We start from the raw sequence: 144,179 nt of genomic DNA, 5'->3' as shown, positions 1-144,179 counted from the left end.
CTCTTGCCCAGAGTCTGGCTCATGACAAGTATGTCTCAAGTCTCAACGATACACCCACAAGGTACTGGCTACCCTGGGCCTGGACCTTAAAGGAAGAAGGAAGCAAACGAAGATAAATTAATTTCCAGTGGACAGAACATCTTGGGAAGTTCATAGAGTGTTGAAAGTTCATAGTATGACTGGGTGGTGGGTGAGGGTGTAGTGGGCAATCCTATGAATTCTATTAATCTGTGGCATTGAGGAGACCTTGACTTCCATCCTAAGTACAGTCTCCCCTTTTTTTTAATAGGCTGCAGGGAAGCTTTGATGCTTTGAGCATTGGCGAGCCTATGGTCTGACTTGTGCTTTCATAGATGTGCCCAGTAACAGTGAGAGGACAAGATTGCAGGGGCCAGGTGATAAACGCTGAAAGTCTGACGGGCTCAGTAGGGAAAGGGAAGGGTGGGGAAGAGAGGTGAGGGATGAGACACTTCAGTGGTGGATTCTATAGGGCTTGGAGACTGATTTCATCACCACCTTGGAGAAACACGCGTGTGCGCGCGCGCGCGCACACACACACACACACACACACACACACACACACACACAGACAGAGAAACACTGCTTCACTCCACCTTGCTTCTTTCTGTCCCCAGAGATGAGTCTACTTATAGCTCCTTAGTTTTCCCATCTGTTAAGTGGGAAAATAAAGCCAGAATCTCATGGCTCCCGATGGGATAGAGTCTTATGTTACTTTAGCACCAGAATCCTGTGGAAATGCAGACTGGTTTCATTGCTGCTGCTAATAAAGAACTGTCTTCCAACCAGAATACAATACCAATAAACTTGCATTTTCTGAGTATCAGAAAGTGATGGCTTGGGTTTGAGCGATTCACTCACGTATGATCTGAGATTATTCTGAAAAGAATTCCCAGCTTAGTCTAATTGGGTAATTGGGATGTTTCCAGATGAAATTTGACTTGTGTTTTTTAAAAAACGCTTTGAAGAACTGTTGCCATGGCAGTTCTGCTGACAAGGTCCTTCACTGGCTCCCGCTAAGCAGCACTAATGGGCTTCTATTTATTCTAAGATTCAGGTTACCCACCTGGACATCCTCTGCAAGGAAGCAAGGTATGAACCCCAAGGAATTAGTGAAGCCCTTCCCTTGCTCTCCCGGATGGGGGTGGTCTCAGCAGGGAGGAGATTTCTCATGTGTTGGTGGTGGGAGGGTCTAGTCCTAGGAGAGGCCCAGCTGGTGTAAAGGACCTTCCCAGACCACGTCACTCTGGGCAGCTGGGTGTTAAGGAAGAAAGCACCGTACATCTGCCACAGTATAAACTAGATGGCTGTTTCAGGATATGAGTCCTAATTCTCTCATATTTGAGGACAAATAGGTGTTTGGCAGAGAGAATTATCTTTATTTTAAGGAGGTTCTAAAAATTAATCTTTGTGTTTTTCTAGTGTTGCTCTTCTAAATTTGAGAAAGCCTTTGTTCTAACTCAAGTTTTCAACCTCCTGGACAATAATGTCTACCCAGCGTCCTTAAACTTCTTGTACCCAAGTGTCTATTATAAGAATGTGAAGCATCTTCCCCAGATGCAGTATTTTTGGCTTCATTAAAAGTTTTTCTAGTTCTTCTTCAGTCATGTCAATATTTACCTTGGACAATGCTTTGTATCCTTTTGTTTATAATTCCAGAATTCTCCAAGACAAACTGATTATTCATGGCTCTCTGGCCTGGGTTACAATTTAAACATACCTTATGTTGACATTTTTAAGAGTAGGAATCCCCCTAACTATTTCCTCCACTTCTTCTCATAGATGCATGATTTGTAACCTTCCACACTCATTTCCTGGTCTGTATTTTTTCTCCTTTCAGGTGTCTTCCAAGCACATCTTTTTTTTTTTTTTCGTTGAACACAGTCTTAGTACATCAGCAAGTGACTTTCTCTTGTTTTCTTTTTAAAGTTCCAGGATCTGTCTGTCTGCCAAGGATGCATTGGCAACACTGTGTTGTACCCACGTTTTTGAACACTTCCATTGTTTTCCTAGAGAGCACACTCTTCATGTTGCCCACTTCTTCTTGGTGAATTTTTGGCTGTGGAAGCAGAGAACATGGGACCCTTGTCTTCCTTGTCTAAAGACTTTAATGTAAAACCCCTAAATGAGTAAAAGGAGACCTTAGTGGCCAAATAGACATCATAAATTTATGGCATGATTTTTTTGAATAGTTCACTTATATCAAGCCAGTCATCTTTCCTTAATTGCTCAGGATGTTTGAAATCAATTCTCTATATGTACCATTCAGTTGTAGAGGATTTAAAATTTACTAAGGGTTTCACATGCATTATTACATTTGATTTTTTCTTACAACTTTGAGAGGGAGACCCAGAAGAGTCAAGTGAACTGTTGATCAGGAAGAGAGAATAAGACACAGTTTTTACCCTCTAGGACATTTCTATTAATAAGTGATTTGGTTTTATATGTGTTTCTGTTCCTTTAAAACACTGTACTTTTTCTTGAATTAGGGACATTGTATGTACTGTTTCCTCTCCTTCAATTACCCAACTTCTCCCTTTGATTAGCTCAACTTCTACCCATTTTTCAAACGTCAGGTTTGATTTCACTTCCTCTAGAAACATTCCTGGCCCCCAAGTCTGGACTAGGGTTTCTTCCTTTGTGCTCCCACAGCACCCTAAAAATAACACTGGGATAACACTCAATAAATACTTGTGAAATAAATGATGCACAATGTATCTTATGGTTTGTGTAGCCTTGGATTCTTGAGTTCAAGAACAGATGCCAGAGAGGACTGGGAAAGGGTACAAAGATTGTAGGTATTTCCAAGTTCATTCTTTGTAATTCCGTCTGAATATGGATAGCTAATATAGCTATCTGTTGTTTGTCCAAAAGAAAATAAGTCCTTTCCCTCTTACTTTGCCTGTACCTCCCAACTTTTCCTTTGGGAAACTGCCTTCTTACCCACTTTTGGTTAGTGGTGTTTAGCTGGGGTTGGCCACATTTGGGATCAGAAGTAGGCCTAATAAGCGTATTTCGTGCCTGGGGTACAATGACAAGCATAGGGATAGTCACTCAACCCAAGCTGGTAATCTATGGGACTTCTGGTATAACTCTTAAGAGAGGATCTCTTTTTTTTTCTGTTGGTGGTTGCAAACAAGAGATACAAGCATTCATGGAACTGCTGGTTCTTTGGGAACTTATGGAGAGATCCATGAAGCCATCACAGAACAATGAGAGGCAAGAGATGGTGATAGAATCAAGGCTTGATGAAGACATCCTTGAAAACCTGGATTTAGGCTGTGTCTGATCCTTTGAATTTCCAAATTTATGAGATGATAGATTCCATATTTGGTTGCAGCTAGTTTGAGCTGCATTTTGATCAGTCATCAATGACTGATAGAGTTCTGCTTAATTCAGTGGGGAGAAAATGCCATGTTATTTATTTATTTTTTTTACTGACATTAGTGATTTTTTTCCCCTTTGTGGCTTTGTCTCATGCTTCCACTTCCTCATATGTGTTTTGCATCCATGTAATTTGAATTAGGTGGCTAATCAGAAACCAAGTACTAAGCAAGCATGTTTTAGCCTTATTTTCCCCAAGCCCAATGTCATGCAATAGGCTTGCTGGATGTGCCCTAGCTCGTATCTGAGCTGAGCACATGCTGAAATTTTTCCAGGAATGGTGATGATTTTACACAGATTTGTCCACATGCCCACACCCTATCTGTTGGTCTCATTGGCTAAATTGTGGAAGGGTGAATACATGGGGGTCTGAAAGGGTGCCTCATGATCTCAAAGTAATGAGAAGTTCTTAAGCTTGTAGAATCAGGTCTCAGAAGGAAATGTGAGTGAGTTTCATGCCTAGATCCAGGCAGACAAGACATTTATATTCTCTTTAGAGACCACTTTCTATTCTCCTAGGGAGCTGGAGAATCAAAAAGAGTTACAACCCATTCTTGGGTAGACAGTGGCCTCTAAATGCTGTGGGAATTCCTCCTTGGGCCTTTTTGGCTGGTGGGTGGAAGGGTAAAAACATTTCTCTTTTCTAGAAGTCCTTGATAAAGTGCCAACAAAATCCCTATGGATTTTCTATGATCAGTAAATTCATCCATTGCTTTCTCTCCCTATGGAGTTGACCATAATCAGTAAACCCATCAATTGCTTTCTCTTTCTGATTCATGGACAGCATATTAGTAATTAAAGCTGGGAGGCAGAGATTCAGTCCTAGCTTTTTGTCTAAACGTATTCCTGGATCATTGAGTGCATCACTGTATAATGAACAATACTTTCCACTCAAGCAGTGTTATATTTGGGAGTTGTGTTCCTGAGCAAGGCTACAGCTTCAGAAATATCACAGATGACCTTTCATTGTTGCCAAATTCAGGATACAAACAGCAAAATCTTAAGATCATGGGACTCGGATCTAATCCTATCAAATTAGAAAAAAAAGTAAAATCATAGGTTTTAAGTGAAATATATGTTCTTTACCCATTATTTATATAAGTGCTCCACATAAAAATCTATTTGTGAAGTATTCATACATTACATAAAAATCTGTTTGACTATTGCAATGTAAACAAAAGAGAGACGTGCTAATTATAAAAAAGCATTCATTCTTTACAGTTAAATTAATTCTGCTTGTCTTCTTAGAATCTTGAAGGGTTTTTAGGAGGATGTTTTAGAAGATTTAGGTCTCTAAACCACTTTCCAGTCACCTTTGAGCTGGCCTTTTCTCTTACATTTCCCAGTAGTAAGCATGGATGTGCTGGTCTATTGTGTAACAATCTGTACTAAAAAATTATTGTTTATGATGATGGTGATCATAGTGATGGTGGTGATGTATACTCCCTGAACCTGGTAAAGACATGGAGAAGTGACAGGCAAGTTGTCACCTGTAAACAGCAAAAATTTCCATAACAAAATTATTTCATTAAGTGAAACCCATGTTTGCTGTGAAACATATTTACAATTGAGGGAGAGGCAAAACCTTCCTCTCTTCTGAGGTTGAAATAGGCAAAGTCTAGGGCACACTTCCACATGGGACATAACCAGGTCCTTTTGTCCTTTCTTCTCTTCGTGCATGTTCTTTCCTCTTCCTTTGGTCCTGTGATGTCCTAATGGTAAGATTTAAGTTTAGGCTGACGGGCAGGGAGGACACCAGAAGGCCTGACCTGTGCCATGCACTCCAGTGGATGCTCTCAGAAAGCTCTGCCTAAGAACTTATTGTTTACCTATTTTCATCAGAGTTCTTAGGCATATGACTTCCCCCCAAATTGTCTATCAATCTAGGTTTCTGGATCTCTAGGACAAAATTGTCTTCATTCCATCAGTTTCTTCTATTGATTCCTAATAGAATCAAAAGAGAGAAAAAGTTTTCTGCCTAGCCCCCCGTTAACCTGAAAATTCAATTAAATGGCCTCCTCCAATCACTTCAGTTTACTAAAGTTTATGCACATTCTTGGAAAGGCCAAACTAGATGACACTGACATTTTGAGAGCTCTATTTTGCAATGAATGAAATAGAAATTGAAATAGAAATGTATTGGTACTTGCTTCTTTTGATAGCATTTTACTGATAGGAAGCTCAGGGAGAAGGGTTTGAGAGGGCAAATGTCTAGCATTTGGTTTATTATCAGGGAACATTTTCCCAATCTGTACGCTGTTGCTTGCTTTACAAATGGCGCTTAGCAAATTTATATTTTTACTTTGGAATTGCATTGCTCTTTTCTCTCTCGCTTACCTGGAAGATCTTTGGATATTGAGGGGCTGCAGCCACCGAGGTTAGTGTTGACTTCTCCTTTGGAGGCTTTATCTTTAATTTTTATCCTAGAATTAATGAGCACAACAAACAGCTGTGCCAATAAACCCATTCTGCTTGGTGACACACTCGTGAGAGAGCAATTGGCAGATGGTCTGCCTTGCAGAGGATTGCAGTGGAATGGGGGAAATGCTGATAGGAGAGTGGGCCCTACTTATTTGAAGTCTAATTCCTCCATTTTTCTCCTGGTATTTAAGTATCTTGCATTATAGTTTTTTTTTCCTCCACTCTAATTAGATGGCAGCCTCTATTTGCCATTTATATATGTCCACTTGGTTCTACTTTTCCAATTCCAACATTCTTATTCCTGGCACTAAAAACGTTGCACACATTGCTCTTGGGTGAGTGTCTAAGGGTGTTATTCCGTTAGAAGTCTACAGCTTGATTCAATCTCCTGGTAGAATTACAACTGGAGAACAGCAAAGTGAATAAAAGGAGACAAGAGGAGCTAACTGCCTGACAAAGGTAATCTTGTCACAGGGGTGCTACCAAACCCATGTTAGCCTAGACGTGGAGCACATGCCTGTTCTAAGATGTGTGTGCTGCTGTTATTTGTATTACTATGCCATAAATAACACCACCTTTTGCATATCTTATGTTCCTCTTGGAACAGGATGACTTATGTTCTAGGCCTTGGAATGTAAGAAACTTATTTGCAAGTGTCTAGAAACCTAGGTATTTTTGTTTGTTTTAAAATGTCCTTTAAGGAAAGGAAATGAAGCCCCTGTTTCCTTCTAAAAAATATTAGTCCCTTTCCCCAAACACCTATTAGAGAGTTAACAGCCCAAAAGATATGTGGGCCTATCTTTGTATACTCAGTTACTTCCGCTCAGAATTTTGTCCCTGAGTTGCTTGGTATCCTCTATTTCAAGTTCTTTTATGAATATTAATTATTAACTGCTCTTTTTAAACTGTGGATAGTTTACTCACTTCTAACAGAGACTTTCTTTTATTTTTCCAGGGTTGTTGAAATATAATTGACAAATAAAATTGTATATATTTAAGGTGTCCAGGGGATGGTTTGATATGTGTATACATTATGAACTGATTGCCACATTCAAGTTACTTAACCATCCATCATCTCACATAGTTACCTTATGTGTGTGTGGGGGGGGGGTGTGTAAAAACACTTAAGACCTACTCTCTTAGCAAATTTCAAATACCTATTGTAGCATTATTAACTATAGCCACCATGCTGTGCATTAGATCCCCAGAAGCCCAGAAACTTACTCATAACTGAATGTCTATAAACTTCAGCCAACGTCTCCCTATTCCTCAATGTCCTTCCTCCCCCAGCCCCTGACAACCTGACGACCACCATTCTACCCTCTGGTTCTATCAGTTCAACTTCTTCAGAGTCCTCATATAAGTGAGATATTTGTGTTTTTGTGTCTTGCTTATTTCACTTAGCATAATGTTTTCCAGGTTCATCCATGTTGTCACAACTGGAAGAACTTTTTTAATGGTTGAATGATACTTCATTATCTATCATCTATCTATCTATCTATCTATCTATCTATCTATCTATCTATCATCATTATCATCATCATCTATCTCACATTTTCTTTATTCATTCATTTGTTAATGGGTACTTAGATTGTTTCCATATCTTTGCTACTGTGAACAATGCTTCAATAAACAGGTAAGTACAGATATCTCTTTGAAATACAGATTTATTTCCTTTGGCTATGCACCCAGCATGCTATGTGGTGGATAGAGACATTTTCCTGTAGAATTGATTTTGATGGTCTCAAGATGAAAAATGACTCAAAAGGATCTGAGATGTTGAAGCTACTTTTGTAATTGGCTTCTGAAGAATGTTTTTGAAACCCTGCTGTCATAAGGAAAGTGTGTGCTTGTTGGTAGGGCAATAAGCGCTAAGGGGGACTGTCTGGGTTTCCTTACACCCATGGACAACTGAACTCATGACTTTGAGAGTCCCTACCAGTTCTGATATTATCCAGGAATGTGGAAGTTCCTTCTTCTATAATTTCCCTTCCGGGGGGGGGGGGGGGGAGCGTATCCCACTATTGCTTGAGTGTCTTCCTTGATAGGAAACTCATTACTTCAGCAAGGCATTGTTTGGGGTTTCTGCAGTTGTGAATATTATCTCCCCAACCCCTGTAACTCCCACAGAACCTCTCTTCTAGAGCAAAAGGGGCCCATCAAATCCCTCTTCACACGACAGATCTTCAGTGCTGTCATATTATCTCCAAGTCATTCTTTTTTGGGCAAAATTTCTCTAGGGTGTTGACTGCTATCCTGACATTTTATCGTTTTGACTACCATGAAGAACTGACAGTGCTTAGGTGAAAAGAAATACAATAGCCACATTGATGATGGCATAGTTTCCTAGATGTGGTCTAACCAGTGCAGAACATGCCAGGGCTCAGGTATCCCTTTTTGGAACATTCTCATGTTCCTGTTTATAGGAGAAACATCTGCCACTAAATACCAAAGTAATCTAGGCTCTTAGACAGTGACTAAGAGTTGATATTTATACTCAGATACCCAAGGAAACATGTAAAATCAAATTTATTCAAAATCCAAACTATGATCTCTAAGCAAGCTGACACCACATTTGGTTCCTCCTCTTAAATTTGCTGTTCCCGAGAATGGGGCCCACATTCTTCTGCGTGACTCTGACTCTTCCTTCTTCTCCACCTCCTTGGTCCAAATGGTTCCTGCCTGTTCTTCCTGGCCCCAGTTCCCTTCCCAATTCCAATCCACTTTTTAACTGATAGTGGGAGTGTGCAAAACCTAGACATTCTTCTAATACTTTATACCATCAGACCTTCTGAGGTCACTGAGGAGAGGGCTGTTACAAAATAACTGTTTTGTTTTTTTACTGTTAATCTGCATTTTCCTAAAACATGTATGTGAGGAAAAAAGTTCACATGAGAAGAAGATGGAGAACGAAGGTAAACAATTCTTTGTATATTTTGGAGCAGATGGAGAATGAAGTTCTCCGTCTTCTTAAAGAGCCTAATGTTGAAAGGGCCGTGAAAAGAACACATTCTCAAACTGAGTAATCATCTACAAATAGTTAAAACTGAGGTTCCTCCAGCTGAGCTGCACTGAGGAGTAGAGCAGAGGTTCTGATTGAGAACGTTTATTTCCCACAGATTGTTTATGTCTTAAATGAAATTTGGAAAGGTTCCCTCACATCAAAGGCTGCTCCTTTCCGTTAATCGATTGAGTATGTTGTGCCTGTCCTCCCCCGAGCCCCCCGTGACTGGGAACATAAGTCAGATTCTCCCTTTGCCAGTAATTTGGAGGTTCATGATAAGAAAACATCCTTTTTCTAAGTAAAAGAAAGGGTAGTCCTGGGGAATGTTAAGGCAGCACAGAACAGCCATGATTTACTCCTGCCTGAAAAAATACACAAAGCCTGATCAATCCATATCTGAATATCATCTGCATAATTTGAAAGCAACACATGAAGGGAATAGGCCCAACCTCTCTATCCTGTTCACATTTACATCTGGAGCAGCTGCCAGGGCCTCTCGCAGCTGATTTTGTTCAGTTCTGCAGGGCCGACTTGAAACCCAGGCAGAAAATGAAAGTGAGCAAATTTACCTCTGGCATTCAAAGAAATGCTTTTGGTCAAAGTGAGTATTTCTGACCATGACTCATTTTCAAAAGAAGCATTGAATTCGCTTTGTCATCTTTGCCTGGAATGGGCTCAATCGGCCCTTTTATGATTTTTAAAATATCCTATACAGCCAGGATGGCATTTATTAGGCTTCAGCTATTCAATATTGCATTTCAATATATAAAAGTCACTGTTCAATTGAATATTGAGTTTTCTAAGGAGGTAAACCTACTGAAAAGAAATTTGCAAGAATCTAAAATAAATGAACTTGAGGAAGATCAAACTGTCCTTTTTGGCTGTTTCAAAGATCAAAACATCTCTCTTTTATAGAAATCAGGAGCTGTTTGAATAGGCTCTTTACCGCAAAGCCCCGTGTTTTTTTTTTTTTCCACTGGGGATAGTTTGGGACTGTACCATAATGGTATGAAAGGCCCCAGGGAGGAGGGACGGTTTCATTCCCAAAAAGCACCCAGGACTTTTGCGTCAGAAATAGCAGGTTTCTTCATTTAATTTAGTCTCGGGCCTAGTAGAGTGAGAAAATGAAAATCTGTCCTCAGCTCCTTCAGGGGGAAGGGTGGCTTTAATGGGCATGACAGGGTCTCTTGATAATTATTTTTAAAGTCTGCTGTGTGTCTTTGTCTCTACCTCTCAAAGAGGCTGGATTGTCTGTGAGGAAGCTATCATTGGGTTCACACTACCTTGTGTTCTGTGTAACCTTAGGAAGTTATCTAAACTCTCTAAGGCTTTACTGCTTCATGTGTGAAGTGGGGATAATACATTGTACCTCATTGGCTGAAGCTCCTTCCAACCTCAGAGCCTTTACTCATGCTGTTCCTTCAACCTGGCTAACTTGTGCTCAGTCCCTAAGATTTAGCTGGAATAGCTTTTCTTCTGGAACACATCCCATGAACTCCCAGACTACATTATCCCCTTCCCCCATCAGACAATGTGCTATGGTCTTCCTTTGTAGCACTTGCCTCAATTATAACTGAGAACATTCTGCACTGAATTTTCTTTGTAGAATTCATGCTGGCTCCCTCTATAAGGGATCAAAAAACCTAGCTCATACACCCATGTCTACAACTAAAACACAACCACAAACTGTTTGTTGAGTGAATGAAATTAGTGGAGATATTTCACAGAAGTGATCAAGAAATGGAAATGACTTTTATTCCCCTGTGAATTGGGCTCCTGGAGGCCAGGGTGAGCCTCGCCTCTCCCCAAGTGTCAGGATGGAGCTGGTCCAGGAACATTGTGGATGTGCAGATGGACATCATCAATCACCTCTCCATCCTACTGCTTTCTTCACCTGCCTGTTTCTTTGTCTTCTCTTATTGGCTCTCAGGGAGATTCTGGAACCCTTGTTCAACTCTTTATGATGCAGGTTTTCTCTTTCCTGGAAGGTCCTCCTGATTTCAGAGAGCTCTGTGGGACAGGTCTAAAGTGAGAAGTGAGAAACTGAGTGATGACCAGGTGTTTTTAGCCCTGGTTAGAGGGTGTACTGGGGCAGGAGAAGGGAGTTGGAGATGTCAGCTCAGTGAGCCTTACATGTTGGAATAGCTCTCTCAGGCTTTATTTTATTTTTTAAAATATTTATTTAAATTGAATTCAGTGAAGGGAGAGGGAGATAGAAACATCAATGATGAGAATCATTGAATGTCTGCCTCCTGCACAACCCCCACCAGGGACTGAGCCCACAACCCAGGCATGTGCCCTAGATTGGAATCAAACCTGGGACCCTTCAGTCCACAGGCCAACACTCTATCCACTAAGCCAAACCAGCCAAGGCCCTCTCAGGCTTTTAAACTTCACCACCACCATTATCATCTCATTAGCAACTAACAACAAATTCTTTATAATTTAAAAAACCTTTGCCTCCCATCTAGGGAAAAGAAAATTCCCACCAACATTGTAAACCAGTCACGGTTAGAAATTCGCCATTAGAATATTTTTGCTTGGGTTAAGGCAAGTACCCATAAGAGGTTACTTTATTAGTTATTAACTATGTCCTTATTATAAATTCGTTTATCAACTCATTTCATCTGAGAAGATGGGGGAGAAACAAGCATTAAGGAACTTGGTTGCTTATACAGGAAGAAGTGTTTCTGTCAGAGTTGAGTTGTAGATAACAGAATTCAGTCTACCTATTTTTAGGGGAAATGGATTTCATACAAGGAATAAGGAGCTTAAGGAAATCCTTAGAAGGCCTGGAGGATGAGCCTTTCAGCAGAACTTCCAGGAATTACACCTTAAAATGACACTTCAGAAATGGCCAACTGAGGCAGCCATCATCAAGTTGACTAAGGAGGAGGTCACCTCTACAACTGCTGGCTCTTGTTCCACACCACATCTATCCCAACCATCACCAACAACACAGATATCCTCCACTTGCCTCTGGAAACCACAGTGCTAGTGTCTGGACCCTGGGGCCTCTGATAGAGTCCCCACATGTCTTCACAATGTGTTGGTTAGCAGAAGTAGTGGACTGCAGCATCCACCTTGATGTCTATCTCCATCATCTGAATCTCCTGGGGAGTATCCACTTGGCTGATACTTGGTCTCATGTGGAACCTAAGCTCTAGGGAACTCTGGGGAATGAGACATTTAGCTTGTCAGCCTCGGCAAGGCCATACATTTACTATGGGGAGCTTGAGATGGACTAGACTCAACTAGTCTGCAGGTTCTACAACAGGGGTGCAGTAGAGCATTTTTGAGAGAGAAATGGAGAAGGGGCTGAAAAGAATCTTGAATAACCTTGCAACTTTGCCTGATCCTATTAAGATGAGGAATTTTAGAAATGACACATCAGAAAGGTACTATTGAATTTTTGGGTGGTGATTTTGAGGTCTGGATGTACACTTTCATGAGTTAATAAGACTCCTTCTCCTATGCTCCTGACATTAATGGGGGTGGGTTTTTATTGGTTTGTAAACTGGCCCCTACATATGGAGGGCAAAGAGAGACAGAAGAAAGAGGCAGACCACTGTAGACTGGTAGGTGGCAGTTTTAGCACACAAAGGGAACTTAACCTAGGAGAGTTGTCTTGGGTGACCACAAGTTGAACAGATCTCCGTATACGCCCGCCAGAATCTTAAAAGTTTATATAGAAGCCATAACTGGGTCAGTCACATATACTGTCCAGATGGACTTCACAACACATTGCTTGCTCTCTCTGGGCTGTGTCCTTGAAAATAGTTTCCACTGTGGGAATGATGGGCAGAATGTGTATTCCCAGGTCAGGGGAGGAGATAAGGAGATACCGATGGCCTGTGTCCGGTTCAAAGGTCAAATAGTAGTCATGTGCTCTAGATGACTTCCTCCAACATGTCTTAGTTCATTCGATCCCAGAGGCAGACAGGTATTCAGATTCACCTGCTGCGGAATGACCTTGTCTTCAGGCCAAAGTCTATTTGGCTTAGAAAATGCGCTCATGACAGTAGCTGAAAAGAAGGCTTAGATGCTACCCAGGACTGTGGGCATATTGACCTGTCAGCCGTGGGCAAACTACCACCCGCGGGCCAGATCCCGCCCATTTGAAATGAATAAAACTATTGAAAAAAAAGACCGTACCCTTTTATGTAATGATGTTTACTTTGAATTTATATTAGTTCACACAAACACTCCATCCATGCTTTTGTTCCGGCCCTCCGGTCCAGTTTAAGAACCCATTGTGGCCCTCGAGTCAAAAAGTTTGCCCACCCCTGTACTAGGTAAATTGCTTTTTCCCTGATGAGGAGACCCCCAATTGAGGACTCACTTGGGATGGATCACTCTGGGTTTTGGAAGTAAGCGTCAGTGGTGCTATCCTGCTATCTTCTTTTTAGCATTCAATCCAGCAAACACCTTAAGCTTTAATAAACATCTTCTCCTTTAATAGTGTTGACTTCAAGCTAATAAGGCAACTAGTGAATCAAGTGAAGGTAAATTTCTCATTAACAATTTATTTAACTTTGTTGAAGAGAGCAATTCCAACTTCTGTTAATTGAGTTTGTAACAAAAAGATGGATCTATTTTACTACCACCCTCAGGACCTTAATCAAACTCCGGGAAAGGTAAAGTAACTCTCATTAGCAGACTAAAAGGTAAAATCCAGGATGGAATGGAAGGTACTAAAACACTGTTAAAGTCCAAAAACTTCAACAGGATTATAAAACAGAGGCACAGACTGGCATTTCACAGTGTTTTGAATTTTATTTGCCAGAGGAAGAGCCCTTTAGACTTGAAGCTAAAGCTGTGTGTAAGACTTTGAAGATGCTGGGTTTAGGATGCGGGGGATGTGTTCTATTTCTCCCCCTTTATTTAAGGTGCTTCTGTGGAATGTGGAAAAGCATGCTGGGTAGACCTGTAAGAGGACTTACCCTTTTCAGCTGATCCAAAGCTTTTCCCTCTGGCTCCAGGAGGCAGCTGTAATTTAGGAGTTTCACAATGAAGGGCTGAGTGAGATTGTCTAAAGTGACAGCCCTGTGGGCAGTGGGACATGTGGCGTGTCTGTGATCGGCAAGTGATTGAATTTGAAGGGATTTAATAATTCTTCTTAAAATTCTCGGCTTTTCCCTCAGACTTTCCTCTGGAAGCCTGATTAAATGCGTATTATTTCTTCTTAAGTGATTTTACAGGTCGTTTATTTTGGATTTATGAGCATCAACACATTTTAAAAGGTATTAGTGAGCTGTACTGCTGGATACTTGTTCTCTAAATCATTAACTTTACTCTCTATCAGCATCAGATAATAAGGAATATTTCAAATATTACTTTGTTTTTTCTTCTTATGTATTTATTCAGGCAACAAATCAATTTTAAACACTTTCTGTGTGCTAGGTTTTAGAAACACTACAATCAACAAGGCAGGCATAGTCTTGCTATCCCTACATTGTAGAAAATTTGTAAAAATGTTTAGTAAAGTCTATATTATTATGAAATTATGGGAATTGGATTTGAATTTGATTTAGTCTTAATTTCCCATTCAACACTTCACTTATGGGTTAAGGTCTAAATGAGGAGGCACAAACAGGATATATTTTTGTTGTTGTTGTTGTTAATCCTCACCCAAGGATATTTTCCCATTGATTTTTAGGTAGAGTGGAAGAGAGGGGAAAAGGTAGAGAGAAACATTGATGTGAGAGAAACACATCTGTTGGTTGCCTCCTGTACGCACCCTGATCAAAACCCAGGCCGAGAGGAGCCTGCAACCAAGGTATGTGCCCTTGACCAGAATCGAACCCAGGATCCTTTGGTCCTCAGGCCAATGCTCTATCCACCGAGCCAAACCAGCTAGTGCAGGACATATGTTTACCTGGTGTGTGGTAACATTTAAAGTAGGAAGGTGAGGTGAGAGAGGAAAAACTACCCCTTTTTCTCTTGCCACCTTCTCCTATAGAATTAGGAAATGTCTAATTGTTTTAAGCCTATAGTTCTCAAAGAGAAAAAGTCCCAGGGCTTGCAGAAACCCTTAAACATCTTGTTTTGGGAGGCACATACATCTTAGCTCCTACACCCATATGTAACTTTTCTTTTTATCAATGTCCTATTCATAGGGCTGTGGTGAAAGGTGCTAAGACAAGGTGGAGTGGATAAAGGGAGTGTAATTAAGTGAATCATTTGAATCATGATGGAAAAGAGAATCAAACGACTCAAACCAGAAAGTAAAACTATGAAGTAGGGGAGGTGAGGCAAACAATAGCAAAAAGCTTAATCACAAGGTCGGCAACAAGATGAGTGGAGGCCATGAGAAATGTTGTACTGGGGGTATTGCTTCTCTGTACTTATTGGAAGGCATGATTTTAAATGTCATGGGTAGGGCCTTATCTGCTTAAAAGCTCTTGGGGATGCATACAGAAGCCCTTGGGAAGTGGTCAGCTGTGTGGTAGCTGGAAGTCCCCCTTAGAACATCTTGTTCACCCCATCCTTGGCTTTGGGGAAAACGTGGATGAAGGAAGATGTGGGAAAGAGTCAATGATGCCACCATTTTCTCAGGAGAAAACAATAGTTAACCCAACTGAGAGAGGAATCTAGCAGGGTCCATGAAGCTGGAGACCTTATAAAGTACTTTTCTACCCACCCATTTGTCCCTCCACCCTACTCAGTGGCCCCAGATGCAGATGGTAACTCGAGGGAAATGGTTCTTCTTACTTGACAGATGATGAAACTGAAACCAGTGAGAGCAAGTGAGTTTAAGATCACATAACTGTGTAGGGTCAGACTTAGGACTTGAGCCCAGATTTCATTTTAGCTGCAATTCTCTTGCCAATATAATTTACATTGTGTTTAAGTGATACGTAAAAATAAGCAAATGATGAAACAGAACATTACAAATGTGTTGACCCATTGAGATATAAGTGTGCGATTGTAGGCAAGTCTCTGTGATTCTTTGGAGCCTTCGACAATTTGCCTGGCCATCTCCATTTTGATCATTTTGGCCTTGGTTGGTCCTGGTAGAAATTTGTCTCTGGGCATTTGCCGCACCTTCTCCCTCCCCCCCCCCCCCCCAATACGCAGATTGGCATTCTATCTGTGGCCACAGTCTTCAGGATGATTCAATTATGGAGTACTAGGAAGCATTTTATTCAGTAAGATCCTCCTCATACTTATTTGGTTATGAAATTATCTTCCAGGATATCAATCAGAAGGTTTTACCTTTCTATTTGCTGCTTTCGTTGGGGAATCTGAGAGGAACAAGTCTCATTCACCCTTCACATTTTCAATGAAAACTTCTGACATTTCAAGCTTTTCGACAGAAAAAAAGGACAGGAAACATTGTGTGGAAGGCAGCTTTGAGAAGACAGAATCCATGTGTGACTGCTTGAGTAAGAAGGGTTAAAAAAGGCAACAACAACAACAAAACCTGCTCTTTTGCTTGCTTAAAAAAAAAAAACAGCAACTCAAACCATCTCCAAATGTAGCTTCATCCATTTTCAGACTCTATACATTATGCATCAAGATTTAGTACAAAAGGAATTTGAGAAGAGCGTTTGCATGAAACCACTTCACTGGATTAAATTTGCAGCTCAGCATATTAGACTCAAAAAAGTATAGAAGACATTTGAGACCCCTGCCTCCTTCCTTTATGTGCCAAGATTTTACTTCAGATAAATAACTTATTAAGAATAGGTAGCTCCAGCAATCGTCTTTTAAAAAGAAAACAAGAAAGAATTTGGTCTTCCTTCCACTTAGCTTAGCAATGACTATGAAAGTTTGAAGAACAGGACGCAGAGCTGAGAAAGTTGATCTAAGCAGTTCGGCCGATGGTGAGGCTTTCGGGCAAAACCATCAAATCCAAGGTGGAAATGCTAATGTAAAATGTAAAAAATACATTCCCAATAAAAGGAGCTCACATGGATAGCTCCATAGCAACTGCAAACTCTACCCAGCTTCAGTTCAAAGTTGAATTGCCACTATGGTTAAATGTCTGGATGGAAAGCTCAGAATCAATCATCCAGATGTCTTCACCTAGTAGATGCCCAACATCACTGAGACCACATCTGGATGCTTGGAGGGCCAAGCTTGGCATTTTTATTTCCTGTTGGTTAAGTAATGGATTATTGGGGTTTTGGAATAACAGTATCTTTTTCCTCTCACCCTAGACACTTTGCATCATGGGAGCAACACACTTTATGGCAGTCAGGCAAGGGTCGGGAGCACCCCAAAGGCAACCCATTTGGGGGCTGTTAAAGACAGGAAGCCCTAAATTGACAGGTGAAGTCTGACCCTGGGCATCATTACTGTAATAAACCATAGGCTTTCCAAACAATCTGAAAGAGCATCTGAAAGTTTCTGTGTAACTTTGATGTTTTTAAGTGTTGAAAAGTTCCCAGTGGCATAGGCTGGTTGCCTAGACTACAGTATTGTGTTGACAGCTCTGGTCCTTTTCCTGGCAACTGAAAATTTGGACAGTGACCAATGAGAGGGCAGCATTCTCTCCTGAACTTTCCATTAGGCTGGTGATTCATTTTGAGACCCACATTTTATGAATGCTGTGAAGTCAATGCAATGTAGCTGTTGAGGTGTCTACATTCAAATTGGATTCCATTAACTTTACGGTGTGATTAACTGTCTGCATCATAAGGACTCCGGGTTGAATTTATGTGCCTTCTGAAAGCACTTTCAAGACTAGCAGCTTTGATGAATGCAATTTGATGCATGGGATTGAAAGAACAACCCTAAAAAGATATTAAGGATATCTCAAATATAACAAGGATTGGAGAGTCGACATTTGGGAGTTGAGGTGGGTGGTCACTCTCAAATGTACAGAGTAAAGCTGTTCTTCAGCATGCATATTTTTTTTCCTTCAGAATACTCAATTTTTAGCATTATAAGGGACTTGGTGGTCTGCCATTACATGATTTTCAAACTAAGTACCAAGGCATTAATTGTGCTTGTTAATGCCAATTTCTAGGTTCTGCCTTCTGATTCTGAAGGGCTGGAGGAATGATGGACCTTTCTGGGAGAAACACTGCATTAATCATTTTACATTTGGAGAGGTGGTGTGCCTCATCCCTGGCCCTGTTAGAGCTAGTGGTTAGAGAGGAAGACTCAGAACTATGTTTCTCTCTGTTTTCCTCAAGGATCTTTTATCATTTACTTAGTTCATGTGCATCTAGATCGGTGGTTCTCAACCTTCTGGCCCTTTAAATACAGTTCCTCACGTTGTGACCCAACCATAAAGTTATTTTCGTTGCTACTTCATAACTGTAATGTTGCTACTGTTATGAATCATAATGTAAATATCTTGATATGTAGGATGGTCTTAGGCGACCCCTGTGAAAGGGTTGTTCTACCACCAAAGGGGTCGCGACCCACAGGTTGAGAACCGCTAATCTAGATCGATATTTTTTACATGGAAATTGTCAGATGGGAAAGCTACATGTGCCATGTTAGAAAAGTAGAGAAGAACATGGGGTGGCAAAGAGGGTGATTGAGTAGCATTTTGCAATTTACCAAAAATGAATTCTAATATCTCATTTAAAAATGTAAAGTACTCCTCATCACATAGGGGTTAAGTGAGACCTGCACAATGCTAGTCATATTTTAGCCATTTGGGGGCAATTCATGCCATAAAGATGATCAAAACACTTTAATTTCTGTGTTTTTCTTTACGAACTTCTTTGGCTTTAAATATACCATACACATAGAATTTGGATTTTCCAAAATTGATTAAATAATTTTCCATTATTGCTGAAAATTTATATTTATTCTTTAACTTGTGAATTATTTGTTTAGATCCAATGTGATTTTTCTACTGAGTTGAAGCATTATTTATTAATCTTAAAGAGCAATTTTTTATATTAGTTATCCATATCTGTCACACATCTTGCTAAAAGTATTTTTATCAGATTTTTGTTTACTTTTATTTTTATATACAGTGAATTTTCTATTACAAGGAGCAGCTCAAATATTTTCCTGCAGTTAAAATTATTCTTTCTGCCTGTTCTCTGGGTTGCTGTTTCATTACTTTTGTTGAAGTCCTCCCCATCACAACACTAGGAAAAAAAAAATATCTCCTACTAGCTATTTTATAGTGTTAACATTTAATGCTTTCAAAACTGTTGACATATTCTGCAAAATGTAATGTATAAAACCTAAATATATAAAGTTTTCTTCAAAAAAATTTATTGTCCCAGCATCATTTCTTATAGATTTCTTTACTTTCCCTTGGTTTGATTACTACCATGTATTGTATACTCTGGTACTGTGCTAAATATTTTTAATGAATTTTTAATGTTAATGAATTTGGTCCTTACAACAACATTCTAGTATAGTTATGTTTATCCCCATTTTACAGGTGAGTGAACTGAGGCTTAGGTAGTTTAAATTGCTTACCTACATGGGGCAGATCTGAGAGGAAATCTCAGGATTGAGTGACTCCAAAGTTCACGGACTCAGTCACCCAAGTAGATTTCACTATAAAACAAATTCTTAGTATTAAGGTCTTTTTTGGGTTATCTATTGTTTCACTAATTTGGCTGCTATTTTTGTAACTAATACTATACTTGTAACTATTTTAGCTTTTTGAGGTTCTGATGGCAGAAAACCTTTGCCTTTAATTACCCTTTTAGTATTTATGTTGACCTCAAAATTAGCAAATACAAATCCTGTGATTTTCAATGGAATTACACTTACAATAGAGACATCTTCACTCTATTTAATTTTTGCCTTAATGCCCATTAGCAAAATGCCTTTTAGAAAGTTTTATATTTTTCTTCAGACAGGTCCTTTACATTTCCTATTTTCATCTTAAATATTTTGTACTAGAGGCCCCGTGCACAACATTTGTGCACCGGGGGGAGGTGGATCCCTCAGCCCGGCCTGCGTCCTCTTGCAGTCTGGGACCCACGGAGGCAGGAGAGGCTCCCACCCAGCCATGGCTTCTGGCTGAGTGGCACTCCCCCTGTGGGAGCACACTGACCACCAGGGGGCAGCTCCTGTATTGAGCGTCTGCCCCCTGGTGGTCAGTGCACGTCATAGCGACCTGTTGTTCTGACATTGGGTCAATTTGCATATTAGGGTTTTATTATATAGGATGTTTGCTTTTACCCATTATATTTTTAAGCATTATTAATTTACATACAAATATTTTTATATTTATTTTTTATACAGCTTCTTCTTGATTTTTAAGAATAGTTTTCTTTTGGGTTTTCGGTGTACTTAACTTTATAATCTACAAATAATAATGATTTTAGCTCTTTGTTAATTATACTTTGAATTTCTACATATTATCTTATGGCAATGCTAAGAAAAGTTAAATACCAGTGGTGAAAACAGCCAACCAGCCAGCGTGTCTGCTTGTCTTCTGTTCTTCTGCAAAAATATTTATGAAGTGTCTACTCTGTATAGGGACTGTGCTATACACATGGACAAGACAGGCACAGTCGCTGCCCTCCTAGAGCTAAAGTCCGGACTGGGAGATGGGCATTACGTATTTATGCAGTTATTTTATCAATTAGAACCCATTCTTGACTTTAATGGGAATGCATCTGGTGTTTTAACTTAGCCAATTTGAGATATTCTTCTACATGTTGTATTCCTTTAAGGCTAGTTTCTAGGTGTTTTTTTTTTTCAAATCAGAAATGCCCTTTGAATTTCAGGGAAAGGCTTCTCAACTTTGCCTCCTGTTACCTATTGTCAGCCCATTCATTTTATACACACTAAACCTGAGGCGCAGTGGGGAATGAGACATACCCCACATTATACATCTGCGGGGGCAGAAGCCTCGGTGGAATCTAGCTCTAGAAGTGGTCTTGGAACGATAAAGGCAACGTGTCTATGTATCCGATGCTATGGCCATGTCTGTGTATCCAGTTTAGGTGGGAAGCTTCTCAGAACAGGAGCTGTTTCTAGGAGGCTCTTGGTGCTTCCAGCGTCCAAACCGTACCTGCCGCATTCCAATGGCTGCTGCTGTGAAGGCACCCTACCTGCCCCATTTCCAATGGGCTGGTCCAGAAGCTGGTGAAGGGGCAATGCCACTGAAAGTGAGGGGGTAGCATAAACTTATTATAAGCAATGTTCATTTCTTATTAAGAATGTATGAAAATTCAGGGAAAAATTAAATCAGCTGTAACCTCATCATTAAGAGAGAACCCCCAATTTCTTTGACTGCCTTTTCTTTCCTATCAATTTCCCTCCACAAAACACACATTTTAATTGATAGATTTTTCCCTCCTCTTTTTTTCCATTTAATATTATATCGTGAACAATTTCCCAACACTGTAATTGCCTCATCGTTTTGTTTTGTTTCCTCAGTTTAACCCTGATCCATGTTTTGCTTTGTAGTGTTCTGCTGACTCATCTGACTGTTAATTTTGAAACAGTTGTAACGAATAAAGGAGCCCATGAGGACACCTTGAATAAAGACACTTAACTGAATCTGAAATGGTCACACTTGGTTGAATGAATGATGACCATATCATCAAAATTTCAGCAGAAAGGAAACTGTAATAATAATTCAGTATGAGTGTAGCACCTTAAGAGCAGAATAAGCTTTGGTTTCAAAAATTTCTAGCTATTTTTCATAGACATGTTGGAATGCAGTAGCTTCTTCTATGGCAAACCCAGCTGTATTAATACAAAGAGAAACAACACAAAAACCCCCACTCCCACACAAAGAGATAATAATCAGTACCAGTAGCAGAATCTGAAAAAGGAGATCTAGTTAAATTTGAAGAATGCTGAGAAGGCTAGGCCATTCCACAGTATGAAATGTGATGCAGGCAAAATCACTTGTTGGACTAGAAATGGCAGTTGCCTACCCAATAGCCATTCTACCCTTTACCCCTCTATCTTACAGAATCCCAATTTTGCTCAGCTACTGACTGACGATGTATTTCAGAGCCATTCCCCAGTTCCAGGAGGTGAGTCCCGACTCACCTAAGTCAATCCTGATAATTCTACTTCCCTTCCCAGTGTCTGGTTGAGGATTGGCCAGGTGATACAGGAGGGATTCCCTGGCAGGCTCTGGGAAAAGTTTTCCTTGTTCTTACAGAGAAATGTAAGAAAAGAAAAAACTCCTTTCTTGGAACTTCTGGTTCTTTTGGGAGTACGAGGGGACAACTCTGAGGACCAAAGCTGAGCTGCTGAAGAGGACACCACAGACAGGAGTATCCGGGTTCTCCATGATGTCGCTGGGGATTTCTTCTTCCCAGTTTTCTTTTTTCTTAGATAATAGAGTACATTTTTGGTATTGTTTGAGCCATTTGGTGTTTAGAATTTTACCTGTTTATACCCCAAAGAATTCTGATTCAGATGGTCACGAATAACAAGCGAATTAGTGACTGAGCATGGTTTAGGGAGGGACACACTAAGTTCTGTTTCCATTTCCAACTCTGACTGTGCCTTTTAGTTTAACCTTTGGAACTATCTTCTATCCAAACTAGAATCATACCATATTAATACTACTACTAAAACTACTACTAATATATTAGTCTTTAAAATGGGATATAGTTAATATCAATAGTAGCTAACACATCAATATTTACTCTAGTAAAGGCCTTAGCCAGGTGCCTGGATTGGAATTTAGTAAATAATTTTTAGTGAATTAAGGAGTATTTCAACTGAGGAAATAGCCTTGGCCTAAGGGAAAAACTATTAGCAAATTAATAATTTAGAACCTTGTTTATACTTTTCTTATTCTATTAGAGAAATCCCAAGCCAACCATAGACATTTAAAAAATTACTAGCCTCACTTAAAGTATTTAAGGTGTGCCCTCTCATGGGAAATTCCTGAGTGTACAATTCATCACACTTATATGGCTCAGTCAATTATTTCATAGAATGTCAGTTTAGGAGGGACTGTAGGCTTATATAAACTGAGAAGTAATTACTTATGCAATAAAACTATAAGTAGGTCCCCAGTAAATGAATTTGCTAGTTGTTTTCCAAGTTTATAGACATTGACCCATATGAGACATATTACAAATGCATAAACACAGACAGACATATTCATTGCATTAATTAGGGCAAGTTAAATAGCTGTAACAGATAGACCCAAGAATGAAATCACTCTGAAAAAATGGAAGCTTACTTCTCCCTCATAAGACAGTCTGGAAGAGTCATCCAGGTTGTTAATTGCCTCCTACCATGTGGTTCTACAGTAACCCAGGCAAACAGTTGTTCTGTTATCTTCAAATTGCCACTCTCCTCAATGCCATCCAGCCAGCAGAAAGGAGGAAGACAGAACATGAAAGAGGTGCTGTATGGTCTTGAGCAACACCCTTCAAGTAGCACTTTTCATTTCTGCTCACATTTCACTGCCTGAAACTTGGTCATTTGGTCACACCTAATTGCAAAGGTCTCTGGGAAATGGAATCCAGGCATGTGCTTAGGAATAATGGAGGCCTGGATTTTGAGGGACAGCTTCTGACACATATGTGGTGTAACAGAAAGAGTACCAGGCTGGAAAAATCTCCTGACTGGGGTCACCCCATCCTCTCTAGTCTCTTCTCTGTTCTCCCCACGACAAGTAGAGTTCTCTCTGCATAGTGCAAATGTGTCTGCCCTTCACCAATCACCTCCATGACTCTGCTTAAAGCCGTGCAAGAACATTTCATTGCATTTAGGACAAAGACAAAACTCTTTATCCTGATATACAAGACTGCATAACCTAACATCCACTACCTATTCATTTCCAATTTTGGAAAGTGCTTCTCACTTTTGAGGCTCCAGACCCCTAGGCCTCCTTTTCACATTCTCTACTTTCCATCTTCTCTTTCCACAGGGATTCTGCACTTGCTGACCTTGTGCCTAAAAACTTCATTCTCCCCTCTTTGCCTAGTTGGTGCCTATTCATTCTTTAAGTAGGACTCTCCCACTGACACCTTCTTTGATTTGTTCAGATTCTTCTAAATAAGCTCTCATCACAGAACATTCCTCCCTGCCCCCCCCCAGCACCAATTACACTTATTCTTTTATAATTGTGTGATTAAAATCTACCTCTCCCACTAGACTCGGTGATTATGAACTTTTAGCATAGATGCTCAGTCAACATTTGTTGAATATAAGCATGTTTGAATAAACGAATAAAGAAAGGAAGGAGGGAGGAGAGAATGTAGGGGGAAGGAAAGGAGGGAGGGAGGGTGGGGGAGGGAGGAATATTTGGATTCTATTTCCTGCCATAAATTAGCCCTGTGATCACCAAGACTTCATTGTTATGGGCCTCAGTTTCTTCATTGTGAAAGGATTCAATTAAATGATATTTCAGGCTTTCAGCACCATGGTTCCATGGTCCTGTTATTTTAAAATTGAATCCTCTGGGTCATTACGTTTATCCAATCACTCAATTATGTTTCCTAAGCAGATGTAACAAATTGTGGATCAGGCAACATAGAGTGAGAACATTTTTTATTATTTAATTTCAAATTTTTTACTATTACAGATTTAGCACAAATTTTTACTTTATCCTAATCCATAGGTCCAATAACAATCAAAAAGGAGATTGGATGGGGTTCGTGGAAAAATAACGGCATCAATTATTATACAGAAAAATATAAGGAAATAAAATCCACAATTGATCCTGTAGGAGGCTGGAAGATGAGTACTTTGTTCCTTTTATTCTGGTTGAATTGGGGCCTTTGTATTATGAATACGATGTATTGACAATGCATAATATAAAATTTCACTAGTTTAAGAACAGAGGCTATTTTTTCTTCATTTGATTTTGAATTTGTATCCAGTTTAAAAGCTTGGGACCATTCTATAAGTGATTGGTCTTTTTTACTCAGCTGATAGATTATCCTATCATGTTATACTAGTATTTTAGAGAGTTTGTTATTTAAAAGGAACCAATCTGCTCTTTGCTTTTATGAGCTACACAGTTATAGGAAGTTTCAAGTTCTACCAAGGAACTGAGGAAATAAGGAGTGGCCCAGGACTGATGAAGTTAGCAATTTCCTCTTTAAAATGGGATTATCACTTTCTCCTTCTTTATAAGCATGTATTTTCTCCTCTAGTGTTCAAAATGGCTATACTGACTTTTCGTGTGTCCTTTATAAGGGGGTGTCATCCTGTCAATAGTGAAATCTGACAGTGGGCATCTTTCCTTCTAAAAAATTTTGGTTTGGTTTTCATCAAGGTTCTTTGAAATTCATAACTATTTTTTTTGACAGTACTTCTATTTTTTAACTGAATTAATAAATCTTTATTGCTCAGATTATTAGTTGTTCCTCTTTTCCCCCCCATAGCTCCCCTCCACCCGGTTCCCACCCCACCCCCTGCCCTTGCCATCCCATCCTCATCCATAGGTGTACGATTTTTTTCCAGTCTCTTTCCGCACCCCCTATGCCCCTTTCCCCCCTGAGAACTGTCAGTCCACTCCCTTTCTATGCCCCTGATTCTATTCTATTCACCAGTTTATTCTGTTCAGCAGAGTATTTATTCACTTGATTTTTAGATTCACTTGTTGATAGATATGTATTTGTTGTTACTTCGTTGTTCATAATTTTTATCTTTACCTTTTTCTTCTTCTTCCTCTTCTTAAATAATACCTTTCAGCATTTCATATAATACTGTTTTGGCAGTGATGAACTCCTTTAGCTTTTCCTTATCTGTGAAGCTCTTTATCTGACCTTCAATTCTAAATGATAGCTTTTCTGGGTAGAGTAATCTTGGTTGTAGGTTCTTGCTATTCATCACTTTGAATATTTCTTGCCACTCCCTTCTGGTCTGCATAGTTTCTGTTGAGAAATCATCTGACAGTCGTGTGGGTGCTCCCTTATAGGTAACTAACTGTTTTTCTCTTGCTGCTTTTAAGATTCTTTGTCTTTTGCCCTTGGCATTTTAATTATGACGTGTCTTGGTGTGGTCCTCTTTGGATTCCTTTTGTTTGGGGTTCTCTGCACTTCCTGGACTTATAAGTCTATTTCTTTCACCAGGTAGGGGAAGTTTTCTGTCATTATTTCTTCAAATAGGTTTTCAATATCTTGCTCTCTCTCTTCTTCTGGCACCCCTATAATTCTGATGTTGTCCCAGAGGCTCCTTGCACTATCTTCATATTTTTGTATTCTTTTCTCCTTTTGCTTTTCTGGTTGGGTGTTTTTTGCTTCTTCTTATTTCAAATCTTTGACTTGATTCTTGGGATCCTCTAGTCTGCAGTTGGGAGTCTGTATAATATTCTTTATTTCAGTCAGTGTATGCTTAATTTCTAATTGGTCCTTTTTCATATCCTTGAGGGTCTCACTATATTTCTCGGAGGTTTCTAGAAGATTCTTGAGTAGCCTTATAACAGTGGTTTTGAACTCTATATCCAGTAGTTTGCTTTCCTCCATTTCTTTCATTTGTGACCTGTTTCTTTGTCTCTGCATTTTGGCTGCTTCCCTGTGTTGATAGAGTGGCTTTCTGCTAGATGTCCTATAGGGCCCAGTGGCTCAGCCTCCAGAATTACCTGAGGTGGACACTCTTGGTGCACCCCTTTGTGGGCTGTGTGCACAGTCTTATTGTAGTTAAACCTTGATTGCTGTTGGTATCACTGGGAGGAATTGACCTCCAGGCCAATTGGCTGTGAGGACCAGTTGTGTCTACAATGGGAAAACTTCTGTGCTGGAGGCACCCTTATGGGGCAGGACTTGCTTCAGTGGGGCTTGGGCGCTGACTGAGTCTGCCCCCTGAGTGCATCTCTTATGGATCTGAGGAGTTGTAATCTGGATGGTCACACTCTAACCACTGGGTACACTGGCTCTTGGATCTCCAAGGAGGTGCAAAGTCTGAGGCCACCTAGCAGGAGCTACAGAGAGATCTTCAGATTCCTCTTCTTTGTTTGGGGTTTGAAGGTGCCCAGATGAGGCGCAGCTGTGAAGCAATGCAGGATGCTGACGAGTCTTAGGCCTTCTTTTGGAAGCTCTGGGGTTCTCTGACACAGCTACAGTTTGACAGGTTTTTAGGTGGAGAAAGGCCAGGCCATTCATATGCAAAATCCTCTGTGCACAGCTTGGGTGGGGTTGTAAATTGGGTGGGGTGGGGCCTCAGGGAATCACCAGGGCGGAGCAAACCTCAATGGCTGCCAGTGTGCTCTGCCTCAGAGAGGTCCTGGGGTCTGTGTCCCGTGGCCCCATGCAGGAACAATGAATGCTGCAAGCACCTCTGCAAGAAAGCTGCCCTCACGTTCCGGCTCAATGCCAGACAGTCCAGTTTCTCTTCATGTGAGTCTGGGTCCCCAAATTCTTGCCCGGAACTGGAGTTCAGAGGAGTTGGGAGCTTGTATCTCCCTCCCAATTGAAAAAGACAACAGCATACACAGCTGCCAGCCCCTTCCTCACACGCCTCCGTACTTCCGCAGCTCTGCACCTCCAACCGGACTCAATGCACTTTTCTCTTTCCTTCTAGTTGTAGAATTTCCACTCAGCCAGCCTTCCCGTGTTTCTGGATGATATTCGTTTTGTCTTTTAGTTGTAGTTTTAATGTGGTTGTGTGCGGCAGCAAGTTCAGGTGTTTACCTATGCTGCCATCTTGGTTGTCTCCATAACTATTTTTTACAACAGTTTTAGATTTACAGAAAGATTGATAGTACAGAATTCCCATATACTGTCCCCTTCCCTCACTACAGTTTCCCCTATTATTACTAATTACTATTTTTACTAATCTTATATTAATATATTTGGTATAATTAATAGATTTCCTTTTTCTGTTCCAGAATCACATCCAGAATTCCCTATTACATTAGTTGTCATGTCTCCTTAAGCTTCTTTTGGCTGCAACATTTTCTCATACTTTACTTGTTTTTGATGACCTTGACAGTTTTGAAGAGTACTGATCTGCTATATCATAGGATGCTCCTCTATTGGAATTTGCCAGATGTTTTTCTTATGAGTAGACTGGGATTATGGTTTTTGGTAGGAAGAGCACAGAGGTAAAGTACTATTTTCTTTATCTGATATCAAAAGTACTTGCCATCAACGTGATTTATGACTATGGCTGTTGACCTTGATCATCTGTCAGAAGTAGCATTGGTCAAATTTCTTAACTGTACAAGTACTACCCCCCTCCCCTTATTGTATTCTTTTATTCTGGTTGAATTCTGCCATGCACAGCCCACACATGATGAGTGGGAATTATGCTCCTCCTTTTCTGGAGTGCAGTAGCTACTTAATTTATTTGGAATTCTTCTGCAAAGGAGATTTGGAACAAGATTCTTTTTAAGTGGGTGGGCTTATTTGGGTTGGGAGTTATACTGATGAGCATTTTATTTCTAAAATTCTACCTTTTCATTTCTGAAAAAAAAAAAAAAAAAAATAAGGCAATCTGACCGTGTCAATATGATGGAATGGCAAAGCACTAGATTCGTAGTGGGAGGATCTGAGGTTAAAAACCAGTCTGGTTATTTCCCAGGGTCAGGCCTTGGAGATGCCCTTTTCCCCTGAAAGCTGCTTTGAGTGATCAAGTTTTACTTAGCAATGCCACTTTACTCGATGTTTTCACTACCTGGAACCAAGTTTCCATGGTGTGGCCCATGGCTGGTTCCTTCTATTCTGGTCAGCTCAAAAGTCATCCCTTACAAGAAGGGTTCTTGGAGCACCCCAGGTAAAGTAGCTCTCCCAGAACCCTTTATCCCATTGGCTTTGCATTAATCATTGGCATTACTTATTGTTATCGAAGATTACCTATTTATCCACTTGCTTATCCGGTGACCTCCCGGTTCATAGGTTGATGCTCAATCACTGAGCCATGCCAGCTGGGCTATCATCTGATTCTAGATTATAAACTTTAGCAATTCCATGAACTTCATGAAGGCAAGGACTTTATGTGTCTTAGTTCATCCAGTGCCTAGAAAGTACCCAGAATAAACTACACACTAGATTAAAAAGAAGAAACAAACACCAAAATGATCATTGAACATTGTCTGGCGCCAACAAGAAAAGAAAATAACAGAATTCTTTGGCAGCGCTGAGAAAAAATGTTAAGCCAATCACCACTGCTGGTATTTCCATGAAAATGGGTGGAATTCTAAAAGCAAAAGAGGTTTTTGGTATTCTCTCTCTGTTTTGGGATTTGATTTCCAACAAGATGGTATTCTTTAGATCTAGATTATTTTTGCTTAAGAAACTTAAATTAATAGGTACTTTGACTGCCACAAAGGGGTTCTGACTTCTCTTAACAAATCAATCAGGAACCTTCCCCCCCTCCCCCTCTCCCCACAAACTTTGATGTCCAGAAGAGGGCCATCTTCTTGAGACTCTGAAATTTGAGATGTCAGAAGTACTTCTCTGCTATAATTGTTGGGAAAAGGAGCACATTGATTCTCTAGGGGAAATGAAGCATAATGAAATGCAATTTAAGAACATGCAAACTTATTATCTACCAGGATGGTTGAATAGTTCCAATCAAATGGAGGACAGAAATAGGGGCTTTATATTCAGATTTTGGAAAAAAAATGACTCCCCAGCTATATTTAGGCACAATAGTGCCTGCAAGTACCTGCGATAGTGGCAGACTGTGGCTTATTCATAATATAATATATTGTCTTTGAAATTTATCATGGGGGTGAGAAAGAACACCCCAAATTATTCCTGCAAATGGAAGAAAGACACCTTCCTGCGGATAAGGGAAAGCCAGCTGCTTGTCTAAGTGACAGGTTAGTTTTGTTTTAATTGGCTCTTCAGAGGGCTGCCTTTGTGTCAGAGACTGCTTGGAGTAGGTGGACTTTGTGACTTTAAAAAAAGTCAGAATTTTTCTTTATTTCTCCCACTCTTAGAAATTGCTGAGAAGTAGAGCTATAGCACCATTAACAGTAGGAATCCTTTCATGAGAATATTTTTCCACATTTCTATGGGTAGAAATCCTGGCACCAGGGAGATAGCCTTTTTAAAAATACTAATCTGATGTCACTTGCTACTTAAAACCTTATCAACAAGTTCCCACTGCTTTTAGGTTAAACATAAAAATCTGTGTAGTCCATGGAAGCCTGCAAGCTCTGGCTGTGGGCAACTGTTCGGCCTCATTTTGTGGTCCAGGGACCTTGCATATGCGTTTCTCTCAGCTGGACCCCATCTTCCTCCACCGTCTTCCGTCTAGTTAACTTCTGTCCCTCAGACCCCAGCTCAAATCTCAAAACTCGTGGGTTGCTTCCCTGACCTCCTAGATTAAATCAAGCTCCTTTGTCCAATACTTGTAATTCCCTGAAGCTTGTCTTTTTCACAGTTAGTATTAACTATCACTCCCACTAGATTAAGTAGAGACCACATCTATTTGCTCACTACTAAATGCAATGGCACACAGTAGGTACTCAATGAATTTATAGTAAAAAAATGAATGCACGAATGAATGAAGGGACCTGGGTGATACACTGCATCCTTGCACAAGTTTTATAAATACTTAATATGGTAACAACATAAACAAGTTTGTTCCCTTATTATTATAATTAATAATGAAAAGGTCAGTTTTCACTTTGTTTCATATTGGCTATGACGTAACTAGATAAAGATAAAAGTTAAGTATGTGGGTTTTTTACTCATACATATCTAAGTTCAAAACCTGGTTCTACCATTTACTGGCTGTGTGGTCATGGGAAAATTACTTAAAATTTCTGTGTTCCAGTTTCCTCATCTGTAAAATAGGTCAAACCTGGGTTTGAAGCCCTAATCCATCAATTATTGTGCAACTTGGGTCAAGTTAATAATCTTTAAAGCTTCAGGCTTCAGAACTTGTAAATAAAACAAAGCTAATAATATCTGTCTATCTTAGGGTTATTAGGAAAATTAACACATATACATGTATAATTTAAGTATATATATATATATATATATATATATGTAATTTGCTCATAAACATATGAAAGGTGTTCAGTCCATTTTGAGTAAAACAATAAAAGCAAATTAAAACAATATTGTAACATTACTTTTTATCTATCAGAATATCAAAGATAAAAAATTGAGCAATGTATGCTATTGGTAGCAATGTAGAGAAAGAGTTTTTTTCATACATTGTTGGTGAAATATCTTTGGAAGCCACTTTGATCATATCTATCAAAATTGGAAATGCAAATAAAATTTGACCTAAAAATTTATTCCTCTAGGAATTCACTGTACAGGTATAATCAGGATACAATCACCCAATTGTTTAAATGGGCAAAAAATACTTTTCTAAGAACTTACTGGAAGCTATAGTTGCCTTGTAGGGAGAAAAATGAGGTGAAATGAGAGAAGCTAGGGTGAAAGGCATTTTTCATTGTCTACACTTTTTAAAAATAATTGTGTGTAAGTACATATATTTCTTTATCAATTTGAAATTAATTTAAAAGAGCAGAGACTGTGAATTCAAATTTGTAGCTACTGTTACTATGATTGCTCTTTCTCTTTTTATTATTAGGTATGAAAGTTAGGCTCCCACACATGGAAGATGTAGGCCTGCAGGGTGGCAACGTGGTTACTATGGGAGGACACACAGGTGTTAGTGGAGAGGCAGAGAAGGCTAGCAATTCTGGGCAGTGGGTATTAGAAATGAACAGTGGCTTTGTGGTATCCTCAAAGGTAAATGGAAACCAAATCTTAGAACAAACATCCTTTTAATATGTATTTATTGAATCCTCATAACTACCTCAAAATAAGTATTATGCCCATTTAACAGATGAGCAAATAGAGGTTGAGCAGCCTTTCCAAAGTCACACACTAGCCATTGGTGAAGCCAGTATCAGACTCTGGAAGTCTTACTCCAGAGGCATGCTTTAGGCATGCTCATGTGCTTTAGGCACAATCCTATATAATAAAAGGCTAATATGCAAATTGTCCCCTCAACTAAAAGTTCGACCAGGGGTGGGGCTGGCCTGGGGGAGGGGCTGTGGCAGGTTTGGTAGGCTGGCCCCATCCCCGATCACTCCCCCAACCACCCACAGCCCCTTCCCCTGGCTGCCTTCGCCCCCAATTGGCCCCCAGACCCTGATCAGAGGCAAGGTCAGCCAGTCAACCTCCCACGTCCCCTCCCCTGGCTGGCCTGGCCTGATTGGTCCCAATTGGGGCGAACCGGCTGGCCGGACCCCACCCGTGCACCGGGCCTCTAGTTATAGTATATTGTCTCTGTGTAGTGTTTAGGGATCCTACTGCAGTTTTTAAACAGTTTTGGACTCTTATAATTTTTTAAAATTATATTTTTATTGATTTCTGATAGGAAGGGAGAGGTAGAGAAAGATAGAAACATCAATGATATGAGAGAATCATTGATTGGCTACCTCCTGCATGCCCCCAATTGGGGATTGAGCCTGCAACCTGGGCATGTGCCCTGACCCCAGGAATTAAAGCGTGATCTCCTGGTTCACAGGTCAATGCTCAACCACTGAGCCACACAGCCAGGGTGGACTCTTGGTACCTTTGCTCAAAATAAGTACTCTTGGAAATGCAGGTCCACTCTGTGCCAACAACTGCATTTGAAGCTCTTTGGTGATTTCTAGAAGCTCCTTTATTCCCGGTTTGTGGTTTCTCTAGCTTCACTTCTGTTTTCCCTGGAGAAAAAGACTGCTTGATGGAATTAAGATATGTGAGCCCCCCTAGTGCTCTGCTGTGGCCATGAACATTTCAATTAGTGAAGACAGCTCTAGGAAAAAACACATCTCAGCACATCTCCAGGCCTTCCAGTCTTGGAACTACATGAGCAATAGACATGGTTTCATCTTAAGGACGTCGCTTACACTGCTGATCAGTGTTCTTAGAAAATTACCAAATGCTGCCAGATCTGCCTCTCCTCCAAATAAACACATTTTGGGAAATCTCTCTGGAACTGATGGAGAAGGTAAGGTTATAACCTGAGGTTAGAGCACAGACAGAACATATCCAACCAAGTACCACCCAGATGCAAGTACAGCTGGTTCCAGTATAAACTGGAAACTATTTGAAGGAACTGTCCCCTCCCAGCAACCTCTCCATTCTGAAATACTCCGAAGTCTAAGACATTTGGAAAGGGCCTAAGTAATAATTAGTTTAATTTGTCCAACTAGGGATAACCAGTTGGTAAATAGATATTTTTCTTTTGAAATTACATTTTAATAAAGGTATTTAAAGGCTTGAGATGTTTTCAATCATTCTACTGCAATATAATGGTTAATTTTAAGAGCTCTGTGTTTGATTTGTAGTTAAGATTTTTACGGTCTACATATAGGTTGGTCTTTAATAACCATTTATACATTGCTTCTTTTTATATAGGTCATGTATTCTCCTGGGAGAGTAACAAGATTAGAAATAACAAATACAGTACAGAATAAATTAAACTGCTTCAAACTGCATTATGTAATTTCAGAAAATTGGTTTCACACTGAAATGTTCAAATAAGGAAACCAAATGATTTAAGAAAAAAATCCCCTAGTAGATGCATTTGAATAGCTTTTGTTTAGTAAGTTTTATACTTTGTAGTGTGGTAGTAGTATCTGTCCACAGTGCTTCATTTATGGGGTAGTCAATATGGATAAAATTATTATTTGTCTGTATTTAAAAATGTTGGCTTCATTCTCCTTGAAGATGAATAATATTCATTAGTCAAAATGTCAAAGGAGTATTGTAATTGTATTTATATATATAATTCTCCAAACTCTTGTATACAGAATGTTCTTATTACACTCAATGCAATAAATTCAGAGGCTGCTATGGGACAGGAGATAGCAAAATTGGGGCCAATGCTTTTCTAATTACTTACGATAATAAAAAGTGGGGCTTGGTTTTCCTCTCCCAACTAAATAAAAGAGATACGATGCTCTAGAGAGTCTATTATTCTGACTGGTTTTGTTTGTTTCTGTGAAGTTCAGCATCACTCTCTTTGTACCGAGTCCTCAGGCCTTTTTCAATTTTTCTATTCGTGCATTAAAGGCCTCTTCCTGTATTTGCAGCTTTTCGTTTATCTCGGCCTGTGAAGACAATCATAAAAAAGTGGTTATGATGGAGCTATCTTTCGCTGCACATTGTCTTTGTGGTTTTGACATACTATAGTGCCTAAAGACAGACATTATCCCTCACACACCTTCCTGTTTTGCAGACATAGCCGTGTTTCAGCCTGTAGTGATGTGATAACACTTTATCATATTTCTCTGCACATTCCCAATGTATAGCATGTCTGCTATGAACAGGAAGTGGTATTTGGACAGCCATTTTTCACATAGCCTTGTGTTGGAAGATAGGATAATTTATCTGTATTTTCAGACAGACTTTACCAAGAAGCATCGAATCAGAATAACTGCTCAGGGCTCAGTTATTGCAATGTTGTTGGTCTCCCCACTCCTTTGCAATAAATGTTTTTGTCTCCTGTGTAGTACATTCTAAATGGGATCCCAGAAAGCTTCTGTTGTGAAATAGCAACACAAATAATCTCATGATTAGAATAATTTTCTTAATTAAATATATTCATCAAACATTATAACTCTTGGAATTATGCCACTTGGTGGTATAGTTTTGGTAGAAAAAAGTCAGTGATTGCTGACAGGTTCTAGTGTTTGCTGCAGCTGTGATAGCATTTAGCCTCTGGCAGTGATATTCCGTGGACTAGCATTGCTACCTGCACATTTCCAGAAATACTTCCACATTAACTGAACATTAGTAGCCCCGGAAATGTCTGCTCTTCTTCGTGATGGATAATAAAATCATGTGTAGAGAAACCAGCAGTGGGTGATCCGGTAAAATTGGTGTTTTTGTTCAGATTATTTAAAAAAATCTACAAGTGTATGAAGAGTAGTTTATACATATGTGTTAATTACTAATTCAAAGTTTAGAATGTTCATATCTATAACATAATTTCAAGTTTTCAGGGTAATTATACTTTAAGGAACTCCTATTAATTTTATGTAGACATTTTAAAAATCAAATACTGTTTTGGTCCAGCTATACCTTTCCATTCTTATTTCTTTCTTTATGAGGATAACTATAATAGATAGTTTTGAAATACTACATCTTGGTTGCCTTATCTGATGAGATTTTGTTTTACCTTCACAGTAAGGACTAAACATTTCTGAAAAGATCACGCTGGTGTCAATTCTAGATTCTTGTGTAATGCCAGAGTATCAAGTGATTTTTTTGTTGTTGTTATTGTTCAAGTATTATCAAGCCTTGGACCAAGTTCTGTCCTCTGGTTTTCCATTCTGTCCTTTTCTGGTGGTAGAGTGAAACAGCCAAAGAGAGATGAAAATGGTACTCCAGGTTACAAAGGAACTCTGTCAATTTTTTAGGAATCTCTAATCCCTCAGGCATGATTAGGGGAGAGCTAAAAGGAGCACACAGGTCTAGGAGTGTGGAGACCTAGGGATTAGTTTAGCTATTGTAGCCTTGGGCAAGACACTTGACCACTTAGAGTCTTAGTTCTTACCTGAAATATTGAGCAGTTAAAAATTAAGTATTAAGTTAATATTACATGCTAACTTTTAAATTCATAATTCTAATTCCTAATTTTGTGATATATTCACCATTATATTTCAGTGACATGATGTTATGAAATATTTTAAAAATATGTTACTCTTATTTCTTTATGCCATGCACATTAGTCCATATAGGGATAAAATGGTTGGAAGAATAATGTGGTCACAATTCCAAAGGATTGGGAAGTTTGAACTAAACTGACTCTTCCCACTTTCAATTATAGTCCACTGCTGCATAAGGACATTTTGGTCCAAGACAGACTATATATATGACAGTGGCCCCATCCTATATAATAAAGAGCTAATATGCTAATTAGACCAAACAGCAGAATGACCGCCCGGACGACCTTCCGGATGACCTTCTGGACGAGGCTGTGAGGGGCTGCGAGGGCCGGCTGGGGCTGTGAGGGCTGAGACCCTTGCATGAATTTCGTGCATCAGGCCTCTAGTGAGATTATAATGGAGCTGAAAAAAATCCTATCGCCTAGTGATGTTGTAGCCAGTGTAATGTTGTAGCATAGCACATTACTCACATGTTTGTGGTGATGCTGGTATAAACAAACATACTGTGCTACCAATCATATAAAAGTACTAGAGGCCCGATGCACAAAATTTGTGCACTCGGGCGGGGGGGGGGGGGCCTCAGCCCTGCCTGTGCCCTCTCACAGTCTGGGAGCCCTTGGGGGATAGCTGGCAGTTGGACATCCTTAGCGCTCTGTGGAGGCGGGAGAGGCTCCTGTCACCACCACTGCGCTCGCCATGAGCCCAGCTTCTGGCTGAGCGGTGCTCCCCCTGTGGGAGTGCACTGACCACCAGGGGGCAGCTCCTGCATTGAGCGTCTGCCCCCTGGTGGTCAGTGCACATCATAGTGGCCAGTTGTTTCACTTTTCAGTTGATTTGCATATTAGCCTTTTATTATATAGGATATAGCACATACAATAGTGTACAGTGCATACTACTTGATAATGATAATTAACAACTATGTTACTAGTTTATATATTTAATATACAACCTTTTCATTATTATTTTAGAGTGTTCTCTTTCTACTTATAAAAAACGTTTTGTTTCACAGGCAGTGGACTCACACATCTCATGATTACTGTGTTTCTTGATTGCATCATTCTCCCCTGTACTTAATTTAATCTTGTGTTGTTTTGCACAGTAACATGTTGCATAGGCTTGTAGCCTAACAGCAATAAGCTACATCACATAGCCTTGGTGATGTAGGCTCCATGATGTTTGATGTTAAGTATACTCCCTGATGTTTGCACAATAATATTACCTAATGATGCATTTCTCAGAATGTATCTCTGCCATTAAGCAGTGGATGATATAATGTGTTCTATGCCCATCAATAATCTCATTTCTTTTCAACTAAGAATAGATGTACTATCATCTACCAGCTTCTGTTTCACTGTCTTACCAGGGTTTTTTCACATTAACCTGGAGACCTTTCTGGTATTTCACTGAAACAGAATTCATCTACATAAGTGTGGGCTTTGGGGAAAAGATTCCTGGAGGTAAGGTGCACACCTCACAGAGTGGTGTACTGACAGAGGGGAGTTACGTTTAAGATCACCACTGTGGTGATCAGGCTTCAGTTCAGGCACAACCAACAGAGCCAGACGAAAGACTCCTTATCTGGTCAAAACCAGGTTGTCGTTGGTCTACCATCTCTCCCGGTTATTCCTTAGAACCCTGCTGAGCAGACAAGCTACCCCACACCCACTAGGCTTGGGTATGCTCTGTTTCCTTTCCGGAAGAATGGGAAACATATGCCCTGGTTCAGTAGCCTCTCAGTGATCACTTCCGTGAGGTGATCTCACTCGGGTTTTCTAACCTGGAAATTCAAGTTGACCTAAAAATCTCTACAGTCCCAAGATGGCAAACTTCTCTCAAGGTTTTCACTTATTTTACCCTGTTGCTTAGACTGAGCCAACAGCCAACATTTAACAGCAAGAACTTAGTGTTAACATTCATATTTCTCTAAAATGTAATTCTTTAAATATATTAAAGTTTGCTCCATTGGGTATAATCTTTTATTATACAATATGGGGCCAAAATAATTTCATTTTCAATGTGTCTTTAAAATTAAAATAACTAAACTATATAACCTTAAATGTTTGCTCTATTCAGTATAATTTTAATTAACATCTCCAGGCCAAGATAACTTCATTCTTTTTTTTTTCTTCATTCTTAATAAATCTCTAAAACTATAAAGTGAGTCAATGGGAAAGTAAGTGAATTAATATACAAAATTTAAGGATTCACCCTACATTTTCAGAAATTTCTGAATTACAGGAAGTAAAATATGCCTATAACCACACTAGAGAAGGAGCTCTGAAAAAAATTGTACTTAAAACATGATTTCTCTACTGCCTTTTCCTCCAAAAAATATAATAATTATATGATTTTTAAAGTAAATGAGAAGAAAAACTATTGGAAAATTTTAAGCAGTTTACAATTAATAATTCAGTAAATGTTTCTACAGCAGGCCAGTGTATTCAGGCCTACACACACTGGCCACTGGCATGTGGCTACCTTTGAACAGGGATGCGGCAGTTTTAAGAGCCGGGACACTGGGAGGTAGGTTTTTGAATTGGAAAATAACTTACCATCTAAAACAGGGGGAGGAATTTAGGTAAGGAGAGTAATTACCCAACTTGGAATCAGACCAAGACACAAGGGCAAACACTGAAAAAGTGCCACACCACGGGAGTATTAAAATCCAAAGTAGTCTGGTCGTGATATTAGAGGTTATGTGGTTTTTGTGGATAGCTCTGGAATTCAAACTAGAACCCAGTTTACAACTCCCATTCAGAGTCTTTCATCAGCTTCTGACCTTGGAAACTCTGGACAAATGACTCAGTTTTCCTGCGTCTCTCCTTTTTTCATTTATTTGTCAGAGAAGTGCCTGCCTAATTTGCCTACAGTTTACTACAATAATTGGTAGAAAATACATAAAAGGATTTACTATCTTGAAGCATTGCATAAATCCACATCATCATGTCATTTTATTGAAAAGTTGGCAGTAATTTGGCCCAGGCTAATCCCTGAATCCACTTAATATGGAAATGATCGTAGCACCTTCTCCTCTGGTCCAGATTCTCTCTATGTCTAATTATACTACTTAGATGACCCAACTAATGAACTTCCAAGCCCAGTTAAGGATCGCTGCAGGCCAATGGACAATCATGTACGTATACAGCAATCATATTATTTTGTTTACAGAGTAGTGTTATAAATACCGCAGACTCTAATATTAAAAAAAATCAATAAATAGTTAAAAGCACACTCACTATATGGAATATGGCCTTGGTAAAGATGTTTTCAATTTTTCGGGCCTGCAAACAATTCTATTACTGTCTAGTAGTTCCTCAGCAATAATTTCAGAGCCACAGGATCGCAAAGGAGCCCAGGGCCATGATTATACATAAACTATATTTAGATGAAATGTTATCACTTCTAAAAAGGAGATATGTTCTGAACTCAGCTTGATTCAACTGCACTCTGCCCTTCCACACAGTAACCAGTTATTACATTCATGGGGTTGTTAACAATACAGCTTTGTGTAAAACGTGTTCTTCCACTATTTCTGGTAAACACTAAATACTCTTTATTAAGCCAAGAACTTTGGCTGATTCTGTTGGCATCAAATCATTAAACGTTCATGTAAATAGTGCATTAACATTTGATGATTAAACAGTAACAAGGTATGCTTATGCCAAGCTAATCTTTTGCCCTTTCTAAATTAGTTGTTAATACAGTGTGCTTTTTATATACAGTCTCATGCTCAGATATCAACTTAATCTTTCCCTACGATGCATTAATATTTTAAACATGCAGTAGACTGTCTTATTGATTCACAGTCATTTCCACAAGAAATTATAAATCCTCTCAAAATATGCAATTCATTTATTTAATCATTTTGCCTGAGCAATGATGTAAGTCTTTGTGTAGAGGTAGAAATGTGCTTTTCTGGATCAGAAAAAAAAAATTAAGCATAAAGCTAAGCCGACTGATCCATCATTGGCAATTGCTGCTGAGCTGGCTGTTGCCAGCACCGTTTTCATGCATCCATTGGTATAAACTGTGTAGCTATTAGTGCGATGTGAAAAGGAGCAAACTATTTGAGGAGTCCAAAGACTTGAAAACTTCTTTTAGAAACTTGGTGAGAAAACTTAGCTGAGAATTATGCTGTGATCTTCAGTGTTTACTGCTTTTAGCAATGTACTCTAATTACTCTCGCATGAGCGATTTTGTTATGACAAGGCACCAAGTCTTTACCATGTTATTTTTTGGGTTTCGATGCTGAATGATTTTTCAAACTGATAACACTCACTACACTATGTGCTGTTGGCGAAGTTATTTTGTGATGTTATTGAGTCTCAGATGACTCAACTGAGAGTTATGTGGAGATGTTAAATTGAACTCTTCCATCATAAGCGATGCTCTTGCTAGCTGAGTGTAGGTAGTGCTTACAGACATTAAGGATGAGGTTGGCTAATTAACCAGTAATGAAGTAAGCAAGCACATTATCAAGGCTGAGCACCTGAATGCCGATTAGGATGTCATCTGTGACTTGGGCAAGCACGGATTTTATATCTTCAATGGTAAGACCAGCTAAAGCATCTGTCTCTGAAGTGCTGGCTGCTGGCTGGGACTCCACTGAGCCTTGTTCTTGATCCAATATCTAGAATATGGAAAGTAAACAATGTTCAGGTGATATCTAGAGCATTCGGGGATTTATATGGAGCCTCAAACTTCTGGGTCATTTCCTACCAGGAGTGATGTCAATCTGCCAGGAGATTGCAATTTGACAACATCCTGCATTTTCATTATTTATGAGCATCATGACAGATCAAGTCATGGTGCTAACCGTGCTTACTTTGAGAAAGTGAAGGTGGAAACTGGGGAAGATGATGGAGTGGAAAAGATTAAAATTCCTGAACCAATCTCAGCTGACCCACCTGTGAATCAATGGTAAAACAAATATTTATATTTAGCTGAGGAAAGTCACAAGGGAGAGAAAAATGGAAGAATATTTGCTTCCTTTCCTCTCACCCTTAGAAAGTCTCATGCTGAGATAGGTTGAATTAGGAAACAAAAAGAAACATACCTTCATTTCTGTATCCAATGTTGGGGGTGGCTCTATGAATGTTGAGTAAATATCAAATGAGATTCCTTCTTCTAGAGGGTTGGGGAAAAGGTCGCCTGAAGACTTGACGACCTCTATCATTTGCTGGAGGGGAAGAAAAGAGCTGTATTACGATAAAGCCTTTTGTGTGTAACCACAATTTACAATTTCAGTTCTGCATCTGATAATTAGCATTTTATTCTACCCACTGTCTAATTCTCTTTCCATCCTATTTGGTTTAGGACTTCATTTTGTACTTCTCTGAGCTTTCATTGTTCATGGGTCAGTATCCCCTTCCTCCTGCTTACAAGCTCTCTGTACGCAGAGACCAGGGTTTAGATCCCCTGTATTTCTTCTCAAAGTTTGGTAGAGGGTTAGATGTTTAAAACACTCAATAACATCCTGATTGTGATAGACGTTACTCAGCGAGGTATAGTTGTTCTTGCAGGCCATAGTGAAATGGCCATCAAGAACTTGCTAAAGGCTCTAGGTTACTGTATAAAGCCAGCACACAGTAAATCAGAGATGCTTGCAAAATCAACCAAGAGCACAGAGGGCAGGGCAAAATTTCACTGTAAGCATTTAATAATTCTATAGCAAGAGTGTATCAAACAGAGGAAGGGGGATCATGGTCGGTCAACAGTAGAAATGAAGAAACAGGAATTAAAATGTCAATTTAAGTCCTGGCTGGTTAGCTCAGCTGGTTAGAGCATCATCTGATATGCCAAGGTTGTGGGTTCAATCCCCAGTCAGGGCACATACAAAAATCAACCAATGAATGCATACGTAAGTGGACCAACAAATTAATGCTTCTGTTTCTTTCTCTCTCTTAAAAAAAAAAATCAATAAATTTTAAAAAAAGGAGTCGGGAGAAAGAAAGAGGAGACGAGGGCACTGATTTCATTAAACATCTGAATCATTTTATTAGTTCCTCTTGTTCTGATTCTATGTTGAACAACCAATATTTTGATCATAATTTGACTTTCCATCTCTCAAATGATCTATAAAGATATGTCCACTTTTGTGCTCTGATTCTCTTGCTTATCACATTCCTTACTGTAAATCAATAAATTGATGTTCTAGTTTATATAGTAAGCTCCATGATCCTGTTTTTGTGGCCCTGAGATGACGCTCTCCTATTTGCTGACAAAGTCAGACCGTGAGCCTTACAAGTTTGAAGACAATACTCTGGAAATGCATAAATTCACCAAATAATTACCATCCCCTGAGGCCTGGAAAAGCCCTAAAATCATTATATATTCATTTCTAATTTCACAATAGTTTAGATAAGCTTATATATTATTTCATCACTTAAATATAACTATTTATTTTTACTTATATGGGTTTTGAAATGTACTGGAGGCTAAGTTATTGCTTGGTCATACCAATGTATCTTACATTGGATTCATATTTCTAACTTTAATTTGATTTTATAGAAAGTTGCTGCTTCGTATACATATAAAGTAGGAATGAAGTGTCCTAACTTTACAGTCAAGTGAATTGGAAACCAAGAGATTAGATGACTGGCTTAGTCAAATAATTGCTAGGTCTGGGAGTTAAACCCTGGTGTGCTAACTTCCTGGCCTATTCAGTTTTCAGTAAACTGGCATGTGTCATCATGCTGCCATACTTGGAAATTACTGATGTTATTGAGCACTTGCTCTCTATTCTGTTAGATGACATCATTCCAGATTGTTTATCTTAAGTTGACTAAATGTTAATCAAAATAGAACATCAAGAAAAAGCATATCAGAATGATTCTTTTCTCTCATCACATTCATAAGCCCCAGTTTTTTTCCTAAATGGAGGCATTTTCAGCTTCCTACAAAATTATTTGTACCTTTTTTCACCACGCTTGTTTTTTCATACTCCTACATTTTATATTGCTCTTTATTTTACTAAACTAGGACAATGAAATAGCTAAACATATTTTAGTGTCCTCTGAAACATTATAGGTAAAATAAATAAGCAGCACATGGGAATACAGAGACAGGGAAGAGGATGAGTGGTACAGACTTTAATATAGGCTGAGAAATAGAAATATGGGGGGAGTGGTGGTGGGTGAGACATTGAAATAAGAAGAGAAGAAGAACTGAAGGGAGGTTACTGAATTTCCTGCAGGCTTGGAGAAAATAAGCCTGAGCTAATGGGCAAGATACAAGTATATCCTTTTAATGAAGCTGAAATGTCCTTTTATTTGTTGCTGTGGCATATCTGTCCCACTGCTATGCACTTCCACATACAGGCTAGGCCTTTCTGCTAATTCTCTCACCTCGAGGTGGAAGTTCTCAACAGATTCCCTATTCCCTCTCCATCCTGTTAGCAGATTCTACCATCTGCCCACCTGTGCCCCATCTTCCATCAGATTATACACTTAAATGTAAGCAGATATTTGTGCTCAACTCTCTCATTTTACCCCTCCCAGCCGTCCCAGTGGTTTGGATTTCTTTAGAAAGCTAATCTGAACTACCTGCCAATGACCCAGCGCTCCTGGTCTTGGGCACTAGGGTGTGTGTACTGGGCACACACTTGGAAACTTGGAGCCCCTCAGGTCCACATCATTTCTCTGGTGGAATGAAGCTCCCATTTATCCCTAGAACCTGGAGCTCTGACTGAGAGTTGAGCTTTTCTTCTACTTGACTTTGAGTGTAGCTAATACAGCTAGTCACTTGATTTACCTTGTGCACAAAGCTGGGGGAGGGGGGGAGGGGTAATTCCTTTTCTTCAGGGTGTTTATGCTATCAGGGAATCAAACCATAGCTACACTTTTCTTTAAAAAAAATTTTTTTTAATCTTACACTTTTTTTTCATGAAGAGTTACACTTGGCTGTGTTAGTAAGGTACGGTAAGGGAAAACATATCCTAATTTCAGATGAGGGTAAACACAAAGCTGTTTAACTAATAATAAAAAGGTATACAGTCAAATATAGTTTACAGAAGCATCACAGTGATTTTTTTCCCCATTAAGTGGCATTTAAAAAAAAAGTTTAAGAAAAATTAGAATCAATAATTGTGGTGAGAGCACAGAGCCAGCAAATATGTTTAAATGAAACCGTCTGATGCAATACTTTCTTTAAAAAAAAAAAATACAATTAGGCCTTTGTATTTTTTTTTTTTTTAACAAAACCTCATGTTTTACAACATCACTGGTTCTGTAATAAAATCTATTTAAAACAGGGAGACATGGTCAGCTTTATTAAGTTAGATTTTCTGAAAGAACGTTATAATTTCCTCAGTCTATGAATAGTTGAAGCAAATTAAATAAAGCTAGTTTTATAACTATTTTTATACATTCCTATAGAATTGTAATTGTCTCATATTTTTTTCCTCAAAAGCCTAATATGTTACCTCTTAAATCTAGAAAAATAAAAAACAGAAAAAGGATCAAGTATGTTTATTAAAAAAACACTCCTGTTTGGTACCCTGATTTAGCAACCTCCCTTTCTCTATAAGAGAATAGCACCCATAATCTTCAGATCAAGAAACAAAGGGAATGACTTTAAGTGACTTGCCTGAGGCCTAATGCTGAGATTAAAACTCAGGAGTTTCTGATTATACACATACATCCATTTGGCCAAATGATTGGTTTTGCTTGACTTTCAAATACCCCCTAAATATTACTTTGAATGTAAAGCAATAAATGTGTTTCTCTTGCCATTTTTTGAATGCTTGCACACAAATGGATATAATAAAAACAATCATGTTGTTCCATGTGAATGCCATTTATATTTTTTCAGATAATGAGCATACCATTTGAACCAAGGTGAGTACATTAAAAGCTCTAATAAAGAAGAGAATAGATTTCTAAACTGAATAATCGACTGTTAAGTGAACATACAATAAATAACATCTACAGATGTGGTCACTAGAAAATTAGTTTTATATAGCTTACCAATACACATTTCCCCCAGATGTTATCTGTTACATGAAAATTAAGTTAGTTATATTGTTCATTACGTGTACATTTCATTAGTGTTATTTAAGACAGTTTACATTCCAAGCTTTAGTTGAATCATGCTATGGTATTTAAAGAATATAAAGTAAGTGGCTTTTTGGCAAAATGTAATACTTGTAAGAACAAAATTTCATTATCAACCATTATGTAGCTTAAAAAATATCCAAGAACTTTACTTACAAGCCAAACAATATCACTAAAAATCTTTTAAGAATTTACATATTCAGTAGGAAATGGACCTCTATCATGGGAATCAATGATAAGAATTTTGAACCCTCTTGGAACTAAGTACAGGGTCAGTTTAGTTTTAAAAACACACTATACAAATTAAACCCTGCTTTCAGATCTTACTGTGCCTAAGAACTATAAGGATTTTATCTGAAAAATGTTACTTCATGCTTTCTTTTTCTACTTTATGTGATAACATTATTAATAGTATTAACTCTGATTTATTGTTTCTCTGTTATTTTTTGTTATTGTTTGTTTTTGTTTATTGCTATTTATTTGTTTAATATTTTCTCTGGAGAAAGTGCAGGTGATCGATGGGTAGTGTTTGTACTGCTGAAATCTATGATTAAGGTGTCAATTACTAAATTATTCAAAATATTAAAAATGTAATTGAGATGACAACTTTCCATTGTTTTAAGTGGCAGAAAGCAAGATAAATCTGTTAAACCCTTTTGGAACTAGAGGACACATACAAAACACTGGCTTGCTTGAAAAAGACATTTGTTTGGAATTATCAAAGGATGACTTCATGTGTAAATCAGAACTTACTAAAAAATGTCAAAGTTTCAAGTAGCAAACTTTATTGCAAACTTTTCCCAGTACAAGGAAAAAAGGCATACAAATCCCTGTAATGTTTTAAGTATTTTTCCCCCCAAAGAGAAAGGCATTACTAATTTGCAAGTCTAATTAAGAAGAACTTGTGTGGTTCTGGAAATTTTAACAAAAAAATGGTAACCCATTGCCCACAATATACTGCACGTAAAATAACATATGAATGCCACCTGCCAAATGCAATAAACTCTGCTAATGTCATACTGAGGCCATAAATTTAAAATCAAAAGACAGTAAATTCAAAAGCTATGATTATCAGAGAAACTAAATTAATTCATTTCTAAAGTGTTTTTCTTTTGTGTTCAGGCCATTACAAACTCTTAATATATCCTGTAAATGTAGAATATCAATTCTGCTATGAGATCCTCCTCCCCCTTTGCATTTTTGACTTGGAAATAAATTTGCAAATGCAGCACATTAATTTTCTTTCCTATGCTTAATATGCAGTATTTACATTTTGAAAAGGTTTAGAATGTTGCCAGGCTTCTGCAGAGTATGAATAGACATCTAATAGCAACTTCTATTTTTACTTACAGCATACTGGTAGTTTGAACATTTATAACTTAATAGAGCATTGAGACCATCAGATCCACATGCTAATCACCTAAACAGTGAACGGTAACACAGTACAAGTTAGGACAGGAAATGAAGACTACCCCTTCCAGCTGAAGCTGCGAGAGGAATTCAAGTTGGCAGGCCACAGTAAACCAATTTGCAACCTGGCTAGGACACTCCAGTTAACACCTCGTGCCCATTTTTATTTATATGTCTTGATTTGATCTTGTTTAACTTGGGCTTGGAATTTAAAAAACTAAAGTTAGATAATTAAAGAAACTGATTCCAGGTTATTTTAAACATCTTCAGTATTTCAAGCGTACTTCTGCTTCAGGCCAACACAATTTGAAAAGAAATCTGAGTACTCCTATCTTAATGACCTAAGAAAACAAAATCCTCTCTAATGAATTTGAAAAAGAGTACCTTCTTAAAGTAAATGCAATTTAAAAGGGAAAGATCTGGCTCCTGTGCAAACACTTCCCAAGGGATAGAACAGTTCTTCAGATGCCCAGATACTTTCTAAAGATGGTAATAATCTGGAAGATAGACCACTGCATTATAGGCTTATCCTTGGCTCTCTTCCTAACTGTCAGATGCTAAGAAAATCCCTAGGCCTCAGTTTATTTATCTGTAAAAGAAGGATAATGATAATTGCTACCTGGCTACTTCATCAAATTATTTCTAGCACAAATTAGATAATGTGGGTGAAAATAATGGAAGTTCTTCAAAGGGAAGCTATTATTAAACCCAAAGGTGTGTTATTATAATTACTGTTATTATTGAAAGGGTCGTCTCTCTAATGCGAGCATTGGAAAACAGATTAGAGTAGCCACACAGAGGACACTGGCCCATGTTATTTCTATATGTAATTGTTAATACTGCCCAAGGAGTCTAATGACCTCAGAAGAATTTGTTAATGAGTACATGCTATCAACCCGTTTCCACACAGCCAGTCTTGATAATATCAAACATATATTCAGTCCTATCTGATTTTAAGAATTCTGTGGACTCAACTTCTCTGAGACCTGGATAGCATGGCATAATTAGGTAGTTATGTGGCATGGTCAGGACTAAGGCAAATCGCCTATTTAGAAAAGGAGAGTGTTTACATCTAACTTTTAAATGAGAAAATCTGTCTTTCCCCTTCATAGCTCAATTTATTCTTCTTTTTATCTTTTGTTTTTCAGAATCCAGTGTGGTCTGTGGTTGCCCAGATTGAGTTCATTTAAAAAAAATTTCCTTCAACAAATTTCATCAAAAGTAAAGAATTAGGGCATAGAGGGCAAACTTTCAACAAGTCCTTCTTTTGAAAATTGAAATACCAGAGATCTTGAAATTGCTAAATTCAAAACTGTACTTTTTATTCTTAGATTGACCTTATCCTCCAACTTCCTCAGTGTGAGAGACGGAAAGTATGGTAGGTTCCATTATAAATACTTAGAAAACAACTAATGCTTTTCAAAAATATTTTTAGAAGCCACTCAGAGTATATTTGTTTAGCTTACTAAATTATACTCTAAAAGGCATACCCTTGAACTCAGCTGTAAACTATTTCAAATAGGTCTAATCATGGATAAATTTTTGTTTGGTTTCATTTAGAGTGTTCTATTTAAATTTTAGGTTTTAAATATTTAAAGTATTTAAAACATTAATAGGAAATACTCTAAATTATCTCTTGTTTTAAGAATTAGAAATTAAGTATCAGTATCTGTCAATTATAATAATAAAGATCAGTTTGCTATTATCTTTGTGGAAAACCTGTTTTGAATTTTATATATATATATATATATTTATATATATAAAGCCAGTGACCAAAATGCCATAACAATCAAAACAACCGGTCATGCCAGTGAACCGGCGATCAGGGGGTGGGGCTGACAGGGCAACCTCCCGTGGCCCCTCCCCCCAGTTGCCCCACCCCTGATCAGCCTCCACCACCCCATATGGGGGCAGGGCCAGCTGACCAACCTCCTGCAGCCCCTCCCCCCAGCCAGCTTTGTTCCTGATTGGCCCCCCACTCTGATCAGGGGCAGGGCTGGCCAGCCCACTATCAATGGCCCCTCCCCCAGGCAGCTGGCCCCTGATCAGTCCCCCCACCCCCCATTTGGGAGCAGGGCCAGCCAGCCCACCACCCACAGCCTCTCCCCACGGCTGGCTCCACCCCTGATCTGCCTCATCACCCCAATGGGCCCACGGTCCCAATCCCCAAGCCAACTCCACCCCCAATTGGCTCCCTCACACCAATCAGGGTTGGGGCTGGCCTGCCAACCTCCCACAGCCCCTCCCCACAGCCAGCCTGATCCTGATCAGGCCTTGTTCGGGGCGCCAGCCGGCTAACCTCCCACTGTCCCCTACTCCCGACAGGCCCAGCTCTGATCTGCCCATTGGGGCGAGGCTGGCCAGACCTCCCATGCACAAATTTGTGTACTGGGCCTGTAGTCAAATATAAATTTATATTTATATTTTATATGCTGCATTTTAATTACATTCTAAAATAGCTTATATGAAGATGAAGCTATGTCATAGCCTTTATATTTGAGAATATTCCTTTTGAACAAGTTTCTATAATTTGCAGAAATCAGATGAGCCAATATGTCCCAATGGTTGAAAGAGAAACTACAATGGAAGAATCCTAAGTACTTGATTCCAGTCTTTCTCTTTTCATGGGCTTCCCTGATATTTTTCACAGTTTAAACTACCTGAGTAAGAGGAGTCCGAAACCTTTTGGATGAAGTATACATGTAATTTACTTAATTTCAAAGCACACTGAGTGAACTGCATTTCAGTCCTGAAGTCATCAGTTAGAATAAAAAAAAACTTAAAACTATATTGAAACTCATGTAGAAATATAAAGCTTTTTTAGACAAAAAGAGAATGTTTGTAAAGTACTATGAAACCTTTAGAGAAGTCAACATAATATTATTCCTGTCCTCTTAGACCCAAGATGTCTATTTTAAGTAATCTGACATTAAAAATGTGCTGACAAATATAGATTAAAAAACAACACAGGAAGTTGTAAATCAGTTGGTAACCCTTAGCATCAAGGAAATAAGAGACCATGAAAATATAGTCATTTGCTTTAGTCAACCTCAACCTTAATTTTTAACTTAAGAAAATTTGCAGAAGGCATGATGTTTACATTTTGGATATTTTACTCATAGTTTGTGTGTTTCCTTTTTCTCCAGTAGGCTCATAAATTATTACAAGGAAACATGTTGTCACAGTTATAAATATTTCCCTCTCTGCTCAGCTCCCTCCCCCATTGCCCCCCCCTCCCCCTTTTTCAAATCTCCCCTAACTGGTTCTGTTATGGTATTAGGCACTCTTCCTTGGTCAGCAGGGCACGATCTTCTTTCTTCAGAGGAAACTGCTGTCAGTTACTCTTCTGTGCCTGACATTCTAGAAACAGGGCTCGTGCAGGAAGCACCGCACCCTTTCCTTCGGCAGCCCCTTATTATGTACACGGGGTGTCATTATTTTAATGACCTGAAAGGAGTCATGTCTTCCCAAGCAAGAAACAGCTCTAGGTACCCTAAGCTTGAGGCTTTTCATGGAACCTGAATTCTTGGAAATCAACTTCAAAAGTGATTTTGTAGACAATGGTTTATACGGCAATAAATTTTCTCAAACAAGACCTTTCATTATAATCTGTAAACCATGCTAGTTTAGTTAAAAACAAACAAACCAAAATAACAACAACTCTGAAAAGTTTGCATGGTATCTTATTCCAGATCTGAACGTTTCAGAAATCTGAATTATTTCCCCTTACATGGTGTGGAGTCCTGGCTTGGCCCTGCCACTCAACAAAGAGTATGTTTGAGATGTGGCATCTTTACTTGTAAAATTAGGTGGTTGGATTAAGTCTTCTCCAGTCTCGATACAGATGTTATAACCTAATTTACTAAATTTCAAGTGGCTTTTCCTCTCCAAACAAGACTCAAAGTTGCCGGTCAGTGAAGATCCTCAGGTACAGTATTTTTCTCTTGTGATGTAGAAGAATATTTGGATTACACACCCAGTGCTTACTGACATTTTAGACAGGCTGAAGCTTGTCCATCTATTTCTACTTAATTATCTTCTCCAAACCTGCTCCTCCTCCATTTCCTTAGCTCTCAATGGCATCAGCAGCTTTTTGGTGACCAGACTCAAAACCCTGAGGTTGTTTTCAGTTCCCTTTCCCTCTTCCCTAACATTAAGTCAACCACACGGCATTTTGGGGGCATCTCCGTGATGTCTGTTTCATCACAATGACCACTGAGTAATCCAGGGGCCACACTGTTTCCCATGGGCCATCTCCTCTACCCCCGGCACCCCCAGCCCCAAACAATGTGAATGATACCCATTCGACTTGTGGCAGCACTTGCCTCCATCCAGGAAAATGAACATTGAAGATGAAAAAAAAAAACAAACCCAAAATAAAAACAACTTTTACCAGTATTTACCAGAACCTATTCTGATTTTGGCATTGGGCTAGTTAGAAAGCACATTATAAATATTAGGTCCTTTAATTCATACTGCATTTTGAGGAGAGGTTTTATCAACCTTGCCGGAAGCCGGTCCATCCTTGCTGCTTGACACAGTCGCTGCAGGAAAGAAACATCTGCACAGCATATGTTTCAAGGGACCTGGCGTATATAGCATACTGTTCTTAATATGTTTGCTCCCCTTAGCGCTGTGTGTTTTAACCAAGGTCACCTCTACGAGAAAGGTTGTTTCCCCAGGTAGGAATTTTTCCCTGAAGTCAGGGAGGGGATGAAACTCCTTAACTAAGTGCCAGGCGGGCAGTTAATCACTACAAACAATCATGCTTAAACTACATAATCTTTACTCCCTGGAATGGAGATAAGAAACGCCCTAACCTTTGTAATAGAAATTGACAGGATTAAAATCAACTGGTATAAATACGGATGTAACAAGACAATAAACAGCAGAACTTCGCTGGAGATCCAGACCAGAACTTGGCTGGAGATCCTGGCTAGGCTGCTGATCAACTGAACGCTGTCTCTGTGTCATTCCTTCTTCGCCGACTCCATCCACACCTTTGGGGACCCCTGGACCTGCTGGGGTTGGACTCCGGCACAACCTCATTTTTTGAATGGAGAACTTAAAGCTCAAAGAGGTTAAGTAACTTGGTCAAGGTTACACAACTAGAGAATAACGAATTCTGTCAGAACTTGAACTCAGATTTATTTGACTCCAAAGCTCATGCACCTAGTCCTTAGGAGTAAATGGAACCCCACTGGCTCTTTATGCTCCCCCCCAAAATATTTCTCTCCAGTTTCTAGGTAAGTAAATAGAGGTTTGGGAAAGTAAGATGATAGCTGCACAGTAGGAATCTGGGAAATTCAGAAAGAGAATTTGTTCACTGGTTCCTCACAGCATTGCAGTGCATTGTTCCAAAGTCAGTCAATGAAAGTAAGGCAGAGAGGACTGATTTTTTTTTTTTTAAGACGGCAAGATATAAAAAGCATCTGGTTTATAGAGAAATCTGAGAACTTAATTCATTCATGTAAACAGGAAATATAGGAGCATCAGTTTTCTTTTGGTGACTAAAACTGCATGTTCCTGCTCAAATAGAAATTTGTCCTATTTGTTGTAATTTTAATTACTATTTTCATTGGAATCATAGTTTGTTTTTTCCCCCCTAGGAACAGGCATGTAGAAAAACAACCAATAACCTAGACAGTTAAAAAGCACATTGAAAAATGAGTATGATTGTGTGAACAAGTCTCTTGTGATTATTCTTCCACTGTGTGCTGCAATGTGCTATAAATCCATTTCCATATTTTTAATTAACACCTAGTTCCAAAAAACTTTCTGGAGGCCATTAAAATCACAAATGGGGGAAAAAAATTTTTATCAGAAAATTGACTGTAGACTATTTTGGTAGTGTTTATTATTTTTACATTTTAATGATTAAAATTAAATATAGTTCAATTACTCATGACAGAGGACAGTGGAATAATTTTCATGGCTGATATAATTTTGAAGTCAAACCTGGGTTTGACTTTATTAGTTCTGCTGTGGATGAGTGTCATGGTCCATCCTGCAGCTCTAATTCCTGATCACTTCTATCCATTCATAAAAGGAATCAGACAGCTGTACCAAGTTACACTTCTCCTAGAGACCTAGTGGTGCTTTGGCTTTATCTCAACAGCATTCCTATCGGGACTGTAGTGTTGCTTCTGCATGGATTTTAGGCATCTATTTTCATAGTTTGAATCATTCATTTGTTTAATTTCTTTAATGGGAAAACAGAGAATGCATGAGGATTATTTGAAAATTCATTACACCAAAAAACCTGTATCATCTGCTATTTTGAGACACTTTTTTTGTCCCAAGTAGAAGGTATAACTGCGGCTCTCTGAGGATACTTATGCATTCCTGGTCCCACAGCAATGACCACTGTTTCCTATCTAGAAAATGGGGATAACAATAGTCACCAACCACATGACTTTTTGTGAGGATTAAATCAATATGCATAAACCTCTTAATTTAGTGCCTGGCAAGTAGGAAGAGCTGAAATATGTGAGGTCTGTTTTTCTTCATATTGTTTTGTCACATATTTATGTCTATAATGATGCTAAACAAAATTCTCCAAGAATAGGGACTTGGTCTCTTTTGTTCCCCACCTCACTGCCTGGAAGGTGGCTGATAAATATGGGAAAGTAATAAATATTTATTGAATACTTAACTGTAATAAGTCATCATGGACTCATGATCAAGAGATCATTTTACCACTACTTTTCACCCTGTTATACAGTCTAATGAGATACTTTTTAAGATTTTTTTCATTCTAGTCTCCTCCCCTCATTATGACCTATAACTCAGGATGCTCCTCATCTGGGGGTCCAGCCCAGCTCCTTGACTTTACCTATTTCTCCCCTGCTTGGTGGTCAAGTTCTTCCTATCTATGCTAGATGGAATTAAGCAAAATGAATAGATTGTGGTGGTAAGATGAATATTAGGATGAGTATAGCGGCCTGTTCCCGATGAGGAACTTGTTCAGGCCAGGAAAACCCTGGAAGGATAATTCTGATTTTCACACTTGTATGAACACAGCCTTGGTATGAGGGGTTGCTAATGAAGCCAGAGAATCTGGCCCAGCATGTTAATTTCAGTTCAGGGAACTTCCAGGTATTTATAAATAAATTCCATACATTAGGCAACTGATATTTAGATAAGAAAGTCAGAAAGCACATGCTGTAATATAGTGCTTCAACAGATTATAATATCAACCCATTCTAGCAAAGCTAACATAATTGAAGTAATCAAAAACAAGCAAGGACAATGAGCTACTGTTTCGAAATTCTTCTACTAGAAATAAGAAACCAGGACTAAAACTATGCAAACAACAAAGGCACATTGCAAAATTAAGCCATAGTATTAATGGGGTTTATCGAATTATATAATCTACAACGAAGTCATAACAGATTTCAGACTGGAATACCTTTGGAAACATCAGTCACCTGATTTATTATCATTGCCCTAAGAGAAGATGAAGGTTTACTTTGAAGGATCTGGTATTTAAGGCAATTTTGAAGAACAGATAGAGTATCAAAATATTATGAAAAAACACATTCAATTTCTTTAGCTTCTGTATCTATCTGAAACATTTTATTTTGTTTGGCTCAGCAATGACGGTAAACACTAAGAAATGATGGGAAAGATAATATTTTACAGTAATTCTTTAGTCTAAAAAATACTCCTTGCCTTATGTTTATTTTGCTATTAGTTTATTTATTTGCTTATTAGTAAATAATTTTATTTTTATTTTAGACACAGAAATACAATATTGTAACTGATTTATTCTTTTATGAAACTGGTCTTTCTATTGGTAGATCATAAGATATTATTTTAATAAGATTTTTTAAAAGCATTTGCTGTTATATCTCGGAACTTCGGAACTTCACCATCTTACTAGCATCTGTCAGATTTAATCACCCACAGAACTACCTTATAAAGATTATCTTATCAGAAAAAGTGTCATCTTGTGAGCTTAGGTGTGAGAATTGCAAAATAAAGCTGAGCTACACTAACAACTGCTGTGCTAATTTATTATAAATTATGGTTTTTTTTGTTTGCAGATATAAGACATGAGAAGTGTTTCTATTTTAAATTCATTTCCTATTATTTCAACATAAATACCAAACAGCTCGAAAAAAAGTGAGAACAGAGAATATTCCTTAAATAGGTTCTAGTGACAGTGAAATTTATTTTCTAAGCTATCAGTACCAGTCATGCTATTCTGTTCTAGGTGCAGAAACCAGGCAGCACAATTAAGACAAAGCATGTATGCTTAGAATGCTAGATGGAAATTGCTGATTGTCATATGAAGAGTGATGATTTATAGGATATGAACTGGAAATAATTGCATAGCAAGCTGGTCTACAACAAAGCTTTAATTCACTGGGCTGACACTGTAAACTCATAATGTGTCGACCTGGCACCAGCCATGATAGATTACAGCTGTTCACAACACATAAGCATGTCCTTTTCATGAACATTCTGGGAACCATGGTTCAGATGACCCCAGTAAAAACAACTGCAATGGTTTTAACCAAGCTGGTTCCCTCAGAAATGTAAAAACCATGATGAGTCATTATATTATTAAAATTCAGAACCAGGTGGCAATGAATCACATGAAGTTATCACCTCTAAATCATCAAAGAGTATATATTGGGTTCTATAAAGTACCATGAGTCTCAATGCATTTTACAAGCTAACTTATTATATAAACACAATTTTATTAATATATTTATTCTTCTTATTATGAAAACTAGAATGAAATTTAGTGGCCATAAAAGTGAAGGGCTAATGTTGCTAGCTTGAGCCAGAAAGAGTATAGGCCTGTATTTGTATACTGCTTTATTTATGTAGCTCTACCAATAACTTTTGACCTATATTTGTTCTTATGAGTCAATGCCAAACATGGGAATTTGTATGATTCTTAAAAAAGATGCATTAGTGGACTGGGCATGTGGCAAGAAACACTCAAATTTGTTGTGTTTTTTAATCTAAATTAGAATTTGAACTCTGGTCTCAAGAACCAGTTGTGGGTCAATCCAACTATTTTGCACACACCCATCCACCACTTTTTACAAATATATATCTACTGGATTTCAAAGAAAACAGGGTAGAAATACTATTTAAGAAAAAGTAAAAATAAAAAATAAAAACCATTTGCTGGGTTTGCTGTGAGCTAGTAAGCTTTATGTTGTACTTGATCACATATTTAAAAGAAGAGTTTTGCCTCTTATGTAAGATTTAGATATCAGTTAAAATTAATTGGTCTGGGGTGCATGCCATCTAGGCAGACATATCATAGGCAGACTTCTGCCTTCTCAGGGGTTACAGTCTAGAAGTGGAGTCAAAAGGCAGGGGATATAAATACCTATATAATCAATTATAATAATATGTGAAAATGGCTACAAATGGGCTAGATTAGGGTACTATTGGGTCATTCACACTTTTTTTAGCTGACAACTGGATGATGTACCAGTGAGAGAATCAGACAGACAAGGAGAAGAGCTGGAAGGGAAGGGCATAGTGGGGTATGTGTCAGCTAACTAATTATTTTTATTTTTATTTATTTTTTAAATATATTTTTATTGATTTTTTTACAGAGAGGAAGGGAGAGGGATAGAGTTAGAAACATTGATGAGAGAGAAACATCGATCAGCTGCCTCCTGCGCACCCCCTACTGGGGATGTGCCCACATCCAAGGTACATGCCCTTGACCGGAATCAAACCTGGGACCATTCAGTCTGCAGGATGACGCTCTACCTACTGAGCCAAACCGGTTAGGGCTAGCTAATTTTTTTAAATCTTCATCTGAGGATATGTTTTTATCGATTTTAGAGAGAGAGGAAAGGAAAGATAGAGAGAAAAACATTAATCGGTTGCCTCCTGTATGCGCCCTGAGAGTGAACCTGCAACCTAGGTTTGTGCTCTGACCAAGAATCAAACCCACAACCACTCGGTGGATGAGACAATGCTCCAACCAACTGAGCCACCTGGCCAGGGCAGCTAGCTAATTTTTATAATAATTACTCAAAATCAGAGGAATAAGTGATATTAAATCATTTGAATATAAAAAACATGCTAAAATAAACTCAGTTAAGCATAATTGTTAATTGCTGATAAATACTGCTTTATTATAAAGAAGATCAGAAGAAATATTTGGTTAATGGCTATTTTTACTTAAAATATTTATAGTTGGAGGGACACAAATAGATCTCTATGGAAAACACATTTGATAGCTAAATATAAAAAAATCCAAATATTAATAACTACTGACATTTATGTAGCCTTTTTTTTTCTCCCAAAGCTCTTGACAAACATTACTGACTATATACACACAGGAATAGTAGTGAAATGCTGCTACTCTTTCAAAGGACTAGACATTAATCCAAGTAGAGTAGCAAATGGCTGATCTACTTAAACACAAATCTGCAGAACATAGGTATGTATTTGGAAATGAAAACTCACACCGCAACACCTCCCTCTCAAAGTGTTTGTCATATTTTAACTTGATTGAATAACTCGTCTTATCTAACTCCATTCTCTTGCTAAGTCAACAACGGTGTTTGTATTTTTTTCTTAGATGGGCCTGAGCTGGTTTATGATTGCTGTGAGGCAGTGAATAAGTACAAAGGCTGATGGCACCTCCTCTCTGAGGATATCCGTGCTGGCTCCTTAGCACCTCCTACTGTGAGGATGGCTGATATGCAACACAAGAGTGCCTCTGATCTGAAGCTAGTTGTTTCATCATGAACCAAGTTATTTGAGACAACCAGTTCAAACAAGCTTCATTTATGAAATACTAGAGGCCTAGTGCACAGGTGGGGTCCCTTGGCCTGGCCAATGATCGGGTCCAATGGGGGCTATCTCGCCCAGTCCCGATCTGGCCGGCCAGGGGTTGGGACTGCAGGAGGTTGGCTGTGGGAGCACACTGACCACCAGGGGGTAGCTCCTGCATTGAGTGTCTGCCCCCTGGTGGTCAGTGCACGTCATAGCTACTGGCCAGTCATCCGGTCATCCAGTCATAATGGTTGCTTAGGCTTTTATAGATATAGATTAGATCAAATCAATTGTTGCAGGGCTGCTTGGTGACACTGATTAAAAAGATGCCATGTTTGTTGTACTTGCTTGAACAAACTGTAAATTACATGGCAATAATCATGAGTAAGATGTTTAGTGTATACTGTTAGGGCTCTTACTGTAAAATATTAACTATTTTATTTTATTTTATTTTATTTTATTTTTTTAATATATTTTATTTTTTACAGAGAGGAAGGGAGAGAGATAGAGAGTTAGAAACATCGATGAGAGAGAAACATCGATCAGCTGCCTCCTGCACATCTCCTCCTGGGGATATGCCCGCAACCCAGGTACATGCCCTTGACCGGAATTGAACCTGGGACCTTTCAATCCGCAGGCCGACGCTCTATCCACTGAGCCAAACCGGTTTCAGCTAACTATTTTATTTTATGCTCACAGTATGACTGGCAATGACAAAAATATAATAATGTTCTTTACATTTCCTGTAATGATGTTATACATTGGAAATTTTCAATTCCGGGCTTATTATAAATACTTTGCTTTAAGTTTTAACATCCTTCCTCTCCTCTATAAATCCAAATGTCTTTAAAAATTCAGCCTAACCTCAAGTTCCTCCTTAAAGCTTTCACAAATTTTTCAGAAAACAAGGCACTCTATGTTTTTAAAACCATCATGATTGTATAAATGTATCTTTACTGAGCATGTACTGTCTAGGTCCTGGGGATTCAGGCATGACCAACACACTTTCATAGACTTTCAAGGAGGGCACAATCTAATGTGTGTGTGTGTGTGTGTGTGTGTGTGCGCGCGTGTGTGTGGTTGGTTGGTAGGGATAACACACAAGATAATTTTCAGAATAAAATAATCATTAGGATTATATGTAGGGTGTCTGAGACATATAGAGGAAAGATTGCATTTCACACTAGTAGGAAAGAAGACAGGAAGGGATTCAGGGAAAGTATAAAGGGGAGTTGGTGCCTCAGTTAAATCTTCAAGGATAAATAGGGGTTACTATGCAGATAGGGTTGAATAGAGAGAAAAAGACAGAAAGACAAAGAGGGGAAGTGGGGTATATAAAAGCATAGTGACATAAGGAGAGCATTCCAGGACAAGAGATGCACATGATGTTGGTGAAGAGCTGGGGTCAGACAGGCCTGGGTTTAGTCCCAGCTCTAGTAATTATTTAATAACTACACAACCTTTGGGCAAGTCATTTATTTTCCTATAAGCATTAGGTTTTGCACCTGTCAAATGGTTCAAGTAACTTGACAAGCATCAAATTGGCAGAGTCCATTTTCTTCGACATTTTGTGGGAACATATATTGTAAATTGTAAGATCACAATAGAAATAAAAATTATGGTGTTAAAGTCTAATAGCAAAAACAAAAACTTTATTTTAGGGTTGCTAATAATTTTAAATATTTAAATGTTGTGAATACTTTAATTTTAAAATGTGACTTATAGTCTTTTAGAGTAAGTTATGTCTACCAGTGTTTGTCATTTGCTATAGCTACATAGAAACAATAAAAAGTAAATAAAAAATTCAAGAGATTTATTTCCCATATGTCCAAACAATATTCAGCAATTTAAAAAACAAGTTTAGCAGAAGTTAGAACAATGTATTTCCCTCATCATTTGCTGAGAGGAAGCCTACTTGATTAATGTGATTAAAGGGTTGCTTGTAACTCAAGACTCAATTTAAAAAAATAAATTTGGCCTTATTACTTTATTTCCAACTGGTGGTTTTCCTAGTGTGATTTTTGAGCTACAATCTGCGCCTGCTTTGTTCATGACACATGAATTGTTTTAGCACATCCTTTCCCCTGCTGTGCATATGATTAAGAAAGCAGAGGTTAAATAGTGCAGTAAAGAATTGGGTAAATTCATTCTATTTTTGCTTATAGCGAGTTTTAGTCCCCCTCCCCCTTTTCAGGACTTGAAGAGTGCAGAAATCTATTATCTTCTCTTAAAATTATTTAAGATATGTCCTTATGCCAAAAATATAACTTCTCTCTCAACATTTTTTGATACACTGATTTTGTGATGCCTGCGCTATAGATATTATCTGTATTGGCATGAAAACCAAATGCAAGTATATCCTACCGTTTATTGAGTGCTCATGTGTGCTAGGCACTGTGATAAGCATTTTATTTATTTATATTTATTTATTTATTATTTTTTAATCCTCACCTGAAGATATTTTTTTCCATTGATTTTTAGAGAGTGTGGAAGGGAGGGAAGGAGGGGGAGAGTGAGAGAGACCCATCCTCCCACATGCACCCCAAATGGAGCCTGGGATTAAACCTGCAGGTATATGCTCTTTTAAAACATAGATAGATAGATAGATAGATAGATAGATAGATAGATAGATAGATAGATAGATTGATTGATTTCAGAGAGGAAGGGAGAGGGAGAGAGAGATAGAAACAACAATGATGACAGAGAATCATTGGTTGGCTGCCTCCTGCATGCCCTTTACTGGGAATTGAGCCTGCAACCCAGGCATGTGCCCTGACAGGGAATCAAACCATTACCTCCTGTTTCATGGGTTGATGCTCAACTTCTGAGCCATCACGGCTGGGCCCAGGTACCTGCTCTTGACTGGGAATCAAACCCCAGACCCTTCAGTCTGCAGGCTGATGCTCTAACCACTGAGCAACTGGCCAGGGCTGTGATAAGCATTTTAAATACATTGTTTTGTTTTTACTTTGTGATAATCCTGTGAAATAAGATCAACCATTCTCATTTTTAGATGAGAAAGAAGAGGCTCTGAGAAGTTTTGTTATTGTTCCAAGACCCTACAATTAGCAGATGACAAACTAAGGTGCTAATGTGATATTTCATTCTATATTTCACAGTCTATTTCATTCTAAACCTGGGTTCTTATCCATTTGCATTTTTTTTTGGTAGCGTTTGACTCAAAGGATTTAGATCTAGTTCTGGTAGAGTCTTTTATATGTAGTTGGTGCAACACATGTTAAATTCAATTGAATGGAAATTTTATGTTCATGAGGGTAAAGAGCAGTCAGTTGCCCTCTTTGAGTTTACAGTTTAATGTGGGTATGACTAAATAGAAGATGTAATATGGAAGCATGAAGGCAGTGTAGTTTGTAGAGGAATCATGACAAACTCTATGTGCAAAGAAATTGTTTCTTCCCTTAAACCTGTTCCTTCCCAGTCTTCAGGGTAATGGTGCTAATACCCACCCAGCTGTTCAAATCAGAATCCCAGGGGACATCCTTGATTCCTCTCTTTCCCTCACATACAATTCATGATGAAGTTCTGTCATATCTGCTCTGAAATATATCAGGAATCTACATCTACCTTCCCTGCCACCACCCTTTCCAAACCATCACTACCACAGGCATCACCTGCTAACTGGTTTCCTAGCTTCCTCTATCCAGTAAGACCCATGTACAGAGGATAGCCAGAGCAGGTTTTGTGGAGCAGGAAGCTAAATTATGATATAAAAATAAATATATAGAAATTGCTGAAGTGACTATATAGAATGATAGATTAACAAAAGTTATATAATTAAAAAGCTGACAAATTCCACAAATATAATAAAAAATTAAAAACTATTAATTGCTTGACCCATAATACATTTTAATATATTTTGGGGGCTTTATATTCTAATCATGCTCTTCAGATACCAAAAATTTTGTAATATTATTTTCACATAAAGAATAGGAAAATCATCTAGTTTTTCCTCTAGCATGGTTAAGGGAAATTGTTTTTATTAGTGATACTAGAGGCCCGGTGCATGAAATTCATGCACTGGAGGGGGGTGTTCCCTCAGCTTGGCCTGCGCCCTCTCGCAGTTGGACATCCCTCTCGCAGTCCGCGCTCCTTACTGCCTGCCTGCTCACTGCTCCTTAGCGATGTCCCAGAGGCAGGAGAGGCTCCCGCCACCGCCACTGTGCTCACCAGCCATGAACCTGGCTTCAGGATGAGCGGCGCTTCTCCTTTGGGAGCGCACTGACCACCACAGGGCAGCTCCTGTGTTGAGCATCTGCCCCTGGTGGTCACTGCGCATCATAGCAACCAGTTTTTCTGCCAGTTGTTCCACCATTTGGTCGATTTGAATATTAGGGTTTTATTATATAGTATAATTTAGAAAAATTTCAGCATCACAACTCATTATTGGCAAATCATATACATTTTTAGAACTGATGCCAAATATCACAGAATCTGTAGCAAGTTTCCTTCATACATGAACTGCAAGATTTAAGGTTCTTTTCAGGTTCTTTTATGCAATAAACAATTTTAAATATTCTTTACTTCTTGAATGGATGACACTAATTAACCAATTAGTGTTGATGTCTTCACAGAAGAGGCATATTATACATTTGCTGTTATCTTCATTGATGTTAGTATTTTTTATAAAATGCAAGAAATTTATCTCTCTTGAGACAGTGTTCATATGATTCATTCCTCTTCACTAATTGGACTATCAAGCAATCTAGAAGCCTATTATTGCTTCTATTTAAAATGTATTTCTTCTTCTTATTGAATTAATACTTTTGTTATGATCTGAATTCCTGGGATTACAATTTACTCATTGATGTCAGGATAATTTTCTATTGAATTTAATTGCTCATCTGTAATGCTCGTTTTATATTTAGAATTTTTCTCACTTTTTTAATAAATCAACTCAAAGATGACAAAAGAAGGTATTTTGAACATAAGTCCAAATCAGAAGTTGTAATTTCCCACTTGTTGAACTAAAACATTCCAAAATTCTGCCCAAATTGCAGCTAAATTGGTATATTCAAAATTTATTGAATAAAATGTTTGCATTTCATTTGCACTTGGGTTTTTACTCCAAGTCTTCAAAAATATATTTTAGAGTTCTTAAAATGTCATTTAGTTTATACTGCAAGACTTGAATAACATTTTACACAGCTTGATGATTATCAGAATTTTCCACAGATTGGCTTCTAGCTCCATACATTTCACACCTGTTTCTTCTCCACTACTTACTCATTCATGTCCAGAGTCTGGCCCTGAAAGGACACACTCACATTGCAATATGACCTTGGACCTTGCACCTTTGTATCATTATATCATAGTGAATGGTGGAAGCCAAGTCTGCACAAAGATGGATAGATATAGTTTATTATACAAGATTTTCCTCCTCCAATTCAATCAGTGACCTTTCTAATATACCAATCTAGCCCTATATTTCTAACTGTGTAGGAAGTTTCTATATTGTCTTTCCAGTATTCATTAAACTTCATGTACTTAACACTAAAGTCATCATCACAACTTTTACTATCATTTTGAAAAACTGTCTTTCCTAATTATGTCAATGCTACAATTACTCTTAGATCCTTTGCTCAAATCTGTGTAAGTTTTGGTTGACCTTAACTTCTTAGTCTTTCTCTTCTAAATGGTCATAATTTGTTAAATTTTCTTTATAATATTTTGACATATGTCCATTCCTTTCCATTTCCATTGCGGTATTCTGGTAGTAACTGGAATAAACTGTTAATAAAATGTTACAAGTAGACACTCTGGATCTATTTTAATGACTAAAAAACTTCCACTTCATTTATAATTAGCAATATCTATTTGCATATAAACAGTGAGTGCTGCCAAATTTAAACTTTGTCCTAGTCCAGAGAGCAAGAGGCTGTTTATAAACAGCCCTCATGTAATACTGTCTACAGTAAGTGTCTCTGTTCTCTTATAGACTAAAGTTTTACTGTTAGTGCAGACCAGATTGACATGTCTGAAATTCAGAGTTATTTGTGTTTGAATTAATGAGGTTTTTACTGTTTATAATTTGAAAAAATATTCAAAGTGCTACAATATCCATTGTCCAATATAATAGTTAACATATACCATGTATACAATAATTTTTATGTTAGTATTTTAAAAATATAAATATTTCGAGAGGAGAAACTATAACAATATTCTATTCTGGAGCTATTAAAATGTCTTTAATTTAATTAAAAAATTAAAAGTGGGCAATATTTGTTCACAATACGAAGTAGTAATGTTGTTGTATTAGGTTTGCATTTAGCTATTAAAAGTGACAGAAAACCCAAAATTCAGAACTGGTAAGGGAAGAGACTATAGGAAAGATTAAGTGAGAATTGTTAGCATCCCTTCAAATGTTCCTTTCTTCCCTCAGTTATCTGACTTGGTTAACCATTCTTCTCTTTCTCATCATTCATCAAGTCTTCAGAGCAGTTTGGCCAAAGCTCACATGACAGAGTAAAGAGGGAAAAAGAAATCTCTGATTTAAAAAAGAAGTTTCCTGCAAGGAACTTAAGTGATAGGCAGTGAAAATGTGGACATCTATAAAGTGAACCACTGGCAGGCAAGGCCTTCATCTTTTCAAGAACGCCAGGGTCTATGGCATAGTAGAAGCTTAAGAAAGGGCAAGGTAGGAGGGCTATCTATGCTGTTTTGGCACCAGATTGATTTAGTTCTCTAAGCCTGGCTGCTCCACGGCTTCTGGTGGGAACCTAAGACTCGAAATTTAAGGATTTCCATTACCTAGTAAGAGATGATTTCACCTCCCTGACTTTATCTGATTTTACTGACAGAAAACTGCTCTCAGGCCTGCCTCTCCCTCTAGAAAGAGACATCAAGTTCCTGCAGATTCTGAATTAGCATTCTGACTATGGACCATGTGACTGATGCTCATTTTGTAAATGGCTTTTGGGTTTTATCCTGAATCCCTTTGAGGGAAATTTTCTGGCTGGGCCTCAAATTTATTCCATTGATTTTACTGTTCTACAAAGATACTTTAGATTTCACCATTGCTTACCAATGGAAATCCCTTTGTTCTTGGCCTTAGAAAATTCTATTCTTCTGGATTCTTTTTAGAAAATGAAAGAACAAGTATGCTTGTTCAAAATGAAAGAAGCAAGTATTAAGTATGCTTCATCCAAAATATTAAGGTTAGATTTAATTTCTCAACTATGGATCTAATCTCACCTGGTCTAATTAATTAAGCTATTTTTACTAAAGGAAAATAACACAGTCCTCCACTCTGTTCCACATTATCTCATCCTATTTTTGCTTTTAAGATTTTTTTTCAACACTTCTAGTTTGGATGTGCTTACTCATAATCTCTTTGATCATGGCTATTGCTTCAGAAAGAGCTCCACTTACTTCTCTAGTCATGAACGTTGCCAGTTACCTAATAGTCTGTAATTATAGACGTTTAAACTTTGAAAACCCAGTATTTTCCCCTTTCCATTCACAGGAGACAGACTGAAAGAGATTTATGTGAGGAGACAAAAATCCATTGTATTTGTTGTTGACATAAAATGCTACAGATAGCTTTCTGGTTTTTGTCTCAATTCCTTAGTGTTTTTCCCTCCTACTTCTTCAAGAAAGTCTTAACTAGGTTCTAGTGCTTCTTAACACCTGTTTAATTTCCCATTTAAGAAGGAAGGTGGCCTTCAGGGTTTGAGTTAGCAGACATCTTTGGCCTTAGCAAATGGAAAAGGCTGGGGAGTAAAGCAGTGGGCTACTTGAAGAAAAGACTAAAAACAAACCAACCAAAGCTTTGAAATAAATACTTAATATGTAACATTAATTTATCCCTAGAAAGAAAGTTTAAATCTTGAACTGGGAAAAAAGCTTGGGTTTGAATAAAAAGTCACCTTTTGCATATTTCATTGGCAAATATAAATGAGTGTATATTCTAGATTAAACTTCGTCATTTTCTCTTTCATAAATTAAAAATATAGTCTTTATGCTTCCAACAATAAACCTCTGTTTTCATTACATAAATCTGAAAGTGCCTTGGCTGAATAATTTATCTTTCTATTTAAGTACTGATTATGCTCCTTCCTTTTTATTAATTAATTATTTAGGGAAAAATCAAGGAAAGAAATCCATTTTAATAAAACAATTAAGGAATGTAGATAAAAGACAACATGCCTTAGTTTGTATTTTGAATTGCAAATCTTCTGACCTGTCAATGATTTTACATTGTAATAGTAATTTAACGTCGTTACAAATGCAAAACAATGATCAAATTATATTGAACTTCGGTAATTTGTCACTTAGCTTGAAAATCATTCTCATGGGCACAAAAATGAAGTTTTAACCAAACCTCCACAGGAGGGCACTATAGTGTGACTCTGGTATAAATTGCAACTACAGCAACCTATTCTGTCATAATCTGGCCCTTGAGGGAACATCCAAAATAGTGAGTCCTCCTGAATTAGAAAATTCTGGTTTTCAAACTCAAGATAGTAGATCTCACATGTGGTAAATATTTTTTATTTGGTTAAAAAGGACTATAAGTAACTTAATTTTTCTTTTGTAGCATATATTCAACATTAAATCTATTTCAAAATACAGCAAACTTTGTAAAAATCCATGGTCTGGATAAAGCAAAAACTAAATAATTTAAAATTATGTAATATTTTAACCAATAGTGGGACTATTTTAGAAGCATCATGTTAAGCAATCAAAGGGGAAAGATAATATAACTGATAAATGCATTTATAGCATTATGTATAAGTGGAATGTATTTATAAATAGAATATATAAATAGTATACATAAATATCACTTATAAGGGTATTATTACTTGTAATGGTATGTCTAGATAACCAGATAGCAGATAGGTAAATCAATCTTAGTGAATGTAGAAATATATCAAAACATATATACCAAAGCATTTCCTAATTGGTTCACCTGGTTTCAATAATGTTCTAAAAACATTCACTGTAATGATAAAGACGAAGATTTGGTCCAAACGAAGGTTTGTAAAATGCCCTTGATCCTTTCAATTTCACTGGTATATTTTAAAGTTGTTCTTCAGGAGATAAAATATTGTGATATTTTACTAGAGTTAAATCAATATGAAATTAATTGTAATCTTGTCAGTTGCTATGTGTCTTTGTGGGCCTTGCCTTATTTTTTGGAGGACTAAGAATGTTGTACAAGTCCAAGAAAGCTCTATTAAATAGACAGTTTCATTAAATTTGAAGAGTAACAAGAGCAGTGGTTATAGATGTAGTTACACAGTTCTATAACTTTACATAACAAGTATGTTTCCATTAAGAAAATTACTCATTACAGTTTTGCCTCGTCCCGCCCCCCCAAAAATGGCATTTAGGTAAATTCTAACAATGAAGGAAAGGACTGGTGAAAATCCTTAACTTTGAGGCAGTACATATGCCTCTTTATAGACTAATATTGATAGTTTTAATATTATGGAATTTATAGTGAAATCAAAATAATCTAACCACTGTACAAATCTGACAGCTTTCTGAATCAGCATTCTACTTTGATGGCATCATATTTTCATACCAATGCAAAGCACTTGCTCTAAACTTTTGATGTTGCACACCTGGGTTGAATAATTAAATTTGTTGATAATTAAAATACTAGTTCAGCACTCCCCTGGGGATTTAAGGCAGATGGTTCTAATTTAAATATCTTTTCTTTTAGCTCATACTTACAGATTCTTTAGCCAATAAAGAATTCAAAAAGTAGATTTAAAAGTAATAAAAAAAAAACAAATAAGGCTTGGATAATCTGCTTGCACATAATAAAAAAATTACATTAAAATGTTATTCTTATGTAAAATTGGCAAATTATGTAGTTGGATACTTAAATAATCGAATCATACACAATCAAAGTATGATTTCCTTTGCTTTTTAATCTGGAATCAAGCTAACCAGAACTTTTCAACTTACTGGATTTTTTTGTTTTTTACAACAAAAAACATCTATACTTAAAAGGTTTTCCCAGCTTTATTGAGGTATACTTTCATATACAAAAATTGCACATATTCGATGTACACATTTTGATGAGTTTGGACATATACATACACCCATTACACCATCGCTACAATCAAGGTAATAAACATATCCATCTTCAAAAGATTTCGTGTCCCCCATTTCTTTCATTTATTTTGTGGTAAAAACACTATCTACCCTCTTTAACTACAGACACTATAGACAGATCTCTAGAACTTATTCATCTTGCATGCCTGAAACTTTATACCCACTGAACAACTTAATTTCCTGGCAACTATCATTCTATTTTTGCTTTGACTATTTTATATGCCCCATAAAAGTGGAATCATGCACAATTTGTCCTGTGACTGGCTTATTTCACTTAGCATAATGTCTTCCAGGTCCATCCATAGGTTGAATTTCCTTTTTCTTTTAAGACTGAATAATATTCCATTATATGTATATACCACATTTTCTTTATCCGCTTGTTTGTTGATGGACATTTATTTTTTTTTTTTTTTTTATTTTTTTTTTAAATATATTTTATTGATTTTTTACAGAGAGGAAGGGAGAGAGATAGAGAGTCAGAAACATCGATGAGAGAGAAACATCGATCAGCTGCCTCCTGCACATCTCCCACCGGGGATGTGCCCGCAGCCCAGGTACATGCCCTTGACCGGAATCGAACCTGGGACCTTTCAGTCCGCAGGCCGACGCTCTATCCACTGAGCCAAACCGGTTTCGGCTGTTGATGGACATTTAGATTGTTTCCTTATCTTGGCTATTGTGAATAGTGCTGCAATAAGCCTATGAGTGCAGACATCTCTTTGAGATGCTGATTTCAATTCTTTTGGTTATATATTCAGAAGTGGGATTGCTAGACCATACAGAATATCTATTTTTTTTTTTTTTTAGGAACTTCCTTACAATTTTCCATCGTGGCTGCATCATTTAACATTCCCACCAACAGTGCACAAGACTTCCAAGTTCTCTATGTCCTCACAAACACTTTTTCTTTCTTTCTTTCTTTACTAACCATCCTAAAGGTGTGCGGTGATACATCACTGTGGTTTTGATTTGCACTTCTCTGATGATTAGTGATGTTGAGCACCTTTATATTTGGTATCCATTTGTATTATGCAGGATCATGTAACAAAATCCAATAGAAGTAGGATCCAGAAAATTCAGAATGAGCTTCTCCTCAAGGCACATGAAGATTGCCAGCATCCCTAATGATTCAGGCCTTAACATTTTAAAAAGATTACAAAGAATTTAGGTCAAAATCATTTTTTTCTGTTGTTTGTTTTACTTTTGAAATAACTACTAACTTACTTGTGTTATAGAAATAATACAGCATTCCTGTATAACCATTGAGATTAAATTGCAGACGAATGTGCATGTCTCATCAGACTTCAATGTGCATTTAAGTACAATGACACTTACCACAGAACAGCTATTAAAATTAACTTTGATTTAATATTGCTATATACTCCCCAGACTCCAATAGTTTTGCCAATTATCCTATGTTGTTTATAGGTTCAAGATCCAATCCAGAAGCATGTTTTGTATTTAAATTTCTTTAGTCTCTTTCAATTTATAAGAGTTCCTGAGCCTTTTCTTATTTTCTTGACCTTGAAATTTTTGAAGAGCTTAGAACAGTCATTTTTTAGAATATTCCTCTTTTGCAGTTTATCTGATGTTCCTCATGATTTATGTATTTTTGACAGAAGCAACACAGAAGTGATGGCATATTCTTCTCTCTGCCGCACAGCAGGAGGTACCAATGTTAATTTGCATCATTTCTTATACTAATGTTTATTACATGAATAGAATTATATCGATCAAGTTTCTCTGCTGTGAAGTTAATTATCCAGTATGTTTAATAAAAAATAGCAATTTCTATGAGAAGATATATTGAGACTACGTAAATATTCAATTCCTTATCAAACTTACACCTTCAGTTTTAGACTCTAATCATTCAAACCTAAATAAGTTATTATTGTAATACTTATCAAATGGTAATATTCTAATTTCATTACTTTTTTGATTTATTAGAGTTTTTCTACTGATGTTTGTTTTTTTTTTCTCCCACCTACCTATTCTTTAGATTCATGTATTTATAACAGTAATGCTTCACGGATATGTATTTTACTCAAATTGTTACATAGCCTATTACTATCATAATTTATTTTGATGTTCAAATTAGCTAGTAGGAGACCCTTCAAGCTGATCCTGTGTCCTTTGGGTAAGATCCCATCACTCTTTGTGTACTTCTTTACTTTCTAGCTCAATAACATAGTCCACACCTACTAATTTTTTCCCTCCCCAAACCCAGAGTCAGTCATCTCCTATGGAGCCCTGGTTTCTCCTACTGGACAAGGGTATTTAGAACCTAGAGCTGAGCGTTTAAGCTTAGTGTGCTTATCACCAAGGTATTGTTGCTCTGGGCCATCTCAGCAGGTAAAATTAGAAAAAAAATTACATTATATATTTTTATGATTGTGATTACCTATCCATCTTAAAAACCATTATTAGTTCACACTTGTATCTCCAACATCATGTGGTTTAATTGTAGTCTTCCCCCTTACCAAACACGGAACTCCCCTCCTATAGTGACAAAGCCCATTGTCTCTGATATATTTACTTATTTGCTCAGTTCCCCAACCCCGATTTTCAAAGCTGTGCCAATAAAGTTAAACCCTAGTCATATGCTACCCTGCTACCTGTCTCCTCCCCATTGCCCCCAGCCAGGCTCCAAGAAGGGGAATGGGAAGTGGATTGAGAAAGGAAGGAGGAGGAATGGCTTAAAAATCTTGGCTCAGACATGTCAGTCTCCTATACTGCCCTAGTTGTGTTGACTGAAAGCTGGGCCCTGGACAGATACACTGTATCTCTCCAGCCCCCAGCTGGGTATGTGGCAGAAACTTAGCTAGGTCAAAGTTTTTGAAAACCCCAATTCTGAAGTCATCTTTTGGAGTCTATTCAATATTAATTGAAACAATCAGGTTAGCTTTATAAGCAACTAAAACAAACTAAATTTTTACATTCCCTTCCCCTAGTAATCTCAAGGGTTCAATCTATTTTTTCACCTTGGAAGTAAGATAAAAAATGCATAGAAATATTATAGATTATTCTTTCTTTTTAACTGAAAAGGGGATAGCTAATGAATTTACTTATGAGGTTAGCTCCCTATTGATATGTTTTTGGTCAGAAATCTGCAATCACCTGGTAACATTTGGTGCTGCCTTGTAAATACTGACAGGCCAATTGCAATACTGGCAGCTCTGACTCATACTTCCATATTTCAAGAAAGATGTTTTTATTGCCAAATGTCTAAGAATTGATATGCCAAGTGTTAAAGACCATGAATATAAACATGAGTAAAAACTAACTTTGTGTATTTAAAAGAAAATTAATCAACAATAAAAATAGGAAAAAAAAACGCACAAAAGACGACTTACAGAGCTAAAAGAATGTAAACAAATTAGATAGAAAGGTAAAATACCTGTATCTTGGACCTCTGGCCAAGATGGTGGTGAAGGTAAACACAGTACTTGCCTCCTCCCACAACCACATCAAAATTCGAACTGAACTACAAACAACCATCATTCAGAACAGCCTGAAATCAAGCTGAATGGAAGTCTTACAAGTACTGAATTAAAGAAGCCACACCCGACCGGCATGGCTCAGTGTTTGAGCTTCGACCTATGAACCAGGAGGTAAGGTTTCGATTCTTGGTTAGGGCACATGCCTGGGTTGCGGGCTTGATCCCCAGTAGGGGGCGTGCAGGAGGCAGCCAATGAACAATTCTCTCTCATTATTGATGTTTCTATCTCTTTCTCCCTCTCCCCTCCTCTCTGAAATTAATAAAAATATTTTAAAAAGAAGCCACTTTGAAACTGGTAGGAGGGTCAGAGATGTGGAATGGGCTGGTTCCACACCCACGTGCGGCAGATCAAAATTGGGAGGGATGTATCAGCAGTGCAGGTCTCCCCTGAGGAATGAGGGGTCCCAGCCTCATACCAGGCACCCCAGCCCAGGGTTCCAGTGTCAGGAAGAGAAGTCCCCATAACTTCTGGCTGTAAAAACCAGCCAGGATTGAGGCTGAGAAGGGCTGAGGCTGCTGGAGTCCCAGGCAATTCCTCTAAAAGGGACCACACATGGACTTACTCAGACTCCCTCCCTCTGAACTCCAGAGTGAGGGGCAGCTTGACAGGCACCAGAGACATATGGGAGGAACTGAATTACTTGGCATCAGGGCAAGAGCTGGAGAGGCAGATTTCTCCCAGACAGAAGTGCTGGCAGAGGCCACTGTTCCTTTGATGAGCCCACAGAGCCAGCAGACCATATCTGAGTCTTTATAAATCTGGCTCACAATGTTTGCTCCACCCTGGTGATACCAGGAGGCCCGCCCCTCCCAATTTTCAGGCCTACCCAAGTTGTTTCCATACAAATGCCTGTCTCAGATTTTCCTGCTTCAGAGTTTCCTAAAATCTCTCAATCAAATGGCATCTGGCCTCAGCAAGCCCCACACCTCTCACTAAGTGGCCTCAGGCCCAGCACTAACAGCAGCTGGCTTTGGTTCACAGCTTGGTCTCACCTGGGCACCTCCAAACCCAGCACAAGAAGTAGCCAACCTCAGATTGCTTTGTAGCTTATGCAGGCTGGCCCTGGGCAGAACACAGGTAGTGGCTGACCTTGGCCTGCACCTCCCAGGAGGCCCCAGAGCCAGTAGACCCAGTGGAGAGCTTCAGACCATGTCGAAGCACTACCACCCAGCCATCTCCACAGTGACACACTCAAGGGCACCAGAGCCCTCCTGAAATAAGTCCTGCTCTGTGTGGTGGGCCCCGACATAACTGATCCTCCGCAGTGGTCAGTGATTGGTGGTGAGTGTTAACAGCCAGTCCTTGCAACCGATTGGCCTAAGTAAATCCCACCCATTGACGTTGCAACAGCAATCAAGGCTCAACTACAACAGGAGAGTGTACAGCTATATGGGGGGCACACCTCGAGTACCCATTGTGATCAGCGAGGCTGTGCCACTGGACCCTACAAGATGCCACTGGACCCTACAAGACACCTACTACATTAGGCCACACTACCGAGCCTGAGAGGCATAGCAGCTCTACCCAATACATAGACACAAACACGGGGAGACTGCCAAAATGCGGAGACAAGGAAATATTGCCCAAATTAGAGTACAAAATAAAACTCTAGAAATAAAATTTAAACCAATTCTGAAACAGATGCTAATGTAAGTGATGCTTACAGGCATTGATAAAACACTTTGCTTTCCTTCTACTTACATATTCCATAATTATACTGTGATTTAAATAGTTTATATATAGAGAGATGAATGTGGAACAGGAGAAAAGTATTCATACATTAGCATTCAGAGTAACTAATTCAAACATCTAATTGTTCCAGCTCAAGGAATATTTAAAAGTATTACCAGTTAGATGTTCAAAATTATTTTGGTTTATTTCTATTGAGTCATGCTGATCATTGACAAAATTAGAAAATGTTCTGGATCATCATACATGCACACTACAGAAAATACAGAAAAGAAACAGATGACACAATTATCAAGAAAGCATTTCTGTTTTTCTTTTATTCTAGATACAATAAAAATAATTTTATAAAACACAGAGCTTATGCTATTTGAAAACAGTTATGGATGAAAACAGACATTTCTAGTAATTATTTTTCTATTTGAGAGAAATACTGTGTGTAAAGGGTTTGATTGTACATTCTTTGAACTCCAATATTCTTTCAGCATTTTAATTAGCTTGGAACAGTTTAAGTCTTTTTTCAATATTCACAGAACACCAGTGAAACATCTTATTATTGTAAAAATTACTTTCAGATTTATTCATTAGCCAATTTATAGTCTTTTCCTTTGTAAATCATGGAGAACCAAACTAAAATGGAGTCACTTATGACAAGGAAAAAATGGAGATGGTTAGTGCAGGTTCATAAAGGATACTTAACCTAACATTCCAGGAATTTATAGCTTTTCTCAGAAACCAAGAGGACAATAGCCAATTCCCAAACATCAAGCCATCTCTGGACTTCCTTGTTCCCATGACTCTGCTACCTTGATCCAAATAAGAAAGAGGCCACTAGGTAACCAATCAGCTGAAAAAGCCAAATAATATCTTTATTTATCCCAGACAAATTCCTTAGTCTGTGATGTGAGCAACTCGGAACTCACTGTTCCTTTAGCCTTGAGTTTTCTGGTTTGCAGGATGAAACCTTGTAATAAATTCATCTTTCTGCTTTGTTTTATACAGTGTACAGAGTTTGGTTTTTAACACTAAGATAATTTTGAATCTTTGAAAATTCCTGTTTTATTAGGATAGGTATAAAAATTGTATTTTCTGAAACAGTTTCAGTTCAATTGGTTTAACTCAATAAATGTTTACTGAGTACTTCCCTATGTTAAGATCTATAAGAAATAGTCCTAAATTCAAGAAGTTTATAATTTAATAAAAGGTAATAACTTAAAAATCACACCTTGTCTTGCATTATTTTAATTTACACAAGTGTCATAAATGATGTGGAAGTTCAAAGTAAGTCATCCAATTCTGGGTAATCATATATGATTCCATAAAAAATAGTATTTTCTAACTATTATGAATGAGTAACATATCCTCTATCATAGTATTTCCCCACCAATGAAAAGGATTTTATTGCTTTTTAATCATAAAAACAATCAGAATCATAATAAAAGAGGTCAAGCAATCAATAAAACAATAAAAATATAAAAGAAAAAATGAAAAATCATCCAAATTCTATAAATCATTAGCATTTAAACATTTTCCCAGATATTTTTCTATGTAATCAGATATTTACATATATTACTATATTTAATATTAAATATATACGTATTTATTCCCTTTTAAATCTTTTGTAAAAGTTAATGAGCTCATCATTTATAATGGGTATGTAGTCTTAAATTGGACAGATGTGCTTAACTAACCTCTTATGGAAGAACACTACTTTCCAACTTTCATGATTGTAAAAAATAACACTAGGATGAAAATCCTCGCAGATATATCTCTGCACATGTTGAATTATTTTCTTGAAATAAAGCCTTAAAGTTAGAATTGCCAGATCAAAAGTATACCTTTCTAAAATTTTGATACATTTTAAAAAATTACACTCTAGAAGAATATCAATTTAAATTTCCACAAACAGTGCAGGAGAGATTCTCACACATAGGCGAACACAGAACTGCCAACCTAATATAGAGACTGGTATCAAATTATCATATTTGTATTTCTTTACTAGTGAGCCTAATATCTTTTCCATATATTTTTGGCCATATTGTTTATTCTGTTATGAAATGTTATTTATTTTATTGTTGAGCTGTTTTAATTTTTTGTATTCACCTGTGAAATGCTAGGGATGTTATTAACTCTTTGTTTAACATGTATTACAAATAATATTTCTGTTTAAAAATTTTTTCAAACTTGTTTTTGGTTCCTCTTTCTATTAAAAATGTAATTTTGATGTTTTACAATTATCAATCTTTTGCCCATGCAAAATTATAAACACATTAGAAATGAATTCACTCATCTTTTCATTTAGTTTTAGTATTGTTTCATTTTTTAAATTTATATGTTTTTCTGACATTTTCTTGGATACAATGAGTGAGCTGATAATGAACGTTTTTCCATTTCCCATCATTGATTTGAATGTCATTGATAGCATATATTAAGGCCCTATATAAGCTCACAGCTGTTGCTAAACTTTTTATTGTGACATATTGATATATTGATCCTTTCCAGATCCTATAACATTATATTTAGTAGGATATGTTGCTCTTCATTATATCATATTTTTATTGTTCAAGTGGAAGAATAATTTTTGTTTTATTCTCTCATTAGTCTATATACCCCATATTGAAAGTATATTAGCCACAAATTTTAATAGGATTTTAATGGCTTAAGAGCTTAAAATTTCACAATATTGAGTATTTCTATCAAAGGAGAAACTATGCCTCTTGTCCAAGCTCTTTTTTTATGTTCTTCAGTAAAGGTTACAGTTTGTTTATTTGAGTTTTGCATATTATTTTGACTTTTTCATACATTTCTAAAACTTTTCTTACTTTTGTGAATGGAGTTTTTATTCCAATATATTTTCTAATTATATTGTTTAAGATAAGTCATAAAATGTTAATGGGAATGTTTGTAATATTTCATATTTTAGCTTTAGTTTTGGGAAATGCATACTTTTATATTGTTAAGTATCATATTATATATTTTTAATTGAGGTAACATTGTAACATTATAAAAGTTTCGGGTTTACAACATTATAATTCGATATCTGTATACATCAAAAGTCTAGTTTCCATCTGTCACCATTTATTTGACTCCCTTTACCCATTTTGCTTTTCCCCACACCCCTTCCCTCTGGTAATCACCAAATGTTTTGTTTTATATTCCACATATGAGTGAAATATGATTTTGCCCTTTTCCTTTTAAAAAAATATGTTTTCACTGATTTCAGAGAGAGGGAGGGAGAGGAGGAGAAAGATATAAACATCAATGATGAGAGAGAATCATTGACAGGCTGCCTCCTCCATGCTCCCTACAAGGGATGGAGCCTGAAACCCAGACATGTGCCCTGACCTGTAATCAAGCCGTGCCCTCCTGGTTCATGGGTCGATGCTCAACCACTGAGCAACACTGGCTGGGTGCCCTTTTCTTTTTTTAAAAAAAATTATTGATTTTAGAGAGAGAAACATTGCTTTGTTGTTCCACTTACTTACTATTCATAATTTGTTTTACTGGGACCTGGGAAAGCACTGATCAGACTACATGTTTGGTTTAAGATACAGGAAGACAAGGCTTTCTTAATACTTCCTGAAACTCTAGGCATTTAGAAGCAAATTATATATTGGTATTATTTTACTCCATTAGTAACTGTATCCAATAAGTAATATATTTAACCAAATGACTTTCCGTACAATTAACAAAGTGTTTTTAAAGCATATTTATGAAAAGTAATTGATGAAAGTTTTCCATTTGGCAATTATGCTGGACTTTTTATTATTAATTGGAAATCAATTTCTAAGCACCTGGAAGATACAGGCATTTGATAAAAATTAACATTTTTTTCTGAGAAATGTATCCCATGAGATTAATAAAATTTATTTCTAAAATAAATTTGACAAGCTGTTAGATTAATACCTGTATTAATACTTTGCATTAGATAAACTTACAGTGGCTTTCCTCAATGAATTAGTAAATATTTATTTTTTAACTTAGTTTTTTAAACTTTTTCCAGTAAATTGTCTATTTGTGAACTAAAATAACCAACTTGATTGGCTGGCTTCACTCATAGCACTAACCTGTCTTTTGACCACCCACTTTAGAGATTAAAACATGCACCCTCACGCACACACCCCACACACACCACACACACTACACGCCGAAAGTTTGAACTTTGCTTCATGTTTAAATAATAATCTCTATGGAAAAACATGCTTATTTTTCTAGCTTTCTTTAAACAAACTGGGACTGCTTTTCATAAATAATTTATAACTATTTTAATTTAAACGTGGTTGATTGCGTGTTTTCCAGTGAATTGACTACTTCTTCGATTGAACTGAACAGTTTTGCTATAGCCCGAACCTGACCCTGACTTTGGAAATTAAAACACCTACACACATCATCCTGTTCAAATACACACCCAAACACTGACCTTTGCTTCATGTCAAAAATAATAATCTCTTATGGAAAATCATGCTGCATTTATGCCAAACAAGTAGGAAGATTTCATTCCAACTGTGCTTCAGGAAGAATTTTCCTGTTAAAACTCCATCCAGGTCCCTTTAGTCCATTAAGTGCTCCTACAGGCAAGTGTGTAAACGGCTTTAGCTTGTTTTACTGCACACCAAGCCTGAACCACGCTGACCAGCATCCATTTAAAGCCTGTCATAACCTAGTCTTTTACCCATTAAGTTACATTTTCCAATATTCTCCAATACATAGCTCTGCTCAAAGTGAGCAGTCTCTTCCCTGTTTTCTGGTTAAAATGTAACAACCATTCTTGTCTTCATGACCTTGTTCATACTGTTAATAATTTCCACCCTCTCAAGTCTGAAATGGTCTTTGCTAACTTTTCTACATTCTGCCCTTCTTTGTAGGGCCACTTCCATTCCCAACTCCTAAGCAAAGTTTTATTTTGCTGTCAAATTCCACAATGATGCTTCCCTTTCCTGATCTTTTATCTTATTTTTAAACTAAAGCTTGTTTGTTAATTCCCTAAATATTTAATTTTACCTTTTCAAATAGATTGCATATTCTCTAATGTCAGGTACCATATGATACACTTTAAAAAAATCTTCACCCGAGGATGTTTTGTAAATCTTTCCTTGAGGAGGAAGGGAGAGAGGGAGGAGAGAAAACATGGATGTGAGAGAGATACATTGATTGGGTGCCTCCTGCAGGCACCACGATAAGGGCGGGGATCAAACCTGCAACACAATTACATGCCTTGTCCGGTAATCGAACCCGAGACCCTTTGTGTGTGTGGGCCAATGCTCTAAACACTAAGAACACCAGCCAGGACTGAAGGGTGTCTTTCTTCATTGATTTTAGAGAGAAAGGAAGGGCGGGGGGAGAGAGAGAAAAACATCAATGTGAGAGAGAAACATCAGTTGCCTCCTGTAGGTGCCCCAACTGGGGATGGAACCAATAACCTACGTCTGTACCGGAAATCGAACTCACAACCTTCCAGTGTACAGGGAGATGCTCCAACCAACTGAGCCACCTGGCCAGGGCCAGATCGTTCTTATTTTCAACAGTCATAAAGCACAGTGCTGAGCACATAATAGTTTTTGGTTGTTAAACAAAAATATCAGAAATCTGTTTAATTTTCTCTATTTATAACTGAATTTTTACCTCAAGATAGAGCCCAATTAAAAAAACACACTAAGTTATTATTAGGCTTTGCTTTTCCTGTTTAAGTGCTTAAAAGATTTAATTTTACATTAAAAATAACACTAAGGTAATTTGAAGCCTTTGATGTCCCAATAAGGACATCGATGATTTTGTTTTAAAAAATAAGAATTCATATAAACATGGGAAATGTAGCTTTTAATTCAGAGGAAAAACTCCCCAAAGTCATTTCCTGAATATGTTCTTAGAGTTTGTCTTTGTTTCTCATTTTTTGGTTATTTCTTCCTTTTCTTCAAAACCTTGTCAGGCTGTTAGGAGGATGAAGTTCTCAGAGCTGTTCCTGACACTTAGTTAAGAGCTCAGTAAGTGTTAGCCATTGTGTTATTTTCTTTTATTTCTTTTACTAGAGGCCCAGTGCACAAAAATTTGTGCACTCAGGGGGGAAGGGGGGGTCCCTCAGCCTGGCCTGTGCCCTCTTGCAGTCTGGGACCCCTCGGGAGATAACGCCCTGCTGGCTTAGGCATGCTCCCGGGTGGCAGAGGGCAGGCCCAATCCCTAGGTGCAGCCCCTGGTCGGGCTCGGAGCAGGGCTGATTGGGGAGTTGGGGCGTGGCCCCTTGTCATGCACAGAGCAGGGCGGATTGGGAGGTTGCGATGCCACCCTCAGTCACGCTCAGGGTAGGGCCGATTGGGGGGTTGGGGCACCACCCCGTCACACTCAAGGCAGGGTCAATGGGGAGGTTGCAGCGTCAACCCCTGTCACGCAGAGAGCAGGGACAATCAGGGGGTTGGGGTGCTGCCCCCTGTCACACACAGAGCAGGGTCCATAAGGGGGATTGGGGCTTCTTACCCTGTCACGCACAGAGCAGGGTCGATCAGGGGGTTGGGGAGCTCCCCCCTGTCACGCACAGAGCAGGGCCCATCAGTGGGTTGAGGAGCTCCCCCCTGTCACTCACAGAGTAGGGCCGATAGGGGAGTTGGGGCACCGCCCCCTGTCACCCACAGAGCAGGGCGGATCAGGGGGATGGGGCACTACCCTCTATCACCCACAGAGCAGGGCCGATCAGGGGTTGGGGCGCCGCACCCTGTCACACACAGAGCCGCAGGGCTATCGGGGTTTGGGCGCTGCCCCCTGTCACGCTGATCCTGGTGCTGGGAGGCCTCCTGGCTCTGCTGATCCCAGTGCTGGGAGGCATATTACCCTTTTACTATATAGGATAGAGGCCTGGTGCATGGGTGGGGCTGGGTGGTTTGCCCTGAAGGGTGTCCTGGATCAGGGTGGGGGTCCCGACTGGGGTGCCTGGCCAGCCTGGGTGAGGGGATGATGGCTGTTTGCAGCTGGTCACACACCCTTCAGGGTGGGGGTCCCCACTGGGGTGCCTGGCCAGTCTGGGTGAGGGGCTGAGGGCTGTTTTCAGGCTGGCGGGTGACTGAAGCTCCCAACTGCTCCTTTTTTTCTTTTTTTTTTAATTCTGGGCCAGCTTTAGCTCTGGCTCCAGCTCTGAGGCCTCCACTGCTGAAAGTAGGTATCTGGTTTGTTTGGGTTCTATCATCAAACAATGTATAACTCCAGCTCTGAGATCCTAGCTCGCTGAAAGCAGGTTTCTGGTGTTTTGTTTAGCTTCTGTATTGTTACAATGTTTCAAACTGCAGGCTCAGAGGCTGGCAAGGCAGGCGGGGAACATTGGTTTCCACTGTCACTGAAGCAAGCAAGCCTCATGTTAGTTTCAAGCTGCCTGGCTGCCGGCCGCCATCTTGGCTGGCAGTTAATTTGCATATCGCCCTGATTAGCCAATGGGAAGGGTAGCGGTCGTACTCTAATTACCATGTTTCTCTTTTATTAGATAGGATTATGACATTCCCCACCCCCCAATACAAGCTTGTTAAAATATACAAAAACATTATTTATTATTATGTTGCTTATTGGCATCTAAAAATATGGTTAAGGATAAGAGAGTAGAAAGCTAAATGCCCTCAGAAGTACCTAGTATTTGCCTATAGGAAAGTTTGGATTTTATTCCTACCTTTCTCAATAAATGTTTATTAATGATCTCATGTGTGTAAAGCAGTGTGGGGAGGCACATAATATTCAAAAATAGATCCTGCTAATTTTCTACAATATGACTATCTTATTTCAGCAACTAGAAATAATGTTATTTAAAATGTAGAGGAGAAGAGACATAAATAATTCAAGATTGAAAGTTAAAAGTGCCTCAAGAAAGGTACGGATAAAACGAGAGTTCACAGGGTAATGGAAGAGCTATTTTCAGTTTAGGGGGTTAATAATTCATAAAAGAGAGAGGGTTTGAAATGAACTTTGATGATAGAGCTAGTTTTGGACAAGCATCCATTGGAGGGAGGTGGGAAGATGTGATAGATTAGGGAAGGCTGCAAATCTGTCATTCCCCACATTGAGCGGTGTCCTTTATTTCCCCTCTGCTTGCAGGCTAGCTAGTTCTGTGACTGCTTTCATCAATGCACCCTGGGTGTGGTCAAGTGACACTGTGCCAGTTCTGAGCCTAGCTTCTAAGGCAGCGGTTCTCAACCTGTGGGTCGTGACCCCTTTGGGGGTCGAATGACCCTTTCACGGGGGTCGCCTAAGACCATCGGAAAACATATATATAATTACATATTGTTTTTGTGATTGATCACTATGCTTTATGTTCAATTTGTAACAATGAAAGTACATCCTGCATATCAGATATTTACATTACGATTCATAACAGTAGCAAAATTACAGTTATGAAGTAGCAATGATAATAATTTTATGGTTGGGGGTCACCACAACATGAGGAACTGTATTAAAGGGTCGCGGCATGAGGAAGGTTGAGAACCTCTGCTCTAAGGGGACTGGGAGCTTCTGCTTCCACCCTCCTTGTGGACCCCAGCAGTGTACTCAGCGCAGCTAACCACATGGAGAGATTACACGTGGAGCCCAGGTAGAGAGAGGTCGGCTTCCAGTGCTTTGTATTTTCTTGGTGACTAATAAAGTTGGACACGCCTTTTTATTTGGTATCTTCTTCTGTGAAGTGTATGTTGTTTTTTGCCCATTTTTTTCCTATTGGTTTATCTGTCTCATATCTTATGGATTTGTAATTCTTTATCTATTGTGAATATATCTTTGTCACATACATTTTATGAAAAATATTTTTCCCCAACCTACCTGAAATTTTGCCCTAATTGTGTCTTTTGTTGAAAAAAAGTTCTCAATATTAATGTATGACAGTTTATCAGCATTTTCTTTTATGGTTAGTATTTTTTTGTGACCTATTTATGGCCATGATGATATTTTTCTGGTTTCTTCTATAACTTAAAAAGTTTTACCCTTTACATTTAGATCTACAGTGCATTTGGAATTGATCTTTGTTAACATTGTGAGCTAAGAGTCCAGATTCATTATTTTCCTTGTGAAATATATACTCAATCAGCATCACTTATTGAAAAGGCCATGTTTCCTCCTCTGCACTATATTGACACTTTGGTCATAAACTACATGACCGTGTAAGTGTAGGTCTCATTCTGCACTCTTATTCTCTTCCGGTGGTCTACTTGTCCACCATTAAGCTCAACACATTGCTTTAGTTACTATACATTTATAAATATTGAAACAGGTTAGTATAAATCCTTCAATTCTCTTCTTCAAGATTGTTTTAGCTTTTTTTTTGCCTTTTGCAATTCTTTAGACATTATAGAATCAGCTTGTCAGTTACATGCACAAAACCTGTTGGGATTTTTAATGAGATTATGTTGAATCTGTATATCAGTTTGAAGAGAATTGACATTTTTATTATATTGATTCCTCCAATCCATATACACTATGTATTCCTCCACTGTTTAGATGTTCTTTACTTTCATTCAATAGCATATATGCTTTACACATTTCTAGTTAGGTATGCTTTCTTATTAATTGATTGACTTTTAGAGAGAGAAAGGGAGAGAGAGGAGAGAAACACTGATGTGAGAGAAACATCAATCAGTTGTCTCCTGCACGTGTCCCAACTGGGGACTGAACCCACAACTTCAGTATGTGCCCTGACTGGGAATCAAAACTGTCACCTTATAGTATACAGGAAGATGCTCCAACCAACTGAGCCACATGGGCCAAGGCCAGTTGGATATGCTTTTTGATGCAGTTGTAAATGTTGTCATTTTATTAAATTTTATTTCCTAACTAGAGGCCCAGTGCACGAAATTTGTGCACTGGGGTGGGGGTGTCCCTCAGTCCAGCTTGCCCCCTCTTACAGTCTGGGAGCCTTCAGGGCTTGTCCTACTGACAGCTTAGGCATGGGGAGCGGGCCTAAGCCGCAGTCTGGCCTCCCTCTGCAGGGGAAGGCACCACCTCCATCACCCCACTGCTGCTGCCACTGCTGGCCGCCACAGCCGTCAAGGTGTTTTCATCAACATGGACTTCAGTCCCTTTAACATGAAAAAAATGACAACTTTCTTTAGGCATTTTCAAGATGTCTCTTTCATAGAATGTGACATTTCTTTCTTTTTTTTTTTACCCTCACCTGAAGATATTTTTCCATTGATTTTTAGAGAGTGTGGAAGAGAGAAACATCAATGTGAGAGGGACACTTCGATTGTTTGCTTCCTACATGAGCCCTGACCTGGGCCCCAGCCAGGGAGGAGCCTGCAACCTAGGTACATGCCCTTGATCAGAATCGAACCCAGATCCTGCGGTTGGCAGGCCGAGGCTCTATCCACTGAGCCAAACCGGCTAGGGCAGGATATGACATTTCTTAGCTCCTCCAGCAGCAGACCTTCGTTTTTTCCTTCAGGAGTGAGGTGGAAAAACCCTAGATCACCTTCTTGGATTCTTATTACCCAAGTTACCAAGAATATTACCAGTGGCATACAGGGAGCTTAGCCAATGAGCAGCCAGAAAAGGTGTTTCCTCTGCAGCTCACGTGCAGAGGCCCCCCTGTGTGTATCTGCTGGGATGGGGGCATGCTCCAAGCCACACTGTGGCTGCTGGGAGGAGGTCACCAGCCCTGTGTGTGTCCGCTGCGCCAGTCGTGACTGTTAAGGCCTCCAGGACAAATTTGCATATTATATATATATATATATATATATATATATATATATATATATATATATATATTGTTTCTTGCTAATATATAGAATTCTTTTTTTATTGGTCATTTGTCCATTGGTTTACAATATTGTTTTATGTGGTGGAATAATTTTTCAGTAAATTCTTTTGCACTCTAAATATACAATCAGATCAAATGTGAAAATGAGTTTTTAAATCTCACTTTCCCATATCTGTACTCCCATTTCCCCCCTGCCATACTGCACTGGCCAAGATTGCCAGTGTATGCTGAATAAAAGTAGTGACAGCATCATCCTTATTCCCATGCTCAGGGGGAAAGGTTTCAATATTTGACTATTAATTATGATCATTATAACCATTAAGTTTTTTCCATGTTTGCTAACAGATTTTATGATGATTGGGTATTAAATTTTATGAAATGATTGTTCTGTTTCTAATGAGACTGATTGATCCTGAAATATTAAACAAACATTGCATACCTGAAATAAACTTAACTTGCTCATGGTGTTCTATCTTTTCATATACCATTCGGTTTGATTTGTTAATATCTTGCTTAGAATTTTTACATGTATGTTCATAAGGGCAATACAGCAAGAATTTTCCTTTTTTGTAACGTCCTTATCAAGTTTAGGTATTAAGGTGATGTTGCTATTTTCCTAAACTTGAAAAGCTTATATAAGATTAGTTTTACTTCTTTCTTAAATATGAAGATATATGGCCTTGGAAATTTCCTTGTGGAAAGTATTTTAGTTACATTCCATTTCTTTGACATAGAACTATTATAATTTTCCAAATTTTATCATTTTATCTGGTATAAAATTTAGACATAATGTTCCTTATATCATCTTATTTTTTAATGTTTGTGTGAACTTCTGAGATGCCCCAATTTATTTCTGACATTTCATTCTTTCTAAAGAATCACCAAGTAGGCTCATAGTTTTCTCTTTTGGTTGTATAGTTTCTATTTTATTAATTTCTGCTCTTAGCTTTTTAATTTCCTTGCTTACCCTTTGAGTGAAATTTGGCATTTTAAAAATTTAACTTCTCTAACTTGATCTCTGGCTCCAGAGTCTGGGATCTTTTGCCAGTATCCATAAAACGTGAAAGCTAAATTGTAAAGTATGTAAAATCTCAGACCCTCCACAGTTCATGACAATAATATTCCCTTCTTTTCCTTCCAATATTTGTAGACATTTTAGTGATGTCTTAAGAATCAGCCCATGCCTACAGTAGAAAGCTGTCATAGAGTGTCAGGCTTACTTCTATACACCCGCCTTCTTCCTGGGATCTTTATCTCTTAATCCTAGCAGCCTTGGCTTTTCCATACTCAAATTTTGTTTTCCTAGTTTTATGAAACTGCCAAAAATTTGACTGACTTCTCTGCTTCTTAGGGGCAGCCTTCACTGTTCCTTAACTTTTTGCCTTGTATGCCCTAAAACAAAAGTCCCTAGGGGAAAAGCAGCGCACAAATATTGGGCTTACTTTAAAAATATTGGCTCACTTCTCTCTGAGACCATGGCCCTTAAGTCCTTAGTTCCTTGGAAAATCTCCAAAGCCTTCAAATGGATTTTAAAAAATGTATTCACTTTTCTATTTGTTCTTGATTAAAGCATGGGCTGTTATAAGATACTCCATCAGAGCTGGAAACAGATGTGCAGAATGCTTGTTTCTTTGAATGAAGTATTTTTCACATTGGAAAGATACGTAACTATTTGTAAATTTTGTGCTTTATTTTTTAATGACCCCCCCAAAACATGTTTCCACTGTTTTGAACAATCCTATCTAATAAAAGACAAAAAGGGTAATTAAGTGTACCTCTGCTACACTTCCCATTGGCTAATCAGCACCATATGCAAATCAACCGCCATCCAAGATGGTGGCTAATTTGCATACTGCAGGCAGGGCTGGCCAGCACCAGATGCCATGGGGGCTGGGTGCGGCCCTGGACGGCCGGGCTTAGGCGGTGCGATCACATCACCTAAGCCCCGCCCCAGCCGGGACCCCCGTGTGCTGCCTAAGCCCTGCTGCCAGCTGGGACCCCATTGCGATCCCAGAGCAGGCAAGTGCAGAAGGCGGGTGGCCCCCAGGTGGGCCTGCTCCTGGGATGCAATAGAGATCCCAGAGCAGGCAAGTGCGGAGGGTAGCGAGCCCCCAGGTGGGCCTGCTCCTGGGATCACCATGGCATCCCAGAGCAGGAAAGTGCAGAGGGCGGCCCGCCCCTAGGTGGGCCTGATCCTGGGATTGTCATGGTGATCCCAGAGCAGGAAAGTTCCCACAGGCAGCACCCAGCAGGGCTTGCCCCCAGTCTCTGAAGTGATCCGGTGATCCATGAGCAGGAAAGCGCAGCCTGCAGGCAGCACCCCACCCTGGCCACAGCTCAAGGGAGAGAAAAACACGCAGTGGAGGCCAGGAGCCTGAGAGATCAACACAGAGGGGCGCCTGCTCCAAGCCTCCATGGTGTGGCTGGTGGCAGGTCCCCAGCAGACACACACACACACACACACACACACACACAGACACACACAGAACGCCTGCTCCGAGCCTCTGCTGCCAGACTGTGGCCGTCAGTAGGACATCCACTGAGGGCTCCCGGACTGTGAGAGGGGCAGGCTGGGCTGCGGGAACCCCCACCCTCCAGTGCACGAATTTTGTGCACCAGGCCTCTAGTGATAATATATTAGAGTTCACTGTATATTCAGGGACTATCAATAGTATCACAACTGTTTTTAGGATCTAAACTGTGTTCAACCGAAATTTAGGGTTCTTTAGTTAACTCAAGACCTCCTTAACCCTTTGAGTGCCAACCAATATCCTCGGAACTATGCTAAAATTGCCATGGCATTTTTGCTGATTTTACAGCAGTTTAGGAAAAAAATTATGAATCGCAAGTAAATGAAGTTACATATTCAAAAACTTAAGGAAACCTTTACTACATTGACATATTTAGCAATATCATCATCACTAATAAAAGCAGACTTAGAACTGGACACCATTTTGAAGCTTTGATAGCATTCCCAGCACTTTTGGCAAAAAACAGGAGGAGCGCAATCATGCTCCCCGGCACTCTAGGGGTTAAAGAAACTATTATAATGAATTCTCTATCATAATCTCTTTCTCTATATCTATGTTTACACAAACGCAAGTGCACACATGAGTTCAGCATCTCTAGCCTCCAGTCGAAATGCTGTGTTAGGAACTAAAATCTGTCAATAGAACAAAAGGTTTCCATGGACCGTATACACAAAAAAGCTCACCAAAATATTTATTTAAAATAGTAATTAGGTAAGTTGTTCTTGTTTTTTGGCAAATAAATGCATTACAATCTTAAATCATTGTCTTCATTTTGTATATAAAAATTTAAACTTCCCAATTATGTAAAATGCTTATTTTATGAAGTCACTCATGCTTTAATTCATGTCCTTCACCCTTTAATTCATTTTATACTTTTGAAATAGCTGGTGGAGCTTATGTTACCACAAACATTTCCTTTAATCTGAAAAATATGTTTTTTGAAAAGCCACTCAACTCAAATAAGACCCTAAGTAAAGCTTCTTTCTCTAAGTCAGTTTAAATTAGTTGCATTTTAGATTGTGATGCAGTGCTAAAGCCCTAAGAAAAATGAGAGAAATAGCATTCAGTTTTGTCAGTTATGTATACACTAGAGGCCTGATAAATGAAATTCGTGCACAGAAGGGGCGGTGGGAAGAAGGTCTATCAGCCCGGCCTGCAACCTCTCGCAATCCGGGACCGCAGGCTCCTAACCACTCTGCCTGCCTGCCTGATCACCCCTAACCATCTGCCTGCCTGCCTGCTGCCTGATCACCCCTAACCACTCTGCATGCCTTTCTGATGCCCCTAACTGCTCACCTGCCTGCCTGTCCACCTCTAACTGCTTGCCTGCCTGCCCAATCGCCCCTAACCGCCTCTACCTTGGCCCCCGCTGCAGCAGCTTTGTCTGGAAGGACGTTGGAATAACGCCTGGAAGGTCATTGGGCTGTCTGGTCTAATTAGCATATTACGCTTTTATTATTATAGATTTTTTTCTATTTGTAGAGAAGAAGACAAGTCAGGCCAATGGCGATTTAAATAACTTTTTATAAAAAAATCTTCTTTTTGTCTTTGTTTTTAGTGGTTGTTGAAGTCCCTTTTGGTATGCAAACTGAATCTGTGTAAAGGCACTGATTTTGTGTATTTGTGTAAATGTACTATGCATTTACTGTGAAAATTTAACTGAGTTTTTATGCTTACGGCATATAGCTAATAAAAGTCCAAATATTTTAGCCATGTTTTAATCAAAGGTGACTATCTTAAACTAACTTAATTCCAAATGCCTGGCCTTATTTTAACTTAATGGGTCTATGTCTAAGCACTAATCTAATTTTAAGCTTTTTGTTTATTCCAAGTAAAGTCAAACAATATGTACATTTGTTAAGAATAATCTTTGGGCAACACTTGAGTTGACATATCCCATTTGAAATGATTTGGGGCGCCTCTTTTGAGTAACCTATCCAAACTGTTTCTTCTTATGATTTGTAGAAATAAGAGAAATAAAATTAACTGTCTTCTACTCAAAATTAACTGTTGAATGTTAAATATTTTCCACATCTATTCATTTTGGATTTATTGAAATAAGTTTCAGAAGTGGGGCCTCTTCCAAATTCTTAGAGCATTTTAACCATAAAAGGCTAAAAATTTTTGCAATCCCATGGGCAGTAATCTGATATTTAGAAGTGTTTTTTTTTTTTTAAAGGAATTAATGGAATATAAACTTTCACAATTAGAACTCCATGTGTGATCCATCACAGACATTATTTCAGTGCCTATAATGTGCCAGGAACTTGAGATACAAAGGGGACAAAAGAAAGGGAAACAACATTTATGGAGTACTCCCTATTTTCCAGATATTTTAACTGTTACCTAGTTTACTTCTTACAGCATTTCTATAAGGATAGGAAGTGTTATCTCAATTTTAAAAACAAGGAGTCCACAGCTCAGTAGGGTTAAGTAATTCATCTATAATTATAAAGGCAGCAGATGGAGATGGAATTTAAACACAGGTAGAGGAATGAATGGAAAGGAAGGCAAATCATAAACTGACCAATTCCATTTCATTATCAAAATAAAACATTTACTCATTCACTCAATTGCTCACACAGTTGGTACCTGGTATGTGTCTGTCTTTATGTTGAGCACTGGGGATGCAAAATGAGGTAAGTACTGACAGACATGGACCCTGAACTCAAAGGTTCCTAGCACAGCGGGTGGTACTAGGTTCGAAGTGCTGTGAAAGAGGAATGCCCAAGATGCTGAGCCCGGAAGAAGGGAAACTAAATTAGTTTGTTAGCTGACTCGCTCTCTTCTATCTTGCTTATCCTTAAACTATGGGAGGCAGATATGATTCCTCTTATTTTATAGATGAAGAGCTTCATAGAGATTGAGCTTCATAAAGATGAAAAGAACTGTCAATGACAACCCAACTAGAAGTGGGGAGGGCTTACCTTTGAACCAAGCTCTTGCATTAGCTTCTGTTTTCACTTTGTGCTAAACCTGAAGTAGTTGTATCAGGTATTCAGAGAATACTTACTGAAGTGTTGTGTCCAGTGTAGATCTTACTGGAAATTTTTAAGAAGGATTTCATTCAGCACTCTTTTCTCACTAATACTATTAAAAATTCACTTAGTTTTTAAGAACGTACAAACATGTCATAGGAATGGCAAATGTAATCTATATCCCACACATGGTTCCCCACATGCCAGGGGCAATGGTTAGTAAGTGTAAACAGGCTGCACATTATTTAATCTCTCATATGGCAGGGAAGCTCTGGCACATCCTCCTGACTGAGGGGAGGCCACCACTGAGTCCAGCCTCCAGTTATCCAGCCTAGCAGACTAATAAAGTGTCTCTGGGGGACTCAAGCCACACTTTCAAGTCCTGAATTCTGAGTGAATGCCCTACATGAGTCCATTCCTCCTGCTCAATCTCTATGATCTCATTACTTGTTTCATCCTCTTTTGTCTGGTACTGTTAAAGTCAACTCAACCATGTCCCTCAGTGTTGCATCCCCATTTCGCCCCTCTCCTGGCCAATAAGTTGTCTGAGTATCACACACAAATTTGGACAACCCAGTTCAGAATCCTATTTTGAGGGTGAGTTTCCTGAGGCCACTTCTGTTATCAAATACTACATAATCAGGGTTCTATGTGAAAAACAGCAGACCGATGGTGGGTAACTGATGAGGACTTAATAAAAGGCTATTTACAAATATATAACCCATTTAGGGGAAAGTAACAAGGATGGTTTGGCATCTTATATGTTCTCATCCCTGGGCCTAATGGGAAGGTGAGGGAGCAGTTTCCAGAATAAAGAGGGAAGAGCTATACAGACAGGACAGGAACTAACCTTCTGTAGAGGATACGCCCAAAATGCAGTGACCCAACTGGGAGGGAGTAGGAAGTAAGGACACCTCAGCTGCACTCTTTTCTCACCCATGTTGTCAACTGGCCCAGCTAGATGTCAGAGGGTAAAAGAGCCTATTGGTGATTTCCATAAACTTTGGCCTTCTGAGCACAGAGTAGGCTATAAAAGGTAGAAAGTGGTTCTGAACAGGCAAACAGAAGACAACCAACATAAAGTATAGCATAGGGAGTATAATCAATAACACTGTGATAACTCTGTATGGTGCCAGATGGGTATTAGACTTAGAGTGATCTAAGGCATATATAAATATCTAATAACTATGTTGTACACCTGAAACTTATATAATATTGTATGTCAACTATAACTGGAAAATAAATTAAAAAAATACATCCTTGCAATAGGCTAAATATTTAATGTAGGGTTGTTTATGGTATTTAAAATCTATGTAATACTATTAATAAAAATATACAAAGTAATAAAAAGTAATAAAAGCCTAAATAATTAAAAAATGTATTTAGAAAATAGGTATATTCAAGTATAATTTTTTTTACCTAGATAACTATGTTGAATAGGTGACTGCACACATTTTGTGTAAATGGAGCGATTAAATATTCAGAACTTTAGCCAGAGTTTATCTTAAGAAACATTTCAAGTCTTAAAAAATTTACATTTATATCACATTTATGCTCATTTGTAATTAATGACCACTTTACTTCAAAACATTCATTATTTAACAAAGAATAATAAAGCACTTTCCCTCTTCTTTTTCTCAATTTTGGCTGTAATTTAATATACAGTAGAGTGTCCATTTTCATAAACTATATAAGAAGAAGCATACATATCTGGGTAGCAGTATTTATTATACAAAAAAGGACATCTGGGGTTCTTGGGTAGAAAGCATAAAGAATTTGAAAAACTTGTAAAAGTGATAAGTAATTTAAAAGTACTTAGTTATAATATTATTTATATGATCCTTTACTTTTTCAGAGAGCATGTTTGGAGAGTAATAAAATTAAACCATGTCCTCTTTTGTTTTTTAATTGTTGAAGCTTTTGTGGGTAAACAATATTATGACATGCTACTTCACTTACAAGTGGTCTAAAGTTTTCCTTAAACCAGCGGTCGCCAACCTTTCGGACCTCATGGACTACCAGTAGTTTGCAGACCACCGGATGGCGACCGCTGGAACAGTCTCTTTCAACCAAGACTTTCTTTGGTGCCTCCAGGGATGAATTCAAAGCCTTTGCAGAGGAAATTTGGGACTGTAGTTAATTAAGCATGTGGACAATAGGCCTCAGGTTTCATGTCTTTAAAATGTGGTTAATGTGGTGCCTACCTCTATGGTTGCAAAGATGATACGTGTTGATACTTAAAGTGCTTTGACAGTTGGCATATAGTAGATGCTGAACTAATTTAACTTCCCTTTCCCTTACACTTGTGCCTAGGTGACTTCTATAGTCTCCAGATCTCCATAACAAGCTCAAAGGAGTATTTGTGATCCACTAATCCCCAGATTTGTGAACGCTCTCTAATACATCTCTCTACAGTTACCTGTATTTTTTCTCTACAATTTTTGCTTATAACTATTTTTCTGTGGGTTTATTAATGTCCATTTCTCTCACTAGACTATTTACCATTATTAGTAACTATGTTTGTTTTTCTACCAATGTCACCTACAGGCAGTAAAAGTAATATTTATAAACAAACTAACATTAAGTTCTCAGAGCATGGTACATATACCACATTTGTTTTATAATTATCTTGATTATTAAAGGTGGCAATATACACCAACCTGAAAATTACAGACAACACCTAGAACTAGATCTGCATTTACAAGACAGTGACCTTGAACTTGCAATTGTTCCTTAGGGCAAAGCTTGTTGAACATTAACTGTGTAGCATCATTTCCCCTCTGGGACTCAAATGCATACCCATTCCTGTTCCTGAAGCCGAAGAATGCACTGAGTCCAACATCTGCTTAGCTCAGGCCCCAGGTGAACTTGATTGTATAGTTATCAGTAGTAAGCCTTGCTTATAAAAAACAGCTTCAAACACTTAAACACTTCTCTTTATAATTCTAGTCTGAGTTGATAAAAAACATATTGTTTTCAAATGAATGATTTTTGTTTGCACAACTCAAAATAAATTGAAATTTGGTTACACAATGAACAGATATTTATTAAGCACCTCTTATGAGCAATCTAGTTAGGAGATGAGCTATGCATGTGGATAATTTGATTTTTTACTAGAATTACAGGAGGCTTCTTTGAGAGTGAAGAGCAGGCCAGAGTGCATGGTATAGAAGCAGCCTGACACAGGGGAGGCAAAAATGAAAGACAAAGAAGTGAACATTTGGAGGGTGATTGAAATATGGAGTAAAAGAGAGAGATTTCAGCTACTGTTGTGAACAGAAAGTGTATTAGTTATCTGTTGTTGTGTAACAAATTTCCCCAAATTCAGCAGCTACAAACAATAAGCATTTAGTATCTCACCATTCTGCTAGTCAGGAACCTGGGAGTGGCTCCCAGGTTCTCTCACAGGTTGCAGTCAAGCTGCTGCTCTGTCTGCAGTGATGTCAGGCTCACCTTGGGGAAGATCTGCCCAGCTCACTCATGTGGCTGTAGGCAGGCTTCAGGGCCTTGCCCCGTAGGCCTCTCCAGAAGCTTCTTGCATGTCCTCACCACATAGCAGCTGGCTTTACCCAGTGCAAACGATTAGAGAGAGAGAGAGAGCAAAAGAGTGCAAGCCACAAGGTAACCACAAGTTGGAAGCCACAGTTTTTTCACAGCCTAATCTTGGAGGTGACACCATCATTTCCACCACATTCTAGTCTCTAGAAGCTGGTAACTAAGCCTGGCTAACATTCAAGGAGAGAGGAATACATCTCTTGAGAAGTATTAAATTTGTGAGCATATTTTTAAAAACAACAGAGGAACCATGAAGGGACATGGAAATATACAGATCTCTTTGTGCTGCCTTATGTGTAATATTTAAAGATATAAAGAGTCACAGTTGATTCTAACTCATAGGAATCAACTGTGTTTGTGTGTATATGTGTGTATGTCTGAATGTGTGTGTTTCAAGAGGCAGCAGCCAACTTCAAGGCAACCCAGCTATAGTCAGAGGACATACAAACTGACACTGCAAGGCATACTGCCTTAAGTGTCAAGTCTCAAGAGTGGTTTACAGAAGGAAGAATTAGCATGGTCTAAGGAAGTCAAGAATGGCTTCATAGAGGGAAACACGAGTTGCTCCAGATTTTGCATTTCACTATGTGATATTTATTTAATATAGCTTGCATTTTATTGACAAAAATAATTCAAGTCAGATTTTCACTGCTTAAATGGAGTAAAAATATCTGCATTCATTTGTTAGTTATATGTATAATTTTTCCCATCTAAAATATTTAATCTTTAAGTTTCTACACATTAAATATGTAGGGCAGAAAAATATTCTCTGAATAATGGACAGTATCTCCCCACAAGCACTGGCAGATGTATATGATCCTGTGTGTACCATCAGGCATGCAAATCCCAAAATAAGGTTAAGTAGGTTGCTGCTCCCATCTAAATTCTTGTTAGTCCAAAGCCATGCTCTGGGAACTATGAAACTCCATATGCATCAGTTAAACTTGTCATACTTGCTATGGTCATTAGTACTTTAAGCAAACAGAAGAAATAAGCAACTTAAAAACAAAACAAAACACAAAAACAATCTACCTCATCTACCCTTATCTTATTTCCTTGATCAGGTACAGAGCTAGTTTGCACAGAAAACTCCCCCTCACCCCTTCACTCTTATAGTGTCAATGGTGCTGATGCAGCCTAATTTGCATAGGAAGTTGCTCAATTCCAGTCAGAATAGCAATAAGATGACCTGTTTCTAAGCATGTCTATTCTCTCTTGATTGACTCTTCACTTGCATGCTTTTCTGCACAATGCACACTTGCATATTCTCAGCCATCTGTCAAACACTCACCAAGCCTTAAGATTGGCCTAGTAATCAAATTTGAATACTATGGAAACACTGGTATATGGCCCAATATTATAAAACTATGACCAAAATTATTTTTAAAGAAAGTAATCAATAAAAATATGTCACCCTACAGTCTCGCTTGACATATTTGAGTACATAAATTTATTAACACTTAAGTCTGCATTCACCAAGACAGAGCTAGCATTTATGACTTCCTAGTTATAAACAACAATAGCTCTCTATCCATGCTACTGTAGCAGACCAACATGATTTCCAGCTTGTTGGACAGAATCTCTTTTGTCATTCTATTAGTTATGCTACCCAGAGTAAGACAGGCTCATCATAAATTGTGGACTTTCCTACCAAAAAGAACATTTGGAAGTATACTTATGGGAAGAATAGGACAAAATAGTTTAAATTGGAATTGTCCTAGGAAGTCCTAGAAGAATCTGGGATAGATGGTCAGATACTTATAGAAGACCTGGCTCAATCTCCTATCCGATGTTTAAACAACTTTACAAAGTATCTTTCAACAAAAATCCTATAATTAAATTTGGAATATAGTCAATGAAGATATAGCTTATTACCTCTCAATTCATTCAATAGAATGTATTAAGTGCCTTCTGTTTGCCAGGACCTGTGCTAAGTGTTGGTAGTGAAAAAGTGAGGAGGGCACATCTTATCCTTTCCATTTCTGGATACATTCATTATTTAGATAGTGCTGCACATACTAGTCAAAATTCTCCCCCAGAAGAGCCAGCCACTGGTATTTGGTCTGCCACCTGGGAGTTCTACAGATAAGACAAATCTTTTTTATTTTGCCAGACCTTTAGATTTGCAGACAGCTATTAAATCTTCTTTGAATATTTTCATCGGAGGCCTCTAGTCCTGAAAAATCCAGGTTCTCTTCCTCTGAACACGTTGATTTGAATGTGTCCCTTTTCAAATGTGGGTTGCTGAACCTTATTTAGTCTATTTTAGACGTGTCTGGACATTTTCTTTAAACCAGAAACTTGGATTATTAATGGATTCTGCTGAGTATGTAATCACAGACTAGAGACATATTGATTTTTCTTAGACTCCATTCTTCCCCCTACTTCTCGCCATCTATTAGCCAGATAGCATCTTAAATAATAGAGTAAACCCCTGTAGCTAGAGTCCTTGTTTTTTTAGGTCTTATTGTGATCACCCTGGACATTTTGGTGATTTATATAACTCATGAATAATAAAATGCTCATCCTCGAGTAACAATTAAATCTTCATTTGCAATAGAACCTTTTGCTTTAGGGAACAAGAACACTGCCTAATCACATAAACATGAAATGCACATCTTCAAAAATAAAACAGACATTTTCATAATGTTATGCAATCTTTTAAAGTTAAATAAGCAAGGAAAAAATAATACTGAAAAACACACAAAAGGAAATGGAATACTACTTTGACAGTTTAAATCTTTATCTTAAAAAACAACTGCATTCAATAACACATGCTGATTGCCAAAAGTAAGTTCAGGATGTATAGACAAGTGGAAAAAACAAGCAAAGATTATACTGTCAACATCAAATGACTAACTACTGCTAATAATCTGATGTTTGTCTTCGAGGACCTATTCTCTCTCTCTCTCTCTCTCTCTCTCTCTCTATATATATATATATATATATATATATATACACACACACACACATACATACACACACACACACACACACACACACATACTTTATATATACTAGAGACCTGATGTACGAAATTTGTGCAAGAGTAGGCCTTTCTTTCCCCAGCTGCCGGCACTGGCTTTTCCTCTGGCATCTGGGACCAGGGCTTCCCTCGCAGCCTTGGCTTCAGCTTCATCCAGAAGGTTGTCCAGTCTAATTAGCTATCATGCTTTTATTATTATAGATATGTGTGTGTGTGTATGTATGTATGTGTGTGTATATATATATATGTGTGTATATATATATATATATATATATATACTTATAAACTGCAATCACAATAGATACATTTAATAGTCTGTTTTTCACTTAATTAACACAGTGTGAATAACTTTCCATGATAAGTACAACACTATATGAGTACTCTTCATGATGACAGAATTATAATGAGGAATCACACATTTTTAAAACTTCCTGCTAATGATAAACATTTAGGTACTTCACCATCTGACAGTTTTTCTTCTATTATAAACAAATATATGCACACATAATTCTGTCCACTTCCCTGATTATCTCCTTGGGATAAACTCAAAGAAGTATAATTTTTGGCTCAAAAAGATAAACACATTTTAAAATTTGATATATCATGCCAAACTGCTCTCTGGAAAGTTTACCAAATTTACATTCCTACCATCCGTGTACGAGAGTGCCCTTCATCATTCTCTCACAAGACAATGTGTCAGCATTTTAATTTTTAAGAATCTGATCATTTGCATTTCTTTGAGTACTGCAAAGCGTGAAATTCTTTGCACAAGTTATCTGGCCACTTATATATCTTCTCTTCTAAATATGCTTTGTTAACTTTTTCATTAGTATGCTCACCTTTTTCTCATTGATTTGTAAGAAATAATTATATAGAATATTAAGACTGTTAAGCCTTTCTGTCATTTATACTGTAAATTTTTTAAAAGTCTGTTTGACTTTTGTTTTTCAGTATTTCCTTTCTCAAAAATAGAATTTTTAAATTTTGATGTGGTAAAAAATATTAGTGGTTTCTGGGATCTTGGTCTCAATTTATAATAGGCATACCTTTTATATATTAATCATTCCCAAGGTGGTCCATATAAACTAGGACCATAATTAAAGATAACTAAGCATATTTGATTCTAATATCAGCTTTTAATTTTCCAGTCATGGGTTTAATAATTGATATTTAAAAAGGTTAATTTAGATTTTTCAGTCTATAAACAAAAATTATATTCCAAATAGAATGTTTTGAAATTAATCAAGGAAATAAAAATTTTCTTTTTTCATATTCATTTAGTAAACAATTATTGAAAACTAGGTGAATGTATATACAGTTGACCCTTGAACAACATGGATTGGTTCTAAGACCCCTGAGGATACTAAAATCCAAGTCTCATATAAAATGGTGTAAAACAATGCATAGTGTTTGCCCTCTCCTTTGGGATTCCCAACCACGGATGAAAAATACTCTTTTTACCTGTGATTAGTAGAATCTTTGGATGCAAAACCCAGGAATAAAGAGAGCTGGCTGCATATTTATTTTTTAAAAAAAACCCATATGTGGACCCGCACAATTCAAATCTATGCTATCCAAGAGTAAACTGCAGTTCCTATACTGAGTAAAAGAAAGTCAGTTACCCAGGTCTCACAGAGCTACAGATGTAGCGCTATAATTAGAAAGTATTGAATACTGAGGAAATAAGTAAAAAGTAATGTTGGATAAAGTATTTTTCCCTCCCTCCATTTTTTTCTTTTTTTCTATCTTTTCCTTTCCTTCTTTGTTTGATTCTTTAGGAGAGGTGTTCCTCAAACTAAGCTATGAGGAAATAGATTCTGGTTGGCAGATAGAAGGTTGGAGAGCCTTTCAGGTAGTAGGAAGAGCTTACTTCAAGGCAGAAGTAAGTAGAAAACCTGTAATTATGAAAAGAAAAACATAAAACTCCATAGAAAACTGGTCACAGAGGAGCTGAGATTAATGCTAGTTGGCCCATGGATGGAAAGACTTGAGTGACAGGTTCAGGAGTTTAGGTGCCATATGATCCTTGATGGAAGCCATCTTTAAATTATGCTCCTGCCATTTATCAATTATTTTACTGGAGACAGATTCCTTGAATTTCTCTTAAAAGATTTATATTTAGGAAGGAATGATTATTTTTCTGTGCTTTGGAGAAAAAGGACTAGGGTGAAGTTTGATAAACTGTATACCCAAGTGTCAACCATTTTCTTTAAATGATAGATTCTAAAGTCAGTTAGTCACACATGCCAGGTGGAGCAGATTTTAACACAACCATTTTTGATTCATTTTCTTTAGCAACACCCAATGTGAGTAGGTCAAACTACAAATTATGTCCTGTATGATTTTCCCTTCCAGCGGTTTGCTAATACAATCATCCAAAAAGAAAAAAAAAAAAAAGCCTTTTCAAGATTACAAATATCATCTGGATAAGTTTAGATTATTTTGATAGGTACATCTCAAGGGTAAACTGAAGAGGAAAAAGATACCTTTGTAGCTACGCTTCAACTGCCTTCCTCCTCTCCAAAATATGATCCGACATGCAATGTTCTTTTTGCCTATTTTTTTCCATAAAAGGGTGAGGGTTTACATAAGTCTCATATTTTGTTTATTCAGGAAACTATAACTCTATAAAGACAGAAAATAAAATGTATGTTTCTACCTGATTCTTTTCCCCTCAAAGCCTAACAATTTTTAAGCACAGTGTCACTAACACCCATAATCTATGTTGATTTTGAAATAGGAAGAAAAAAGTGTTTTCTTTATTTTGTTTTTGCTTCAGGAATAAGTGCTCAGAACATGAAATTATATACAATTGAAATTCACTGCTTTTAGAGAGGTCTGAGTTTTCTACATTTGCTGACTTTAAGTGGTATTATTTTGGGTTATGAAAGGCTGCCAAAATATGACTCTAGACAAGGTAACTACTTAGGTATATTTATCATACCCTTTAAATATCTAAGTTTTTCACATTTACAATATCAGGTTCTACTGTAGGACCACTGTGAAAACGGACTCCACCAACAGCTGCACAGACTGGGCAATGGACAACTCCATTAAGCACAGAGACTGCATTGTGAATAGTGCCCCCTGGAATTGTGCGAGGTTTGTGTGAAAATGCCCATGTTCCAAAGTAAAATTCTGAAACATGTTATGTATGCTGGCTTAAATGAAAACAAAACTAAAGCTATTACTTGGTAAATTAAGGAAACTATTAAAGTGGACAATCTTATGAGCTTTTCTACACTGAAATACAAATAGGTGTATATGTGTGATTGTGAATGGGTTTAAATACTTATCCTATACTAGAGGCCCGGTGCATGAAATTTGTGCACAGGGTGTGTGTGTGTGTGTGTGTGTGTGTGTGTGTGTGTGCCCGGTGCATGAAATTTGTGCACAGGGTGTGTGTGTGTGTGTGTGTGTGTGTGTGTGTGTGTGTGTGTCTCTGTATGTGTGTGTGTCCCTCAGCCCATCCTGCACCCTCTCCAATCTGGGACATCCCTCTCACAATCCCGGACTGCTGGCTCCAAACTGCTCGTCTGCCTGCCTTCCTGACTGAACCTAACCGCTTCTGCCTGCCAGCCTGATCACCTCCTAACCATTCCCGTGCCAACCTGATCAATGCCTAACTGCTCCCCTGCTGGCCTGATTGCCCCTAACTGCCCTCCCCTGCCAGCCTGGTTGCCCCTAACTGTTCTCCCCTGCAGACCTGGTCACCCCTAATTGCTGCCCCTTGCCAGTCTGGTCACCCCTAACTGCCCTCCCCTGCTGGCCTTGTCCCTCCCAACTTCCCTCCTCTGCCGGCCTGGTCACCCTTAACTGCCCTCCTCTGCAGGCCTGATTGCCCACAACTTCCCTCCCTTGCAGGCCTGGTCCTTCCCAACTGCCCTCTCCTGCTGGCCATCTTGTATCCACAAGGGGGCAGCCATCTTTGACCACATGCGGGTGGCCATCTTGTGTGTTGAAGTGATGGTTAATTTACATATTACCACTTTATTATATCTACACTAATAAAAGAGAAACATGTTAATTGGTGTCACTCTGCTATGCCCACCAGCCAATCAGATGAGTATGCAAATTAACCCAACAAAGATGGCAGTTAATTTGCATACACAGGCGTGGAGCGAAGACTGAAGACAACATAGAAGGAAGCCAAGTACTGCAGAAGGGAGTGAAGCTGCGGAGAAGCAAGCAGGATGGTGGAGGAGGGAGCGAAGCCCACCTCGGCGGGTTTTGCTCCCTTTTCTGCTTCGCTATAGCCGCAGAAAGCCCTATTCTTGCAGGAATCTTCCTGCAACGAGCCTCTAGTAGGATAATAAAGAGGTACTATGCAAATTGACCATCACACCCTCATACAAGATGGCCGCCTCCATGTGGTCACAAGATGGCTGCAGGGGAGGGCAGTTGTGGGTGATCAGGCCAGCAGGGGAGGGCAGTTGGGGGGGGACCAGGCCAGCAGGTGATGGCAGTTAGGGTTGACTGGGCCAGCAGGGGAGCAGTTAGGCATCAATCAGGCTGGCAGGGGAGTGGTTAGGAGGTGATCAGGCTGGCAGGCAGAAGTGGTTAGGGGCCATCAGGCAGGCAGGCAGGCAGGCGAGCAGTTGGGAGCCAGCAGTACCAGATTGTGAGAGGGATGTCCCAGATTGGAGAGGATGCAGGCTAGGCTAAGAGGACCCCCTCCCCCCCCCAGTGCACAAATTTCATGCACCAGGCCTCTAGTCTATATAATAAAAGCCTAAGAGACTGTTATGGTGTTACGACCAGAATGGCTGGTCGCTATGGTGTGCACTGACCACTAGGGGCCAGACACTCAATGCAGGAGCTGGTCCCTGGTGGTCAGTATGCTCCCACAGGCAGCACGCCACTCAGCCAGAAGCTGGCTCATGGCTGGCGAGCGCAGCAGTAGTGGCACGGAAGCCTCTCCAGCCTCCACGGCAGTGCTAAGGAGCAGCAAGCAGGCAGGTGGTAAGGAGCGAGGGATCCTGGACTGCAAGACGGATATCCCCAGATGTGTCCCAGACTGCAAGAGGACGCAAACCGGGCTAAACACCCTCCCCCACCCAGTGCACGTATTTCATGCACCAGGCCTCTAGTATATAATATAACCTTTGAAAGTATAAATGATCCAAGATGTGATATGTTGTCACATTGGTGAAATTAAACTGAATAAATGTTTTTAGAATGTGCTATATATACATAATTCATGATATCAAGTTTATTTTCTTAGGGGAAATTTGGGATGTTATAGCACAACACCAGATTTTTATTCTATAATGACTTTTCAGCTAAATCAAGTTTATACTTAAAATTAAAATATGGCAGCAACACAGTTGTAAAAGATTTAATTGTATGGATCGAGAGTTCACCTATTTTATTCTATTTGGTCTTTCATTTTATAAACACCAGATGATATCTGTCTGTCAATATATCAGTATGGAAGCTGGTTGACATGCCTACACGTAATGTACAAAATGTGCCTACACACTCCTGGGAATGAACTAGGGAGCAATTTTACTATTGTAAAAGTAATATGTGGAGACATTCACATTATAAAAGATTAACATAAATCTGAAATATACAGAATAAAATGTCCCTCTTTACATCCTATCCAACTCTTACTTCTACTCCATTGCCCAAAGGTATGTCATGTTAATAGTTAGTATAAATCCTCCTAGCCCCTTTATTATCACTTAAATACATATATATACGTGTGTATGTTTTCCTGTTTAATCTGCATTTAAAAATAAATGGAAGCTCTAGTCATATTGCTCTTCTTCTATATTTTCATTAACACATTTCATACCGCTCAGGAGTTTTCTCGTGTTTCGCACGCCATCTGTTAAGGACCGCTCACGAGTGTTCTCGTTTTTCACACCCATGGAAAAAGGAGCGAATCTAGATACTTACGTAAATTTTGTTTGGTCCCTCTTCATAGAGGGAAATGTTTTACGCAGTACCATACGTTAAAAAAGTACTAGGAACTTTAATTGTTTAATTGTTTTTGTAAATAAAAATGTTATAATTATTGAAAACAACACCTAAAGTGCATTATGATGATTTAAATAACGTGCAGTTTGCCCAAAAACGTGCGGTCCCTGGCGTATGTCTTAGAGATTTCTATGTGGTCTGCAATTTCTCTTTCTGCTTCTTTTGGGTACATGTTCATCTTGCTACCCATTCAATATGGCCTACTTCGGTTTTCTAATAACTTTACTCCACTTCTCTGGCCACAGTGATTAACCGGGTGTGCACATGACACAAGCACAGCCAGTAATATTAACATGTGATGAAGGATATCTCTTTAGTCTGCAGTTGTTAAATGAGAGATGCCTATGTCATGTCTCCTGCCAGTTGGAAGAAGTCTGTCTACAGAAGGGGATGAGTCCAAAACAGAGAGATTCAGAGAAGTGAAAGAACTAGGATGAGAGGTGGAGACACATGCATTCATAATACACACACTCATGTGTATGTACACACGTCATAACATTGTTTGACTACTTAGATCCAGCTGACCTTTGGCTAGCTTATCCACTGTGTTTATTGGTTCTTTTGAGTGGAATTTCTTTCATTCATACTCCAAAAATTATAATATATTGTCTGGCTAAGTCATTTATACTTATTAGATTTCACTTGTTTCTAGAAGCACTATGAGCCTTAAATCTACAAGTTAAATGTTCCTCTTTGTCTCCTATTTGTTCTCATAGTGTATTAACATTATTGGTCCTATACTGTAATTACTTATTTATTCTTCTCTCTCCTCTCAGTAGAGTGTAAACTCCTTGAGGACAAGAATTGTTGCTTATCACTGTTATACCCGAAACTCAGTACAAGGCCTAAACATAATAGGAACTCAATAACATATGCTATAAAATGAATGAGATGTCTAGATTATAAAAAACTCAGGTCAAGAATAATGATTTACTGAAACATGCCTCCTATGATCTAAGAATAACATGAAATTTCTTGATAAAAGTGAGTAGAAATAGCTAGAAACAATCGTTAAATTAAATGAAAAAAGAAAAATTCAATTTTCTTTAAACTAAAACCAAAGAAAAGTAGGAGCATGATTTATTTATATTCCTATTAATAATTAAAATTAATATTTATCAATATTCTTAGAGGTGATCTATGTGTTTTGGTCTCATCTTCCACCCATTAATTAAAAAAAACAAAAACACTAAATTTGATCAGTTATTTAGTTTGAATGCTTGCCTGAGAGTTAAATTTAGAACATTATTATGTGGCCCTTGTTTGGTTCCAGAGCTCTGAGGTCAGTGTGAATAGTCACATTAGGGAGGCAGGTTCTTGCCTCCTCCGTAAAAGATTGTTAATGAAAAAACACACAGATATTTGCAAAGAGTTATGAGATAATTTTAAAATCCCATAAAATATTGTACTATAATAACTGCTTTGGTTAATCCTTTAAAAATCCATGAGTGATCTAATTCTTGAAGATCCACTATCTTCGTAAAGATAATTTTTATAGTTCTGGTCAACTTGCAGAAAATACAAGATAATGGCAAATAAGGAGCCAATCCCTGTCCGATTTCTCCACTTTATCTTTCCATGAGCATAAATGTCACCTAAATATATCCTTATAGCAGAGAAGAAAGGCATGCGTGTGCAATTAACAAAGGGAAAAGGGAGTTCTTTATGAAATTTTCCTTGATAATTCTAAATATTTGCTTATGCTGCTGTTGAAGCCACTATCATTTTCCCAAAGTTTTGCTAAATAGATGAGATAGGATCGTATTCCAAACTGATAATTACTGCAACACTGTCACACTATATGATGTAATTCTGAAATGGAAACGTTTTCAGTGAAACTTTGTCAAGTGACATTTAAGCTACCAGGATATTTCAAAGAAGAAATTTTAAGGAAACTCAAAAGCAAAAGGGTTCCTTGTTTTCCTCCAGCTCACTTTTAAAAGGGCACCATTAGAACAAGTATCCAAATGGAGGGTGAGTGATGGTGACTGAAATGTTTATGAAATAAGCAATTTATAAACAGTAGAATAACAATGCTCTGGCACATTCTATCTGGTTCTTAATATCAGGAAAATTATAAAGATAACATAAATATCCCCTTATTCACTGTTTATTTGCAAACATGGCCACTCCTATTCCTTATACTTTTAGGCTATGTAGTCTCCTAAAGTAGTAGAGTATCTAAGAAACACATTTTAATGACATTTTTAGTCTCCTTAAGATGTTCCCTTACACATATTCATTTCTGGTCTTTATAAATATGTGATTATATGTAAGGCTGCTCAAAAGTGTCTCCTGGTAAACCAGTGACCATAGAGCTTCTATTTTACGCACTGCCACTGAGGCACTGAAGTAGTGTTAACTGAAAGAGTACTATGTCCTTCATTATACTGCATGTTGTGGTATAAATATAGCACATGACCCTTTTCTTCAAGGAAATTACACTCAGGTTATATTGACAATATCAATCCACAGGGAATAGTTAGAAAACCATGTAACAGTGCATTTATGTGCTAATTGGTGTGGTAAAAGTAGCCAATATTCAGCAAAAAGAGATCACTTGGGATAAAATAATAGAATGCGATTAAAGAGTTTGCCTAAACCCTTCCTTTGCAACATGATGCAATTAAGGAAGGTTTGTTTCATTGAGGAAGTAGGACTTGAATTAAGCCTTAGACGAGTAGACGGAAAATAAATGTGCAATTAGAAGAGATTTAACTGAATTAATTTATCTCACTTTTCCTGATTTTATTTTTATGAAGACATACATACCCTATCCATTTGAGCTTTGTCAAAGAATTAATCCATAAATACACAAAGTATATGTGTTTAACAATGCTGTTAATGCCAAGACAGCTTATTTTCTTAATCCAAAGTCACTTTATGTGATTACTCTTTTTGTAAACTACTAGTTGGTTATATTAACACTTGAGTAATCTTGACAAGAAGTTGCTTTAAGCAGTTAAAGATCCAGATGCTGATCAGCATGCATTAAGTGATTCAGCTTAATTGGTGCCATCTAGATAAATTACTTACCTCAGCTCCTATCACAATTTCTTTCCTGGAAGAGTAGAACAGAAACTCATATAGCTTGTAGTGTTGAAATAAGCTGAAATATAAAACAAATGTGCGACTGTGAAACATTTATTTCAGGAAAAAACGCAAATATGTAAGAATGTTTATTAAAGGAAAGTTGTTCATACTGACCAAGCTAAAGACCTTAAACACTACTATGGAGTTAACTCCTCCTTTATTCCAAAATAAATTTATTTAATTTATAAGTACTAAGAATTTATTTTATTTATAAGTACTAAGAAATTAAAGGTTTACTTTCTGAGACATTGACAATATAACAGTACCTAAAATAATATCAGTAAATTAACTGTGATGAGTAGATAGGTTTGGAATAAGGGAGCAATTATATTCACCTTAACATTTCCTGGCTTACAACTAAATAATGCACTGCTCCTAAATAACACCAAACTTCACATTATTTTAATTTTGTTCCAAACTGGAGTCAGTTTCCTTTGGCATAAATGGCATGGAATTCTACAACCTACTTTCATATCAATTACTACTTCTCACGTTCTAAAATCTGTTTCAAGATTAAATTAATCTCTGATAACTCTTGAAAAATGATGCAACATGAACTAAAATCCATTTAGAAGATGTCTGATTTTCTTGCAGAATATTTGATCATACATCAAAGAGAGGAATTAATTTAAGGAAGATTATTTATTCTATTCCTACCCTAAAGATCAAGTGGTTAGTGTATAAAAAATTATAAAGATCCAAAACACATATTTTTAGTATGTTTAAAGATCTCAGCAATGTATTATTAAAAGTTAAAATTTTACTGAAGGGCTGATTTCTAATATCCTGTTTGTGATAATATTTGAATTTTTCTAATTCTCTTCCTGCTGGTTGGGAAAATTAATAGACTCATAATACAGCAAAATGCCCAAGAACAAAAAATTGTCTTAGTGGTTTCTCTTTCACTCTGGTCTTTTGCTATTTAAGAAAATTGATTTTAATATAACTGAGAAATTAACATTTGCAAAATGTAGCTACAGAGCATGTATAAAAATGGCTTCTTCTGAATGCTGTAATGGATCAAAATTTCAAAGTTTCAATTCATTTGAAATCAATGAAGAAATCCTCAGGCAGCTGGGTCTCTCTGAGTTATATTTGCAGTTGATCTCACGACTAACACAATCCATTAAAAAGTGATGGGTGTGCAGACTCACTCAGTATTTTTTTTTTGGGGGGGGGGGGGTGAAGGACCTTATACATTTACTCGTAAATTAGTCATCAACATTCAAAAAACTAACTTAGCTTTTGACATTACTTTGATTTGTTGGCTAGAACATACATCAAGATTAGTGAAGTTTGATGATTCAATGAAACAAAATAAATTCAAATTCTCCATCCTTACATTGCTTACCTAGAGAAAGCTTTAAGGTTAAAAGATTACACTGGCAATAACTGATTTTGAGTAGATAAAGTAAAAACTGTATTTTGTAAATAGCTTGGCTTCCTCTCAGTGAATTACTATAAAATTTTTCTTTTCCAATTCAAAGTTAATTCATAAGTCCTCCTGAAATTTCATCATCTTTCAGCATTACTCTCCTCATTACATGTAGCGATTAGATTTTCCAATGACAAAGGGAAATTCGTGACAGGATGCAGTAATCAAAGATGTAAGGCTGGAGTGAGGCCATTACTAGGGTGAGACAGAGGAGGGGAGGGAGGCACTTACTCAGGGGCAGGTCAAGTTGCCTCCATTGCCCCACACTGGTCCTCACCTGGGTTGGGGTTCTCTAACTTTACCAAGAAATATTAGATGACCTCCCATGGGAGCAAATTGTGACACCTCCACAATGAGAGTACATTTCTTCCCTCTTGTGGGAAGCCGCCTAATGTCTTCACTAGCAGAGAGGTGTGGACAAGGAATCTGGAAGGCTGGTGACCCTCAAAGCCCTGGCAAAGCAACTTCCCCACCAGATAGTCATGTAAATCCTTACTGATAAGATAGTTTGCCTGATACTGGAACTTGCCTGCCTAAGGGCTATGGGTGGATCCCAAATTAAATAAAAAGATGGCGAGGCCTGAGCACAAGCGGAGTCCATCCTCTTGGGATGGGCTCTCACCTGGTCCCCAATTTCCAAATTATTATCTCTTGTCTCTTTCATTTGCGTGTGGCCCCTCTTCCAGATCCTGAACCCTGAACCACGCGGGGCGTGGGGGAACAGATACATACACATCAACACACCTCTTCCTTTAGATTTCCCACTGACTCAAGCCTTAGACCACTTTGCTAAACAGCATGTTTTAGTCATAAATCAAAGATGAAATACCCAGAATGAAAACAGGTCAAGGCATCTGACCCCATGCCAGAAAGTTCAATTCCTTGTTGTGCACAAAGGGGCAGTGTTGATTTTCTCATACTGCATACATGCCTGTGCACATTACCTTCACCCAATTGCAGGGGATAGGTAGAATACACAATGAAAGATGTGTGCTTCCAGATATATATCCAAATTATGTCCTATATTAAAAAGCTGCAGCAGTATTTATATTTATACTAGAGGCCCAGTGCATGAATTTGTGCATGGGTGATGTCTGGCCGGCCCCTCTGCCTGGGGGCTGATGGGGCCGGGCTGGTGGGGGGGAGAGGATGAGGGAGGTTGGCTGGCTGGCCCCACCCCCGATCAGGGTGGGGGGATAATTGGGGGCCAGGCCAGCTGGGGGCAGGGGCCGTGGAAGGTTGGCCAGCCAGTCCCGCCCCTCATCTGGCCAGGTGGAGGGGCCACCACCCCCCCATCAGGCCGGTTGGCTGGCTGCAGTATGCCTCATAGCAACCAGTCGTTCTAGTCATTCTGGTCATTCCGGCCATTTGGCTTTTATATATATAGATGGTATATAACATTTGCAAATGTGTACACTGCACAAGAAGATTCATTAGTACTTACAGTAATGTTGGGGAGGAATTTTGATGTTAGTTTTTCTAAAATCACAGACACATGACAGAATATACAATTTATACCAGCAATTCTCAACCTTTTTCATCTCATGGCCACATAAACTAATTATATTAAAATTATGTGGCACATCAAAAAATTATTTTTTGCTGATCTGACAAAAAATAGGTATAATTTTGATTCGTTTACACTGGATGGCTATTGAGTTGGTTGTTGTCATTTTTAAATTTTATAATATAAGGGAAAAGAGGTCAGTGCCCCTGAATAAGTAGTGAAATATTGCATGTTTTAAAAATTCTTATGGCACGGCAAACTAGTTAAAAATCACTGATTTAGACTCTATTAACAGTATCAAATGAGATTTCAATTTTATGCCAGTTAAGTTTCATGTGCTATGGGGTCATGTTCTAAAAACTGCTCTCCCTAAATTGACGAGGGTTTTCACTGGTTGAGTAAATTTAATATCAGGTTAAATTGAAGCATGCTCATACTTTCAATAATTGAGTTAGCTTCATATTTATAAAATTTCTTTATAGTCACTAAAGTGAAAAATATATGATTTAATTGCCACTAAACTTAAATTTGTGGATCTATGAGGCATTCTGAACAGGTGTTACAGAAAAATGTATTTCTCTTTATACAATTTCTGTATCAATTCCAGGTATCCTACTAACTGGTATTTTATTTATGTAACATGTACATTGAAAACATAATTTCTTTAAAATCACAATATAAAGATTTAACAGCATCAAAAACAGTTCTGATTTATTTTGTATACTTTATATGATGACTAATCTCTCAAACAGTACTTTTTTTTAAGAAGACAAGGGATTTTTGATAAGTGGTTATCCTGGTTAGGACCTAACAGTGACTAGGACTGACATCTCCTCTGAACCATTTTCTGAAATAAAATGGTAAGAAGTATATTGATGAGAGATATGGGATGAAAGAGAAAAGAGCGAGAAAAGAGCCACCATCTTCCCTCATCTAGAAGGTGTTATTATGGTGCCCACATGGGTTTTGCTGCTGTGGTTAACGACCAGTTCCAATGACCATTACAAGCTCTTGGGCCGGGCTGGTGGGGGGGAGAGGACGTGGGAGGTTGGCTGGCTGGCCCCGCCCCCGATCAGGGTGGGGGGATAATTGGGGGCCAGGCCAGCTGGGGGCAGGGGTACATGGAAGGTTGGCCAGCCAGCCCCGTCCCTGATCTGGCGAGGGGGAGGGCCGCCACCCTCCCTATCAGGCCGGTTGGCTGGCTGCAGTATGCCTCATAGCAACCAGTTGTTCCGGTCATTCTGGTCATTCTCTCTCTGTTCATTTCAAACAGAGAGAGAAGGGGAAGAAGGATATGAATGTGCAGAGGATTCCCCCTGCCCGTATCCCAAGCCCTGAGAGGCAGAAAGACCTGAGACCAGGTTCCCTTCAGTCTGGATTTCCACTCCCTCCTCTCCCCCCACACAAGGACATTGCTTTATTCTAATTGATATGAAGACTAATGTGGCTTTTAGTGGGAGACACACTTTAGAGGTTTTTATGGTAAGAAATCATATTATATTAAATGCTATTATATAAAAACATATTATATCCTGTGCCATTATTAATTCATGCCAGAAATCAGTATACAAATCTTATCATATTAAACACATTAATATTTAAAAAGCTTCCAGACTACAACCAGGATCCTTGCCAAGCAAATCATGAGCACGTCTAGGACATCATGCAGCACGCTTTATTTTGAAATTTTAAAATTTAAAGTTGGAAAACACTGCAGTATCCAGTATTAGAGAACAAAGATATTCTGGGGAAGCTTTTAGTTAGACAAAAGAAATATTTTTACCAACTCTTGTTTAAATGTTTTCAAACTCTAAAATCTATCTTTCCTGGGAGAGAAAAAGGACTCTAATGCAGACCCTGTGGCAGATTAAATAAAAAGACAGATTTCTTAATTCACCAATGAAGAATCACTGTAATAAAAATACTTTCCCTCCATATACCATCATTTTCTATGCAGAAAGAAAAACTTACTGAGTTTAACTGGTCAATACTACAAAATATTTCCAGACAGCTAATAAATTTGAGGAAGTGTATACATAAATCTTTTAAATTTCTAGTACAAAGCATTTAAAATAAATGTTTAAGTGGAGATGAATATTGCTCTTTAAAATGTGAAATTTTGATATTAAGGCCATCTACATAAAATATAGATTCCATTGTAATCAAGTCTGATAAATCAAAAAGAATCCTTTTATTTATGAAATGGTATTAGAGATTTAGAGAAAAAAGAAATGCGTAGATCAATTTATTATAATTCTAAATAAAACTATACTTATCAAACATGAACCTCTTTTTAAAAATGCAAGTTAGCTAAATTGATCAATGTCCTAACTTTTATTTATTGAATGGATGATTAGAATATTTTCTAATTATTGTTTGGGTTAATTACTATATAACTTCTGTAAATGTCTAACTTTGCTAAAAACCAAATTAGTTTCTATTTAGAAGATATTTTCTAGAAGATAAGAAACAAAAAAAAAAATTGGGACTAAAAAGAAATCCATACCTGATTTTTAAATAATCAGTGATAGCATTGGCTTGTTTTATATCAAAGATACTCCATTTCTTGTGTTTCTGTAAATGGGCTGGTCCAATTTCAGCCATAACTTCTCCAAGCCATTGTAAGCTATCTTTTAAGGACATATGCAGTGCTGAAATAAAATTCAGAGAAGCTTTAAGCAATTGTTTTGATATATGTTTTGGAACAAAATAATCCAAGATGTCTTTAATGTGAAAAAATGTACTTTCAGTATTTGTGAGAACAAATTTTAAAACTATTGTTTCTTTATGATAACTTAATAAGTATATTTTGTGTAAAAGAACAGCAGCTGACACACCCAACAATTGTAAATTGCTATAACGCTACACAATTGTTTAAAGAGCTTATGTTTTCATTTTAAGACACAAAAAATTTTGAAATCTATCTAAAGATTACTTTAAAATGGAAAAGAAATATTTTTTTATGATCTCAAAATAAGAGCACATATGGAAACAACACAAAAGTTGGTTGGATTAGCCAGTGAGGAAGGCCTGCATAGAAGATTCAGTCACAGTAGACAGCAGAACTGAACTCAGAGCTGAAAATATAAATGAGCAGTCGACCAACACTTGGCTTTAGCTGATTGTTACCATGTGGGAATTTGGGCTGGAAGATTTTCAATAGATGCCAGAAATATGGATTTTTATGTAAACCATCAAGATTTTTTTTTCTTTTCCAAGCTATAGCCTTATAACTTATGTAAGCTGTTTCTCAAATTATGGGGGCGGTGATGGTAAAAACAAGATGACCGTGCAAAAGAGTGACAAGGACTCCACTTTGCCACCATTACCAAAAATAAACAAGTCAATGGTTGTGGTCTGTTATCTTCCAACTAAAAACAACAGAGCAATACTATCTTTTATGGCATTTGTTTAGGTGAAAAAGAAGTAAATATCAAAAGCCATAGACAACTTTTACAGTGTCTATAATACAAATATATTATCTTCTGTCTTCTTTTCATATTTGGTCATATTATGCTCATTTTTACTGTGGCAGGCAAATATTTACAATCCACACACACCCACTGCTCCCCTCGTCCCAAGGATGAATCCAGGGAACTGCAGTGTCCAGAGTGTCCTTTGTTTGCTGACAAGTGACAGTTGTATGGAAGTAAAACTTAAGAGTCTAGCCAAAACCGCTTTGGCTCAGTGGACAGAGCATCAGCCTGCGAACTGAAGGGTCCCAGGTTCGATTCCAGTCAAGGGCATGTACCTTGGTTGCGGGCACATCCCCAGTAGGAGATGTGCAGGAGGCAGCTGATTGATGTTTCTCTCTCATCGATGTTTCCAACTCTCAATCTCTCTCCCTTCCTCTCTGTAAAAAATCAATAAAATATATTTAAAAAAAAAAAAACACACAAAAAACTTAAGAGTCTTAAAGTGGAGAGTTGAAAGCTCTAGCAAGAGTGAGGTTGGATAGGCTGCATGTGGGAGGTGAATGGGCTTTAGGAAGAATGGTGTTGCTCAGTGTGAACCCCACTCTCTTAATCCCAACCAAATTTAGATATCTTTATCTTTAGGAAACCATCAATAAACTTCCACTTCCTCCTAAAGGAGTGAATTTTTCAGGGAGGTAGGAAAAGAGAATACAGAGGAATTTTGAGAACAGTAGAGGCCCTGTGCACAAAATTCGTGCACGGCTAGGGTTTCTAGGCCTGACCAGTGATCAGGGCCATCGGGGCCTTCCAGGTGCTGGCCAGGGTCTTCCTTTGTTCCGCGCTGCCCCCTGGTGGTCAGCACATGTCATAGCGAGCAATCGAACTCTCAGTCTCCAGATTGAATTCCTGAGGTACACTTTGCATATTAGCCTTTAATATATATAGATAGGCTGACTGTTGGACCCAGCCATTTCTGGGTTACACAGCTACTTTTTATCTCTGGGATGGAAGTGCTATGCCCCCAAATTACTAATAAAATGACAGTAATTTCAAATGTTAGGAAGATACTATGAACACTAACTTGTAATTTGTTTAACCTAGATTCTTTTCTACTTATAGAAATTAGAAGCTAAAAACTATGTAACAATTTAAATCTGGTTTAATAAATGACAACTGGTACATTTCTTATAGGCTCCCTCCGTCTTTTATGTATGTCAGATACACAATTATTGCTGGATAACTAGGCTTTCCTGAATCATCCTAAGAGATGCTCAATTATTATTGTATATTTCTTTTTCCATACCAAATTTCTTTTGAAAATAGTGGGAGTAACTTCAGAAATGAAAAATTTGTTGAATAAAAGCAATTCAGAAAGGAATGGATTGAAAATGTGAATTATTTTATTAATAAAATGTTATTACTTAGAGTTTCAGAAAAAAAGAAATTCTTAGATAACCTGTTATAATTCTAGATGTAATTATATTTATCAAGCACCAAATACATGTACATGACTACTTCCTTATATTGAAATATAAACAACTCTTTGAAACTGTTTTTCGATTTCTAATGTCTTTTTATAGATAGCAGCTTTAAAAATTAAGAATGTTTTCACTTCACTTATCTAACTGAAATATTTGCTCTTTTAAAATCACATTTAGTGACGTGATTAAAATATGAAAAATTAAACCATTTGAGTAGTAAGGGCTGTTAGAAATAAAATTTGTCTTTGAAAGTTTAGGGTAATGAAAGAACACACTAGACTTATAATCAGTTGGAAGGCTTAAGATGGTACCTCATAGCTGCCACTTACTAGCTAGGTGATCTGAGTTTCATTTTCCTTATCTGTAAATGAGAGTAGTATCAATTTTCAGAGTGACAGTGCTGTTGTGAGGGTCCAATAAGAAACACATGTGAAACCCTTGGTAAACTGAAAAGATACATGTCCTAGTATTTTACATGTGTACAGGGCTTTCTAGAATTGAGCCCAAAGGCAGGCACATTTGAGATAGTAATCAGCAGGACGAGCTCTCACGCACTGGGACTGAACCTTGTGACCTTAAGGAGTTATTTAACCTCCCTGAATCTCATTTATTTTTCTCATTTTCCAAATGGGGAGAATAATAGAACTATCTCATAAGATCATGTGTGAATTAAATGAGACAAAGCAGATGACACTGTGACAGGCACAAGGTAATCATACACACATTTTACCTATTACTATTATTATCATCATACCGATTTGGGGAAAAACAAGTCAACTTGATAAAAGTATTCTATGGTTATTTACTAATATTCATGTTATGTACAGAGGAATCAATCTAGGTCCACAGACCTGGAGAGAGGCCAAATATCCAGTCTGTCTAATACTTTACAGTTTGTCCTTGGTCAGGCCCTGGAAAACTAAGCCCCAAAATGTATATTGTTAGGACAACTGTACAAATCCTATATCTTTCATAATCTTTCAGCTGATCCCATCTGATTCCAGGTGGACTGTCTGCAGAATGCCTTGTAAATAGATAACACAGGACCAGTTTGAGACAAGAAACAGATCAGAAACTGAGTCAGTATAAAATGCAGTTTCCACACTAGCTTGTATTAACAATGACCAACCACACTACAGCTAATAGCCCAGACTGGGCTCCTCAGGGCTTTTCCTATTAAGATGTCCCTGGGAGGGAATGCTCACTAGGGCCCAGCACTCACCACCTCTTAGTCTGAGTATAATGCATTTTACCTCTTCCCTAGGACACTTGGCTAAGATTACATTCTTTCCTGATTATTACTATAATCTTCCTGGGATTAAAGGTTTGAGGGGATTTTTTTTTTTTCTTGCCAGAAGGAAAAACTAGATCCTTTGCCTTTTTCTGGTTAGGTTTTACGTATGTACTTTCACTCTCTCATAGTTAATGTGGAGTTTGATGGAACCTGCCAAGTTTAAAAACTCATTTTTGAATTGATATCAACAATATAAAGTTTCATATAAAAGAAATTGTCTTGGGTCAGTTATAAGTTATGGAAAAAAGTTAAAAATGGAAATATCTTGTCAGATTTGGAATTGAGGTTTATGAAAATGTTTTACTTTTTAAAATCCTGTTTCTAATTTGTGAATACTCAGTTCAGAGTTTGTAAAAGTTCATTTCATATATTCTCTTTTTACAATCTAGTTTTTGCCTAGGTGATATATTCACATGGTTCAAAAATCACATGTGAACATATATTATGAAAAGACTTCCTTCAATTCCTGTTGCCCACATGCCCAGTTCCCACACCCTTCCCCATAGAAAATTTTGATAATTGGTGTGTTTTTTCCCTGCATTCTCTGAGCACTTCTTTGTACATATAACATGCAAAAGCACACAATTCTTCACCTGGCTTTACTCAGTAACAATATACAGTTTCCCATGCAATACTTAGAAAGCTTCCTCATCCTTTCCTTTTTATAGCTGCATCATATTTCATTTTAGAGATAGACTAATCCCTACTAGTTAACTTTAATGCCAGAGTACTTTTAGATTTATAGAAAGGTTGCAATAATATCACACAAAGCTCCCATTTACCCCAAAGACAGTTTTCCCTGTTAACGCTGCTATATGGTACATTTGGCACAACTAATGAACAAATACTTTGGGGGGATTTCTTAGTTTTTATGGAAGACTTTCTCCCTCCCAGGATCCCATCCAGAATACTCCATTGCATTTAATCATCATGTCTCCTTGGACTGTACAGTTTCTGACATTCATTGCCTTTGATGGTTTTGACAGTTTTAAGCAATACTAGTCAGGTATTTTGTGGTAGGTCCTTCAATTTGGATTTGTCTGATATTTTTATCATGACTAGACAGGGGTTAACGGTTTTGGAGAGGAAGCCCACAGTGCCATTCTCATCACATTATGTCAAGGGTTTATGCTATTTGATATGGCTTCTCACCAACAGTGTTGGCCTTAATCACCTGGCTGAGGTAGTATTTGTCAGCTTCTCTACTGTAAAGTTACTGTACTTCCCCTTTCCATACTGTTCTCTTTACAGGAAAATCACTGTGTAGCCCATACATAAGGGATGGGGATTTGTGCTTCAACTTCTTGAGGGTAAATTATGTACATAAATTCTTGAGAATTCTGTGTGGGAGATTTATTATGCCCCAAGTCATTATTTATTCATTCATTAATTTATAGCAGTGTGGATTCAAGGATGTTAATTTTACATTTTGGATTATAATTTAAAATTGTTTTTAAAATATACTTTTCTTGATTTCAGAGAAGGAGAGAGATAGAAACATCAATAATGTGAGAGAATCATCATTTGGCGGCCTCCTGCACACATTCCCACTGGAGATCGAGCCCACAACCCAGGCATGTGCCCTTGACTGAAATCGAACCTGGGCCCCTTCATTCCTCAGGCCGACACTCTATCAACTGAGCCAAACAAGCTAGGGCAATATTGTATTATTTTGTTCAAATTGTTCTAGCTTTGGATATTGGGAGCTCCCCCATCATTTTCATTTTTGAGTACTTGCTTTTGGCCACTAAAGTTGCCCCAGGCTAATTTTTTATGTCTTTACTCCAGGTCTACAGCCATTTTTCTAAGGAGCCCTGTTTCCTTTTACTAAAGAATAAAATTATAAACTAAGACCTGGGTTCTGGGTATGCTCATTGCTAATAAGATGTCATTGCTTCTAGGCCCTCTCTGTGGTCAGAGCTAAGAAATATATGAGTGTATATGTATGCGTATGTGCACTAAACCAGCAGTCGCCAACCTTTCAGACCTCACGGACCACCAGTGGTCCGCAGAACACCAGTTGGCAACTGCTGCACTAAACTAACTAACTATCTATCTATCTACCTACCTACCTATCTATCATCTATCTATCTATCTATCTATCTATCTATCTATCTATCTTTGGCTACTATGCAAAGTGTCCCCTCAGAAGTTCAACTGGGAGACCAGGAGTTTGATGTGCACTGACCACCAGGAGGCGGCACGAAATGAAAGAAGGACCCGGAAGGCAGCCGGCAGCCAGGGAAGGGAGGCCCCCCACCCGGGATTGAGCCCCCATTCTGGCATGTGCCATGACTGGGAATGGAACTGGCAACCCTTCTGTATATGGGACAACACCCAACCAACTGAGCCACACAGGCCAGGGCTACAGGGGTTTTTTAATGTAGCAATAAAGAAGCATATATGTTTTCTTCCAGTTTTGTCAACTGAGGATGTTACCAAAATTTTGTCAATCTGATATATGATAAATTACATTTCTGTGTAGTTTCAATTTGCATTTTTCTTATTAACGTCAAGGCTGAACATTTCATTTGCTTAAGAATCATTTACATTTATTTAGTCACATCCTTGGCAAATTCTTCTACTGCATGATTGGACTTTTTCTTCTGCTTCTGCATGCTCTTTTTTATAATTCAGAACTTAATTATTTGCTGGTGTGCAAGATGCAATAATTCCCAGTTTCTTATTCTTCTTTTGATTTTTCTTTTGGTATTTTTGCTTTGCAGACTTTTAACTTTTACATATCAAATTTAACTACCTTCATCTTTATGGTTCTATAGCTTAGAGGCATAATTATAAATGTCTTCCTCATCCAAGGTTGTAAAGAAATTAAACCATGTTTTCTCGTAACATTTTTATAGTTTCACTTATTTTACATTCAAGTGTTTGATCCATTTGGAATGTATTCTGGTTTATGGACAGAGAGAAGCTGGATCCAATTTTATTTTATTTTCTTCTAGATGGATACCTAGTTGTCCCAATATTATTTACTGAGTAGTACATTTTTTTCACCACAGATTTGAGATGTCATTTTATCAAATACTGAATTCCATTGAATGCTTGAGTCTATTTCTAAACTTTTGGTCTTCCTGCTCAGTCATTCACCATTGTGTTTAAATTTTTGAGATTTCATAAACACTACTACATACTAATACTTCTAATAACAATACATGCTTCATCTTAACATAATTTTAAAAGACAGTTTTTCTGGCTATTTGTATGTGTATATTTTCTGTATTTTTGTTAGAATCGCCTTACCTAGTAACCTATCATACAGACAAAACATCAACAACAAAAAAACTATTCGTATTTTTGTTGGAATATTAATATTTTTAATTAATTTAATGAGATTTAGCATCTTTATGATGTTGAATCTTTCAATGACTGTTGTTTTTCCCAAATGTTGAAAACTTCCTTTGTGACCTTAAAAAATTGCTTATAATTTTTCTTTCTATAAGCTGTGCATTTGTTGTTGTTTTTATTCTCACCTGAGGATATGTTTATTTTAAAGCTTTTTTAAAAAAATATTTTATTTATTTTTTACAGAGAGGAAGGGAGAAGGATAGAGAGTTAGAAACATCAATGAGAGAGAAACATCAATCAGCTGCCTCCTGCACACTCCTACTGGGGATGTGCCCGCAACCAAGCCACATGCTCTTGATGGGAATCGAACCTGGGACCTTTCGGTCCACAGGCCAATGCTCTATCCACTGAGCCAGACCAGTTAGGGCTGTTTATTGATTTTAGAGAGAGAGAAAGGGGAAAGGAGGGAGGGAGAGAAGGAAAGAGAGAAGGAGTGTGAGAGAGAGAGAGAAAAACACTGATGTAAGAGAAAAACCAATCAGTTGCCTCCCATATGCCCCCTGACCTAAGGTTACACCCGCAAGCTTTTGGTGCACAGGACAATGCTCCAACTGAGCCACCCAGCCAGGGCGCACGTGTGTGTGCGTATGTGTGTGTGTGTGTGTGTGTGTATTGTTGAAAGTATTACAGATGCCCCGTTTTCCCCTCCTTTGCCCCCTCAATCCACCCCCACCCCACCCCAGGCCTTCATCACACACTATTGCCTATATCCATGGGCTATGCATATATGTTCTGTGGTTAACCGCTTCCCATCCCCACCCTCGCCTCTGGCGAGATCTGTCAATCTGTTCCATGTATCCATGTCTTAGGACATGTCTTGTTCATCAGTTTATTTTGTTCATTAGCTTCCACATCTAAGTGAGATCATGTGATAGTGTGCTTTTAAATTTATTTCTAGGTAGTTTCTCTTTCTTCTTACAGCATATATATTTGCTTTCATTAAATCTTTTATCTTTATTTTTGTACATATACATTGTTTAAAAGTTTTATACAATGAAATTGACTTTTTCTTTTGCTGTACAGTCTTATGAACTTAAACACTTGGAGAGATCAGGTCACCACCACCACCACAATAGGATACAGAACAGTTACACCACACCAACAACTCCCTCATGGCCCAGCCAGAGTGGTTCAGTGGTTGGTTCGATTTCCGGTCAGAGCACATGCCCAGGTTGTGGGCTCAATCCCAGGTGTGAGGCGTGCAGGAGGCAGCCAATCAATGATTCTCTATCTCTGTCATTGATGTTTCTATCTCTCTCTCCCTCTTCCTTCCTCTCTGAAATCAATAAAAATGAAATAATAAAATAAATAAATAAAACTCCCCCTTGCCTTTCATGGCTTCCTCCCATCCCAGTCTCTGGCAACCAATAATGTATTCTCCATCACTATAGCTATTATCATTTTGAGAACATCCTACAAATGTAATCATACAGTGTACAATATTTTGCGGCTAACTTCTTTAAATCAGTATGATGCTACTGAGATTCATCTAAACTTTTGCGTGTATCATGGGTCATTCATTTTTACTGGCAAGTAATGTTCCATTTTATGTTCATTGTATGAACACTGTTTACCTCTTCACCTATTGACAGATATTTGCACTGTTTTCAGCTTGGGGCACTTATGAATAGAGCAACTGCAAAATATTCATGCACAGGTTTTTTTATGAACATATTTTATTTCATTAGAATAATGCCTAGAAGTGGGACTAATGGGTCATATAATTTTATAAGGAAACTGCCAACCATTTCCCAGAGTGGCTGTTGCATTGGCAAAACTCTTGCTCTAGTTGCTCTGTATCCTTCCCAGAATTTGGTATTTTTTTATTTTAGCCATTCTAATAGGTGTGTAGCGGTATCAGAGCGATTTTAACTTACATGTCCCCAGTGGCTAGTGATGTTGAACATTTTTTTCATGTCATTTTGCATCCTTTTATCTTCCTTGGTGAAGAATCCAAGTTAAATTCTTTGTCCATTTTTTAAAGAGAAACTTTATTTTAGAATAAATGTGTATTTATAGAAAAATTACAAAAATAGTACTGAGAATTATTGCATACCTCATGCACAATTTCTCTTTTATTTTTAACATCTTACATTATGGTATATTTATTAAAACTAATAAACTAAAATTTATACATTGTAATTAACTAAAGTTCATGTTTATTAGAGTTCCTTAAATTTTACTCAATGTCCTATTTCTGTTCCAGGATTTCATCCAGGACACCACTTTAAATTTACTAGTCATGTCTCCGGGGGTTCCCCTAGAGTGACAGTTTCTCAGACTTTTCTTGTTTTTAGTAACCTTATCAGTTTGAGAAGTATTGCTCAGATATTTTGTACAATGTTCCTCAATTTGGATTTGCCTGATGTTTTCCTCATGGTTAAACAGGAGTCATGGGTTTTGATGGCTTTGCTTATTTTTTGTAATGTTTTTGTTGATATTTGAGAGAGAGAGGAAGGGAGACTGATAGATAGAAACACTGATGAGAGAAAAACATCATCCATCGGCTGCCTCCTGCATGCCCTCTACGAGGGCTCGATCCTGCAACCCCAGGCATGTGCCCTGACTGGGAATGGAACTGGTGATCTCTTGGTTCCTGGGTCTATGCTCAACTTCAGAGTCACACTGTCAGGGCATCTGAGAGGGTTTGTTTTCTCACTGTTGAGTTTTCAGAATGCTTTACATATTATAAATACAAGTCCTTTGTCAGATATGTAATTTGTAAACATGCTTCGTGTTTCCCATCTGTAGCTTGTCTTTTAATTCTTTTAACAGTGATGTTCATAAAACAAGTTTTAAAATTTGATGCAATCCAATTTATCAATTATTTTCTTTTATGGGTTAGGTTTTGCTGGTAATTTCTAAGAACTTCTTGTGTAATTCCAGGTTGTAAAGATTTTCTCCCAATGTTTTCTTCGAAAATATTTACTGTTTTCTGGTGTATTGTTCTGTAAACATCAATTAGATCCAGTTAGTTGATGATGTTTTTCTTTCAGTTTAACTTGCTTGTGGTCCCATCAGCCTTTTGAATTTACAGGTTTTATCTTCTGCCAAATTTGAGACGTTTTTAACCATTATTTCTTCAAATGTTTGATCAGCACTGTACTCTCTCCTGTCTTTCTGGGACTCTGATAATATGTAATCAGAACTTTGATTGTCCCACAGGCTCTGAGGTTTGGCTCATGTTTTCTCTGTATTGTGCAGACTGGATCATTTCTATCACTCTAGCTTCAAATTCCTTGACTTTTTCCTTTGTCTCCTCTCCATTCTGCTATTGGTTTTACCCAGAAAGATTTTAATTATGATTATTATATACTTTGATTCTAAAATTTCCATTTACTTCTTCTTTATATCTTCCATTACTCTCATAATTCTTTGTATTTTAACATTTGTTTCAAGAACGTTCACTTGTTCATTTAAGCATTTTTATAATAGTTGTTTTGAAGTGTTTGGCTTATAATCTCAATATCCTATTTATCTTATTGTTGGCATCTATTTATTATTTTCCATGCAAGTTAGGATTTACATAGTTCTTTGCTTATTAAGTAATTTTGGCAATGTTGCTGAAAGGACATGTTTAAAGGAATGTAGTATTCAAAGATTCTATAAACATTTGTTTCACAAGGAAAAAATATAGCCAAAGTCTGTCTTTTTTATAATTTACTAAAAATTCCTTTTTGGAAGGTTGTGGTTGAACACTTGAAATTGAAACTATATTATATTATTTATCATGTCTCTTAATTACAAATTATGTATCTTGAATTATAGTACTGGAAAGACTGAATTCTCAAGACTAAGTACCTAGGACTTCAGTTTTTATTTTCTCTTTATACCCTGTTTCCTATGTGCAGGATAATTGGAAATCAGTCAGTTATCATATTTGTTTTCATTACCAAGTATAATTATTTTATCTGCTATTGGTATAGTTATTTAACACGACACTAAATACTTAAGTAAAAGCAAAGATGAAATTCTCCCCCTACATATTTAAATAAAAGCAAAGAAGGAACATAATAACTTATTTTCCCCACAATGAGAACTACCAATTCGTTCCTTGTAAAGGGTGACTAGGAGCCGTAAGAATACACAGGGCATGAGTGAATTCTTTATAGTCTTGCTAACTCACTAAAAACTGCCCCTGTACCAGTATAGTCAGAAATTGATACATAGAACAGACTAGGCCAGTGATGGCGAACCTATGATACGCGTGTCAGAGGTGACACGCGAACTCATTTTTTTGGTTGATTTTTCTTTGTTAAATGGCATTTAAATATATAAAATAAATATCAAAAATATAAATCTTTGTTTTACTATGGTTGCAAATATCAAACAATTTCTATATGTGGCACGGCACCAGAGTTAAGTTAGGGTTTTTCAAAATGCTGACACGCAGAGCTCAAAAGGTTCGCCATCACTGGACGAGGCTTTGTGTGACCACAAGGCATCCACAAATTTTGCTAGGATGATGGTAACAATTTTTTAGGGGGAGCAAAGTCTCTAACTGCTCAGTTAAAAACAAGAAAAAATAGAAACAAACAAGCAAAAAGGGCAAATAACCAAAGAGAAATGAAACAAAGGAAAGGCAGAGAGGAGGGGGAGACAGGAGGAGAAAGAGAGAGAAAGGAGAAGCATGGGGGAGGGCGGGAGAGAAAGGGGAAGGAAGGAAGAAGATGCCTCCCAACTGACACTTTCAGTTGAGACACCAACACCTTTACATTTATTATGCTCAGGGCCTTTTGGTTTCACAGTCTGAGGCCCAAATTCCAGTTCTGCCATTTCCCAGCTCTAACCTTGTTCTCAGGACTGCCTGCTCAACTCTGAGACAGTGGTTACCATACCCCTGTAGGAAGGAGATGCTCTGAGATTCAGTAATGTATGTTAAGGGTTAGGACCAAATACACTACCTAGACCACAGAGTTGGCATTAAATAAAGTATATTTCCTTCTTTTCCTCCTTCCCAAGAAGCAATTCTATTTATTCTCAAACAAAAGTTATCACATTTAAAATTGCTCCAGGGAAGAATTTGCAATCTGCCTGTAGTAACTGATTGCAATGTTATATAAGAAAAACAGTCACAAAATCTAAGTGTATGTGAGTAATGTCTATTTAACGGGGGTTTGAGATTGACCAAAGTACTTCCTCTTTTAGTCCTCCTGAGATATTCCAGGAGTATTTTTAGGTAAGATGAGATGAAAACTACTCAAACAATGAAAAGAATACCCAACTAGATCTGAACTACTTGATAATTTTTGGATAGATGCCACTGAAAAGATTTTAAAATGAAATGAATATATTTTTGGTAAATTAATTATTAAGAGACCTTTATATTGTTTAATATTATTTGAACTTTTACAACTTAATGAAAATATGACTATGGTTTTGCTACACCAAGGAAAAATATAATTTTCACTGAAGGAATCATAATACAATTAGGAACTTTGCTTGACAACACAATTTAAAGAATATTTCCTTTCTCTGAAACAAAGAAGAAAGTACTTACCTCTAAGATTATGAAGCAAGACATCTAGTAAAGTCATAAATTTTGAGTACTGCAGAACAGAAAAGTCCATGCCTCTAGCCCACAAAAATCCAGATACATAATAATCTACTAGAATGGCTTCTTTTAAACAGGTTTTAAGATTTTTGAAATTCAGAAATGTGGCAAATTTCCTGTAACAAAAAGAAAAATTCAGGTAGTGAAATTTGATTAAATATTGAACAGTCCCTTTTCTAAGTTTGAAAAACACACATATTTTTTGGAATGAAAATTCTATAATGCCTATAATCTAAAAATATTCATATCTAAATTCTAAGTCCAAAATGACATTCAAAAGAGCAACAGAGAGGGAGAGAGGGAAAGGGAGAGATAACGAGGGACTAGGGAAGGGGGAAAGGGAGGGGCAAGAAGAGAGAGAGAGAGGGAGGACAGGGGGCGGAAGAGGGAAAGGGAGAGAGAGGAAGAGCATATCTCTCTATATAAAAGGTTGAGTGGCTGACTGGCTGGTAGGTATGACACACACTGACCACCAGGGGCAGATGCTCAACACAGGAGGTGCCCTGTGACAGCAACTTTGCAGAGTGCCCTCTCACACTCTGGGACCCCTCGGGGGATGTCGGGCTTCCGGTTTAGGCCTGATCCCCGCAGGCCAGGCCGAGGGACCCACCTGCTGGGAGGACCCTGCTCACTCTGCAGATGCCCTTCGAGGCCCGGAGCCACCCCAGGTGCTGCAAGCCAGGGAGGGACTGCAGGAGGTTGGCTCCAGAGCATGTCCCGCCCTTCTAGCCCAGTCACACCCCGCCAGCCACCTTCTAATTAATTTCCTTTCAATGTGCATGAATCCATGCACCAGGCCTCTAGTGAAAATATAAAACCCTTTTTGGTCTTCTTGCTCTTCCTCTTCATTCATTTCTAATTCTCCTTCTCCTAGTCTTCCCTTCTCTTCTTCCATCTTTGAAGTATAGCAACTTAACTACTATTTTTTTTTCTCTGAAATTCATTATCTTTTCCTATTATACAATCAAGTTTCTTTTCCTTCTGACAATGCTCTGGAATTAGACTGTTAAAATTTGTTCTTTTTTTTTTTAAATTCCAATTATGTATATTTACTCATTTTTTTCCTATAGCTATAATTTTCTATTTAACCTTCAAAAGTGTTTCATATCAATTTTCTTTTAATTTTATATACTTTTCTCATTATTGTATTCTATGTCCCTCAGTGTTTTCAGAGTGTTAATTCTCCCTTGGGCTGCTTTATAAATTGTATCTCTGCAACACTGTTTTTTTCCTACTCTGTTTTACCCATTTTGTCACCTTTTATTTTGTATCTCTTCCTTTCGTTTTTGTACTCTGATTTACCTTGTGGTGACTGCTTCCCATGCATTTTTTTAAATTTTGATAAATATTTTACTTTTTTTTTTTAACCTACTCATGGCTATATTTTTCTGATATATGTTTAATGTCTACAAGTTCTTTACCTATTCAATTTTTTCCCCCTTGCTATGTCTTGTATGCATATTCCTTATTTAGCACTCAGACCTGGCCATATTACAAGCTATTTTCTGTATGACATAAGTTCATGTCAATGAGTCTAGTTTTATTTTTTTAATTAGTGGGGATAAAGAAGAAAGAAGTAAGATACGATTTCTTTACTATCACAAAAACAACCTATTGCTTGTGAATATGGGAAGCATCTGCTCTCATCTCTACATCCTGATCCTGTTGTTGCCCCCGAGGCTTCTGGAAATGCATTTCAAGGTTTTCTCTTCCCCTAGGAGGGTGAGTATAATTTTACCTCGGTCTAGGCTCTTCAGATGTGCGTGTGTGTATGTATGTATGTGTGTGTGTATGTATGTATGTATGTGTGTATGTATGTGTGTATGTATGTGCTCCCAGTCCTTTCTCCTGCACTTCTGTTTCCGGCAGCTCATCTTCTTTCTAAGTGTACTCTTCATCTGCCATCTCTATGCTCTGTATTTACAAAATTAAATATTTGGCCTGCATAGTTACATGTATGCTCAGTGTTCATATATAAATGACGGTAACCACTTGTGTAAAGGTATTTTGGTGAAATTTCTTTGGCATCCTCCACCGCTGCCTCTCTCTGATAACCCCTGCATCGCTTCTCCTAGTACCATTTAGATGTTAACCTTCCATTTGAAACGCAGGACTAAGTATTTAACATTTCTATTCTTGGTTCAGTGACTTCACCCCAAAGGATATTATGCAGGGAAGCATTTGGAGCAAGATACTACTGTGGTTTGACTGCAGCTTCTATACCCAACTGTCAAATTTGTAAGCTTTTCCTCTGGGGATAAGGAGAGACGAATAGGGGGAAGGGGAGAGATGGCCACGTCTGTAGCATGAGAAAATGCAGGGAAAGAGAAAGATGCTTGATAGTGACTTAGGAAGTTTTGCCACACTGATAAGCACTATAACTATCTCACCAAGAATTTCAGTAAAAAGACTGCATTATTCTTGCATGCTCTTGACATTGGAGTGCATTTTATTTTTTAAATATGATATGCAGAAATAAGCCTTAAGGCAAGAATTGAACAGCTCATGGAAGCCCCGTTATAGAAAGGTTATTAAAAGATCTCAGTGTTATTTCTGTATTTAAAGAGTTATTTTAAATTTTGTTCCTATCATTGTTTCAAACAAGATTTGAGTAGATCTATTCATAAATTCAGAGTTACATTAAAACATAATTGATAGCACTTAGGAGACCATGAGAAATGTACCCAGACATGTAGCTTTACGTGAAGTATATTCCACAAATATGTTTTAATGATCCTTTAATGTTTTACTTGGTTGGCTGCTTTCATGGAGTACAACTTTTAATTTTAAAAGGTAGAAAATGTGTTAATTTCCTATAATTTATTTTTAATAGGTATATAGCTTTGCAAACTGTATGATTTTGGCATACTTCTGTCACTTAGTGACAGGATACCTAAATTATATTTCTGTTATGTTAAAAGGTATTTAATCTCCATTTATAATGACACTATTTTAACTAAAAATGAATGATTGATTGTAAATATTTCAGGATTACTGTTACAAAATTCACTTAAAAACACACACACAAAAAATTACTTTGCAGAACAATGACTCCTGACATAACACTGGTGTCATTTACTCAAAATTGATGTCTTAAGATCTGAGATTACTTTAGGTGAATTCTATTAATGAGACAGTTTAAAAGATCCACCTATGTTAAATCTGCTTGTTTCTATAGTGCTAACTTCTGTATCAACATCTGTATCATTTCCTTTGTCCTAGACCTCACCTCTTAAAGATTAAAATACTTTCAGAATTTAGATCATAAACAACAAAAAGAGCCAATAATTGAAGAAGAAAAAAAGATTGTCACAGAAGGTATGATACACAGTACAACTTAAGATGCGGAAATAAGTCTAAAAATCATTTGTCTGCAATACCTTTTATTTAATATTAATTGCATCTAACATAACATATTTTATTTAATATTTAAAAAAATACTTTGTAAACGATATTAAATATGTCATTTGCATCACATTATTTTTTATTAAATAACTAACTTTTACATTTCAACGACCAACATTTGGGATTACTTAATAAGAGAAAATAATATTTTACTTAAAGCATAAGTAATCAGTGATGCTGATGAAATGAATGGATTTTACTAATCAATTCCTACATTAAAAGTCAGAATTCCCAATGAGCATTCATTTCTAAAAAAATTGTAAAATCATCATGAAATACTTGTTTTAAAATCAGTAAAGATTTTTATTGACTAACTAGAGGCCAGTGCACGAATTCATGCACAGGTGGGCTCCGGCCAGCCTGGCTCCAACCTGGGCAGGCTGGGTCTGGGCCTGTCGGGAGGAGGAAACAACAGGAGGTTGGCCGGCCAGCCTGCCCCAATCAGGGTTGATTAGGGCAGGGTCGGGCTGGCTGGGGGTAGGGGCCACAGGCAACTGGCTGAAGCCGCGCCCCTGATTGGGGTGGGGGGGGTTGATCAGGTGTCAGTGGCTGGGGGAGGGGCTGTGGGAGGTTGGCTGGCCAGCCCCACCCCACATTGGGGCAGAGCTGGCTGGGGGGAAGGGCTGCAGGCTGATCGGGGTGGTGGGGGTTGATTGGGAGAGGGGCTGGCTATGGAGAGGGGTTGTGGGTGGTGGGCCAGCCAGCCCTGCCCCCGAATGGGGTTGGGGAGGCCGATCAGGGGCCAGCAGCTGGGGGAGGGGCCATGGGTGGTTGGTTGATCAGAGTGGGGGGGCTGATCGGGGTCAGAGTTGGATTTGGGGAGGGGCTGTGGGCCGAACGGGGTGGTGGGGGTCCATTGAGGGGAGGGGTTGCTGGGGGAGGGGCTGCAGGAGGTTGGCTGGCTGGCCACATCCCCTATTGGGGTAGGGGGGTGGTCAGGGGTAGGGACGGCTGGGGGGCCTCAGGTGGTTGGCCAACTGGCCCTTGCCCCTGACTGGGGTCAGTGGGGGCTGATCTGGGGTGGGGCCAAGTGGGGGGAGGGGTTGCAGGAGGTTGGCCCCACTCCTGATTGGGCTGGTTCACTGGCCACAGTGGGCATCATAGCAACTGGTTGTTCCAGTCATTACAGTGTTCAGTCCCTGGCTTTTTATATATATAGATACTTATAAAGATGCAGAGAGTCAGTAGTATGGCCGAATCACTCCTCACCAGCATTTCCAGCAGGATTTGCAGGTGCTGGAGGTGAACAGCATCTTGGGAAAAGGCCTGTCACTGTCATTCTTCTGCTCTTAATATGCCTTCCCTTCTCAGACTTCTCTCCCAGCCAGTACATCTGTCATATTCCTTCTCAGTAGTAAATTACCTCTATTCCATAATATTTGTGAGATTTGCAAATGATAACCCCTGACAGAGTCATTTTCTATTTGCCCATTACAGTCCACAACTCCCTGCTAAAATGTGGAGGACTGGCCTGCAGAAATCTTACACAGGGACATTACGATCCAGAACAGCACATTGTCCCCACTCTCTACACATTACAGCCAATCAGGATTCCATTATTAGAGCTGATGATTTTTAAAATCAGTGGTTACTAAAAACACCATTTAGGAATTTGTGTGTTAGATATATCTGACTAGAGTTCAAAGTAAATGCTCTACTATAGAAATCAATGGTCTTAAAAATAATATGTACACTTATTAGCATTATTGCCTATAAATTCAGTTATATCACATTTTTAAGCAAATGTATAAAAACAGAATACTCAATATAGCTTCATATCCAATAAAAATCAGAGGTGGATGGCTAATATTCAGAATTTCCAAATAAAATATGTTATTAATATTACAGAAAATTACAACTTATTCTTTTCAAATGACACAGAAGACCTAAAAGCTCTTGTGAATATTTATGGTTTTATGGATGAAAGAGAAAAAGAAATAGAAGACAGCATATGTTAAAGGCTGCTTTTAACAATAAATCTCTGCTCTCAGTTAATATTAACAAGTTGGCTTGAAATGCATTTCTCTCATAAAGAAGACTACTGAGTAGTGCAAAGTTAGTTGGTTAAGAGTTTTTGTGTTCCAGAGTCTGAATATATATCTATATATAATATACAGTATATATATATATATATATATATATATATTCAGAAAAAAGTTTAAAATGTGTAGTAGAATATTATGGTCATTTATAGATGCAGAGCTAGAACTGTTCTGCATTTAATTGTAATACTGAAGTGCTTACTGTTGAACTCCATCTATGTCCTCTGCTAGCATTTCGGTGATTTGGGCAACTGAAAGAAAATCTGGAGACAGAAACTTGTCATGCTCCTGAAATTCAGCATCTTTCTACAAAAAAAAAGTGGAATGAGTTATCTCAATCATATCTTTTACATATTAATCCCAAGGATATCAACATTTGTTCTTACCATGAGACCAGGAAAATTTTTTTTAGAACAACTCCCTCCTAGATAATCCTTTTCTGTTTTTAAGTAAAAATTGAATGGCTAGTCAATCTATCTTTTGAGCATACTTAAAACTGGGTAATGGTTTTCAATTAATAAATATTTTTTAATATCTGTGTGGAGAGGGGCTACAGCGTTCGGACAGATTCAAGCCTTGGACTGACTTGTGGCCCAGCCACATGTAAGTCCCAGCTTGTAGGGCAAAGCCCTCCCAGCACGATTATAGCCAAAAGGCTATGATTGTAAGCTCCACCTTATAGTCCAACCCTGCATTCCTAGGTCGCTAAGGGATGTGGGCTGCAGGGTGTGCAGCAAGTGCTGCCTAAATAAAGCTTGATAGAGTTCAGAGAATGGCAACAACAGGAAAGAAGCAGATTTGAAATTCGCAAGAACATTGTAAACATCTTGCCCTTGTTTTGCTTTGTGTGATCTGACTATAAAATAAAGCTTTGGCTTACAGGCTGTGTCAGTTTCCTCATCCAGGCACAGAGATCCACCTGGTCCCAACTGTATTCTCTTGTCTGTTTTCTTTAATCCTTCAATGCCCCTCCTCAGGTTTACCCCTGGCCATGCTGGACGCGGTTCATCTACGCATTCCTCATTGAACTTGGGGCTCAAAAGGAGGCAACGGCAAGTAAGAAAGACTTGCTATCCTCAAGAATCTTAACATCTAGTGGGAGGAACAAATTAAGGGTGACTATAAAATAAGAAAATAAAATGGTGAGCCATAAAAATGTGGCATTCAGTTCAAAAGGAACAAGATTAGGAATAGGACAAGGAAAGTCTACAGACAGAAGGTCCAGGAATGGACTTTGTGAGATTAGGCATGCCCCACGTGAATGAGCAGCAAAACCAACGTGACAAAGACATTGATGTTGGGTACCAGTTCTGTAAATATCAAGTAATTTCATAATGGTACCTAGGTTACAAGCGGGGGACTAGTTGGACCTAAGTGGGAAGTTGCCAATGGGAACCTATTGTGGGAGATCTTAAATTTAATAATTCAGTAAATATTTATTAAATGATTACAGGATACAAGATACTGTGCAATGAAACATAAATATTTTAAACCCTAGCTAAAGTATGACATGCTAAAGAATGTGTTCTTGCTAATAGAGTCAATAAGGCATTCATGAAGTTTTGAGCAGTGAATGGCATAAAACTGCTTGAAGGAAGGGTAATCTTTAGCAGGGGCAGAGGAAGGGCACAGAGGAGGAGCTAAATGAAAGGATTGTTAAAACAGTTCAGGAATGAGGCCTTAGGCTGTACTAGGCTCCATGTAGTGCACCTTAAAAGAAAGAGGTGAATGCACCATATTATATATGGGGGACTAAAAGAGTGAAGAAGGAATGGAGATTCTGAGTTTCTGAAATAGGCGACTAGAAGAAAAAGGGCCTCCAATAGCATATATGCCCCTCTGTGTGACCCAGACAAAGGCATCCTCTCTAGGGGCAGCAAGTTAAGATTCTTAAGGCTGGCACAGCCCTGGGCCCAAGTGCAGCACTTGTGAAGACAGTATAGTTTCAGCTCCTGCTCAACCCTCAGCCAAGTCCTATTGTTTGGAGTACAACCTGCAAAATCCACACATGGTACTGTTGTTACACAGAATAGAGATAGGAGTTTTGGAAGATGATGCTAGTTTTAAAAAGGCAAGATAGTGAGTTTGGTTTCAGTGGTTGAGTTTAAGCTGTAATATGCCTATCAAGGAAGAAATGTGTACAGGTTAATTAGAAATGCTGGAGTCAGAAAGGTCAAGTTTGAAGATCCTGGTTTAGGAATCCCTCGAATGTGAGAATGGATAGAACTGCCCAAAGCAGAGCAGGAGGAGAAGAGCTGTGAATGGGGGTGAAAGAGGAGACAGACACAGGAACAGCAACAGCTCCATAAAAATCAAGGATTGTGAGGTTTAGGGAAGAGAGGGGGCAAGTGTTTTCCATTCAACAAATAGTAATATATCCTTCCATGTGAATGGGCTCCAATAAATAAGAAAAGCAAAGAAATGCTTTGCTGTAGTAAACAATCATATCACAATTTTTCCTTATTCTTTTCCCAGAATAAAATATTCCAAAGCTGGCACTTACTAGTAATGGTAATCAGTTTAATGATTGTATTTAAATTAGGTTGTTATATTTTTGTTTTTGAATATCTAACTTAGACTTAAAATATGCTACTTCATTAGCTATCTTTTTTTTGTAATCTAGTATTAGAAAATTAACCTAAACTAGATCATTCTATTAGATTATAATCTCAATTAAGCCAAAAATACCTTAGTACCTAATATAGAATGTCTTGCACCTAGTAGGCAATTAGATACTTGGAAATTGAATTAAACACAATCAGTTTTTAGATAGGATAGTATTTTAGTCCACAATATATGGCTGTATATTTGTTAAAATGTTTGTTGGTTATATATTTTTTTATTAGTAGCAGTATTCCTGTACTGTCAAGCCCATTAGATTATGAATTCCTCAAGGACAGTCATTCAATCTTTTACTTCTTTTGAGAATTCTGAAGATCCTACTTATGTCAACATAGGTTGTTAATAGGCTGCCTGAATCCATCTCCATCATTTGATGACACTGTTGAATGATGCGGCTTAATGAAAAGCAGGACTTAGATTTGGAAATCTCATGAGGTTTGACAACTGATTAATTTTGTGACTTACAGCAAGTCATTTGAACCTACATTTGAATTCATGTTAAAAATCATTTTGGCCCTAACCGGTTTGGCTCAGTGGATAGAGCGTCAGCCTATGGACTCAACGGTCCTGGGTTCGATTCCGGTCAAGGGCATGTACCTTGGTTGTGGGCACATCCCCAGTGGGGGGTGTGCAGGAGGCAGCTGATCGATGTTTCTCTCTCATCGATGTTTCTAACTCTCTATCCCTCTCCCTACCTCTCTGTAAAAAAATCAATAAAATATATTTTTAAAAAATAATTTTGATATGTCTTAATATATATAAGATTGCTATCATTATTAATAATGAATAAATATATACATGAAAGGTTCATTATACAGATATTTAGATCAATTTTATTAGATTTAAAATTTTCTGGATAGGAAAAAATATGTAATACAAGAACTATATGGAAAAGAATACAATACTCAACCTTTTGTATAATAACAGTTCTAGCTAAGATGCCTATGATCAGTGCATTTTTTACTAAAACTTGATAGCTTAAGATAATCATCTTATAGGACGGTTTGCCTCTGGTTTCTTATTTTCTTTGTTTAAATTGAATTCCTGGACCTATTTTAAACTAGAGCTCTTTTTTGTTTGTTTATATACTGCCTTGCATTAAAAAGGATACAAGGTGGTTAAAAATCTTTAATCTTTTAACACATACATTCTCATTTGTACAAATCAAACGTATAATAGAAAAATCATGAATAGGCTAATAAAAATGTGGATATGTAATTGTGGCTTTCTCTGTAAAATTACATCTCTGACTAGGAAAATCTGTAAGCTAAACTGCACTGTAACTCATTTTATTCCACCACCTGGTGGATTTTAGCAGTTATTCCAGAAGCAATAAAATTGAAAGCCTGATATTATTTGCCAGATAATGTTTTCTCTGAAATTTTTCTCTAATGTCACCTAAACCTTGTATACTTGTCTGCCTTCTAGAATTTAAGGTTTCTGGGGGTATATTTGTATCCATCACTGACAGTGTCTTAAAAGATTATTTTTTAAAAATATATTTTATTGATTTTTTACAGAGAGGAAGGGAGAGGGATAGAGACTTGGAAACATTGATGAGAGAGAAACATCGATCAGCTGCCTCCTGCACACCCCCTACTGGGGATGTGCCCACAAGCAAGGTACATGCCCTTGACTGGAATCGAACCTGGGACCCTTCAGTCCGCAGGCCAATGCTCTATCTACTGAGCCAAAGCGGTTGGGGCAAAAGATTCTTAAGGAATGTTCATTAAAAGAAAAATACATTTCACCAAAAATGACTACGGAGGCGTTTCAGTCATACAGTGGTCTACAATTTCCACATTTTAAAAGACTTTCTTCAAGCCTGAAAATAAATGAACTAAGGAGCAGCACTGTGTTGAACCATGTTGGAGCCTGAGGCAAAAGGGGGAAAAAATCAGTAATACTAATGCTGTCTTTATTTAAAAATTTGACCATTAGGGATTTTTTTGCATTAACTTTGATTTTTTAAAATATTGCATTAAAATATAATTTATCTTGACTACTGAATTTTTTTGGCACCCTTAAATTTTGTGCCCAAGAAGAGTGCATCACTCACCTCACTATAGTCCTGACCATGCTAAAGAGCCAATTTAAGAAAAAGAAGGAAAAAATAATTGAAAAAAGGATAAGTTAAAGCAACAGCTAATTCTTTAAAATAATAAAACAGGAAAATCTCTAGCAAATGTGATTAAAAATAAAGAAAAAATATATGCACGTAAGTGGAAATACATTTTAAAATTACAAGGAAATGGGTGATTTTGTAGGATTACGTAAGTTATCAAACTTGACTAGGGTAAGAGAGAACTGACCAAACATAAACTAAACGGAAAGTCTACTTTTTAAAAAGTCACCATGCCCAATAGTTTTACACTTGAAGTGCTACGTAATAAACAAGAACACAAATTCTGTTAACTGTAATAATTATAGACTGTAGATAACTCATTTTTAAGAGCCATCATAATCTACACACAAAAACCTGAACTAGCACAAAGAAAATTATAGACTGAAATCATTAATAAATTCAGATGCAAAAATTCTAATTAAAATACTATGTTAGAAAACTGAATCCAGAAATGTTCTAATAGAACAATAAGCTATCATTGTGACCAAATTAGGATAAATTTAGAAATGCAAGGATGGATCATCATGAATAACTCTATCATAACTTTGTATGTATATAGTTGTATATAGGAACTAAATCTTTAGATCCATTGAATTGCATTTACAATGTGGGAAGGATTGAATTTTTTTTAAATTTGAAGGTTTCCAATAAGTCGTCTTTTTATCAACTCTTATTATTAAACTTTTGATAGTTTATAATATCTTTGGGTCTTATGCCTTATTATATTCAAAACCAAGATCTTGCCATTTCCATTTCTAATTAAATTCTAATATAGGGAATAACAATTGGCCTTGTATTTTTGTTATATGTAACCACCTTATCAAATTTTGTATTAGTTCAAACCATGTTAATACAATGTCAGGTTTCTTAGGTATGCAACCATGTAATCTTCAAATAAAGTGTTTTTTCTTTATTTAATTTCTAACACTTAAGCCACATACTTAGTTTTCTTATTTTATTAATTAGAAGTTCTATAGTATGTTGGATTACAATAATGTTACTAGCCAGAATTCCTTTCTAGTTTCTGGCTTTTATACAAATGGCTTTAAGTATTTCACCATTCAATATGATGATGTTTGGCAAATAATTTCTTCTTGTTTAGCTATTCTTTTGTACTCATATTTTACTGAGAGTTTTGTCACTGAATTCTACCTGTTTTATAAAATATATATATGAATTCTCTATTCTATTCCACTGACTACTTTGTCTATTTTTGTGTCCATTCAGGTATACTGATCCTATATAATAAAAGTCTATATGCTAAGTGTCTGGTCGTCTGTTCAACCAATCAAAGCGTAATATGCTAATGATATGCTAAGGCGGCTCAATCACTCGCTATGACATGCACTGACCACCAGGGGGTAGATGCTCTGACCAGTAGGTTAGCTTGCTGCTGGGGTCCTACCGATCAGGACTGAGCAAGACGGGCTAGACATGCCCTGGAGCCCTCCTGTGGTCCCTCTCCGACTGCCAACCTCCCACATCCCTCCCCCGCCCCAACTGTGTCCTCTCGCAATCCGGGACCCCTCAGGGAATGTTGGAGAGCTGGTTTCAGCCCAATCCGCAGGCCAGGCCCACTGGTGCACAAATTCATGCACCGGGCCTCTAGTAATGTTATAATGTGATAGTAGTAGTCAGTCCATTCTCTAAGAACAGAGAGGATAGTTAATTTAGTTAAGGAAGCTAATTTAATTGATGGTTCACATCTAGAAGAAAACAAAATGAAATCCTCATTTCAAATAAATATAATGTATCTATCAAACATTAATTTTAGCTGTGTTAAAAACCTAACTTTAGTATATTAAAACTTTAAGCATTAGAAAATGATTGAAGATTATTTGTGCAACCTGAAAGGGAGGCTGGAGGGGAGAGAAGAAGTAGGACTTTCAAAATAAGACAGGAAACGCAAAGAAATGCAAATGTTTGTCAATATTTTCATACCCACAGCCACTATTCCCAGAAGTTCTCAGTGTCTGATAAATAATAATATTGTATAACAACATTTTGAGGTACATTAGTAGCATTTTCTCAATGATATTTTAAGGAATATTTTGGAGACCTCCCCTTGGTCATGCATAGGTTGACCTACTCTATGTGCTGTGAATGGCTTTAATAAATAACTCTTGAGTAATGTTGAAATAGCAGAAACCTCATCATTTTTGCTGTTCATGTTAAGCCCAAAGTGTTTTCTCTCTAACCTGTCAATAGAGGGGGGGCTGTTTTCAAGTTCTGTAGAAACCACCTACAGTAGAGAGAATCGTCAATGGCCTCCTCCAGGACATAATGAGATCTCTAAGACAAATGACATTCACCTTTTCACTCAAGATTATGTAAGTGTTCTCCTGTGCTGATAAAGCCCAGAAAGCATCTATCAGGGGATATGGTGACACTAAGGGACATTATTCAGAAAAAGCAATTGGGTGGGAAATAAACATTTACATTTTCTTTTAGGTCTCTAATATGAGTTGAAGTTTAGTCCTTTTAAGTATACTACTTAAATAATTATATTTCCTATTGTTTTCAAAAATATTAAGAAAGTCAGCTTATGAATAAACTAATAATAAAAGACTGATGACTGAATTCCTAGTTTTCATTTTTAAATTCAATTACAAATTCACTTACAAATTCCTTTCACTTATGTATAAACATACATATGTTTACAGCAAATATTTATTTTCAGATTTTTGATATTTTTCTGTTCTTGTGCATTGATACATATATCTGCTAAAAGTTTGGTCTTACCTTTCGCAAGGAGTCATTTGCTCCAATGCTATTAAAGAACCTGGAATGTTAAATTCAGAGAGTTGGCAAGAAGAGTTTATACAATGTCATAGGAAAAATATTTTCCTGGACCTGCATTTCATGTCTGCTTGTTCACAGTATCTGATCGAGTAGATTTTAGTCTATGATAACTACTATCTCTCCTGGCATATGTCAGTCCACCTATGATTTTAACAAGGTATATTTCATTGAGTGCTTACTATGTGACTGCAGTAATGGGTTGTTTTTATTCTAGGTATTGGCAACAAACAACAAATGGGAAACCTGAGACTCCTGGAAGCTTATGTTGTATTTCCAATAGACTTGGCAAGAAAAGAAATATTTCACTACTGCTTGGCTGAAATGACTCCATGGTCTACTGGCTAAGTCAATTTGGATACCGAATTTATTAGAAGTGACACCATAAGGGACCAAGTCTCAGGGGATCAACTCTGGAAAGAATCTGATCTGAGAAGAATCTTTCAGTAACTAACTGAAAAGCTGTGGCCTTGGGAAGACTCCAAGAGAGAGAGGTTTTGCCATCTTTTCCCTCTCACCCCTGAGCCCTCCAGTCAGCACAAATAGGTGGCTGGCAGAACTTGTCGTTCTAATGAATGACACAGCTCTATGGATCAACTCTCTCCTCTGTGAACTACAGGAACTCTGCCTCCATTAGACAGTGCTAACATGGTAAATACTCATCTAAGGCCTTAACTAGCTCATTCATCTGCCTCATCATCCATTATAAAAAGTGAATTTTTTCCCCTAGACCAGTGGTCGGCAAACTCATTAGTCAACAGAGCCAAATATCAACAGTCCAACGATTGAAATTTCTTTTGAGAGCCAAATTTTTTAAACTTAAACTATATAGGTAGGTACACTGTTATTAACTTAATTAGGGTACTCCTAAGGCTTAAGAAGAGCCACACTCAAGGGGCCAAAGAGCCGCATGTGGCTCGCGAGCCGCAGTTTGCCGACCACGGCCCTAGACCATGGTATTTATTTGCATCTTTAAAAACCTTGTGGGGTATTTCTTTCTTTTTCTTGAGTACAGATACATTAGCACCTCAAATTATCTGTCTTCTTAGAAAGGACGTTATCTACATGGATATGTACACTGAAAATTACGTATTGTCATAAGTATGTTTTTGTATATCTTTAACAGAAATGTATTGGGAAATTTCCTATGCCACTTTTGAAATTGTATTACATTAGAGATCACAAGGGAGTAACAGGCAGTTTATCACATTAAGATGTGTTTTTAAAGTACGCTAATTTCAAAAGGCTCACAGGCGAGACAGCATGCCTTAGCGGTCTGCAGACAGTAATGGGAAGGATCTGGATTGGGAACAGCTTTGCATACCTCTGATCAAGGAACTGAATTCTTGGCTCTGTGTTTATTTATAATATTGCAGCTAATACTTCTGCAGAGAGAACGTTGTTTAGGCTAATGAGGGAGGTGAGCATAGTGTTAATTATAACATTATTTACCTTTGGGGGCCTTAAGAAACTGAAAAACACTTCACAGGAACAACATGGCGGGCTCAGTGTGTGAAGACAAACATTTTCTTAGTGATATCTGGCATAGCAGGTATGTTCTTAATAAATATCTCAGGATACCAAGCTTTTGAGAAATTAAAGTTTACCTAAAGCCCATCTATGATTGAGAGGTGATGCTGGGCGGAGCCTAAAGATAAGTATTGTGCACAGGGAACCACTGGGGCCCGAGGAGGTGAACTAACTTCCCAGAAGACAAGTTGATGATGAGCAACACAGCCACGGCCAGAAGGTCCATTTTCCAGGGATGCCTCCTTTGTCCGACCTCTTATCATGTATTATTTAGAGAAATGGTAAAATAATAAGGGAAAAACCAAGCCCAGCCTTCAAACATTACTCAGTCCAGTATTAATGAAGAGTTATTCCCTGACACCTTTTCAACAATCGGAGCTGTGATCGTTAAAAAAAAAGAATTAGAAATTTCCAAAAGGGACTGATGGCCTACTTCAAATGCCAAAATCCCTTTGTAAGTGCAGAGGATCCGGGGAAGCGCGTAGCGGAGGTTCTTTGGGCCTAAAACCAAAGCAGCCCAAGGAGGAGCCACCAGTTTACCCTCGAGGGCCGGACGGGCCGCGTGCCAGGGCGGGTGGGGCCGGGAAGGCGGGACTCCGGGCGCGCGGGGCGGTGCCTCCGGGTCCCTCGCGCCGCCTCTCGGGGCCCCGCGCAGCCCCACGCCTCCGCCCTCCCGGCCCGGCCCGGCCCGCCCCGCACCCACCCCGGGCGTGGGACTCGGACCCGGGCCTGGCCTGGGCCGAGGGTCCCGCGGGTCTGGGGGGTGGGGGTGCGTGCGCTAGGGGGTCGCGGGCATCGGAAGGGGCGACGTACCTCCGACTCCGGCGGGGTTTCCGTCGGGGTCAATGCCGCGCAGGTCGTCGCCCCGACAGTTGACCCCAAAGAAGTCGCCATGATCTCGCGGAGCGGAGCGGCCCCTCGTCGCCTAGGCAACCGGGGCGGGGCCGGGATCGGGGCTGGGGAGTGAATCCCAGCGTCAAGCGGCTTCCGGTCGGAGCCCGGGCTGCAGGCGGGAGGGGTGGGACCCGGCGGTGGGAGCCGAGGTCTCAGGCGGGTCGGGTGGGGGCACTGCTGGGAAGGCCCTTTGGATCTTTGAGTTGAGACAGTAAGAGTGAGAGCAGGGGCAGCAATTTAAATGAGCTCATATGTGGCAGTTTCTTATGCCAATGCATTAAGTTCTCAATAAATAGTTAAGTGAGATATGTTATTGGAACTTTACCATGGATTGACATTTTTTAGTGTCCTTACCTTTCAGAGATACAGACTGAAAGATTTATTGATGATGAAATGATATAAAGTTTGGATTTACTCCAAAATAATAAGGGGAGGAGCATGGGAAATGGGTGGAGGAATAGAAAATTAACCAAGATTGAGTACATGGTGGTGGTGGTGGTGGGGGGGGGTGGTCACTACATTATTCTTTCTAGTGTATATATGTTTGAAATTTTCCATAATAAAACATCTAAAAACAATATAGCTATTGGCCTTATGAGTATTCCTTTCTGGGTAATCCCTGCTTTGAAAGTGAAATGTACTTTGCTTGCAGTCACCTGCATGGGAATTGCTGTGCAGGAAGCTTCCTGGAAAAGTCAGACATCATTTGTGTGCTTCAGTTTTCTCATCTGTAAAATGGGATAATAACTGCCTCACAGCATTACCATGAGGATTTAACATGTTAATGTATGGGAATGTTTAGTAGGGTGTCTGGCACCTTCAAGTGTTAGATATTGTTAGGATTAGGGTTAGTTTGCATAATTTCTCCTGATTGTAGCCCATCGTGAATACAGCTGCCAGGATAATATTTTCCCATTGCCTTTCAGACCAAATTAAACACGTTGGCTGCCGGAGTCCAACCCCAGCAGGTCCAGGGGTCCCCAAAGGTGTAGACGGAGTCGGCGAAGAAGGAATGACACGGAGACGGAGTTCAGTTGATCAGCAGCCTAGCCAGGATCTCTAGCCAGGATCTCCAGCCAAGTTCTGGTCTGGATCTCCAGAGAGGTTCTGCTGTTTATTGTCTTGTTACATCTGTATTTATACCAGTTGATTTTAATCCTGTCAATTTCTATTACAAAGTTTAGGGCGTTTCTTATCTCCATTCCAGGGAGTAAAGATTATGTAGCTTAAGCATGATTGTTTGTAGTTAAAGTGATTAACTACCCGCCTGGCACTTAGTTAAGGAGTTTCATCCCCTCCCTGACTTCAGGGAAAAATTCCTACCTGGGGAAACAACCTTTCTAGGAGAGGCATCCCCTCCCTGACTTCAGGGAAAAATTCCTACCTGGGGAAACAACCTTTCTCGGAGAGGTGACCTTGGTTAAAACACAGCGCTAAGGGGAGCAAACATATTAGGAACAGTATGCTATATACGCCAGGTCCCTTGAAACATATGCTGTGCAGATGTTTCTTTCCTGCAGCGACTGTGTCAAGCAGCAAGGATGGACCGGCTTCTGGCAGTTGGCTTTACATAACCTCCATAATAGTGCCTCTAATTAAAATTGTCTCACAGTTCACGTTATGCACACAGTTTTGTATTTTCATCTGGTGTTCATGAATTGTCTCTGGTTCTGTGTATGTTTGGCCAATTTTTCAAGTGGATTGTAGTGGCATTTTCATTCTTAAAGAAACTGGTTTAGTTCTTAAAACACTGTTCATTCAACAATGCATCTATGACTTCCAACCCCCTTTAAAAAGGACTACCTCAATTAGTGGAAATACAGTCAATTTTTAGTGATTGCAGAGTTGATACAAGAGCTACCTAGCACCTTACAAACTCATTACAATGTGTATTTATTTGATTATTTCCTCCTTACTGCTACTTCAAAGACACTGAAAATAGCAAGTCACCTTCTGTGAGGTAAAAAAAAATTCTCTCTCCACTTTCCTTAAATTTAGCATTTGGTAAAGTGCTAAAGCACTTATTTCTCTAAAATACAGTTCTAGTTTCCTCAAAGATCTGATTTGTTTTTCTTGCCTTTAATTTTTCCTAATAGTCTTTAACAGTTTTTATACTCCTGCTCCCCCTTTTTTTGGACCCCAGAACTAGATGGAGTACTCCATTAAAGATAAAGTCAATGTTAACAGAGATAGGAAGGGGGGAATTGTTTTGTAGGAATTCCAATTTTACTGTATCTAATGTTGCAATTTATTGGAGAAGTTGGTTTTGAGGAGGTAATTTAATCTTGTGCGGCTCAATTAATTTTTGCCCAGTAAGGAGTGGTGTTGAAAACCCATTAGCCTGAAGGTTATTTTTAATTTTCACAAGTCGAAGCTGATTGTAGTCTCCCACTTCTTTCATAGGGAGGTGCCAACAAGGAAGACACATCTCAGTAGATGATATGCCTTCTTACATGGGAAAGTCAGCCGTCTTCCTTCTCAGGTCTTTTTTGAAGATAAAGGCTTCTAACCAAAGCCTGCGAAATTCCATTTGTTATCTTAGTTTATTGTTTCAGGACTGGAAGAGAAAAGGAAACATATGGGTTTTGTAGTTTACAATTACTTTTTTTAAAGACCTCTGACTTTTACCTCATTACAGCAAAATATGGGGTAGCTTAAGATATTATTGTTTGATCAATTGGTTTGGCCCCTGTACCAATGAAAGTACTCCAATCTATACATCTATATACCTATGAGTAGCACATTTTACAAGTGGAAAATTAGATGGAAAAAAACCTCATACTTTTATTTATTTATATTGTATTTTAAATCTTTATAGTTGAAAGTATTACATATGTCCCTCTTTTCCCCCCATTGACCCATTCTAGCCCACCCCCGCCTCCCCCCCAGGCCTTCACCACACTACTGTCTGTGTCCATGGATTATGCATATATCAATATGAGTTCTTTGGTTGATCTCTTCCCACCCACCCCGACCTTCCCTCTGAGATTCAACAGTCTATGCTTAAAAAGACCATACTTTTAAATACCAGAGACACATTTTTAGGAAAGGGCTAGATACTTCTATGGTGGATATGGACAGGCTAGTGTGGAAATAGGTGACAATGAAAACTGAGATTTCAGCTGTCTTCTTAGGATGAGGAAACATTTCTGCTCCACTCTTCATGGTTCCTAAGTTACTGGCTCATTTTAAGTATGAATGAAGTTCTTTCACAATACATGAAATAATGTCCCTAATGTGATTAATGACCTATTAGTAGTTCAAGCACTGTGATTCCTGGAGTAACACCCATGATAGTCTCAAGTGGATAAAGCTAAAAGAATTCTAATTTGTCCTTTAAATGATACTGAGAGGCCACAAAGTTCTGGAGGTAGAATTTACATAACACATTGTATCTTAGTCTTGAAATACCTTGAAATTGTTAAATGTAGGAAAAATATATAAAGCATTTTCATTTGTGAATAAAATTTAGTCTTTGTTTCATATTTAATTTTTAGCAAAGAAAGTATTCCAATAGCTAATTATTCTGGAAATATATTTAATTTTCTTAAATCTTTACCTAATCCTTAAATCTGGTCTTCTTATTTCAGTCAAGTGCCTTAATCTGTTCAAGTCATATATGAGAACATTTTAAAGTCTAACCTTAATAAAAACACTTTTAGGAAATGGCATAGTAAACCTACTGTAGCAGAATGCATTCTAAGACGAAGGGAGGTAATGAATTCTAGTAAAGGGAGGTAATGAATTCTAGTGAAGGGAGGTAATGAATTCTAGATTAAGGGAGGTAATGAATTCTAGTAAACAGTTGGTATAATTTTGACAGTGTTCAATGTAATACTGCAATTTGTCTTCAAAGCTCTACTCTCCCATTGTGGGTATATCTGTTTATTCCTTTTACAGTGGGTCCTTATAATCTTCACATGAAAATTCAAAGTTTTCCCCCCCAAATCAGAAAATACTCTCTTTTCCTAATCCAGATACGTCTTTCAGATAGTTTTGTAACGTGATCCTTTTCTTCCTGATCAATTTACTGAAAAAGTGGACTCTTATTCATCAATCTCTATGCCCTGCCATCAGTCTCTTACCTCCTTTGCTCTCCTAAAGCTGTCCTGTCTTTCCTGGTATGTGGACATTCTCTGTTTGCCCTCTTATCCACTCTACCTTCTCCACCTGACAATGTGCCCTGGAAGGCTGACCCTTATGAACGTCATCAGCTGGATTTGCCACGCCACATTCTTTGCCCTCTGACTTGTTTGCAGTTGGGTTTGGTCAATGGGAACACCAGCAGGAGGTTGGAGAGGGATGGTGAGGTCAGGGTCCACATTCTCCCTGCTGTCTCATGCAGGATTGTAGGTTGGGATTAGCAAGTTCCTACACCAAAGCTCTTGAAGTCCACTGTATGTCCCTCAGCTTCTCCACAGCTATAGCCCTCTCTGGGTTTTGGTAATCATCACCCCTTTGCCCCTTCAGGCCTAAGGGTGGTAATGGTGCCCTCCTGATGCTAGCCTGGGGTTGCCTCCCCTTCCCTTGTTGGTTCCCTTATGTCTGCCCACATTTTTACAAGTAGCTCCTTTACTAAACTATTCCTTGTTCTCATCTTTATGCCATTGTTTCCTGTTGGTACCTTGACTGATATTAGCAAAAATGAACTCTAAAGCATTTAACATGGAACACTAAGTCTAGATTGTTTAACACCAATGTTGCCCACCACTTAGCTGTCATGCAATGAGCAATTATCTGGATAGAACTGCACTCCACCTCTATCCATTTTCCACCAGGAGGCACCACACCCAAGTTCCACTACCTTCAGAATTGATGGCAGACAGAGGGACTCCTCATGGGACCTGTACTAGCCATGTCCTGGGCAGCTCTCTATCCCAACTTGTGTAAACTGCTGGCTCCCCAAGTCCTAACTTTCCGATATTGAGCAGTCTGTTTAGTTATCCGGTTGACAAGACTTCTTTAAAACCTGACCTATAAAACTACAAAACAGCAGATCACCTGGGCCCTGGCATGCCTCTCCATGGATGATGGAGAGTGTGGGGAAGGAATAGTGCCTTCCTCTTCTCTTTCTTGCAGATTCTGGCCTTGAAGCTTTGACCTTTTCAATAAAACTTTATCCTTTGTCATGTGATGATGTGGTATTCAGGAGGGACATACCAGGCAGTGGAGGTTGCTTGTGAAAATGCATGTCATTCACAGATTCACAGTGAAATTTATAATCTGTATTTGCGCACAAGTTAATTATTTTCACTTACAAGTTGTTTTTTGTTGTAGTATTTGCTGTAGTATTTTCATCATTCCTTTTATGCTTCATGAACTACTGTTGAGTCATCAATTCATATTTGTGGATTGGTACTTTAATGCAAAATACAAGTTAAAAAAACCTGAGCAATGATTTAATATGTATTAAATAAAAATGCTTCCCCTGACAAAGAAAATGTACCTGTTTCCAGAGCATTATCCAAGGCAGACTGACTCAAATTAAAGTGCAAGCAGAATCTTTAGAAATATGAGGTGAGTTACCCATAAACATTTTCTTTAAAAATAAAAATTCATATTACATTGTATATTTGTGAAATATGTGTTATCAAAATAGTTTCACTGATTGTTTTTCTTCTAAATCTACCTACCAGTAAAAGCGATTGGGTGCCACTCAATTAATGGCAGCGGACTCCCATACTCTTTGAGTATGTTTTTCAGAATCCTTATCCTGGGTTATTCTGGAAAGTACCTTGTCTGAGCAAGCATTGCCCCTGTCTGTGTACTACCTCCCACCTGATCCACTTTTAAATGTAGCAAGTCTAATTTTACATAATAGCTTTCTTGTAAATTTCATTAGAAGGGAGGGTTTTGAGTTTCAAAAAGTTTGAGAGCCAGTGGATAATCTCTAAGGAAACTTTATCTCTGAAAATTTGATTACATTATAATTTCCCAAAGCATTCATTGTCAGAAACATTCACTGACAAATACACGGTGTTATTAAACATTTCTGATGAACATGCATGCTTATGATTCTAGGGAAGTAAAATGACATCTTCTTTAATCATTAGAATCCACTATCATGGTATTCCACACAGCATTGCCTTTTTTCTCATTATTTATTTATTTATTTATTAAAAATCTTTATTGTTGAAAGTATTACATATGTTCCTTTTCTTTTTTTATTTTTTATTTTTTATTTATTGCTTAAAGTATTACAAAGGGTATTACATATGTGTCCATTTTATCCCCCCGCCCTAGACAGTCCCCTAGCCTCCCCTATCCCCCAGTGTCTTATGTCCATTGGTTATGCTTATATGCATGCATACAAGTCCTTTAGTTGATCTCTTACCCCCCTACCTCCTGCCCCCCAACCCTCCCCGGCCTTCCCGCTGCAGTTTGACAATCTGTTTGAGGCAGCTCTGCCTCTGTATCTATTATTGTTCAAAAGTTTATAATGGTCTCTATTATCCATGAATGAGTGAGATCATGTGGTATTTTTCCTTCATTGACTGGCTTATTTCACTTAGCATAATGCTCTCCAGTTCCATCCATGACATTGCAAATGGTAAGAGTTCCTTCCTTTTTAGAGCAGCATAGTATTCCATCATGTAGATGTACCACAGTTTTCTAATCCATTCATCTACTGATGGGCACTTAGGCTGTTTCCAGATCTTAGCTATGGTGAATTGTGCTGCTATGAACATAGGGGTGCATATATCCTTTCTGATTGGTGTTTCTGGTTTCTTGGGATATATTCCTAGAAGTGGGATCACAGGGTCAAATGGGAGTTCCATTTTCAGTTTTTTAAGGAAACTCCATACTGTCTTCCATAGTGGCTGCACCAGTCTGCATTCCCACCAGCAGTGCACAAGTGTTCCTTTTTCTCCACATCCTCTCCAGCACTTGTCGTTTGTTGAAAGTATTACATATGTTCCTTTTCTTGATCAAAAAATATTTCACAGCAAAAGAAGTGGGGCAATGGGCCAATGCTTACGGATTCACTGGTCTTACCATGTTCACCTCCAGCCGGAGGTAGACTTGACAGACCACCTCCGTCAATCCGTGGATTGTCTTTGGAAGACTCAGTTACAGCACCAGCTAGGTGGCAATACC

The 144,179-nt window shown here is 38.1% G+C and overlaps 1 protein-coding gene across 3 annotated transcripts; it reads right to left on the bottom strand.

Moving 5' to 3' along the window:
• Positions 1–33,354: 33,354 nt before the first annotated feature.
• On the bottom strand, positions 33,355–137,155 carry CABCOCO1 (ciliary associated calcium binding coiled-coil 1). 3 transcript variants are annotated; one of them, XM_036336830.1, is made up of 9 exons: positions 137,001–137,110; positions 134,601–134,640; positions 127,314–127,417; positions 121,611–121,780; positions 109,063–109,207; positions 103,558–103,630; positions 40,330–40,452; positions 39,763–39,903; positions 33,355–33,713 (listed from the first exon to the last, which is right to left on the bottom strand). In XM_036336830.1, the coding sequence occupies exons 3-9, from the start codon at positions 127,343–127,345 to the stop codon at positions 33,639–33,641; spliced, it is 759 nt and encodes a 252-aa protein (XP_036192723.1). In that variant the 5' UTR covers positions 127,346–127,417; positions 134,601–134,640; positions 137,001–137,110; the 3' UTR covers positions 33,355–33,638. The 3 variants fall into 3 exon arrangements, with proteins under 3 accessions (XP_036192723.1, XP_036192721.1, XP_036192722.1); XM_036336828.1 differs by lacking the exon at positions 134,601–134,640 and having other exon boundaries at positions 137,001–137,155; XM_036336829.1 differs by lacking the exons at positions 39,763–39,903; positions 134,601–134,640 and having other exon boundaries at positions 137,001–137,155.
• Positions 137,156–144,179: the final 7,024 nt, after the last annotated feature.

This window comes from Myotis myotis, unplaced genomic scaffold (assembly GCF_014108235.1).
Source record: "Myotis myotis isolate mMyoMyo1 unplaced genomic scaffold, mMyoMyo1.p scaffold_m19_p_15, whole genome shotgun sequence".
NCBI classification, from domain to species: domain Eukaryota; kingdom Metazoa; phylum Chordata; class Mammalia; order Chiroptera; family Vespertilionidae; genus Myotis; species Myotis myotis.
This window is presented reverse-complemented; position numbering and strand designations above follow the sequence as displayed.

Coding starts and splice junctions, on each gene's coding strand:
- CABCOCO1 (XM_036336828.1), bottom strand. CDS start 137,081: ATGGCGACTTCTTTGGGGTCAACTGTCGGGGCGACGACCTGCGCGGCA. Junction 121,781..127,313: donor GACATAGATGGAGTTCAACA/GTAAGCACTTCA, acceptor TTTTTGTTACAG/GAAATTTGCCACATTTCTGA. Junction 40,453..103,557: donor AAATTGTGATAGGAGCTGAG/GTAAGTAATTTA, acceptor CTTCCCCTCCAG/CAAATGATAGAGGTCGTCAA.